Source organism: Hemitrygon akajei, chromosome 6 (assembly GCF_048418815.1).
Source record: "Hemitrygon akajei chromosome 6, sHemAka1.3, whole genome shotgun sequence".
NCBI classification, from domain to species: domain Eukaryota; kingdom Metazoa; phylum Chordata; class Chondrichthyes; order Myliobatiformes; family Dasyatidae; genus Hemitrygon; species Hemitrygon akajei.
In genome coordinates, this window is record NC_133129.1 from 42,395,929 (window position 1) to 42,540,107 (window position 144,179).

At 40.0% G+C, this 144,179-nt stretch overlaps 2 protein-coding genes across 3 annotated transcripts; both read left to right on the forward strand.

The window, feature by feature from the left end:
* Positions 1–22,110: 22,110 nt before the first annotated feature.
* tbca (tubulin cofactor a) lies at positions 22,111–102,525 on the forward strand. Its single transcript, XM_073048233.1, has 4 exons — positions 22,111–22,277; positions 68,176–68,281; positions 99,708–99,794; positions 102,235–102,525. Exons 1-4 carry the CDS (start codon positions 22,225–22,227, stop codon positions 102,313–102,315), a joined length of 327 nt encoding a protein of 108 aa, XP_072904334.1. The 5' UTR covers positions 22,111–22,224; the 3' UTR covers positions 102,316–102,525.
* Positions 102,526–109,485: 6,960 nt separating this feature from the next.
* Positions 109,486–118,275, forward strand: otpa (orthopedia homeobox a). 2 transcript variants are annotated; one of them, XM_073047667.1, is made up of 3 exons: positions 109,486–109,587; positions 111,532–111,944; positions 117,758–118,275. In XM_073047667.1, exons 2-3 carry the CDS (start codon positions 111,534–111,536, stop codon positions 118,259–118,261), a joined length of 915 nt encoding a protein of 304 aa, XP_072903768.1. In that variant the 5' UTR covers positions 109,486–109,587; positions 111,532–111,533; the 3' UTR covers positions 118,262–118,275. The 2 variants fall into 2 exon arrangements, with proteins under 2 accessions (XP_072903768.1, XP_072903767.1); XM_073047666.1 differs by lacking the exon at positions 109,486–109,587 and adding an exon at positions 110,956–111,198.
* The last annotated feature ends 25,904 nt before the right edge of the window (positions 118,276–144,179 follow it).

Here is a 144,179-nt window from a genome sequence, read left to right on the forward strand (position 1 = left end):
TGTGGCCTTTATTTCTGGACTCACCCATCAGTGAGAACATGCTTCCTGCCTCCAGCGTGTCCAATCCCTTAATAATCTTATATGTTTCAATCAGATCCCCTCTCATCCTTCTAAATTCCAGTGTGTACAAGCCCAGTTGCTCCAATCTTTCAACATATGACAGTCCCGCCATTCTGGGAATTTACCTTATGAACCTACGCTGCACTCCCTCAATAGCAAGAATGTCCTTCCTCAAATTTGGAGACCAAAACTGCATACAATACTCCAGGTGGGGTCTCACCAGGGCCCTGTACAGCTGCAAAAGGACCTCTTTACTCCTATACTCAATTCCTCTTGTTATAAGGGCCAGCATGCCATTAGCTTTCTTCACTGCCTGCTGTACCTGCATGCTTGCTTTCATTGACTGATGTACAAGAACACCTAGATCTCGTTGTACTTCCCCTTTTCCTAACTTGACTCCATTTAGATAGTAATCTGCCTTCCTGTTCTTGCCACCAAAGTGGATAACCTCACATTTATCCACATTAAACTGCATCTGCCATACATTTGCCCACTCACCAAACCTGTCCAAGTCACCCTGCATTCTCATAACATCCTCCTGACATTTCACACTGCCACCCAGCTTTGTGTCATCAGCAAATTTGCTAATGTTACTTTTAATCCTTTTATCTAAATCATTAATGTATATTGTAAACAGCTGCGGTCCCAGCACCGAACCTTGTGGTACCCCACTGGTCACAGCCTGCCATTCCGAAAGGGACCCATTAATCGCTACTCTTTGTTTCCTGTCAGCCAGCCAATTTTCAATCCATGTCAGTACTCTGCCCCCAATACCATGTGCCCTAATTTTGCCCACTAATCTCCTATGTGGGACTTTATCAAAGGCTTTCTGGAAGTCCAGGTACATTACATCCACTGGCTCTCCCTTGTCCATTTTCATAGTTACATCCTCAAAAAACTCCAGAAGATTAGTCAAGCATGATTTTCCCTTCATAAATCCATGCTGACTCAGACTGATCCTTCTATTGCTATCCAAATGTGTCGTAATTTCCTCTTTTATAATTGACTCCAGCATCTTTCCCACCACTGACGTCAGGCTAACCGGTCTATAATTCCCTGTTTTCTCTCTCCCTCCTTTCTTGAAAAGTGGGACATTAGCCACCCTCCAATCAGCAGGAACTGTTCCTGAATCTATAGAACATTGGAAAATGATTACCAATGCGTCCATGATTTCTAGAGCCACCTCTTTAAGTAGCCTGGGATGCAGACCATCAGGTCCCGGGGACTTATCAGCCTTCAGACTCAACAGTCTATCCAACATCTTTTCTTGCCTAATATAAATTTCCTTCAGTTCATCCTTTACCCTAGTTCCTTTGACCACTATTACATCTGGGAGATTGTTTGTGTCTTCCCTAGTGAAGACAGATCCAAAGTACCTGTTCAACTTGTCTGCCATTTCCTTGTTCCCCATAATAAATTCACCCATTTCTGTCTTCAATGGCCCAATTTTGGTCTTAACTATTTTTTTGCTATTCACATACCTAAAGAAGCTTTTACTATCCTCCTTTATATTCTTGGCTAGTTTACCTTCGTACCTCAGTTTTTCTTGGCGTATTGCTTTTTGTTATCTTCTGTTGCTCTTTAAAAGCTTCCCAGTCCTCCGGTTTCCCACTCATCTTTGCTATGTTATACTTCTTCTCTTTTATTTTTATACTGCCCTTTACTTCCCTCGTCAGCCACGGCCGCCCCTTACTCCCCTTAGGATCTTTCTTCTTCTTTGGAATGAACCAATCCTGCACCTTCTGCATTATTCCCAGAAATACTTGCCATTGTTGTTCCACTGTCTTCCTTGCTAGGGTATTGTTCCATTGAACTTTGGCCAGCTCCTCCCTCATAGCTCCATAGTTCCCTTTGTTCAACTGTAATACTGATACATCCGATTTTCCCTTCTCCTTCTCAAATTGTAGGTTAAAACATATCATATTATGGTCACTATCTCCTAATGGCTCCTTTACCTCGAGGTCCCTGATCAAATCCGGTTCATTGCACAACACTAAATCTAGAATTGCTTTCTCCCTGGTAGGCTCCAGTACAAGCTGTTCTAAGAATCCATCTCGGAGGTACTCCACAAACTCCCTTTCTTGGGGTCCAGTACCATTCTGATTCTCCCAGTCTACCTGCATGTTGAAATCCCCCATGACAACTGTATCATTACCTTTGCGACATGCCAATTTTAACTCTTCATTCAACTTGCACCCTACATCCAGACTGCTGTTTGGGGGCCTGTAGATAACTCCCATTAGGGTCTTTCTACCCTTAGAATTTCTCAGTTCTATCCATACTGACTCTACATCCCCTGATTCTATGTCCCCCCATCGCAAGGGACTGAATATCATTCCTCACCAACAGAGCCACCCCACCCCCTCTGCCAGTCAGTCTGTCCTTTCGATAAGATGTATATCCTTGAATATTCATTTCCCAGGCCCTGTCCACTTGAAGCCATGTCTCTGTTATTACCACAACATCATACTTGCCAATTTCCAACTGAGCCTCAAGCTCATCTACTTTATTCCTTATACTTCGTGCATTCATATATAATACTTTTAATTTGTTACTCCCCTCTCCTTTCATATCAATTCCTATTTCACTTGGCCATACTGTATGATCTCTTCTTGAGCTTTCTACTCCATTGATTCTGTTGTCCTTTTTAACTTTTCTTATTTTCACTTTCCCTTTAACTCCATCCTTATATTTCCAGTTCATCCCCTCCCTCCCACAACTTAGTTTAAACACACCCGTGTAGCAGTGGCAAACCTGTCTGCCAGAATGCTGATCCCCCGCCTATTAAGGTGCAACCCGTCCCTTTTGTACAATTCATCCCCACCCCAAAACAGATCCCAGTGGTCCAAGAATGTAAATCCTTGCTTCCTGCACCAGTTCCTCAGCCATACATTCAGATCCATTATCTCCCTGTTCCTGCCCTCTCCAGCACGAGGAACTGGAAGCAAACCAGAGATAGCCACCCTGGAAGTCCTGCTTTTCAGCCTTCTTCCAAGTTCTCTGAAGTCCCGCTGCAGAATGTCCTTCCTCTTCTTCCCGATGTCACTTGTGCCGACATGCACTACCACCTCCGGCTGTTTACCTTCACCCTTGAGGATTCCCTCAAGGGTGAAGAGATATAATGAGATAGTGTTCATGAACTGTTCCAAAATTTGATGGCAGAGAGGAAGAAGCGACTTTAAAATGGTGAGTATGAGTCTTGGGTTCCTGTATCTCTTCCCTGGTGGTGGTAATGCAAAGAGGGCATGTCCTAGATGGTGAGGTCTTTTAATGATGAGTTCTGCCTTCCTGAGACACAGTCTCTTGGTCACATCCTCAGTGGTGATAAAGTTTTGCCTGTGATGGAACTGGACGAGTCTACAACTCTCTGCAGCCTCCTGCAATTACGTGCAGTGGAGGCTTCTTGCCAGGCTCTGATGCAATGGGCCAGCATGTATCTGTAGAACTTTGCAAGAGTCTTCAATTTTATATCAAATCTCCTTAAATTCCTAATGAATTAATACAGCCAGTGTGCCTTCTTTGTAATTGCATCAATGTGTCAGGCCCAGGTTTGATGCTAGGAGTTTGAAGCTGACCACTGTATGAGGTTTGGTATGTGTTGGATAAGGGTGGTGCCAGAACACTGAATAGTAGCTGTTATGTACCCCGTAACTGGGTGTCAGACCAGCAGAGAAAGAAGAATCCGTTGGAGTCTGGTGGTACCAAAACTAAAGGTGTTTATTAGTAAACTACACAATACAGTATCCAAAAATGCAAACATCCATATAAAACAAGTTAGCAGTAATAAACCTAAAAGTGTAGGAATAATAATAAGCAATAATAAACAAGCTCTATCGATGTCTAGGGTAAATGAATTGTCATAGAAAAGTATAAAGTTCAGTTCAGTTCATACAGGCTGAGGTAGTTATGGTTGTTGTGTTGTAATCATTGGAGAGAGAGAGAGAGAGAGAGAGTGAGATGTAACAGCTGCAACAGGCAAACCTTCCGTTGCTTTCTGATTCCGTCGTATCGTTGTGGTCATTCAGTTATGACCCCTCTGGTCTTCAGCTAGACCGTTCTTCTGTGGTGGACTCATCACCCTGGTATGAGTGGACACACACACAAGTCCCCACCGGCCCTGCTGTAACACTGTGAGCTTTACTGACCGATCTCCTGATTCGGTCTCCGAAACCCCCACCTTTCTGTGGGTTCCCAACACTCAGTCAGTGTCCACTGGTGTGTCTGAAGGGTGTCTCCCCAGACCTGTCTTTTATCCCCACTCACGGGGTCTCAGCTATCCATCAACTCTGAATGACTGTGTCCATCAAATCAGGCCACTCCTGCTATCTCCTGAGGAATGTTAACGAGCAAAGTAAAGTCCTTGTAGTGAAAGGTAAATAATCCAGGAAGAGTCAAAATACAATAAATCAACAGTCTCTCTCTCCCTCTTATCTGCAGCAGATGTTCTTGCCTGGACTTCATCTCTCTCTCTCTCAGTAGCAGTATAGCAACAGCAATAGTTCATAGTTCTCGGGGGGGGGGGGGGAGATGGTTAACTCTGCACCCCAACCCCATTTTCCATCAGGTCTGTTCATCATAACACTGCAAATATTACGTTGGACAGCAGAGCAGAGGAACGGGCCCTATGGCCCACAATGTTTACGCCAAACACAATGTCAAATTAAATTAAACCTAAGATAACTTCCTTGCTCAGTTTCAAAACAAACCAGTGGAAATTCTAGACTTACAAAGATTGTAATCCTTCCAATTCATATTCTTACACTATCAGTGTTGAAAGACAATACAGCTAGCTACAAGTTGGGCATCACTACTGGTTCATTTACAATGTTCTTTGACATTTCTGAACAGGGCCCAAAACTCAGCAAGAACCTGAACAGACTTACTGCTTGTCCAATCACCTCATTACAATAAGCAAAGAGTGACTCTTTTACTTCAGAAATACTTGAATACAACTTAAACTCTTCTTGTAACAAACTGACTGCTACCGGATGTGGTGCTTGGACCACAGTCTGAATGGTGTGCTTTAAATGATGTTCTGCTAAACAATATCTACACAACATTACCTCATCAATAGAGTGAATAAGGAATATGTCACCTGTAGTTGTAACTACAAGACAATACATGCTTATTTGTTGCCTAACTTCAGGCTTGTTGAAGCCCAGTTCCATTCATCCCTCAGTTTAAATTAAACAAGGCAATGTACAGGTAAGCAATATTTCATTACTTATAAACTATGCATTAATAGGTTCAAAGTTCAAAGTACATAAGCATTATACAACCTTGAGATTTGTCTCCTTACAGGCAATCACAGAACAAGAAACCCAGAAGAACCCATTTAAAAAAAAGACTAACAAATGCCAAGTGCACAGACGGAAAAAAAGCACAAACTGTACAAACAATAATAGCAAGCAACAGCATTAAGAACGAAAGTGAGTCCGTGGACACGAAGCTCGGAGCAGCAGGAACAGGCCCATAGCCTCAGCCGCAGTGTATCACACAGTGGAACAAAATGTCATGGAGCTCGTAGACCTGAAGCCTGGAGCAGCCCACAGCGTCAGCCTCTGTGCAGCAGCGAGCGGAATCAGCCCGACTCTCGCCTCTGGTCCTGACACCCCACCTTTTCAATCCATTAAACAGAATCTATTTAATTTCTGTGGTTAGAAAGCTTTCAGGAATGCATGGAAAGACATACTTGATGGTCCTTGAAGAACTTTCAGTGAGGTATCCAAAAAGATAGATGAGGGTTGGGCAGTAGATGCTGTCTATCTGCACTTTAGCAAGGGCTTGGACAAGTTCCTGCATGGTAGACTAGTCTGGAAGTTTAGGTTCCACGGAATCCAGAGAGAGCTTGTTAAGTGGATTCAAGATTGGCTCAGCCATAGGAAGCAATTTTTCTTGGAGGCTGGTGGTGTGTTGCATGAGTCGGTGATGGGACCCTTGTTATTCGTTATTATGTAAACAATTTGAATGTAAATGCACAAAGCTTGATCAGTAAGGGCAGGTGTCACAAAATTAGGAGGTGTTGTTGATGGCAAAGAAGGTTATTGTAGATCACAGGGGGATCTTGATTAGTTAGGAAAGTAGGTTGAAGAGTGGCAAATGGATTTCAATATGGGTAAGCATGAAGAGATGCATTTTGGAAAGTCAAATCTGCTTAGGACTTGTACCATGAATGGTAGGGCACTAAGGAATGCAATGTAACAGAGGGATTTAGGAGCACAGGTGCATACTGTAGTTCATTGAAAATGGTATCATGGATAGACATGGTGATGAAAAAGGCATTCAGCACGCTGGCTTTCTGCAGGCCACTGACTATAGGAGCTGGGACATTATGTTGCAGTTGTATAAGTTGTTTGCAAGGCTGCATTTGCAGCACCGTGTACAGTTTTGGCCACCCTGTTATAGGAAAGACATGGTAAACCTGCAATGTACATAGAGTCATAGAGTTACAGAGCAGTGCAGCACAGATGCAGGCCCTCTGGTCCAATAACTCCATACTGACCACAGTGCCCACACAGCCAGTCCCTATTTCCTGCATGTGGCCTAAATCTCTCTAAGCCCCAGCTCTCCCTCCAAGTACTTCTTATCCGACACTATTGTACCTGCCTCAACCATTTCTTCTTGTAGCTGGTTCAATATACCTATCACCCTTTGCATTAAAAAGCTACCCCTTGGGTCCCTTTTAAATTATTCACTTCTCACCCTAAACTTATGCCCCCTAAGTTTGGATTCCCCTATCCCAGAGAAGGGACTGTTGTTGTCCATCATATCTCTGTGTTGCATAATTTCAATATTTCTATAAGGTTGCCCCCTCATTCTCGTATATTCCAACGAATAAGGACCCAGCCTGGCCAGCCTCTCCCTATAACTCAGGTCCTCTGGGTTCTGGGAACATCTTTGTAAATGTTTTCTGAACTTCTTCAAGTTTAACCATGTTTTTCCTATAACAGCTTTACCAAAACTGTACACAGTGTTCCAGTTCTCTGTATGAAGCTTGTGTTTGTGCATGCTAAGTTCCAAGTTATCTTTAATGCTCTCATTGAAGTTTATGACAAGACAGGCCAGGCACTCACCATCCATGAGACAGAGGTCCTTCACCAAGTTATCCTCTGAAAATAAAGGCTCTCAGTCAGATTCTGGAAGAACTTAAGAGCCATAACTTGGCAAAGACAGCATCTTTTATGAAATTCATTGCTGCCTTCAATAGATTAGCACATACTTTTTTCTTCATTGGTGAAAAATATATCTGACAATCAAGAATCAAGAACTGGTGTAAAATTCAAGATCTAGCAACTCCTGCCCTCTTATACGAGACACGGATGAACTACACAAGCACTGCAAAGCACTGGGAAAATATGAAATCTCACTGGGGGGAAAGTAAACTGTCAGTATCTTCTATCAGGGTAACATTCCAAATATTGGAGATTCCACTTATTCTCGGTTAGATACATTAGGTAGAACATGACCCTTCCATTCCTAACATGAAACTTTTAAAACAGGCACTCTGTTCTAAAGTGAGATTAGCTTTGTCACATGTACATCAAAATATCGCAACATACAGTGAAATGTGTCATTTGCATTCAATCAAATGAGTGACGATACTGCCGGGCAGCCCACAAGTTTTGCCACACTTTCATAGCCAACATAGAATGCCCACAACTCACTAACCCCGACCATACATCTTTGGAATGTGGGAGGAAACGGGGACACCCAAAGGAGACTGAGGTGGTCATGAGGAGAAGGTAAAAACTCCTTATTGGTAACGGCGGGATTGAACCCCAATGGCAGGCACTGTAAATGATGTGCTGATTACTACACTCGACAGAGGAAAAGATCTCCTGATGATCCTTTGGTCTCTTCCGCCCAACATGTGATAGCTTTTTCAACTTTACTGGCAAGGAGAGCTATTTTGCTACACTGGAAAGAATCTAACCCACCTGTTTTCTATTGGCTCTCCTCCATTATGTCATGTCTAAGCTTGGAGAAAATTAGAAGCCGGACAATTGATACATCCTTTAATTTTGAACAAGTCTGGCGACCCTTTATTCAATATTTTCACATGATTTAATTTATTTTTATTTATTTATTTTTCTTTATTCTCTTTGGAGAAAATCCTTATCCATGAAGGTTTGGAGATGACTGGAAGGATGTGTTTTTTTTCTTTCTCTTTTTTTCTAATTTTATCCTCAATTGGACTGCCCAATCTTTCTTTTTCTTTCCTTTTTTTTTCTCTTTCTCTTTTTTTTGTTTCAGTTTAGTTAGTGGGGTTTTTTTTTTCTTTATCAATAAAATTTCCAATCTTTTTTTTATGATTGCTATGAGGAGTTGTAGTTTTTTTGACCATTGTATATATAACAGCATAATATTTTACCTATTTGATTTTGACATTATATACTTTCTGTTTTTATTATTGCTGTTTATATGTCTTTTATATTATCTACTTGCTAAACTCCTCTTCCAATTTGTATATTCTTTATTTGAAAATCAATAAAAAAGATTGAAAAATGAAATGAAATGATCCTTTGGTCTCAGTATCTAATGATGATGTGTGGCTGCCTCCAAGGGAGTGAATCCAAGGAAGGCATCCAGTTCAGCCGGAGTACTAAAGACCTGTGCTGACCAACTGGCTGGTGCGTACAGAGATACCTTCAACCTCTCGCTCCAGCAGTGTGAGATACCCACCTGCTTCAAGCAGGCTTCAACCTTACCGGTTCCCAAGAAGAGTACGGGAACCTGTCTCAATGACTATCGCCTGATGCACTTACATCCATAGTGATGAGGTGTTTTGAAAGGCTGTTGTTGAAACATATTAGCTCCTGTCTGAGTGGTGACTTGGATCCAGTCCAATTTGCCTGCCGAGCAAGAGGTCCACAGCAGGAGCCATCGCATTGGCTTTTCACACAATGCTGGAACATTTGGACAGCAAAGATGTATTCAACATGATGCTCTTTACCGATTACAGCTCAGCATTTAATGCTATAATTCCCTCAAAACTGATCAGTAAACTCCAAGACCTGGGCCTCAGTACCCGCCCCCCCCAACTTGTGCCATTGGATCCTGGATTTCCTCAGTTGTAGACCCCAGTCAGTTCAGTTTGGCTCTCCTCCACAGTATTCATCAGCACAGAAGCACCGCAGGGATGTGTACCTAGCCTCCTGCTCTACGCACTTTACACCTATGTGTGGCTAAGTACACCATATACAAGTTTGCTGATAACACTACTGTCATGGGCCATATCAAATGTGGTGATGAATCAGCATACAGGAAAGAGATTGAAAATTTGGCTGAGTGGTGTAATAACAATAATCTCTCACTCAATGTCAGTAAGATCAAGGAACTGATTGTAGACTTCAGGAGAGGGAAACCAGAGGTCCATTAGCCAGTACTTGTTGGAGGATCAGAGGTGGAGAGGGTCAATAACTTTAAATTCATGGTTAAATTCAAAGGAATTGTCCTGGACCCATCATATAAATATAATTGCAAAGAAACCATGACAGTGTCCTTACTTCCTCAGGAATCTGCGGAGATTTGGCATGTCATGAAAAGCCTTGGCAAACTTCAATAGATATGTGGTGGAAAGTGTATTGACTGCCTGCATTATGGCCTGATAGGGGAACACCAATGTCTTTGAGCAGAAATTCCTTCAAAAGGTAGTGGATTCAGATCAATACATCACAGGTAAAGCCCTCCCAACCACTGAGCACATCTACATGAAACATAGCTGTAGAAAAGCATCATCCATCATCAAAGATGGCCATGCTTTTTTCTCACTGCTGCCATCAGGTAGAAGGTACAAGTACCTCAGGACTCACACAAACAGGTTCAAGAGCAGATACTACCCCTTCAAACATCAGACTCTTGAACAAAAGGGGATAACTACACTCATTCTGTTTCTGGTGTTCCACAACAGATGGTCTCACTTTAAGGACTCTTTATCTTGTTATTTCATCCTCTTGTTATTTATTGCTATTTACTTAGAAACATAGAAAACCTGCAGCACAATACAGGCCTTTCAGCCCACAAAGCTGTGCCAAACATGCCCCTACCTTAGAAATTTCTAGGCTTACCTATAGCCCTCTATTTTTCTAAGCTCCATGTACCTATCCAAAAGTCTCTTAAAAGTCCCTATCATATCCACCTCCACCACCGTTGCTGGCAGACCATTCCACACACTCACCACTCTCTGAGTAAAAAACTTAACCCCGACATCTTCTTTGAACCTACTCCCCAGTACCTTAAACCTGTGTCCTCTTGTGGCAACCATTTCAGCCTCGGGAAAAAGCCTTTGACTATCCACATGATGAATGCCTCTCATCCTCTTATACACCTCTATCAGATCACCTCTCACCCTCCGTCGCTCCAAGGAGAAAAGGCCGAGTTCACTCAACCTGCTTTCATAAGGCATGCTCCCCAATCCAGGCAACATCCTTGTAAGTCTCCTCTGTACCCTTTCTATGGCTTCCACATCCTTCCTGTAGTGAGGCGACCAGAACTGAGCACAGTACTCCAAGTGGGGTCTGACCAGGGTCCTATATAGCTGCAACATTACCTTTTGGCTCCTAAATTCAATCCCATGATTGATGAAGGCCAATACACCGTACGCCTTCTTAACCACAGAGTCAACCTGCATAGCAGCTTTGAGTGTCCTATGGACTCGGACCCCAAGATCCCTCTGATCCTCCATACTGCCAAGAGTCTTACCATTAATACTATATTCTGCCATCATATTTGACCTACCAAAATGAACCACTTCACACTTACCTGGGTTGAACTCCATCTGCCACTTCTCAGCCCAGTTTTGCATTTGCACAGTTTGTTGTTCATTAATCCTATTTACAGTGACTGTTCTATAGATTTGCTAAAGTATGCCCGCAGGAAAAAGACATGTACATGGTGACATGTATGTACTCTGATAATAAATGTTACTTTGAACTTTGATTCTCCATCCCAAAGATTTTTTCTGTTCTTTATATACTCACCAAATTTTACTCTTTAACCATCCAATTTATTATGGACATGAAATTTAAAAATCATGGCCATATATGGACATAATATATGAAACTGATATGCATCCTAATTTCCATTATAATAATCCAATTGACAGAATATGTGCTCCTCCATAACAACTGGAGCTTATAATCTCCAAAGAACACATTTTCACCAGTCAACAGAATAATGCATTCTGAATGTGTTTTATCATTTCATATGGATAAATCTGATTATCAAAGCTGATACCTAAATTGCACTTATAAAGATAAACTTTTACCTGTAAGAAATATTCCCTGTAACTTAAAACACTTTGTTCATTGAAAGATCTGAATATCTGTTGTTTCTCACCTGAGGAGTTACATGGTAAGAATGAAAGTCTCTCTGACCTGTAATGGCTGCTAGAAGCAATGAGTCTGTAATTTACTTCAAAAGATTTAGATGAATTATGATTGGTAGTTTTAATGGGACACAAACCTGCATTTTAGCATCAGAACATAACTTCATGTGCTTCTTTAAGGTTGTCATAGCCGGGGGGAGCTAGTTGGGATAAGCTCTCACTATCTATTATGAGCTCCCAAAGCCATGTGCCTCAAATTGCCTCTGGCAACCAACTCCTGGCTTTGACATGTAGCTGACAGGAGAAGGGGCAAAGGTGGGATATTGGCTCCTTAAAACCGATTGATTTGGGCGGCTCATCTTGGAGGAGGAGAACTCTGATCTCAAATCTCTGCTGCCCTGCAGCTATACCCAATCATGGGGAAGGCTTCAGGAGAAAAACTGAAGGAAAAATCTGGAGCTGGAGTCCCTAAGGCAGACCTACGTTGAGTTCAATGATCACTGGCAACTTTTGCAACGCCGCTGGTGCCAAACTGTATTTGTCTCTGCCATTCCTTTAGATGCATCAGCTGTGTGGAGAGGGAGAGCTTGCTGCAAGGGGCAAAAACTTGCTCTCCATATCATAATGCCCTCACTTGAATATCATGTAGACAGCTGGCACACAACATGCATGGTCAACCCCAACCAATGGAGGGCCTCAAAAATACTTCATGTGTTAAATGATATTGCAACAATCATGTTCTTATAAAATGGTGCAATATCTGACTCTAGATGCTTCAGTACAGTTACAACAGAGGCTTCTATCCAGAATGTAGGAGAATTGTCCAATGTATCCTGTCCACAAAGTGTAATCAGTCTACTCTCAGTCATAGAAAGTGCCTCCAATTTATCCAGGATTACTTAGCAGTATTTTCTAAACAATTTCCTGCTCACTTTGGGTCCCAACAAGAGTACATTACACCCTTGGAGACACAAGAGACTGCAGGTGCTGGAATCTGGAGCAACAAACAATCTGCTGGAAGAACTTAGTGGATCAAGCAGTATCTGTGGAAGGAAAGGTGTAAGATGTAAGACTTCAACCCAAAGCGTTGACAGTTCCTTTTCTCCACAAACATTGTTTAACCCACTTTATACACTTCACTCCAGGGTGACCTGAGAATGGCCCTAGTTTAAATGAGGAATACGAGACATATCCCTACATTAGCTTGAGTTGTACCTACCACTAGAGGAAATACTTGTCCAAAACCAATTGCCTCAGTCCCAGTTTATTTTTAAATAAGTTTTTCAAATCAGGAACCCTTGTGTGCTTCATCCATAACCTTTTCTCTATTATTAGGGAGGAAGTGGGAGTTCTATTGAGATGTGCACTGAGTTTAGTTCCATCCTTATCTTCTCATGCGGCACTTTGGCCAGTATCAACAAAAGATTCAAGATTCAAGATTCAAAATAGTTTAAATTCATTTCCCGTACACAAGTGTAAAGTGTTACTCTGGATCTGATGCAGCACAAAAAAACTACAATAAATGTAAATATATAAGATAGCTTATATACATAGATTGATTATATGTCTATAAAGTAACACTAGGCATATGAGTATCTGTACATAAGGAGATGTTGACCGGAAATGATAAAGTAGTGGTGGTGGGGTGTGCGGACGACTGGACTACATTCAGGTTTGGCATAATGGGTGGCAAGCTATAATCTGGACAAGTGCTAGATAATGATGATTAGCAACAGGAGAAGGACTATTCATGTAAATTGATGTTCATTGGTAGTATCTTCATCAAAATGTTTAGGAACATCTATTGACCAAAATCCTAATTGGATCAGTCAAGTAAAAGCAGCAGCTATGAGAACTGATCAGAAGTGAGATATTTTCTGATACATTCTCTAGCTCAAGGCTTAAATCAGGAGTGTGATGGAATACTGACCAATTGTCTGGATGTGAGCAGCTCCAATTACACTCCAGAATCTCAACACTATCCACAATAATGTATCTTGTTTGACTGGTATCACATCATGGATGGTAAACATTCACTCACTGCTGGTGCAATTTGATTGCAGTCACTCTTTTCTCACAAGGAAAAAAAAGTTATGGGGACAACTACTAGTGGTTTTTAAAAGGATGAAAAGTTTTTTTAAAATGGATACAGGGAGCATACAGCATAGAAACAGAGCTTTCTATGACCATACTTGACCATAGTTTGACCATACTGACCACAGCATCATCACTGTTAGTCCCAGTTTTCAATGTTCAGCCCATAATCCTCCAAGACCTATACTCATGAAAATGTGCATAAATGAGCTGTGAACATTCAATTGAAATCACTTTACCAAAAAAAACACTACCCATGAATCTCTTCCCCCCTCCCACCTCCCCAGAATGATAAGATAAACGCAACCTCACAACCTCCTTGTGGTCTTGCACCTATTGGTGGGTCTGTGCTGAACCTTCTCTGCAACTGTAACACTTTATTCTGCAGTCTGTTATTGTTTTCCCTTGTGCTAACCTCAATGCACCGTTGTAATGAAATGATCTGTATGGATGACATGCAAAACAAAGTTTTTTCACTGTACCTTGCTACATGTGACAATAATAAAAATTTACCAATTCACCAGTGTGAAAACTGCTACCACAGGGAACGTCAAAGTGATAGTATAAATGTATTTAAGATGTGGATGAACAAAAATGTGAGGGAGAAGAAAATAAAAGATTATATGGACAGTTTTAGATGCAGAAAAGTTGGAGGACGTTCAAGTGCATGAATATCAGCGAGCAGTAGCTCAAGATAAATGGACTAAGAAAACCTATTTAAACCTATTATCAGTTACAAGATTCAAAGCAGCAATTTACTGAGGCTCCTTAGCCAGACCTCCCAAAGCTGTGATCTCTACCACCTACAAGTAACAATATCTGAAAACCATAACCAGCACACTTGCTTTGGGGTTGCATGCAACCTCAGCTTGAAACACATTGCTATCCTTTCATTTAGGATGGTGGAGTGGAGATACGTCCCTACCAAAGAAGGTATAAGGTGCTCCTTCCTTCTACTCGCCTACAGGCCTCCTTTGGGCAATGTGTAGCACCTGCTTGGCTTCCCCCACCACACACACACACACACACACACACACACACACACACACACACACACACACACACACACACACACACACACACACACACACCTCATCAGGATCACATGAAGCCATGGGAGCAGGCAGTGGATGGCCCTATGAGCAGCTGGTTATTATTACAAGTCCTGGTTATGCAACCACTAATAATAGGCAGACAATCTCTGAAGAGAATTGGTAACTGCTGGGGCCACCTGTCTTGTAAAGCACTGCCCAGATGAATGGCAAACCACTTCTGTGTAAAAATTTGCCAAGACCAATCATGGTTAAAGACCAAGATCGCCTATGTCATACAACACGGCACATAATGATGATGGTGACCTTTTCATTGTCAGGTCAAAATGGTGGGATTCCTTACTGCACTGCATGACATGGATGACAAAGTTCAAGCAGGTGACTGACTGTCAATTTCTCCAGACTATTTTGCTATAAGCAATGAACTTCGGGCATGTCGGGAACCCCCACAAACCCATAATAGATTTTAAAAAGGTGAGCATTTGCATGGAAGGTCTAATAAAATATCAATATGCTAATTTAACTGTGTTCCAGGTGCATTTTATGGACCAAATGATTATTATTACAATTAACATGTATTGGTTTATCATGCACATTATTATTAATTGGAAAACAAAATAAAACCTATTATTTACCATATTGCTCACATTTTTATATTAATAACATAATACATCTTGACTAATTTGGCTAATATGTATAATCAGTGACTGATACACTAGGTTTATTACAGAATTGAACATTCTTAATGAATCAGAAGGACATCACTATAAAATTTGATGCCACATTCATTGTCAGCATGACACAGAAACAGTATAAAACATATCCGCATTATGCAAAGTATTGGGATGATGTTGGAAAGATTATATTTTTCCATTCTTTTGTTGGCTTGAGAAGGTAATGGTGAGATTTTATATTGCGTTCTTTTGGGATTTATGTTCTACAGTAGTATTAAGTAAGAAGTAGCAGGATATTAACCTAGCAGCAATGGAAAAAAAGCTGAAATGTATCTAAGTCCGGGTAGTGCATGATTTGGAATCTGGGCAGATATTGAACAAGCAAGATACGTTTCATATTGATACAAATAACGCAGCATCATTTTTGTTTGCTCTCATTGCAGAAGTTATGAATATGGACTTTACCGGAATCCATGACCCCACAATTGAAGTGAAAAGCAGGTATTTTCTACCACAATGTCAACCAATTACTAACCATTTGGACATCTTGCTGCAAATAAATGAGCATCTGGAGGAACTCAGTGGGTCAGGCAACATCTGGTAATTGGTAATTAGTTTATTAATGTCACATGTACTGAGATACAGTGCAAAGCTTTGTTTGCATGCCATCTAGACAGATCCTTCACTTAAATCTTCAAAATACCCAAACACAATTTGCAGATGATTCTGAGAATACAATATCTTACATGAAAAAGTTTAAAAGTTTTACATCGAAACATATCATATTATAGTTGATCAGTAATGCGTTTGGCATTATTGCTGATTTTATGGTGATAAAATAGTGAATAATTGATTTGCAGTGCATGCAAGACCCACATTATGGGGGATGGGTGGTGTTTTGATTCCTAGAAATTGGTCTGCATCATGATTTTCAGTAACTTGAAACCAGCACATCTGTGCATGTATCAAGAAACGCAAATTGATTAAAAAAAATTTGTTACTTAACTTTTCTGAGAGCAAATTTTATTTCTGCATCTCAAACTTTTGGGTAGTGATTTGTGAATTCTGTAAGGGATAAATTTCCAAAGATGAATGCCTGCAATGCATGTGTCACCTGCACTGTTTGAAGACAATTTATTGGGCAAAACAGACACCAATAACTTGGAACGCAACTTGTCTGAAGAATAAACCTTGTGAGTTACATAATTCACAAATTTATAAGATCTTGAGCCAGAGCTATTTTCTGCAAAACTGCTACAAAGTTTTATACAAAGTAGCCTTCTATCATCTCATCTTATTTCAAATATATATGTCATTCTTAGATTTATCCTTACCCTGCCAACTACAAGCTGTGAAGGAGGGTATATTAACAGAACTGGAAAAAAGTGCGTACCAGAGGTCTGAATATCTTATCTTTTATGACAATTGATTCATAATTGGTGTAATAAAATTGACTGAAGATATTACACAGGATTTTTCCTCATCCAAATTAAAAATGCAAATATGCATCAGCAAATCATTTGGCAGCAACTTGATGCATAAAATCATGCAAACCCAGTCAAGAGGTTTAGTTGTTGTTCAGGCTAAACATCAGAATGGGGAAGGAACTCCATCTAAATGACTTTGTCTGTGGAATGATTGATGGTGCCAGATGGGGTGGTTTGAGTATCTCAGAGATTGCTGATCTCCTAGCATCTTCACCCACAACAGTCCCTGAAGCTTACAGAAAGTGGTGTGACAAACAATGCCTTCTTAATGAGAGAAGTCAGAGGAGAATGGCCAGACTGGCTCAATCTGACAGGCAATAAATATAGATAGATATTAATTTAAGGTGACACATTTTTAGTATTCCAGGAAAGATTTTAAAAAATGCATTGAGATTTACAAGAGTGAGATTGGGAAGAATTTAAAACAACAAACCTCAATGATTAGCTGATTGGGAGATGTTTTCTGACATATCTGTTGTAAGTCTTTGAGAAGGTTAAACAAAAAGAAGAGTAAGTAGTAAGTAGTGTTTGCTTAGATTTTTAGAAGGCCTTTAACAAAGTGCCACACGTGAAGCTTCTAAACAGGATAGGAGCAAATGGTATTACAGGAAAGATATTAGTATGGGTAGAAGATTGGCTATCTGCCAAGAGGCAAAGAGTGGGAATGAAGGGGGTCTTTTCTGGTTAGCTGGTATGACCAATGGTGTTTTGCAGGGGCAGGCGCTGGGTCCACTACTTTTGTACTTTTAGTATGTTAATGACCTAGATAACAGAATGGATGTCTTTGTGGCCAAATTTATGGGTGATAGCTGGAGGGGAAGATGGTGTTGATGAAGCAGCGAGTTGACAGAAGGACCTGAATGTATTGGAAGAATGGACAAAAAAGTGGCTGATAGAATATTGTGTAGGTAAGTGTATGGTCATGCAAAGGGTAGATGGAATAAAGATGTAAACTACTTTCTAAAGAGGAAGGAATTCAGAAATTGGAGATACAAAGAGAATTGGGCATCCTAATGCAGAATTCCTTAATAGTTAACTTGCAGGTTGAATTGGCAGTAACAAAAGCAAAATGCAATGTGGTATTCATTTCAAGAGGACTAGAGTATAACAAAGATGTAATGTTATGGCTTTATAAGGTGTTGCTCAGACCACATTTGGAATATTGTGAACAGTTTGGTCCCATATTTAAATAAGGATATTCTGACATTGAAGTAGATCCAGAGGAGACCAGGGATGAAACAATTAACCTATGAGGAGCTTTTGATGGATCTGGGTTCAGTACTCACTGGAACTTAGAAAGATGGGGGGGGGGGTGGGGGAGATTACTGAAACCTACTAAATATTGAAAGACCAGATTAGAGTGAATGTGCAGAGGATGTTTCCCAAAGAGCACAGTTTTCAATCAGAATGACAATCCTTTAGAACCGAGATGAGGAGGAATTTATTTAGCCAGAGAGAAGTGAATCTGTGGAATTCAGTGCCACAGATGGCTGTGGAAAAATAGTCACTGGATATATTTAAAGTGGAGGATTAATAGTAAGACTGTCAAAGGTTACAGAGAGAAGGCAGGAAAATGGTTTTGAGAGGGAATAATAAATTATCCACGATTAAGTGGTTAAGCAGACTTGGCGGGCCAAATGGCCTAATTCTGCTCTTGTGTCTTATGGTCTTATGAAGATTTACTACCTTTTTTGAAATTGCTGGAATCACTAATTGTGTTCTTAGATTTGTGCTCGAGGTTATTGATAAGATCTGTGTTTTTACTGTGTTGATTTTCCGTGGTTTCAGGTACAATATAAAGTGTGCATTTGGAAGTAAATCTCAGGTTTCTAAGTTATTTTCCTTTAGGAAATGATGTGCAAATAGAACGATTGCAATGAAATACACCAATGGACAGTAATAGCCATTTATTATGCCTATTTAATGGCCATTTTTTAAATCTTGTTGTTGCAGGGGTGTTGTGATAGCATGCCTATTAAAATCCCCATAACCATGACACCTGCATTGCTCATTGTCTATCTCATTAGTAGCTACTGCCTTGCCAGAAAGGAAGCCATAAATAATTGCCTGAAAAAAAAATTGGAAGGATATCTATTAATGTTGCCCATTTTTAAACAAACTTTGTAAAGGGAGTACATGGACAGACAGAAGGTCCAGATCTTGGTCAAAGACGAAGGTTTTAAGGAGAAATTTTGAAAAGCAGAGAGGTTTATGGAGGTAATTACAGGTTTTGTGTCCTTGACATCTGAAGTCACAACAGTCAAAGATGCAGCAATTCAAATCTGTGCGTTAGCTTGAATGAGAGGACTGTTGATATCAAGCAGGACTGTAAAGCTGGAGGGTATTAGAAATGCATGAAGCCTTGGAGGGATTTGAAACTAAAGATTAGAATTTTAAAATAAAAATTGCTTAACAATGCAGATCAAAATTTGTAAGTGTGATGGGTGAATGGAGTGTGGTGTAAGTTAGGATACTCATGGCAGGATGCTGAAAGAAGCTTATAGAGGACAGGAAGTTGAAGGGCAGCAAAGAATTTGTCGTTATAACCAAGCTTATAAACAATAGCAAGGTTGTCCAATGCAGAAGAAATGAGGCAGGGATGGAACCGAGCAATTTTGTCAAAATAGGCAAATACTGTGAAGGCGCAGTCACCTGATGAAATATCAAACCTAGACTGCAAGCAGGTAGGTTTAGCTTCAGGTGGTTGCCTTGGAGAGGGAAGGAGTTAATAACTTGGAAACCAAATTTGTTTTGGGGACAGAAGACAATGTCTTCAGTTTTGTCAAAACTTAGTTGGAAAACACAGTAACTCATCCAAACTGGATACTTGACAAACAGTCTAACAATAGAGATGTAATGGATGAGCTGAGAAGAGTAGTGTGAACTGGAGCCATACGTCATCACAGTACACCTGGAAAAGGTGTTTTTGAATGATATAGTCAAGAGTCAACACATGGATAAGGACCAACATTGTTTCAGTGAATCCTAAGAAACTACTGTGAAGATGCTACTGGACTGGGAGAAAAAGTCATTACAGTAAGACTGAAAATAACTTTTGCTTTTGTGTTATAGTTAAACCATATCCATAGACAGGTCCAGTAAGAAAAAGATCCTCGTTGTTAAATGGCATGAAGTCACTACAACAGTACAGGAGGGCAGACTGGTAAGTCAGAGTGGGAATGGGTCTGCAAACTGAATTGGGGTGATTCACAAAGTGATCACACAATCTCTGTTTGGCTCCACCAAGAAGAGGAAGGCACAGTGCGAACACCAATGCACTGCACTAGATTAGAAGTGCAAGTCAATTGCTGCTTCATCTGGAAAGACTATTTAAGTACCTAGATGGTGGGGAGGGAAGAAATGACAGGGCAAATGTTGCATTACCTGCTGTCACAAGGGAAAATGATTTAAAATCTGGATGGAAGGAGACAGGAATGGAAGAGTTGACTAGAGACTCATGGAAGGAATGGTCCTGCAAAATTTTAAAAAGGGAAGATGTGTCTGGTGGTGGAATCTCATTGAAAATGGCAGAAATTGGGGAGAATGATCTGTTGAATGCATAGGCTTGCACAGTGGAACCCAAGCACCAGGAAGCTCTGTTCTTGGAAATAGGGTTCACTTGTGTCTGAGAGACCTGTTTACCCAAAAAGTGACAAGACTATGGAACCATGTTAATTAGTTGTGGAAAATAGCTTTAATGCATTTAAAGGAAAATTAAACATTTGCATTTATTAGTCTTTAAAATTCCTTCCAGTAGACAGGAACCAAAGCTCCTTACAGTTAACTCAGTTTAAAGTGTGGCAATTGTAATGTTGGAAATAAAACAGTCAACTTTGATACTGTAAGCTACCATATACTGTAAGACGATAATAACTAGATCTACTTTAGCAATGCTAAGAAATAATAATGGCCAGATGCTTAAGTAGAAGATCGACCACAGAGCATGAGTGAAAGGTGAATGGCCTACTTTGCTTCACCTTTTTGTCTTTGAAGGCATTGGGGAATCCCCTTCTTTTATGTGAAGCACTTCATAGAATATTTTGTGTACACACAAGAGGGAAGACAGGATCTGATCTTTCTTATTGGGAGCACATTCAACAACACAACTCTCCGTTTGTATAAACACAAGAGATCCTGCTGATGATAGAAATGCAAAGCAACACACAGAAAATGCTGGAGGTACTCAGCAGGTCAGGCAGCATCAACGTAAGAAGGTAAACTGTCCACGTTTTGGGCCGAACCCCTATCAGGACTGGAAAGGAAAGGGGAAGGGAATGAGTGCAAGCTAGAATGTGATAGGTGAAGATAGGGTGGGGAAATTTTCTCGTGCCCCCTTCCCTCTTCTTCAATTCCTTATTCTGGCACTCCTCTTACCTCTTTTCCTCACCTGCCTTTCACTTCTCTCTGGTGCCCCCTCCTCCTTCCCTTTCTCTCATGGCCTACTCTTTTCCTTTCATCTGTCAAATCTCCTACACTCAGGAGAGTGTAGAAGCGTAAAGCACAGGAACAGGCCATTTGGCCCATAATGCTGTGTCAAACCAATTAGATTAGTGACCAAATGGTCAATTAAACCAATACTCCCTGCCTACACAATGTCCATATCCCTTCATTGTCCTCACATTTATGTGCTTATGTAAATGTCCCTTAAACGTCCCCAATATATCAACCTCCGCCACCATCCCTGGCATCTACGGCTCTATGTAAAAAAAAACACGTCCGGTAAATATATCTCCTTTGAAATCACCCCCCTCACCCTAAATACATGACCTTTATCATTAGACATCTCCATCCTGGGGGGGGGGGAAATTTCCCCTTATCCAGCACTTTACCTTTTCCACTTATCACCTTCCTGTTTCTTCCTTCATCCCCCTCCTCACGCACCTGGATTACCTATCACCTTCCTTGTACCCCTTCCTTTCTGGTCCTGACCCAATATGTCGACTGTCCGGAGATGCTGTTTGACTTGTTGAATTCCTCCAGCATTTTGTGTGTGTTGCTCTCAGTTTGTTTTGTAGTTTTCACTTGGGATATTTATTACGAAAGTGTGGCACATCTGTAAAAGAGAGTAAACAGTCGAGGTTTCAGATCGAGAAACTTATTCAGGACGGGAAAGGAAATGGACTTCTACCTGGCCTGCTGAGTTCCTCCAGCATTTTTGAGTGTGTTGCTTTGGATCTCCGTCATCTGCAGCTTTCTCACTATTTGTGACTCTACTATAAAGTGTGGATTTAACCACATGACCTTTTGACTCAGAGAACTAAGCCGGGATGGAAGGTTGATAGATACATAAAGCAAAATAAAAGAACGCTGATAAGGTTAAACGAAGATTGGTTTGCCTCTGAAACTTGGGTCCAATGCATAGATGGGAGGCGGCATCAATGTAACAATCCGCTATGTTTCTCACGGCTGCCGAGGCAGAGCAGGGCGCATGCGCGACCGTCTCGCCGGGTTGCTAGGTGGCGACAGTTCAGCGTGAGACGCGGGTATTTTTCTGGTCACATTTGGTAACCGTTTATAACAGGAACACAAGTATGGCGGATCCCAGGACAAGGCAGATCAAAATCAAAACCGGTGTGGTGAAGCGGTAAGTTGAAACGTTACTAAAGCTGTAGGAGTTGTGTGGTGGGCTGGGGAGGCGAACCGGGGCCTGTTCGCTTTCGGGTTGCAATAACTGGAGCCTGAGGCCTGGGACGCAAGTTGCTGATTCACGCCTGCTGCCGTTTGTTTAGAGTGAAATTTTATTAGTGCTTCTTTACTGAAAGAGACAATGTGGGTCCTTACCTGGTTTGCCGGGATTTGATGAGTTCTCCATGTTTGGAATGTAAACTAAAATGAATGGAACACATTGGGACTGACGTTGGTGCAGGCAATGCACCCAGTATTCCATCTTCCAACTAATTTCAAAAGTCATCTGTTTTTTAGTGTTCATCAAAAATATAGTTAGATTCAAGCATTTAAATCAAAGTAAGAAAGACTTGCCCTTTATATGAACCCTCTAATTCCTATTTGGCCACCGAAAGCATTTTTATATTAAGTAGGTAATTTTTTAAATGGTGATCATTGTTTATTATGTTTGTGTGTAATAAACTCCCAGCAATTCGAATGTCACTGTGAATTGATAATTTATTTCAGTGATATATATCCCAGAACACTGTTCTTGCACCTCTTACAAAGTAATGGGGTGGTTGTCAGTTTAATGCCTCATTGAAGATCAGCTTTATTCATAATATACATCTATATACATTTACACGTATTAGGAATTTGCTGCCGGTGTGTCGGCATGACATGCAACATAAAACAACATTAAACAATTATAAGAGTAAAGAATTATATAAAAGTAAACTTGGAGGTTAAAATATTGCTATGGAATAAAATTTGCAGAGGTGCATCATGTACTTATAATAGGAACAGCAGTATACATCTGATTGTCTAACAATGTGGCTCCCTCCTTCACTGAAGTTTCAGCCTGAAGATTTATACTTGAGTTTGTTAAGAGCATGAACCTACAAGCTTCTTACTTTGGGGTGATAATTAAAATCAAAAAATAGCTTTGCCTTTTTTTTTGTGTAGTTTTAGTGCAGACGTTCTTTACATCAACTAGCCTTTTATTTAATATATTTTGGGCCCTTTGAAGTGTATTTTGACATATTTGAAGGTGCGTTTAGGATTAATCTTTTTTGCTTTTTCTTCAACTATTGCTATTATTCCTTGCCATTTGCCTCATTTTGAGGAAAAGTCTTTTCTTTTTAAATTAAGATTAAGTCTTTTATTGTTTTTCAATATACCCAAACTGATTGTGGAGTTGAAGCTGACCAGTTTATTATTTATTGTATTGCCTGCACTGTTTTGTGCAGTTTATGCAGTCTTGGGTAGGTCTGTAGTCTAGTTGTTTATGTTTTATACATAGTTCAGTCTAGTTTTTGTACTGTGTCATGTAACATCATGGTCTTGGAAAAACGTCTCATTTTTACTATACTGTACATAGCAGTTATGGTCAAAATGACAATAAAAGTGACTTGACTTGAGAAAACTACATTGTTTCAGCACATAGCCTGAAGATTTAAATTTAGTTAAATGTATCTTTTAGTTAGCAATAGTCTTGAATGTTCTTGGGAATCTTGGCTCTTGAGACAGGCAAATGCATCAAGCCTGAAATGTGACATATGATAGCAAATAAAGTGGAATACATGTAAACTGCAAACCTAGAAATTTCTTTAAAAATTAGAAAATGACAGTAAATATTAAGGCCACTTCTGAGAGGAAGAATTGGTGTGTCCTCTTTGAGTGTTTCATAAACTATCCCTTGATTATTGAGTCCATTCCTCCTTGCAACCATATGGAATGAGTCTCGTACAGCTAACCCCATTTTGTACTCTACATTTTCATCAACTCTCCCTAGATTATACCACTCCAACACACTGGGGGAATTTACACAGGCCGATTCCCAACCCAAATTAAACCAACAGTTTGACCTGCCACTTACTTCTGACTTCATAATTTTGTTGGACTCTGATTCAGTTTATTTGCTCAATTGTATCAGGCCTTTCTTATCTATGATTTCACTTTTGCACATACCCTTGTTTACTTTCTCTAGTTCAGCTCTGTGTCATCCATTGTCATAGTAAGTGTCAAGTGCCATTCACTAAAGTAACTAAATTAGCCTTTCCACTAACTTTTGTGCAAGACCTCAGTTTTAAAATTTGCTTTCTTCTTTTCAGTTGTCTTTCCTGCAATCTCTAATCTGTGTTAACTCAGTTTTATAATCTTCAAGGATATTTGGACTTTAATTCCAGCCAGTTAGTTATCAAATAATTTAATCCCTCTGTTACTGGTTTTTGTGCCTCCAGCTACAAAAGCCATAAGATCTACATTTCTCTTTTTTTAAACATATTTGCCTTTCTCTTTCTTTTCCTCTTTTAAGACTTCTTGACAATAGTCTTGTAGCACTTTTGGAAGTTTTGACCATGTTAGATGTGCTGTTTGAAATGGTTTTTAATATTGCCTAGCCGCAAGTGTGTAAATCAATAAACATGGGAGATAATTGGTATAGGTATGAGGAATTTTATAGGATATAAAATACAATGCTGGTGTGGATTGAGTTAAAAAAAAATGAACCCAAAGGATATCTGTATTTATATATAAAAAAGAATGTTACTTCATAGAGCTGTCATTTCCTTATGTAATTTCTGGTTTCTTTGGTCAATTACGGTCATACTATGAACTGCAGTTCTTGTCAATGAGAGCTATCTACACAGTGTTTATTTGTCATGATTTTAATCAGGTTCCCTTACAACTTCCTCTTTTCCCACCAGACCACCTAGGACATTTATCCAAGTTGGGTCTTTTATCCCTGGAATCATTCAACTATTTATTTGTAAGACTCCAAGATTTTGTTTAAGGTGTGCCTCATAGAACTGGAGGCTATTAATATTCCCAATTGATGAAACCAGTGTTGTGTAGTCACCATGACCAAAGATCAAAATAAATTATCAGAGTGCATAGTTTGTTACCATATACTACCTTGAGATTTATTTTCTTGTGGTACATCTTTGCTTCTATTTATAAAGCCCAGAATATCAATTTAAACTTTTTTTTCTTGCTCTATTTTCAATTTACATTCATAAACACAGATGTATCCCAATCAGTTTTTAGAATTTGACCTCCGATTTATATTCATACTGAAGTGTGGATTTTGCACAATTGTGTATACACCCTATCCTCGTTATATGCATCTTCAGACAATGCGCATTCACAGTTATGCGAGGAGTCTATTTCTACCGTCTCCTTATATGCATCCAAAACTCAGTTATGCGAGGAGCACTGCTTTCCTGCCAATACAAGTCACGTGCGCATGCCTCACAGTTTCACTGTTGGGATGAGAAACACCACTTTCCCACCAATACAAGTCAGGTGCGTGTGCCTCACAATCTCACTCCTGGCAGTCTCGCATTGGTTTTGGCAAGGTGTGGATGTGCGATCTTGCACTCTTAAACTTTTGTTGGCTTTTCCTACGGTGCAGTGATTTTGTGCTTGAAATATTTAACTATGCCTCCTCGTCCGATGTCATGTCCTGGGCTGGCAGAGAACTGCTTTAACGCTTGAAAAAAGTTGGAAATTATAACCAGCGTGCAATCAGGTGAAGATAACACAGCTCTGGGACGCTACTGCCGGGAACAGAATCTTGCCTTTAAAGTTCTTTTGTTGCTTGACAATGCGCCAGCCCATCCTAAACATTTGGACAGCATTCATCCTAACATAACAGTGCGTTTCCTGCCACCTAACACAACATCGCTGATTCAACCACTCGACCAAGGTGTGATCCACATTCAAGGTGAATTTTTTTTAATGGTGAACTATCTCACAGATGCTGCAAGCAACAGACGATTTTGAAAATCCCTGGAGTTTGCCAACGGTGAGGGAATGGTGGAAGTTGGAACACTTGGCACAAATGGCGATGGACATGGACCCAAGTTTAGAATGGAGTCAGCATTTCCGTCGTTCTCTGCCGTCAACCCTTCTTCCCTACAAGTAAATTTATGCTGAAAAACAAACTGCTGCCAAGCAAACAACCCTCACCACTTTCTTCAAACCAGTGTCATCTCCTGCTGCCGTTGTTCCTTCACCCCTTGCTGTGCTCGATGTCTATCTTATCCATGTAAAGCTGCCCGACACCACAACAACCACTCATCTCCCGGAGTGAACACACCTGCCACTGCTGGTGAGTACTGTACACCCTAGTATGTTAACTATCTATGACTTATTACATTGAATATTACCTTAAATTGATGAAATATCATACAAATGTTGCCTTGTGGTACTGCTTTTATGTCATATTGGTATGAAAATGTGAATAACTTACAGATAAAACATTTAGGAAGCCCTCTGGAACGCATCCCTATTTTCTCCATTTAAATAATTATTCACTTCATGCGTTTCACATTATGCGTTGACTGTGAGGAATGTATCCCCGGCATATAATGAGGATAGGGTGTAGTTCCATTTGTCATGTCCACAAATTCTACTTGGATGGTTAAATTTCTGGGAAAAATGCTTTAATGTCCCCACAATTCACTAGTCCTCCATGTTTTATTTCATCGACAAATTTGGAAAAAGTCTTCTCCACCAAGTTGATGTCATTAAGAAAAACAGTGGTGATGGTATTGATGGTTGGCGAACACCTTTGCACATTCTAATTCAAAAATCTAGCTCACTTCACTGTTTTGTGTCACTTGGCCAATTTTCTATCCATGCTATTTTTGCCCCTTCCATCAGCTAGAATCTTGATGAGAATCTTCATGTGCATTTTACTTCTCTTGAGAGGAATAACCGGATTGAAAAGCTTGAGCATATAGACATTAAGAAAGAGGATGTGCTGTAGGTTTTGGAAAGCATCAAGTTGGATAAGTCTCCAGGACCGGACGAGATGTACCCCAGGCTACTGTGGGAGGCGAGGGAGGAGATTGCTGAGCCTCTGGCAATGATCTTTGCATCATCAATGGGGACGGGAGAGGTTCCAGAGGATTGGAGGGTTGCAGATGTTGTTCCCTTATTCGAGAAAAGGAGTAGAATTAGCCCAAGAAATTGTAGACCAGTGAGTCTTACTTCAGTGGTTGATAAGTTGATGGAAAAGATACTGAGAGGCAGGGTTTATGAACATAGTCAGCATGGCTTTGGCAAAGGCAGGTTGTGCCTTACGAGCATGATTGAATTTTTTGAGAATGTGACTAAACATATTGATGAAGGTAGAGCAGTAGATATAGTGTATCTGGATTTCAGCAAGGCATTTGATAAGGTACTCCATGCAAGGCTTATTGAGAAGGTAAGGAGGTATGGGATCCAAGAGGACCTTGCTTTGTGGATCCAAATTGGCTTGCCCACAGAAGGCAAAGAGTGGTTGTAGACAGGTCATATTCTGCATGGAGGTCGGTGACCAGTGGTGTGCCTCAGGGATCTGTTCTGGGACCCCATCTCTTTGTGATTTTTATAAATGACCTGGATGAGGAAGTGGAGGGATGAGTTAGTAAATTTGCTGATGACACAAAGGTTGGGGGTGTTGTGGGTAGTGTGGAAGGTTGTCAGAGGTTACAACGTGGCATCGATGGGATGCAAAACTGGGCTGAGAAGTGGCAGATGGAGTTGTTATGAGTGATGAACAGACCTGATGGACAATGGGGTGCAGAGTTAACCATTCCCAACCCCCCTCCTGAGAACTACGAACTATTGCTGTTGCTGTGCTGCACATGAGAGAGAGAGATAAAGCCCAGGCAAGAACATCTGCTACAGATAAGAGGGGGAGAGAGACTGTTGATTTACTGTATTATGACTCTTTCTGGATTATTTACCTTTCACTACAAGGACTTTACTTTGCTCGTTAATATTCCTCAGGAGATAGCAGGAGTGGCCTGATTTGATGGACACGGTCATTCAGAGTTGATGGATAGCTGAGACCCTGTGAGTGGGGATAAAAGACAGGTCTGGAGAGACACCCTTCAGACACACAAGTGGACACTGACTGAGTGTTGGGAACCCACAGAAAGGTGGGGGCTTCAGAGACCGAATCAGGAGATCGGTCAGTAAAGCTCACAGTGTTACAGCAGGGCCGGTGGGGACTTGTGTGTGTGTCCACTCATACCAGGGTGATGAGTCCACCACAGAAGAACGGTCAAGCTGAAGACCAGAGGGGTCATAACTGAATGACCACAACGATATGACGGATTAAGAAAGCCACCAAAGGTTTGCCTGCCGCAGCTGTAGCTGTTGCCTCTCGCTCGCTCTCCCTCTCTCTCTCCAACGATTTCAATACAACAACCATAACTACTTCAGCATTTATGAACTGAACTCTATACTTTCCTATGACAATTCATTTACCCCTAGACATCGATAGAGCTTGTTTATTATTGATTATTATTATTCCTACACTTTTAGGTTTATTACTGCTAACTTGTTTTATATGTATATTTGCATTTTTGATATTGTATTGTGTAGTTTACTAATAAACACCTTTAGTTTGGTACCACCAGACTCCAACGGATTCTTCTTTCTCTGCTGGTCAGACACCCAGTTACGGGGTACGTAACAGAGTTCAACCCAGGTAAATGTGAGGAGGTTCATTTTGGTAGGTCAAATATGATGGCAGAATATAGTATTAATGGTAAGACTCTTGGCAGTGTGGAGGATCAGAGGGATCTTGGGGTCAGAGTCCATAGGACACTCAAAACTGCTGTGCTGGTTGACTTTGTGGTTAAGAAGGCATTTGGTGTGTTGGCCTTCATCAACTGTGGGTTTGAGTTCAAGAGACGAGAGGTAATGTTACAGCTACGCAGGACCCTGGTCAGACCCCGGTTGGAGTACTGTGCTCATTTCTGGTCACCTCACTACAGGAAGGATGTGGAAACTATAGAAAGTGTGCAGAGGAGATTTACAAGGATGCTGCCTGGATTGGGGAGCATGCCTTATGAGAATAGGTTGAGTGAACTTGGCCTTTTCTCCTTGGAGCAGTGGAGAATGAGAGGTGACCTGATGGAGGTGCATAAGATGATGAGAGGCATTGATCGTGTGGATAGTCAGAGGCTTTTTCCCAGGACTGAAATAGCTAACACAAGAGGGCACAGTCTTAAGGTGCTTGGAAGGAGGTACAGAGGAGATGTCAGGGGTAAGTTTTTTTACGCAGAGAGTGATGAGCACTTGGAATGGGCTGCCAACGACGGTGGTGGAGGCGGATATAATAGGGTGTTTTAAGAGACTCCTAGATAGGTACATGGAGCTTAGAAAAATAGAGGGCTATGGGTAACCCTAGGTAATTTCTAAATTACGTAAACGTTCGGCACAGCATTGTGGGCCAAAGGGCCTGTATTGTGCTGTAGGTTTTCTGTGTTTCTATGCAAACACCAGGGTATAGTTATCACAGGCAGTTGATCAAATTATTTTGTGGTTACAATAACCTCCTGGAATACAGTACATGCTAGTGTGCAACTAGAATGTTCTGTTACTGGAATATAGTGGTATCTACATTGCTATTTCATTGGGCAGATTATTTGGATATTGATGCACCATCAATAACTCTAAGACGTGAGTTAAAGTAGGCTTTTATTGGCTGGAAGAAAGCACAAGCAGCAAGTGACCACCGCACAACATCCTGGAGACTGAGGAAGGGTCTGTGCCTCCAATCGCCTTTATACCGGGGTCTGTGGGAGGAGCCACAGGAGCAGTCAGCGGGGGGGGGGGGGGGGGCGTGTCCAGACAGGTATATGTAGTTCACCACAGATATTATAATGAGGTGTGATTGTGTCATAAGAAATATAATGATAGGCAATGATTTAATATTAATCTTCTAATATCTCATTTTAATGTTCTCCTCTGGGGGTGGGGAGCTAACCAGTGAAGCATAGAGGAAATGCTTATGACATTTTGTTTGGGTAAGAACATTTTTGGGTTATCTAACCAGTGAAGAAAAATTAAAAAGTTTATGAGATTTCATGGGCCTAAGAGTTTCATAAATTTAACCAGCCTTAAGGACCAGCATATTTCATTAAATTAGAATGTCAGAGAAGTAACATGTCACGCATAGGAAGACATGTCAATGTGGTTGCATAGAATGTTCGACAAAAAAAATGTCTGTGAGCTTCACAGTAATGATACTAACCAAGACTTGGTAAGAAGCTGCATAAGGAGATGATATTGGCTTTAAGGGCCTTTGATAAAAGGGGGCAGAGTTGAATGAGGCTTGGATAGAGAATTGTAGAAAATAGAAGCCAGGCAGCTGAGAGAATAAATAAGATGCTGGAAATAACCGGCATGTGCGGAGAGAGAAACAGAGCTGGTATTTTCTTTTGGTGATTGGAATCAGTTATTAGCTTGAAACATTTACTCTCTCTCTCGAGATGCTGCCTGACCTGTTGGTTATTATTTCAGATTTCCAGTATTAGCACGTTTATTTTTGCTTTTCAACAGCTGAAGAACAGGTGCCAGTGGTGGCGCCATTAAAATTGAGGTAAAATGCTAGAATCGGAAAGGAACAAAGAACAAGGAGAACTGGTGCTGTAGGTGGGGGGGTGGGGGTGCGGTGGTTGCAGATTTGATTTTTAAATCAATATATATCCTGCAAAGGCCATTAAGTGCAAGGGTCTTGGATAAGTGGTAGAGTTTTGGATCTTCAAGTTATGGGAATCTAGCCAGTAGAAGGAAATCTTGATAATTCAACAGCATGGTTAAGGGTTCCAGAAGTATGCAGAATCCTGGGTAGAGCTATTTAATTTGTGTCATTTACCTGCTCCCTTACTGAGGTTTATAGACTTCACATTAATGTTGATATTGAGGGAGGACTTTATGTTCACATTACATATCTGCAGAATTCTCATTTTCTTTCCTGTGCCTTTTTATTTTAAAAGGTCTTGATTAGTGAGTTAATTCAGAGACTGGGTAAAATAATGTATTCACTGAATTAAGAGAAGTAGAAACACATTTTAAATCTTAAACAGTTGTGAGCTGACTTTAAACTGATTTTTAAAAATTGATTGAAAGGCCACAGGTTGTGTCGTAGTTGAGTATAGTTAGGATCAGTTTTCATTGATCAGCAAAGATTTTAGAATCTATATTGTACACACAAGGCAAAAATCTGTCAGCTTGGTGCTAATTTAGGCTGATGGTTTAGTGTTGATTAAACCAAGCTGACACCAATAGATTAGAATAAGCCTAAAACAATTCACAGTGCAATCCTTTTAGTTTATCTCCAACATTCTTTTAACACTCATATTTAAATGTTGTTGGCATACTATAATTGCACATCTGAGCCTTGACTGCAAAAGAACCTTGCATTAATACCAGTGGGGAGGAGAATATATTGATTTATAATACAGAACATTTTGCTATTTGTAGCATTACTGCAAGAAGCAAGTCTTGCTTCCTCCAGTCATTTTGGATATTATTTTATTTTTGCCTGCTTGCAAATGACATGGCCATCATGTCAAGTAATACAGCCAGTATGAAAGATTACAGGTAGGTGCAGTATATCAAAACTGCATCCATGAGGTGTTATCTTCAAATAAGCTAGAGTCAAAGAGCTCCAGATGACATTCTTGTAAGTAGCACCAGTCCATCTTGGAACATCTTACAATACAATTTGCCTCTCCTACCTTTTACTTCCCAGTAGATCTGTAACCTTTGACGTGGTTGACCATGTAAACCATCTCCATTGTTGTACAGCTGGATTGGACTACGCTCAGTTGAACTCTAGTTTTAACCAAAGCTTCTCTGCTCACTAAAGCCTCAGCTGTGGTGTCTCTAAAAGTTTTATTGATACTGTCCTCTAACTTCTAATGAAGATCTATTCAATGGTAACATAACCTGGTCTACATTGCTACTTTTTTGACTTCTCCATTATCTTTTAATGTTCATAAATTTTGCTGATCTTTTGCTACTCTTACCACTGACTTCAAATCTCTTTAAGATCCCAACCCTTCTTTAGCACTGTACCACTGGGTAGAAATTATGTTCAAATTAATAGAAAGAACAAAATTATTGACAATGATTCTTATCACTAACTTAATTCTTCAGTTACAGATTCCATTCTGATATAGAACCATACTGCCTGCAACTTGGAATTTAAGATGAGCATCAGACTACAGTTTCCAATAAATCATTAAGAATACATATTTTTATTTCCCTAGTTTTTCCTCAAATCTGTCTTTATATCAGCTTAACGTCTGTTCTCTCTTTCATCCTTGGCCATGTTACCTTTAGATTATTGCAATGCACTCCTGGCTAGCTGACTGCTTTTGTCCAGAAGTCTGTCTATGTCCTAACTTGCATCAAGTAAGAAACACGAGATTCTGGAAATGCTGGACATCCAAAGCAACATGCACAAAATGCTGGAAGAACTCAGTGGATTAGGCAGCATCTATGGAAACAAATAAACAGTTGACTTTTTGCGCCAAGACCCTTCAGCTGGACTCAAGAAGGAGAAAGAAGCCAAAATAAGAAGGTGGGAGGGATGGGAAGGAATAAAGGCTAGAAAATAATAGGGTAAGCCAGGAGGTGTTGGGTAGAAAAGGTAAAATGCTGGAGAAGGAGGAATCTGATAGAGAGGAATGTCAGCCATTGGAGAATGGGAAGGAGGAGAGACGTTGGGGGTGGTGATAGGCAAGTGAGTGAAGAGATGTGGCCAGAGTAGGGGAGTGAAAAAAAGAAAGGGTAAGGGGGGAAAATTACTGGAAGTTAGAGAAATCGATGTTCATGCCATCAGGTTGGAGGCTACCCAGATGGAATATGAGGTGTTTTTCCTCCAACCTGAAAATGGTCTCATCAAGGCAGTAGAGGAGGCAATGGGCCAACATGATCCCTCCCTACCATCTTCAATTCCCTAATCTGGCAACTTATCTTTTCCTCATTATCTTTTTCCCATCGTCATCTCTCCTATCAGATTCCTTCTTGTCAGCTCTTTACCTTTTTTACCTGTCATCTCCCAGCTTCTTACATCCTCTCCCTTCACCCACCTACCAGGCTTCATCTGGCCCTGGAAGCTTATCCACCATGATTGGAATCAGATTTTATATCACCAGCATATGTGATGAAATTTGTTGTCTTTGCGACAGCAATACAATGCAATACGTAATAATAGAGGGAAAAATAATAATTACTGTCTGTGCGTGTGTGTATATATAAAGTAGTGAGGTAGGCGTGTGTGTGTATATAAAGTAGATACCCATTCAGAAATCTGATGGCAGAGGGGAAGAAGCTGTACCTGAATCGTTGAGTGTGTGCCTTCAGGCTCCTCTACCTCCCTCCTGATGGTAACTATGAGAACAGGGCATTTTCTGGGTGACAGGGATCCTACTTGAGGCTTCGCTCCTTGAAGATGTCCTGGATACTACAGAGGCTAATACCCATGATGGAGTTGAGTAAGTTTACAGTTCTCTGCAGCTTATTTCAATCCTGTGCAGTAGCCCTTCCCTACCCCCACATACCAGATGGTGATGTAGCCAGTTAGAATGCTCTGCAGGGTACATCTGTGGAAATTTGCGAGTGATTTTGGTGACATACTAAATCTCAAATTCCTAATGAAATGTAGCTGTTGTCGTGCATTCTTTGTTGCTGCATCATTATGTTAGACCCATAATAGATCCTCTGAGATGTTGACACCCAGGAACTTGAAATTGTTCACTTTTTCCACTTTTGAACACTCTGAGGACTGGTGTGTGTTCCCTCATCTTACCCTTTCTGATGTTCACAATCAGTTCTTTGGTCTTACTGACATTGAATGCAAAGTTGTTGCTGTGACAGCACTGAATTAGATGATATATCGTGCTCTTGTACGCCCTCTCATTACCATCTGAACGATGCTGTACAAAAAAATCTAGCATCATTTCCATCCTGCCCTAGCACACTGGCTGCATTATGGCCTGGTATAGGAACACCAATGTGTTTGACTGGAAAATCCTACAAAAGGTATGGTTTCAACCCGGTACATGATGGGTAAAAACCATTGAGCACATCTACTTGAAATGTTCCCATAGAAAAGCAGCATCTGTCATCAAAAATCCTCATCACCCAGGCCATGCTGTTTTCTCGCTGCTGCCATCAGGTAGAAGGTACAAGTGCCTCAGGACTTGTAACCAGGTTCAAGAACAGTTACTACCTTTCAACCATCAGGTTTTTGAACAAAAGGGGATAACTACACTCATTCTACTTATGGTGTTCCCACAACTGATGGACTCACTCTAAGGACTCTTTATCTTGTTATTTCATGCTTTTATTTTTTGCTATTTATTTATATTTGCATTTGCACAGATTGTTGTCCATTGATCCTGTTTACTATTTACAGTTACTATTTTATAGATTTGCTAAGTATACCCGCAGAAAAGGAAACTCAAGGTTGTATGTGGTAACTTGTATGTACACTGATAATAAATTCTACTTTGAACTTTCCTCTATGTCTTATACTCTATTTTCCTGCCTGATGTAACAGTGAATGGTAATGAATGATTAAATAACTGACAGGAGAATTAGCAGGCTCAAAGGACATCTATATTCACAATGATGATAGTCTAACAATATAAATGTTTGCTTCCATCTTCCTCAGAGAGAACCACATGGGGAAAAGGAGAAAATCAAGTTTAGACTGAAATTTAAGGTTCAAAAGTATAATGTAGATTTGGCAAATCAAAAATATACAATGGCACATTTCTTCCTGGACTCTTTTGAAGTATTGCATGAAACAAACAAATAATGGAAGATGCATGTGTAAAATGATGCTTCATGGCTGACTTTCTATGAGAAATATTATAAGACATTTTATCCTTGGTTATTGAGGTATAGGATTCAGCATTTGTAAGTTTTGCATGGGCCTTAAAATGATGGGTACTGATTAGGTAAACAGTTTTGTCCTAGATGGTGTCAAGCTACTTGGATGAAGTTACAACCATCCAAGTGAATGCAAGTACTTAGTGCCTGTTACGCAGCTAGTGTTTAGAGCAGCAGTGAAGGTCCTCCATCTCTGTCCTTTGCCATCAGAACCAATTTTGGTCTTGGTGGTGTTCAGGGCTTCCTTCATCATGCCAGTGACTTCCTCTTGGTTTTCCCTGCTGTGAGTCATCCAAATCATGGGTGGAGACTCAGGAATACCATCACCCACAGATATAGAACATTTCTTCGTTGCTGTAACAATTTTGTTTTACCAGTCAGGGTTGTTAGCCCTGAGCTGAAACCCACAATCTGGAGGACCGGTGAACCATTCTTCATCTGGCCTCTACCCTTTGACCTGTTTTGCATGGGTGACCATACCAAAAGTCAAAGCACAAGGCTCTGACTCCAGCCAACATAGCTCTCCAGGTCATTGAGGTATGCAAGATTCCAAACCACAGAAAGGTTGTGGTCCTCTTGGAAGAAATGCAAGTACATGGAATAAATAAACTTGATATTTTAATAGTCATTTGTCCTTTTTTTAAAATTTGAATTGTATTTTCAGATTATTTCTAATCAATAGAGTATACAATTACCATTATTAGTATCTTTATAAGTAACAGAATAGAGGTATTCTGTTAAGTTCCTTGCTTTACTCTGACCTCTTCCTCCTGAAGGAAATTTTGAAACAAAATCACAACAATAATTATATTGACTCCAATCAGCACAGTAAGGCTTCTATAACAGCAATTTCTAGAATAGCTCTATATTTAAATAACTTTAAATATAGATACCATGGCCATGAAAGCACTATTCCATCATCAAAGATTCTCACCACCCAGGCCATGCTCTTTTCTTTGCTGCCATCAGGTTGAAGGTACAAGAGCCTCAAGACTTGCACCACCAGGTTCAAGAACAGTTACTACCCCTCAACCATCAGGTTCTTGAACAAATGGGGATAGCTACACTCATCTAAGGACTCTGTTGTATTGTTATTTCATGCCTGTTATTTATTACTATTTATTTATATCTATATTTGCACAGTTTGTTTAGTTAGCAATTCCTGTGTTTACAATTTATAGTTACTATTCTATAGATTTGTGCTATTTATGCCCACAGAAAAAGAATCTTAGGGTTGTATGTGGTGACGTGATATGTACCACATATGTGATATGTGGTACTCTGATAATAAATTTTACCTTGAACTTTAGAAAATGCACCAGTGACTCTACTTCCTTCAGGAAGATAAAGAAATTCATTCATTGACCTTCACCAATTTTATAGATGCACTTTAGCATCCTATTCAGATGTATTATGGTTTAGTATGGCAACTACACTGCCAGAGACTGCTGAAACTGCAGAGAGCTGTCAGTGCAGCTCAGCACATCATCAAAACTAACCTTCTTTCTACAGGCACTGTCTATAGTTTTTGTGCATCCATAAAGCAGCCAACATAGAGATCTCACCTGCCTCAGTCATTTTCCTTCCACCCCAACCCAACCCCCCCCCCAATCAGGCAGAAGCTACAAGAGTCTGAAAGTATGTGCTGCAATACTCCAGGACAATTTTTACCCTTCTGTTCTAGCAGTCCCCTTGTACTGGCTTCTGACATCACAATTTAACCTTTCCTAGCCTTGAACATTATTGCCTGCCTGCACTGCCCTGATAAAGGATGACATGCAAACCAAAGCTTTTCACTGTACCTCAAGACATGTTTATTGGTGTATTATTGTCACATGTACCAGGGTACAGTGAAAAGCTTGTCTTACATACTGTTTATACTGATCAAATTATTATACTGTGTTATGAAGGATGAACAACTCTGATGGGCAGAAGGGTACAGAGTTGCCCATATTCCCCCCCCCCCCCCCCCCCCCCGGAGAATCACAAACTGTTACTGTTACCACTTAACCACGCTGCTAATGAGAGAGAGAAAGAGAGACAAAGGGAAAACATACTGGGACTGGAACATCTGCTTCAGATAAGGGAGAGGTAACACCGGGAGAGAGAGACTTGTTGACCCACCATATTATGACTCCTGAAAGACTTATGGCTCCGGAGAGGGCTGTTTACTTGGTACCATTCTGTTCATTAAAATTCCTCAGTGGACAGCCAGAGTGGGCTGGTTTGATGGACTAAGCCATTCAAAACTGATTGACACCTGAGACCCCGTGAGTGGGGATAAAAGTGAGGTCTGGGGAGACACCCCTCAGACACATCAGGAGACACACTAGTGAGCACTGCTTGAGTGTTGGAACCCACGAGAAGGTGTGGGGCATCGGGAACCGAACAAAGGATTGGTCAGTAAGAACTCTCAGTTTTTATAGCAGGGCTGGTGGGGGCTTGTGTGTGTGTCCGCCCTTGCCTGGGTGACGAGTCCACCACAGAAGAACGGTCTAGCTGAAGGAAAGAGGGGTCATAACTGAATGGCCACAACACATCGACGGATCAAGAACGTAAAGGAAGGTTTGCCTGACTGTTGCTATCACTGTTTGCTCGCTCTCTCTCTCTCTCACACGATTAAAACACAAGATCCAACAACTACCTCAGCACGTATGAACTGAACTGAACTTTATATTCACATATGACAATTCATTATCCCCTAGACATCGATAGAGCTTGTTTATTATTGATTATTATTATACCCACACTTTTAGGTTTAGTATTGCTAACGTGTATTATCTATATATTTGCATTGTTGATATTGATTTGTATATTTTACTAATAAACACTGTTTGAAAATAGTACCACCAGACTCCAATGGATTCTTCTATCTTTGCTGGTACGACACCCAGTTACGGGGTACGTAACAACTGTACATTGAGCTAGGATAATGTAGAATAGAGTGTAAAAAGCTACTATAAGAGTGTGGTGCAGGTAAATGATAAAATGCAAGATCATAATGTGGTAAATTGTGAGGCCAAGAGTCTATCTTACCATAATTCTATCAGGCCTGTCATGAATTTGATGACAGTGAGATAGAAGCTGTTCTTGAGTCTGGTGATATATGCTTTCAGGCTTCTGTATCTTCTGCCTGATAGGCGAGGGAGAAGGTAGAATGTCTGGATGGGTGTGGTCTTTGATTATGCTGGCTACTTTACTGATGCAGTATAGACAGTCCATGGAGGGAGGCTGGTTCCATAATACTGCCATTTCTTGTCGTCATGTACAAAGCAGTGCTATACCAAGCTGTTATACATCTATACAGAATGCTGTGACACTAATAAACTAATTTATGAATAGGAGTTAACCAATCAGATAGTTGCTATTCAAATAATGCGATACTTAAGACGCTTCCAGAATAACACAAAGAACTGTAACGACTAGAGGGTACACTGAGCAATTGCATATACAGATAGTCCCTGAGTTATGAACGTCTGACTTACGGACAACTCGTACTTACGAACTGAGGAAGGAGAACACTGTCTGCCATTTTAAGTCATTGCCATTGACAGTGTGTTGAGTGTGTAACTTTGTATTTGGCTTAAATTTTTCTTAGCAAGATTCACCCTGACCACCCCCCCCCCCCCCCGGTTCCGGTTGGCTGGTGGCACAGTCGCAGTGAGATCAGTGCTGGGCTCGAGAACGGAGGTTCCCGAGTTCGATCCAGTGACTCCCGTACCATCCATGCCGGGTTGATGTCGAGCTCGCAACTCGACCTCTTATATAAAAAAAACATTGCCACCTCCAGTTTAAATTCCCACGCGGAATATTGTGGAGGATCAAATACCCAAACCCAGCACAGCCCCCACTTGTCTCATTTAACCTGTCTCAGTGTGGTGGTCTTTAGGACCTGGGGATTTCAGTGTGGTGGTCCTTAGGACCCAGCAGACCTCGGGAGCCGGCAGAGGTTGAGACCCGCTGCTCACAGTGTTTCTGTTCCATTGATGGGAAGTGATCACGATTGAAAATAAAGTGGAAATAATAAAGCATTTGGAAAGAGGTGAAACATCATTGGAAAAGCGTTAGGCTACAGTCAGTCAACGATCGGAACAATTTTAAAGGATAAAGTGAGAATAATGGAGCATGTGAAAGGCCCTGCCCCGATGAAAGCTACAATTATTACTAAACAACGCCGTGGTTTAATTATTGGAATACATATGTTTCTTAAGTGTTTTATATTCATAGAAAGGTAAAATATATACTATATACTAAGACAAACGTTTGACTAACTGATGCTAAATAATACCGGATGTACTTGTTCTGACTTGCGTACAAATCTGACTTAAAGACGGACTCAGGAACGGAACTCGTTCGTAACCTGGGGACTGCCTGTACATAAGTAATTATATAAAATACAAGCAGGCAAAAGGAATTCAAACTGCAAAGAAAATAACAATTATACAGTCTAATCAACACAATCATGAATGTAGATTGACTGAAGCAAGCCTTTGACTTATTAATTCTGAAACCTCAGAATTTGCAGGCTTTGCAGCATTTTTGAAGTTATAGTGTTTTGAAAATTGCACTTGTATGCTGTACTGATCATTATTTAAAAGATGGTGGAAATTTTTATAAATATGTTCATAATTTTAAATGTTGCAGCCTATTCTGCTGGTGACCTCATTATTTCACTTTTGCCATTCTACTCAAACATTTTAAGTTATTTGTCATATCTTTGTATACCCATTAAATCTTATGTTGATTGAATAGGCTACTTGACACTTTCTGTCACTGGTCTCAAGTTACATTCGTTCCGAGCAGCTAGATTCTAGAGGTCTTTGACAGTCAGGTGATGATTCACTCATGCAGTGTATCTAACTTCTGTTGTATTCTTGCCGTTATAATTTTTTGTCAATTCTGAAGCTTGAAATGGGTGTTAGAAAGGTAAAGGTAAGTATTGTTGGCTTGTATATAGAACCTGATCTCAAACCTGCAAATAATTACAGTAAAGGGCATCATATATGTGGTATTTGGTGGAAATTAACAGCAATGGTGCATTGCAGTTGAGAGGAGTCATCACCAGAAATACTGTGATTACATTTCATAGATCAACTAGGAAGGTGGGCAAGATCAGTGGCAGGTAGAATTTAATCCAGACAAGTATGACATATTGCATTTTGGGTTTTCTGATACTGGCTGGGATTTTCTAATACAGCAAATGGAACGGACGTAGGAAGCAATGTTGTACAGGGCGAGCTTGGAATGCAAGTTTATAGCCCACTAAAAGTGGTGATACTTGTGGATAGGGTGCACTATATTGCAGCTGTGTCAGACATTGCTTTGGCCACTTTTGCAATATTATATTCCATTATGATCACCAAACCAAAGCAAAGAGCACAGAAGGGATTCATCAGAATGTTGCATGGAATGGAGAACTTACTTATAAGGAAGTTTTTTTTTACAATGATTACAGGAGGCTGAGGGATGATATTGCAGAGCTTTAAATGATCTTGATGGCATAGATAAGATAGATGGTCACAGTCTTTTTCAAGTGGTAGTGAAGTCTTAAAACTAAAGGGCATAAGTTTAAGGTGAGAGGGCTATATTTAGAGGAGATATGAGGGGCAAGCTTTTCTCACAGAAGATTTGGTTATTGGGAATAGCCTGCCAAAGGAAGTTGTAGGGATTGGTACAATCACTATTTTTAAAAGCATTTGGACAAGATACATAGGTAGGAAAGGAATAGAGGGGTGTGGGCCACTATAGGGAAATAGGACTAGCATAGCTAGATATCAACTGAATTAATTAGCATGAAGGACTTAGAAACATAGAAAACCTACAGCACAATACAGGATCTTCATTCCACAATGCTGTGCTGAACATGTACTTCAGAAATTACCTAGGGTTACCCATAGCCCTCTATTTTTCTAAGTTCCATGTATCTATCCAGGAGTCTGTGACCCTATTGGATCCGCCTTCACAACCGTCACTGGCAGCCCATTCCACGCACACACCACTCTACATTCTTTTTTTAAAAGAAACAAAACAACAACAACTTGCCCCTGATGTCTCGTCTATACCTACTTCCAAGCAACTTATTACTGTGTCCTGTTGTGTCAGCCATTTCAGCCCTGGGGAAAAAACCTCTGACTATCCACACAGTTAATGCCTCTCATTATCTTGTACACCTCTGTCAGGTCACCTCTCATCCACTGCTGCTCCAAGGAGAAAAGGCCAAGTTCACTCAACCTATTCTCTTAAAGCGTGCTCCCCAATCCAGGCAACATCCTTGTAAATCTCCTCTGCACCTTTTCTATAGTGTCCACATCCATCCTGTAGTGAGGTGACCAGAACTGAGCAGAGTACTCCAAGTGGGGTCTGACCAGGGTCCTATATAGCTGTAACATTACCTCTCAGCTCTTGAACTGAATCCTACAGTTGATGAAGGCCAATGCACCATATGCCTTCTTAACCACAGAGTCAACCTGCGCGGCACTTTGAGTGTCCTATGGACTCGTACCCCAAGATCCCTCTGATCCTCCATACTGCCAAGAGTCTTACCATTAATACTATATTCTGCCATCATATTTGACCTACCAAAATGAACCACTTCACACTTACCTGGGTTGAACTCTACCTGTCACTTCTCTGCCCAGTTTTGCATACTATCAATGTCCTGCTGTAACCTCTGATAGCCCTCCACACTATCCACAACACCCCCAACCTTTGTGTCATCAGCAAACTTACTAACCTATCCCTCCACTTTCTCATCCAGGTCATTTATAAAAATCACGAAGAGAGGGGGTCCCAGAACAGATCCCTGAGAATACGTACACAACGCTGGAAGAACTCAACAGGGTCTCGGCTCGAAACGTTGGCTACTCTTTTCTCACAGATGCTGCCTGACCTGCTGAGTTCTTCCAGTGTTGTGCACGTATTCTTTGATCCACAGCATCTGCAGTTGTATTTTTGTGTACAGATCCCTGAGGCACCCCACTGGTCACCAACCTCCATGCAGAATATGACACATCTGCAACCACTCTTTGCATTCTGTGGGCAAGCCAATCTGGTTCCATAAAGCAAGGTCCACTTGGATCCCATGCCTTCTTACTTTCTCAATAAGCCTTGCACGGGGTACCTTATCAAATGCCTTGCTGAGATCCATACACATTACATCTACTGCTCTTCCTTCATCAATGTGTTTAGTTACATTCTCAAATAAATTCAATCATGCTCGTAAGGCACGACCTGCCTTTGACAAAGCCTATGACTATGTTCATAATGTTCATAAATCCTGCCTCTCAGGATTTTCTCTATCAACTTTTCAGCCACTGAAGTAAGACTCACTGTTCTATAATTTCCTGGGCTAATTCTACTCCCTTTCTTGAATAAGGCAGTGGTCCCCAACCATCAGACTGCAAAGCATGTGTTACCAGGCCGCAAGGAAATGGTATGATTTGTCGATATGAAATGATATGAGTCAGCTGCACCTTTCCTTATTCCCTGTCATGCCCACTGTTGAACTTGAACACATGCAAGGTCATTACGCACGCGAAGTCATTACCCACACGCAGTGATACCCTCGCGCCAGGGATCACTGGTTGGCCTCGGGTAACCGGCTAGTGAGAAGTGGCGTTGCTGCTGGCCTGGAGTGCGGACAGATGGGCGCCGCCTATAAACCTGTTTAGCACACCAAATGTTCGTGGGGAACCCGGTGCTAAAATATTTGCAAGATGACCTAATTTGGGCTCAGGGTTTCGTAAGTAGCAGAGCAGCTACCTCGCTGCGATCTTCTGAAAGTCATCTCTTGAGATGACCCTACCTACCTACAAGGGGAGGCGGGCATGCGCCCTGTCGCATTCCTCGCTCGGTTGGCCGCTCTCTCCAGACTGTGACCGCCATGGCCCCGGTACGGGGACTTCTGGCCCTTACCTTGTCCTCTCACTGGTGTTTTGCAATGATTTTATATGTTCATATGAGGAAAATATGCACTGTGTGTTTAATATCCAAACGTTACTTAAAATGTTATGATGCTATTCACTTATAAGTGAGTTATAATTGACTTATCACTATGTTCATGAGAGGAAAATATGTGCTGTGTGTTTAATATTGAATTTGTTAGATAAACCCTTTTAGAAACGAAATTGAGTGTATTAGCCATTTATAAGTGACTTATAGTTGACTTATCACCTATATTCCGGTTGATTTACCACCCACACCGTCCCCCCACCCCCCTTGGCCAGTCCGCAAGAATTTTGTCGATAGTAAACCGGTCCACAGTGCAAAAAAGGTTGGTGACCCCTGGAATAAGGGAACAACATCTGCAACCCGCCAATCCTTTGGAACCTCTCCCATTCCCATAGATGATGCAATGATCATTGCCAGAGGCTCAGCAATCTCCTCCCTCGCCTCCCACAATAGCCTGGGGTACATCTCGTCTGGTCCTGGAGACTTATCCAACTTGATGCTTTCCAAAAGCTACAGCACATCCTCTTTCTTAATGTCTATATGTTCAAGTATTCATTAAGTACCTCTGCTATCTTTTCCGATTCCATACACACTTTTCCACTGTCACATTTCATTGGTCCTATTCTCTCATTTCCTATCCTCTTGCTCTTCACATACTTGTAGAATGCCTTGGGGTTTTTCTTCTCTAGTGCCTTTAACACCATCCAGCCCAAGATCTTAAGGCACAAACTAACCGAGATGGGAGTAGACTCTCACATGGTGGATTGGATAGTGGACTACTTGACAGATAGACCTCAGTATGTGCGGTTGGGAGACTGTAGGTCTGACACGGTGGTCAGCAGCACAAGAGCGCCGCAGGGGACCGTGCTCTCTCCGGTCCTGTTCACCCTGTACACATCAGACTTCCAATATAACTCGGAGTCCTGCCATGTGCAGAAGTTCGCTGATGACACGGCCATAGTGGGGTGTGTCAGGAATGGACAGGAGGAGGAGTATAGGAAACTGATACAGGACTTTGTGATATGGTGCAACTCAAACTACCTGCGTCTCAATATCACCAAGACCAAGGAGATGGTGGTGGACTTTAGGAGATCTAGGCCTCATATGGAGCCAGTGATCATTAATGGAGAATTTGTGGAGCAGGTTAAGACCTACAAGTATCTGGGAGTACAGTTAGACGAGAAGCTAGACTGGACTGCCAACACAGATGCCTTGTGCAGGAAGGCACAGAGTCGACTGTACTTCCTTAGAAGGTTGGCGTCATTCAATGTCTGTAGTGAGATGCTGAAGATGTTCTATAGGTCAGTTGTGGAGAGCGCCCTCTTCTTTGTGGTGGCGTGTTGGGGAGGAAGCATTAAGAAGAGGGACGCCTCACGTCTGAATAAGCTGGTAAGGAAGGCGGGCTCTGTCGTGGGCAAAGTACTGGAGAGTTTAACATCGGTAGCTGAGCGAAGGGCGCTGAGTAGGCTACGGTCAATTATGGAAAACTCTGAACATCCTCTACATAGCACCATACAGAGACAGAGAAGCAGTTTCAGCGACAGGTTACTATCGATGCAATGCTCCTCAGACAGGATGAAGAGGTCAATACTCCCCAATGCCATTAGGCTTTACAATTCAACTGCCAGGACTTAAGAACTTTTTAAAAGCTATTATGAATGCTTTTTGAGATAGTGATTTAGATGCATATCATATTTTTTACTGAGTTAAGTATTGTATGTAATTAGTTTTGCTACAACAAGTGTATGGGACATTGGAAAAAAAAAGTTGAATTTCCCCATGGGGATGAATAAAGTATCTATCTATCTATCTATCTATCTATCTATCTATCTATCTATCTATCTATCTATCTATCTATCTATCTATCTATCTATCTATCTATCTATCTATCTATCTATCTATCTATCTATCTATCTATCTATCTATCTATCTATCTATCTATCTATCTATCTATCTATCTATCTATCTATCTATCTATCTATCTATCTATCTATCTATCTATCTATCTATCTATCTATCTATCTAATCCTGCTCGCCAAGACCTTCTCATTGCCCCTTCTGGCTCTCCTAATTCCATTCTTAAGCTCTTACCTGCTAGCTTTATAATCTTCTAGATCACTATCATTGGCTAGTTTTTTGAACCTTTGATAAGATTTTCTTGACTAGAAACAGCCTTTGTACACCCACAGTTCTTGCATCCTACCATCCTTTCCCTGTCTCATTGGAATGTACCAATACCGAATGCTGTGCAAATATCCCCTGAACATTTTCTATGTTTCTGCCGTACATTTCCCTGAGAACATCTGTTCCCAATTTATGCTTCCAAGTTCCTGCCTGATACCTTCATAATTCCCCTTACTCCTGTAAGGAACTTGTCTGTTCCTATCCCTCTACAAGGTTATGGTAAAGGAGATAGGATTGTGATCATTCTCTCCTAAATTCTCTCCTGCTGAGAGACCTGACACCTGACCAGGTTCATTTCACAATACCAGATCAAGTGCAGCCTCTCCTCTTGTTGACTTATCTACATATTGTGTCAGGAAACCTTCCTGAACACACTTAACAAACTCCACCCCATCTAAACCCCTTGCTCTAGGGAGATGCCAATCAATATTTGGGTAATTAAAATCTCCCACCATGACGGGTAATTAAAATCTCCCACCATGACACCCCTGTTATTATCACACCGTTCCAGAATCTGTCTCCCTATCTGTTCCTTGATGTTCCTATTACTACTGGGCAGTCTATAAAAAAAACACCTAGTAGAGTTATTGACCCCCTTCCTGATTCTAACTTACTCCCACAGAGACTCAGTAAGCAATCCTTCCATGACTTACTCCTTTTCTGCAGCTGTGACACTATCTCCAGACAGCAGTGTTACACCTCCACCTCTTTTGCCTCCCTCCCTCCCTGTCCTTTCTGAAACATCTAAAGCCTGGCACTCTAAGTAACCATTCCTGCCCCTGAGCCATCGAAGTCTCAAGTAGCGACCACAACATCATAGCATCATAGTGCTGATCCGCTTTGTTCATGATGCTTCTTGCATTAAAATAGACACATCTCAAACCACTGGTCTGAATGAATTCCTTCTCTATCACCTGCTTATCCTCACTCTCACACTGTCTCCAAGCTTTCTCTATTTGTGAGCCAACCACTCCTTTCTCCATCTCTTCAGTTCAGTTCCCACCCCCCAGCAATTCTAGTTTAAACTCTCTCCAATAGCCTTAGCAAACCTCCTTGCCAGGATATTGGTCCCCCTCGGATTCAAGTGGAACCCGTCCTTTTTGTACAGGTCACACCTGTTCCAAAAGAATTCCCAATGATCCAGAAATCTGAATCCCTGCCCCCTGCTCCAATCCCTCAGCCACGTATTTATCCTCCCCCTCACTTTATTCTTATACTCACTGTTGTATGGCACAGGCAGTGATGCACTATCAATTACGCCAAAAGACTGGAAGTAGAGTAAATACTGAAAGGCTTTTATTAACAGTAAAATGGATCTACGTCCATGCTGTATGTCTGTCCTGGACTGTGGGAGGAGCAGTGACACAGTCGCCTTTATTCAGGGGTCTGTGGGAGGAGCCACAGGAGCAGTCAGCAGAGGGGCGTATCCAGGCATGTCCAGACAGATAACCCAGTTACAACCTATATACATGGTTTACCACAGGCAGTAATCCCGAGATTACTACCTTTGAGGTCCTGCTTCTCAACTTCCTTTTTAAGTTTCTGTAGTCTGTTTTCAGGACCTCCTCCTTTTTCCTCCCTATGTTGTTGGTACCAATATAACCATGACTTCTGGCTGTTCACCTTCCCACTGCAGGATATCGTGGATGCGATCAGAAACATCCTGGACCCTGGCACCTGGGAGGCAAACAATCTGTGTTTCTTTCCTGCGTCACAGAATCACCTATCTGACCCCCTAACTATAGTCCCCTATTACTGCTATCTTCCTTTCCTTACCCTTCTGAGTCACAGGGCCAGACTCTATGCCAAAGGCGCAGCCACTATGGCTTCGCCCAGGTAGGCCGTCCCCGCCCCTAACAGTACTCAAACAGGAGTTCTTATGTTAAGGGGGACAGCCACAGGGGTATTCTCTAGTATTTGACTCTTGTCCTTCCCTCTACTGACTGTTACCCACTTATCTGTCCCCTGCGGCCCCGGTGTGACTACTTGCCTATAGCTCCTCTTTATCACCTCCTCACTTTCCCTGACCAGACGAAGGTCATCGAGCTGTATCTCCAGTTTCCTAACGTGGTCCCTAGGGAGCTGCAGCTCGACACACCTGGCGCAGATGTGGCTGTCTGGGAGGCTGGGAGTCTCCCGGACACCCCACATCTGACACCCAGTACAGCACACTGGCCTCATAGACATACTTCCTGTTTCTGTTCCTCACAGGTAACTTACCTTGCCTCGACCCGTTATTGCTGAAGCCTGAATGAGCCAAAGCCCTACCACTCTGCTTCAGATCACTCTGTCGATGACTGCTCCTTTGACCACTCCACTAGGCAGTGTCTCTCTTTTATGCCTGAAACTTCCTTCTAATCTAACTCCTGATTGGTGCTCCTGTTATAGCCACTGATAGGCCATGTACAATGGACAAATGCTCTTGAAGCTCCCTTTTTAAATAACCACCGCTGACCTGCGAGAAATCCCTCTTGGTAAAATTCTGTTGATGCCGCTGATAGGCCATGTACAATGGACTTGTTTATATTATGAGCAACACTATGATTCAATGACTCTATTTGGCCAATTGAAAGTGGATCCAAACAAAAAAGCTGATTTGTTTGGCAGCACAACAAAAGATGAATGCTGTAGAATGATTCTGTTGACTGCTGAGAGCTGCAAAGAATCCAAGAATGAAGGATAGAGCATTGTGGTTATAGAGATGATTTTGCTGTTTTGATTTGTGAAAGAATGGAATCCTGATTGGGATAGTTTGACAAGGAATGATGAGCCTGGAAATCAGATAAAGAAACAGAAATCTGAAATTAATAAAACACAAATTGGAAACAGCAAGACAAGTATTATCTGAGAAAACGGAAATGTGATTAGTGTTTTGGGTCCAAGACAATAAGTAACATCTCTAGAACCTGTAACATTAACACTGTTTCACTTTCTGCAGATGCTGCTGGATTTAATAAGTGGCTTTCTCATTTTCTGTTTTTATTTTATGTTAAGCCAGGATCTGGGTAGCACAAGCAAGTCTAATTACTGTAAGGAAGCTTGGAGATGATAATAAGAGGGTCAGTCCTGAATTTTAGAGACTGGCAAATATCGGCATTCTAAAAATTAGTGAAACAATAGTTTTTCACCCCTTCTAATGAACTAGCTAAAGCATTTAAAGTTGCTCAAGAGGAGGTTGAAAATCTTGGGGTCATAGTCATAAACTACTAAGGCTGTTTGAATCACTGTTCACATAAATCCTATTATTTTAAATCACTTGATACATGCACAAGCTAACCACAACTGAGCCCCAAAACTGAAATATGATGATACTGTGTCACTTGGCCATCATCTTCCTGAGGCCCTGTGTGGGGCATTGCTGTTGAGCCCAGAATTTGGTGATGTTTATCAGAGAAGTAGGTGTGTAATTTGGAGTGGAAATTTGTCCTTGTTTACTGTGGGTATGCAAAAAAGCATGACTAGATGTAACAACCGTTCTTTGCAGAGTTGGGGTTTGGGTAGTAGAAGGGTGTAGCGTGAAGAGAAGAAATGGAGAGTGTGAGGTTGCCCTGGGATGGAGAGGGCTTGGTGTAGTTGGCTTAAGGGAAAGGCTGCAGGCTGTGATCAGTGCTAGAAAAAGACTATCTTGAAGTGCAAAATTCTGCAAGAATACGTGTATATATTTTAGTTAATTTGCCACCCTTCAAGGTTAATTTTGCAAGAATAAAACTGTGTTGTCCCAGGTCTGGCCATGTGTGAGGATAACGTCCAGGCAACCTCTGTAAGGCTCCAAAAAGAGCATTGTACAGAGAGTGATGTCATTTATTGCACCCTGAAGCAGAAATTGTGTCATAGTCACTAGGCAATTCGTGAAGGAGGTGTCTGATCAAATTATCCAAGCCCCTCCAAATGATCCTAGAATACTTAATATGCTACACTCATGGAAAAAAATTGATTTTCAATTCCATAATGCTGAAAAAACAATGTTATGCAATTGAATTTCCAGGCACTGATGTTTGCAAGTTTAATCCACCATTTCATTAAGTTAGAATGCTGTATATGTAGCACAATCAATACCAGCAAATCTATTGGGCTCGTTTGTTAGACGAGTAAAACGTAATGGTTACAGCAATATATTTCAACGATTCACCAGTGTAAATGTTTGTTACTTGAGGTTGACCATTGGAGAGCTGTTCTGCAGATGAGTTTTCACACTGAGATGCACTCTGTGAAGACTCATCTGCAGAACAGCTCTCAACCACATTACGTAGAATAGATTATCAGAATAAATCTATCAAATTAGAATGGAGTTGATGTGAGCCAGTATTAGGTGCATAATTGTGTTTCACTATGGTATGGAACTTTATAGCCTATGATATTCGTCAGCCTTCAGTTATTGTCAAGTTATGGGGCCAACTCAGATTGTAAGGGTGGGAGACCTCACTGAGAATATATTAGAAACATGAATAAAATGGTATGCCATTTCAGAAGCAGCAGCATGGAAATATATGCAAGGCAAACAACAGCATCATTGTGATTGCTGTATCCATTATTTTATAAGAAAACTTCAGAAGATAAAGCCTAGATGATTGGTTTAACCTTTCCTCATGAAATAGAGAAAATTTTTAGGGAGTTGATTGAAATCTTATCAGGTCTTGATAGGGTGGATGTGGAAGGGATATTTTCTCTTATAGCAGAAGTTAGAATGAGGTGTTTCTTTAGAAAGGGATTACTATATATGGTTTGGATGAAGTAAAATCTTTTTTGAGGTTTGAGAGGCTTAGAATTCCTTCAAAGGGCAGTGGGGACAGTGTCTTTGAATATATACTCAGTGGCTACGTTATTAGATACAGGAGTGGAACCTGGTGTGGTTTTCTACTGCTGTAGCCCAACCTCTTCAAGATTCGACATGTTGTGCATTCAGGGATGCTCTTCTACACACCACTATTGTAACACATGGTTATTTAAGTTACTGTCGTCTTCCTGTCAGCTTGAACCAGTCTAGCTATTCTCCTCTGACCTCTGTCATTAACAAGGTGGTTTTTGTCCTCGGAGCTGCTGCTTGCTGGATGTCTTCTCTGTAAACTCTAGAGACTGTTGTGGGTTAAAATGTCCAGAGATCAGCAGTTTCTGAGATACTCTCACCACCCTTTCTGATACAGTCAAAGTCACTTAGATCACATTTCTACCCCATTCTGCTGTTTGGTCTGAAAACAACTGAACCTTCTCACCATACCTGCATGCTTTTATACATTGAGCTGCTGCCACATGATAGGCTGATTCGATATTTGCATTAATGAGCAGGTGTATCCAATAAAGTGGCTGCGAATATACATCGTGTTCTAGCATTCAAAAGGCAATTAGTTATCTAACTCAAAGTGGGAAAAGCACAAAGCTGTAAGAAAGACAGGAAAGTGGGAGTGGCCTCTGAGTGTTTTTAAGTCGAATGGTAAGTACAGGTGTGAAAGGTTATCATTGGTAGGCAAGGAAGTGGAGTTTATGTGACAATTGGATTATATTAATCTTATGGAATGCTGGAGCAGGCTTGAGGAGAAATTACCCTACTCCTGGCCCTAATCTGTATGTTCATATGTACCGTAAGTCAAAAGTACAAATAAACTGTAGTTCAAGGACATTTTCAACCTCTCACTGCTACAGGCAGAGGTTCCCACTTGCTTCAAAAAGGCAACAATCGTACCAGTGCCTAAGAAGAATAATGTAGGCTACCTTAATGACTATCGCCCAGTAGCACTCACATTGACAGTGATGAAATGCTTTGAGAGGTTGGTTATGACTAGACTGAACTCCTGCCTTAGGAAGGACCTGGACCATTGCAATTTGGCTATTGCCACAATAGGTCAATGGCAGACGCAATCTCAGTGGCACTCCACATGGCTTTAGACCACCTAGACAACACAAACACATTAGGATGCTGTTCATCAACCATAGCTCAGCATTTAATACAATCATTCCCGCAACTCTGATTTGAGAAGTTGCAGAACCTGGGCCTGTGTACCACCTCTTTCAATTGGATCCTTGACTTCCTAACTGGAAGACCACGGTCTGTGCGGATTGATGATAACATATCCTCCGCGCTGACGATTAACACTGGCGCACATCAGGAGTGAGTGCTTGGCCCACTGCTCTACTCTCTGTATACACATGACTGTGGCTAGGCATAGCTCAAATACCATCTATAAATTTGTAGATGATACAACCATTGTTGGTAGAATCTCAGGTGGTGACAAGAGGGCGTACAGAAATGAGATATGCCAACTAATGGAATGGTGCCACAGCAACAGCCTGGCACTCAACGTCAGTAAGACAAAAAAGCTGATTGTGGACTTCAGGAAGGGTAAGATGAAGGAACTCATACCAATCCTCAAAGAGGGATCAGAAGTGGAGAGAGGTGTCAAGATCTCTGAGGATCTAACCTGGTCCCAACATATCGATGTAGTTATAAAGAAGGCAAGACAGCGGCTATACTTCATTAGAAGTTTGAAGAGATTTGGCATGTCAACAAATACACTCAAAAGCTTCTATAGTTGTACTGTGGAGTGAATTCTGACAGGCTGCATCACTGTCTGGTATGGAGGGGCACTGCACAGGACCGAAAGAAGCCCCACTAAGTTGTAAATCTGATCAGCTCCATCTTGGGTGCTAGCCTACAAAGTACCCAGGACATCTTTAGGGAGCGGAGTCTGAGAAAGGCAGCTTCCATTATTAAAGACCTCCAGCACCCAGGGCATGGCCTTTTCTCACTGTTACTATCAGGTAGGAGATACAGAAGCCTGAAGGCACACACTCAGCGATTCAGGAACAGCTTCTTCCCCTCTGCCATCCGATTCCTAAATGGACATTGAAGCTTTGGACACTACCTCACTTTTTTTTAATATACAGTATTTCTGTTTTCTATTTGATTCTTTGTAATTGATTTACTTGTTTACTTATTATTATGTTTTATTTATTATGGTTTTTTTCTCGCTGCTAGATTATGTATTGCATTGAACTGCTGCTGCTAAGTTAACAACTTTCACATCACATGCCGGTGGTGATAAACCTGATTCTGATTCACCAGTAACCTGCGTGTCAGTTGGGATCCTGTCAGGACTTTGTTCATGACCTCATTATAGTCTGAATTCCCAAAATGACATGAGTGTAATGATTACCTTTGACATTGAGGGGGCCCTGATAAATCAAAGACAATGAGAAATAAGGGAAAATTGACTGTTTAACTGTAGTTGTACTCTAGCACAAATGATTGACCTTTCAACAACTGTTATCTTCTCAGTTCCATGGCTTTGTTTCAGGGCTTATGGTAGGAAGTGTTTTTGGACCAACCTCCTGCTTCATTACTGACATTCCTTCCTTCATAAGCTCAGTGGTATGATTGTTCATTGGTGATTGCCGATTGTTTAGCTCCATTCTCTAAAATAATGAAATTGTCCATGCCCACATCTATCACGATATTCTGGCTGGGGTTGATAATGACACACCAGTAGCAAAAGTATAATTATCATCTTATGATTTTAATTGCATTGCCATCATCAATATCCTAGGAAGCATTGTTGACCAGAAACTTAACTGCGACGACATGAACAGATCAGTGGCTTGGTAATTCATAGCTTGATTGCCAAAAATGTTTTTATAGACTAATAGTCATAGAGCACTACAGCACAGAAACAGGCTCTTCTGTCCATCTAGTCCATGTCAAACTGATTCTGTTCAGTCCCATCAACCTGCTCGTGGGCCATAGCCGTCCTATCCATCCATCCATGTACTTATCCAAACTTATCTCAAATGTTATAATTGAATGCACATCAATCACTTCTGCTGGACCCCCTACAATTCGCCTACCGACACAACCAATCGACAGATGACACAATAGCCACAGCTCTACACACCATCCTTACACATCTGGAGAAGAGGGATGCTTATGTGAAAATGATGTGTTTGTACTACAGTTCAGCATTCAACAACATAATTGACTCCCAGAGTCAACAAGAAGCTCAGAGACCTCGGCCTTCATCCTGCCTTGTGTATCTGGATCCTGGACTTACTGTTTGATCACTGGCAGGTGGTAAGAGTGGGACCCCTTCACCCCTGGCCCCTCTGACCTTCAACACAGTTGCTCCTCAGGACTGTGTACTAAGCCCCCTTCTTTATACCCATGACTGTGTCACCACCCACAGCTTCAATCTGCTAATTATATTTGCTGATGACACCACACTGATTGGCCTAATCTCAAATAATAACGAGGCAGCCTACAGAGAGGAAGTCATCGCCCTCACACAGTGGTGTCAAGAAAACAACCTGTCCCCCCTCAGTGTCGCAAAAACAAGGGAGCTGGTTGTGTACTACAGGACGAATGGAGATAGGCTAACCCAGGCATGGGCAAACTACGGCCCGAGGGCCATATGCGGCCCGTTAAGCTTTTTAATCCGGCCCGCAGAACTTGATGAAATTATATTAATAAACCTTGTTAACGTTTTTTTCCCCGCAATTCTGGCATTTTCGCCACAACAAAACTAAATCCAGACTTTGATGCGCTGGCTAAAAAGGGAGACAAACAACACTGTTCCCACTGAAATTAAAAATAAGTTTCTTCGTTGTGTTATGTAAAAAATGCATTTGAAAATATTTTTTTCAATAAGCCTTACATGTTACATGTCATTTCTGTTAAGTGATGGACATGAGTAGTGCGCAGGTGCACGTACGTTCTCAAAATAAAAAATGCGCTCCAGATCAAATAACGCGCTCCGCATACTGGCGCGCTGTCACTGTTCTGTCCTTGTGCTGGTCGTTGTTGAGTTTTGGCACAGGGGACAATTGAATAAGAAGGAGCAGGACAAGTAGACCTGCATCTCCTACCGTTTTTGAAATAAAGACAGTCAGGAGGAGAGTGATGATGATAATATCTTGAAGGATAACAGAATTTTCAGTGCTTTAAAATAATAACTGTTACTATTAAAAAAAGCTGTATTTTATTCATTTAATTTTCAGTGTTTTAAAAGTCATTTCAATAAATAGCTAAATACCATGGGACTTCAAAGACAGATATTTTGTTGTAATGCATTTGTTCATTTTCAATTGAAATTAAAGCACATGTTTTCTACATATCCCATGATATTTTATTTTCTCTTATGAGGTGTATTACCAAAACACTCCGTCCATCTGCTCCTGGTCCGGCCCCACTGTCAAATTTTAGAACCCTTTGTGGCCCACAAGTCAAAAAGTTTGCCCACCCCTGGGCTAACCCCTATAGACATAAATGGATCTGGGTTGAGAGGGTGAACAGCTTTAGGTTCCTCGCTATAAACATCACCGAGGATCTCATAGTCTGTACGTACCGGCTGTGGGTGGTGAAAAAGCACAGCAGCGTATGGCCCTCCAAATTCTAAGAACTTTCTATAGGGGCACGATTGAGAGCATCCTGACTGGCTGCATCACTGCCTCGTATGGGAACTGTACTTCCCTCAATCGCAGGACTCTGTAGAGAGTGGTGTGGATAGCCCGGTGCATCTGTAGCTGTGAACTTCCCACTATTCAGGACATTTACAAAGACAGGTGTGCAAAAAGAGTCTGAAGGATCATTGGAGACCCAAATCACCCAAACCACAAACTGTTCCAGCTGCTACCATCCGGGAAATGGTACTGCAGCATAATAGCCAGGAGCAACAGGCTCCAGAACAGCTTCTTCCACCAGGCCATCAGACTGCTTAATTCATGCTGACGCAACTGTATTTCTGTGTTATATTGACTATCCTGTTCTACAAGGATATGAAATGCAAGAGGATAAGATGTGAGAGAATAGGACCAATCAAGTGTGACAGTGGAAAAGTGTGTATGGAACCGGAGGAGGTAGTGGAAGTACTTAATGCATACTTTGCTTCAGTATTCACTACAGAATAGGATCTTGGCGATTGTAGGGATGACTTTCAGTAGGCTGAAAAGTTTGAGCCTATAGACATTAAGAAAGAGGATGTGCTGGAGCTTTTGCAAAGCATCAAGTTGCATAAGTCACTCGGACCAGACAAGATGTACCCCAGATGAGGGAGGAGATTGCTGAGCCTCTGGCAATGATCTTTGTATCATCAATTGGGACAGGGGAGGTTCCAGAGGATTGGAGGGTTGCAGATTATGTTCATTTTTTCAAGAAAGTGAGTAGAGATAGCCTAGTAAATTATAGACCAGTGAGTCTTACTTCAGCGGTTGCTAAGTTGATGGAGAAAATCCTGAGAGGCAGGATTTATGAAGATTTGGAGAGGCATAATATGATTAAGAATGGGCAGCATGGTTTTGTCAAAGGCAGGTCATGCCTTATGACCCTGATTGAATTTTTTGAGGATGTGACTAAACACGTTGATGAAGGTAAGCAATAGATGTAGTGTATATAGATTTCAGCAAGGCATTTGATAAGATACCCCATGCAAAGCTTTTTGAGAAAGTAAGGAGGCATGGGATCCAAGGGGACCTTGCTTTGTGGATCCAGAATTGGCTTGGGCTGTTGCCTGGATTGGGGAGCATGCCTTATGAGAATAGGTTGAGTGAACTTGGCTTTTTCTCCTTGGAGTGACAGAGGATGAGAGGTGACCTGACAGAGGTGTATAAGAAGATGAGAGGCATTGATCATGTGGATAGTCAGAGGCTTTTTCCCAGGGCTGAAATAGCTAACACGAGAGGGCACAGTTTTAAGGTGCTTGGAAGTAGGTACAGAGGAGATGTCAGGGGTAAGTTTTTTACGCAGAGAATGGTGAGTGCGTGAATGGGCTGCCAGTGATGGTGGTGGAGGTGGATACAATAGGGTGTTTTAAGAGACTCTTGGATAGGTACATGGAGCTTAGGAAAATGGAGGGCTAAGGGTAACCCTGGGTAATTTCTAAAGTGAATACACATTTGGCACAGCATTATGGGCTGAAGGGCCTGTATTGTGCTGTAGGTTTTCTATGTTTCTATAATATTTATTATAAATTACAATAATTGCACATTTAGATGGAGACGTAACATAAAGATTTTTACTCGTATATATGAAGGATGTAAGTAATATTCAATTCAGCTTGCACCACCCTCTGAGTAAAGAAGTTCCCCCTCATGTTCCCCCTAAGTATTTCAGCTTTCACCTTTAATCTATGACCTTTAGTTCTAGTCTCACTCAAACTCAGTGGTAAAAGTCTGGTTGCAGTTACCCTATCTATACCCCTCATGATTTTGTATACCTTTTGAAATCTCTCCACATTCTCTTATGCTGAGAAAAGGGAAAAATATCTTAACCTATTCAACCTTTCCCTATAACTCAAGTCCTCAAGTTCCAGACAAGTCTTTATAAATTTTCTTTCCAGAACGAAGGAGATGTCCTCCTCCTTCAAAGGGGCTTCCCTTCCTCCACCATCAATGCTGCCTTCAACCACGTCTCTTCTATTTCACATACGTCTGCTCTCATCCTATTCTTCTGCTACCCTACCAGGGAAAGGGTTCCTCTTGTCCTCACCTACCATCCAACCAGCCTCTGCGTGCAACACCTAATTCTCTACAACTTCCACCATCTCCAAAGGGATCCCACCACCAAGCGCATCTTTCCCTCCACCCCCCACTTCTGCTTTCTGCAGGGATTGCTCCCTACACAACTCTTCCCCACTGATCTCCCTCCTGGCACTTATCCTTGCAAGCAGAACAGGTGCTACACCTCCCTCTACACTACCTCCCTCACTACTATCCAGGGTCCCAGGTGAGGTGACATTCACTGGTGAGTCTGTTGTGTCCTGTGCACCCAGTGTGGCCTTCTATATATCAGTGAGACCCAACGTAGATTGGGAGACTGCTTTTCTGAGTACTTGCCAGTCTGCCAGAAAAAGCTGGATCTGTCAGTGGCCACCCATTTTAATTCCACTTCCAATTCCTATTCCAATACGTCTATCCATGGCCTTCTTTACTGTCGCGATGAGGCCACACTCAGGTTGGAGGAACAACACCTTATGTTCTGTCTGGGTAGCCTCCAACCTGATGGCAGTAACATCAATTTTTCAAATTTCTGATAATGCCCGCCCCCCCTTCACCATTCCCCAGCCCCTTTTCCCTCTTTCACCTTATCTCCTTGTAGGTCCATATTCTCTCTCTGGTGCTCCTGCCCTCTTCCTTGCATGGCCTTCTGTCCTCTCCTATTAGATTCCCACTTCTTCAGCCCTATAACTCTTTCATCAATTAGCTTCCTAGCTCTTTATTTGACCCCTCGCCCTCCCTGGTTTCACCTAGTCTTTTCCTCCCCCTACCTTGTAACTCTCTTCCTTATCTTTTTTTTTTCTCCAGTCCTGCTAAAGTGCCTTGGCCCAAAATGTCAACTGTACTCTTTTCCATAGATGCTTCCTCGCCTGCTGAGTTCCTGCAGCATTTTGTGGGTGTTGCTTGGATTTCCAGCATCTGCAGATTTTCTCTTGTTTATAAATTTTCTCTGTACTCTTTCAGTCTTACTGGTATCTTTCATGTAGATATGGTGCCTATAAAAAGTATTCACCCAGCTTGGAAGTTTTCATGTTAAATTGTTTTACAAAATTGAATCACAGTGGATTTAAGTTGTCTTTTTTTTTGACACTGATCAACAGAAAAAGGCTCTTGTGTCAAAGTGAAAACAGATCTCTGTAAAGTGATTTAAGTTAATTACAAATATAAAACACATAATAATTGCATAAGTGTTCACCTCCTTCAAGTCAGTATTTAACTGATGCACCTTTGGCAGTAGTTATAGCCTTGAGTGTGTGGACAATTCTCTATCACCTCTGCACATCTTGACACTGCAATTGACATCTTGACACTGCTCGAACTCTGTCAGATTGCATGGGGATCATGAGTGAACAGCCCTCTTCAAATTCAGCCACAAATTATCAATTGGGTTGAGGTCTAAACTCTGACTTGGCCACTCTAGGACATTAACTTTGTTGTTTTTAAGCTATTCCTGTGTAGCTTTGGCTTTATGCTTGGGGTCTTTGTCTTGCTGGAAAACAAATCTTCTCCCAAGTTGCTGTTCTATTGTAGACTGCATCAGGTTTTCCTCCAAAAATTCCCTGTATTTCACTTCAATTAATTTACCTTCGACCTTCACAAGCCCTCCAGGGCCTGCTGCAGTAAAGCATCCCCACAGTAAAATGCAGCCTCCACCATGCTTCACAGTAGGGATGGTGCATTTTTGATATGCAGTGTTTGGCTTATATACAATATACATCCTGAAATGCTTTTCCTTCGCAACTATCTGTGAAAAACAGACAAGTGCCCCAAAGAATGAATGACAGTTAAATGTTAGAACCCCAAAGTCTCCCCCTGCTCCCTTCCCTTCTGCGCATAAGCGGCAGCGAGCAACAATCTCCCACCGCAAAAATAAAGCGCTCTCGCTACCAGCACTCAAGTGTGAGCAAAACAATAGCAAAGACACAGACTTGCAGTTACCCCAAAGACTGCATTGTTGACCCAATAATTCGACATGCTGCAGGCTCTCTCTCTCCTAATAAGGGAGAAAGAGGTGACTCCATTTTCCAATGAGCAGGAGAGATAAATAACTCGTGGTTTATGATGTTAAAAGTTCGTTACGTTGCTTTTTTCGAACTCTGTGCCTGGAGATCGCAAGGATCCCAGGTCCCCAGGCACACAGATCTTCAAAAACAGATCTTCATTTAACTAGTTACGTGACTTCTAAAACCAATTGGCTGATGATTTAGTTTGTCATATTAAAGGGGGTGAATGCTTAAGCAAACACTTACTTTGTGTTTTATATTTGTAATTAATTTAGATCACACTGTAGACATCTGTTTTCACTTAGACCCAAAAGAGTCTTTATCTGTTGATCAAAAAGGCAAATTAAATCCACTGTGATTCAATGTTGTAAAACGTGAAAACTTCCGGGGGGGGGGGGGGGGTGAATACTTTTTATGGGCACTGTAGGTGACCAGAATAGACAATAGACAATAGGTGCAGGAGTAGGCCATTCAGCCCTTCTAGCCAGCACCGCCATTCACTGTGATCATGGCTGATCATACACAATCAGTACCCCGTTCTTGCCCTCTCCTCCTATCCCTTGATACTGTACACAATACTCAAATTTGGCCTCATCAAAGTCTTGTATAACTTCAACATCACATTCCTGCTCCTGTACTCAATACTTTTGTTTATGAAAGCCAGTGAGCCAAAAGCTCACTTTACAACCCTATCTACCTGTATTGTCACTTTCATGGAATTATGTACCTGTGTTCCCAGATCCCTTTGTTCTACCACACTCATCAACGCCCTACAATTCATTGTGTAAGTCCTACCCTGGTTTGTCCTCCCTAAGTGCAACAGCTCACACTTGTCTGCATTAAATTTAATCTGCCATTTTTCAGCTCACTTTTCCAGCTGGCTCAGATCCCATTGCAAGCTTTGATAGCCTTCCTCACTGTCCATTTCATTTTCAATCTTGGTGTCATCTGCAAATTCGCTGATCCAGCTCACCACATTGTCATCCAAATCATTGATATGGATGACAATCAACAACAGACCTGGCACTGATCCCTGCACCACTCCATTAGTCACAGAACTCCAGTCAGAAAGGCAGCCATTCACTAGCACTCTCTGGCTTCTTCCACTAAGCCAACATCTAATCCAATTTATTACTTCGTCCTGAATTCCAAATGACTAACCCTACTTGACCAACCTCCCATACAAGACTTTGGCTGCATGGATTTTAGCAGGAACTTGACAATTTCCACTGTCTTTCCTTCATTAGCTTTCCTGGTAATCTCCTTAAAATTCTATACAATCTACCACACATGAAGCCACATTGACTATGCCCAATCAGGCCCTGCCCATCCAAATACAATGTATACTGTCCCTTAGAATGTCTTCCAATAATTTACCTATTACTGGCATCAGGCTCACTGGCCTGTAATTTCCTGGCTTATTCTTAGAGACTTTCTTGAACAAAGGAACAACATTAGCCATCCTCATATCCTCTGGTACCTCACCTATGGCTCTTTGGTATTTCTCTTTTATTTCTTGTACCCCTTAAGCACCTCGTTTGTTTCTTGCTACCTATACTTGCTATGTACCTCTTCCTCCTCCTTAACCAAGGTTCCTTATACCTGTTTGCCTTGCCTTCTATCATGATTATTCCAACTCTGTCCTCTCAATATTTCACTTTTGAAGGCCCCTCACTTACCAAGCATTCAGAAAACAACTGAACATAATCAACATCTGCCAGATCCTTTCTGATGCAATCAAAATTGACCTTTATCTAATTTAAAATCCAACCCAAAGATCAATCCTATTCTTCTCCATAATTCTCCTGAGACTAATGGAATTGTGATCACTAGATCCAAAGTGTTCCTCTACACACATTTCTGTCACCTGTCCTATTTTGTTCTCTAAAAAGGAGATCCACTATCACACTTTCTCTAGTTGTGACCTCTAGATATTGATTAAAGAAACTTTCCTAAACAATTTGACAAACTTTATGCCATCCAGTCATTTTACAGTATGGAATCCCATCCAACATGTGGAAAGTAAACATCACATGCTATCACAACTTCATTTTTCTTGCAACTGTCTGCTATCACTCTACAAATCTGCCTTCTAAATCTGATGATTTTTGGGTGGTCTTTATTATAATGCCATTAACATGGTCATCCTTTTCTTTTTCATCAGTTCTACTCATATGGCTTCATTAGGTGAGCACTTCAGTTTGGCCTGTCTGAGCACTATTGTGACGTTTTCCCTGTCTAGCAATACCCTTTTAATACCTTCTCTGCCATGTCTAAAAAAAAATGGAACCCTGGAACATTGATCTGCTAGTCCTGCCAAGTCTCACTAATGGCTACAATATCATAATTTCTTGTGAAGATCCATGCTCTAAACTTATCTATCTGGACAACAATGCTGCTTGTATTGAAATGGACAGCAGTCAGAACATTATTCCCACCATGCTCAATCTTTTGGTTCCTGTCTTTGTATATAGGCTTAACATCTTATCTTACAAACATAAAGTTTGCATGAAACCCGGTTTCGTTGGCTACGTGAGTCTAGGAAAGACACTCTGGTTCCGCCATACTCATGAGTTTGAGATGGCTCTCCCACCCCCCAAACCCCATGTTTATGTGGGTGTTGTGTAATTTGCTACTCTGTTACAAATTAGTGCCACAAAATGACAGTACACTGTGTATTATTAAAGGAATTATATTTGTGAATCTTAACTAAAAGGTTAGTAAAGAAAAAGGCCCATTTTAATTAAACAGTGAAATATGCACAAGTTGGAGCTCAATGTTTCACCATATTCACTGATCCTCATTCAATCTTGGCCACTGGTTTCCTTGAATCACAGTCCCGTTCCGGGTCGAGCCCTAGGACCTGTTCTTTCCAGTGTCTTCTCTCTTCTTCTCCTGCCAAACAAAAACCCTGAGACCAACCTTGGTGTCCCTTACCAGAAAACCTCCCCCCAGTTCCACCATTCTAATTAGATGGCACACATTCCTCATTCTACCTTATCTTCAACAATAACCAAACAGGCTGAAAGCAGAACAGGCTGCTCTTACAGAACTCCTAAATGAAATACCTACAGCATAAGTTACCTAAGTTACAGGGAAAGGTTGAACAAGTTAGGTCTTTATTCTTTGGAGCCTAGAAGGTTGAGGAGGGAGGGACTTGATAGAGGTATTTAAAATTATGAGGGGGATAGATAGAGTTGACGTGGATAGGCTTTTTCCATTGAGAGTAGGGGAGATTCAAACGAGGACATGAGTTGAGAGTTAGGGGGCAAAAGTTTAAGGGGGAATTTCTTTACTCAGAGAGTGGTAGCTATGTGGAATGAGTTTCCAGTAGAAGTGGTAGAGGCAGGTTTGGTATTGTCACTTAAAGCAAAATTGGATAGGTATATGGACAGGAAAGGAATGGAGGGTCATGGGCTGAGTGCGGGCCAGTGGGACTAGGTGAGAGTAAGTGTTCGGCACGGACTAGAAGGGCCGAGATGGCCTGTTTCCGTGCTGTAATTGTTATATGGTTATATGGTTGTAGCATAACAGTAAAAATGTGAACCAGGGCATAACATGCAGATGCTGGAAGTCCAAGCAAAGCACACAAAATGCTGGAGGAACTCAGCAGACCAGGCTGCATCCATGGAAAAGAGTGAAGTATTGACGTTTTGGGCCAAGACCCTTCATCAGGGTCATCAGACTCTTTGCCCTATTCCCACAATGACTCCACTAGCTGTGCTGGTGCTCAGGCACTTGGAGCACTGGCAATCCTTCCCATGAGGAGATTGGTGCCCTGTTTGTATAGGTCCCACTCTCCCTTAAAGAGAGCCCCATGATCCAAAAATCTGAAGCCCTCCCTCTTGTATAATCCCCTCGACCATGTATTAAACTGTACTATCTTCCTATTTCTAGCCTCACTAGCATGTGGCAGGGTTAGCAACCCTGAGATCACCACCCTGGAGGTCCTGTCCTTTACATTATTACCTAACTCCCTGAATTTAGTCTGTAGGACCTCATGACTCTTCCTGCATATGTCATGGGTACCAATGTGGACCATGACATCTCCCTCTCCCTTACAAATGTTATGGACTGTCCAACCCTGACACTGGTATCTGGGAGACAACATACATCTGGGAACTTCATTCTCATCCACAGAACCTCCTGCCTGTTCCCTAATCACTGAATCACCTCTCACTACTGCTTGCCTCTTCTAACCCCTTCTCTTCTAAGTCATGGAGCCAGATTCAGTGCCAGAGATCTGACTGCTGTGGCTTTCCTAGATCATTACCCCTCCCACCCCCAAACTGTATCTAAAGAATATTCTTATTGAGGGGAAAAGCCACGGGAGTACCCTGGCTGCCTAACTCCTTTCGCTCTCCTGGCAGTCACCCAGTTACATGTGTTCTTCAGCATAAGTATAACTACCTCCCTATATTACATGTCAATCAATCCCTCAGTCTCCTGAATGATCTGGAGTTTATCCAGCTCCAGTACCCTAACACGGTTTGTAAGAAGCTGCAGTTGGATGCACTTCTTGCAGATGAAATTGTCAGGGGCACGGGAGGTGTTCCTGTCTTTCCACATCCTGAAAGAGAAGCATTTCTCTGCCTTTTTTGTTCCCACTGTGCATTAAGAAAGAAATAAGAAAGAAACTTACTGGAAGGTTACCTTAGCCTCCCTCTGCCTCTTCTTGTCAAAGCCTCAAGTTCTAACCCTGTCCCAATCTAACAATAGCTTCTTCACTTAAAACTAGGTTTACTTTTATTGGGCCTTGCCAATTGCCTGATGGACCAGACAATTTCAAGCCTATCTAAAATACTGACTGGCCCCACTTGCTCACTGCTTTTTAAAAAAATTCATATTCGCTCACCAGAAGCAATAGCTTGTTTTTTATAGAAGAAGAGCCAACAATTTCTAAGAGCTCAGCACCATGCCACGATAGAGATTGTTTGGTAGCCTAATTATTGGCATCCTGTTCTCTTGTTGTTTATAATTCACTGCCACCACTGATCTCATGTTGTGGATATACTGTATGTAGTTTGTAAGGTGCTATGTAGCAACTTGTAATGGCTTCAACACTACTTCTCAGTCTTGAGTCCTCTATATGTCCAGAAAGTCAAAAACAACAGGTACAAGGGAATAAGAATACTCCCAAGTTCCTCCACAAGTCAAGCACTGTCGTGGAAAATATAAACACTGAGTTTACGGAAAGAAAATCGTGCACTGCCCACTACTAGGTCCAAAGGAATTCATTCTCTACATAGACTGCAACAACTTAATAACCTGGTTCTCCACCATGTTATTGGGGTAATTTAGCCATGAATACTAGGTTTGCTAGTAGTGGTTACATGCTATTAAAATATGCCATTAGTCTGGTTTAACAGGACTTTTTGCAAATTAGAGAGTTACACAATACACTTCTAAGCTAACTTTGTTCTATCTGCTTAATAGACCGTAAATATAATTAGTGGTTGTTTGCTTTGTCTGGATTCATAGTTGTTGTTCATGAGTTATAAAAATATCATAACTAAAAAAAATTGCTCCACTTAATAGCAGTTACTTCATAGGATTAAAGAACTGCTCTAAACTGCCATTTAACGTGCTTCAGTTTGGTAGTTTATTTATAATCAATACGTAGAAATGAAAGTTCTTCCTGTGCAACATTTAGTCCTATTAATCCTTTAACTTGCCACTGAAAATTGTATAAGTGTGAGTAATAGAATCTGGGGGTAGTTGACGAGAAAGTGGGGGAGAATAAAAAAAATCAATGTAGGATTGACATTGATGGTTGGTGTAGACTCAGTGGGATAAAGGGCTTGTTTCTATGATGTATCTCTCCTTAATGCTGTTATAGGCAAGACAGAAGTGTTGGATTGGGATGATCCCTGTTCATGATGTACACAATTGACTTTTAGTTTAACAGTTAACTTGTTTTAACTGTTCTTTAGTATATTAAAAGTCCAGTACAGTTACACAATTTTGTCACGTTTTATCATTAAACATTCATAATTGTAATGAAATAATTTATAATTATGATTTACAGTCACATTCATAATGTAAGCTGGTTGGGAAAATTTATGCTATAAATTCATCTTCATGTCAGAGTACTGTAGTCTTTCAATTTAATGTGCACTAGCTTCCCAGTTTCTATGGCAGAGTATTTGGAGCTCCAAACCTATTCTAATTTTTAAATTACTAATATTTTTGCTTTTCAACATCATTTCATTAAATAAAGCTAAACATTACAAAATTTAAGATGTGTTATATTTTGACCCATAAAAATAAATAATTTTACGTTGCTCATTTTTGTGTCACAGCTCAGTTGGTAGCACTCTTATCTGAGACTTGAGGTTGTAGATTCATGCTCCTAACCAGGAATACAAATGCACAATTTTTTTCTGACACATCAGGGATGACTAAGAGAATATTGCTTTTTTGGGTTATGATCACATCTGCTCCCTCAGGGGAAAATGTCAATGATCCCAAGGTACCAAAGCAAACAGGATTTATCTTTCAACCAACACAGGATTTATATTTGGTGTTGGGCAAGTTATTTATATATGAACTATTTACCTAGTCATTATTAATTTTCCATTTGTGGGAAATTACTCTGCCAAGATTAGCTATTAATTTTTCTTACAAACTATAATAATTACACTTTAAAGGCATTTTCCATGGTTTTATGATGCTTCTTGATGCTCTGAAATTGAGAAGGATGATATTTAAAAGAAAATATAAAAATCATCAATCGACGCAGACTGGGAGACCGTTTCGCTGAACACCTACGCTCTGCCCGCCAGAGAAAGCAGGATCTCCCATTGGCCACACATTTTAATTCCACGTCCCATTCCCCTTCTGATATGTCTATCCATGGCCTCCTCTACTGTCAAGATGAAGCCACACTCAGGTTGGAGGAACAACACCTTGTATACCGGCTGGGTAGCCTCCAACCTGATGGCATGAACATTGACTTCTCTAACTTCCGTTAATGCCCCTCCTCCCCTTCTTACCCCATCCCTGACATATTTAGTTGTTTGTGTTTTTCTCTCTCTCTGCCCATCACTCTGCCTGTTCTCTATCTCCTTCTGGTGTTCCCCTCCCCCTTTCTCCCTAGGCCTCCTGTCCCATGATCCTTTCCCTTCTCTAGCTCTGTATCATTTTTGCCAATCACCTTTCCAGCTCTTAGCTTCATCCCACCCCATCCGGTCTTCTATCATTTCGCATTTCCCCCTCCCCCTACTTTCAAATCTCTTAGTATCTTTCCTTTCAGTTAGTCCTGACGAAGGGTCTCGGCCCAAAACATCAACAGCGCTTCTCCCTATAGATGCTGCCTGGCCTGCTGTGTTCCACCAGCATTTTATGTGTGTTGTTTGAATTTCCAGCATCTGCAGATTTCCTCGTGACTGTCTGTAAGATATGGTTTGCAAAATGGTGACTTTGGACATTTGCCTATGCAACAGCCAAACATTAAGACGATAGGGTTGTGTTGGCCTGCATGGATCCAAGCAACTATGGGTTTCATTTGACTCTCTGTCATCAGAAGTTTTTAGAATATTTGTGTTAATTATATTTCTATCAGCAAAGGCATCTGAACCTTCAGAGGTGTCTTATTGATTACAATGTACTTCTACTGTTACTATGTACCTCAAAGGAACCATTTTTCAACCCAGAATATTTAAGTAAACAATGCTATTGGGAACTCCTGAAATTGTATTGAATTATCTACTGTTACCTTTGATCTTAAGGGTTTAAAAATGTGATATACTTTTGGTTTGTGAGCCTCCACAAGAGTGCCTCCATAAGAAAGCCTGCTTGTTGTGATGAATAAAGACCATATCACCAGCTTCAGTGTCCCTTTAGGGACTTTGATCACAGTCACAACACCATCCTCCTAGCCACCCACCCACTCACACATGTAGATGGGCCTCCAATCCAGCTTTCCATTTCTTTTGGCATATTAAAGTATTTATTTCCCCTCTCTCTCTCTCTCTCTCTCTCTCTCTCGCACTTCTTTCTCAGAGATACTACACAGAGTATATTGTGTGATTTGTTATCTGACCGTTCACTCTCAGAAGTTACACCCAACAATAGAAGATTTGGTGTGCATTGAAGACAACATTAGTGCAGCAGTTCACTTTGAAAGTACAGTTTGAGCACCATGCAAAGTGCAGAACTCCAATACATGTGTGGTCTTGTGCAAGACCTGCAGTCATAGTACAAAATACAATTGAGCACTGCTCTTGCTTCCTGCTGTTTTTGGCCATTGGAAATACTGCGCATGGTTTTCCTGCAATTTTGCACATTTGAATCAGTGCCAGATGCAGTGAATGCTCTTAATAAAATGACAACAGTAATTTAGCTTTGTCATTTGAATTGGCACTAGCTACATGGCTCAAAAATACAGTATTAAAGCAGTTGAGTGTGTGTCGAGTCTAATTCTTTTTCCCATTTTCCAGAGAGCTGCATTTCCATTAACTTTAGGGAAAATGCACGAGCAGATTCATTGGAAATAAGTTCAGCTCCACCCTTCCTATAAGTGACTTAGCCTACTGGATACAAATTAAGGCCATGGGCTTTTCATTAGCTGGTTGTTGATTTATATTTCTGTGCTCCCAACATAGCATGACCATACATAAGCATAACTGTAAGTCAAGTGATCTCAAAGAAGCTTAAAATTCTTGCTGCAGCATATGCTAACTATTACAAGATGCTTTGATGGAAGGATATTAAAATTACTAGTAATTGACATAAAATATGACAAAGTGTTTTAAGCTTTCTGAGCAAAGCAACACACATTACAGAGGAGCGGCCCCATAATGTAACTGATTAATGAAGAATTGCTCAGGCACATGCAGTTGATGTTATGAAAAATGAATTCTTTGTTGTCTTGCCGACAACCAGGCAACAGCAGCCGGAAGAAACTATTAATGGGAATCATTATCAATAGCAATATTTTCAAACTCTATTATGGCAATCAGGCAGGAATTTATTCAATAGATTTAGTTCATTTGGTGGTAATTGACAAATAATCAAAATTTATCAATGTACTTGCACACATTTCACTAACAATCAAGCAAAAGTGGTCCATTTACCACCTGACTTGATCCAAATTAGGACTAAATTGATGATCAATTAATCTTAGAAGGGGCAGCGTTGTATTTTGTAGAGCAGCAGCAGCAAAAGTGGCAAATAAATGGAGTAAAGACAGGAGATTAGTGGAATGAGCAGAAAGGAGCTGAATGCGCCACGGATCGCAGCTAATGAGCATGCAGCTGGATTACAAATAGCTGGATTTATGGAGTCTGTGTAAAAACGACAACCTTAGGAAAAGATGGACTATTTTTTTCACGTCAGTCAAACAAATTTATGTGCATTGACAAATGGTGTTAGCACCAATAAATAGGTTTGTCTTTGCAATGTGATATTCTACAGGAGAAAAAAAAATTCAAGTATCTGTGTGATGTCATGACATGAATAATACCCCAGTATTTTAAAATACTGAATAAGCTGAAGTTTGAGTTTACATACTTGGAAATGAGCAGGTTTTAATTTTGTGTATCTGAAGATGCTCATAATTGTTTCACACAGGCTGGCAAAGGAAAAACGAATGTATGAAATGGAAGCCAAGGAACAGGAAGAAAAAGTTGAGAGGATGAAAGTTGAGGGAAATGATCAATATCTGGTTAAAAAGCAGGTGAGTTTCTGAGTTTGCTTCTTGATTTTATGTTGTATTTGAAAACTGCTTTGTATTTGTAAGAAATATAAAGTATGCAAATACTAATAAATCAGACAAATGATCAGGTGCACAGACAAATAAGAGTTTTAAAGTTGGTCAGTTATTGAACCCCTGACACCTTCAAATACACTAAGGAAATAATATCGAAATATTGAAATTACAGATATCAGGTTTGGTAGACTAATTTACTGTCAAATCAATCAAATTCTTCTCTCTGCTGTTTAAAGATAAAGCTTATAAATCAAAAAAGGTATTTTAATATACTGTTTTCAAGGTGTTGGAAGTGGTAATTAAATACTCAGTGAAAAGCATCTATTCACGTTACAGTTTTTTTTTTGTTGGTTTGAACCTTTTTTACAGGAAGAACTCCCCCCCCCCCCCCCCCCCCCCCTAAGATTGATTCTAAATTGTGCAGGAACATTGGCATTGATTCTAGCTCTCTCCATTTTTAGTGGAGATTCCTGTTGCTCATTAACATCTGTGAAATGTTAAAACAATTCTAAAACATTTTCAGGCTGCTTCAAGTAGATCAATTTATATAATTTCCCATCTTACAGTTCACCATAGTGATTGTGTGTTGCTGATAGGTGCCTACAATATAAGGTTTTGTTCTTTTCCATGTTGGTATTCCTGAGTGAAATAGCTGTATGTACATTAATTTCAGCATTGTGAAATTTCTGTGTGTTCAGGATTTCTGACCCACTTTGATGCTGCTTTGACAAAGGTAGTTTAGTCTAGTAAAGTACAACTATTGCAGAGAAGATGCTAAAAGAATTCTCATTGGTAAATATTTCTAAAACTTGATAGTGGAACAAACTGTATTTTAAATGGTGTGCATGTAAGAAGTCGTGTGGGATGTAGTATGTTTGGTTGATGGTTTGGGGTAATAGGAAAGGAATTGCACCCTAAATGTTTTTTTACTATTTGAGTGGAATGTTTTATAAATAAATACCTACCAGATAAAGATAAAAATGGATTTTCTCCCAAGGTTTCACTGTTGGTTAGGGCAATTTAATAGTTACTGTTCTCTGCAGAGTAGAATTTAAAACCAAGAGTTACGTAGTAACAGTTCAAGTGCCAAGCCAAATCAATTCTTGTCCCCCTCAGTTCAGTTATGAGTTTGAAATCAAAGAAGAAAATAATAGAAACAGCAAGTCAGGCAGCATCTGTAGGAAGAGAAATTAAGTTAATATTTCAGTTGAAAGGCTCTTTGTTAGAAATGGAGAAGTTCAGATTTTTCCAGTTCCGATGAAGAGTCTTTGACCTGAAACATTAACTCTTTCCCCACAGATACTGCCTAACCTGCCAACTGCTTCCATCATGTTCCCATTTTATTTTGGATTTCCAGTATCTGCATGTTTTCTTCTATTTTCGTTTTAGAAGTATATTTGACTTCACAGAAAGGAACATTCTTTTTCATATCATGCCACGTAGTGATACCCTCCCCACCCTGAAAGACACCTGACAGCCATAACACTGTAGAATGATCTGTAATCAAGTGATGAGTATGTGGGCAGATATCATGCCTTTTTCAACCTTAATTTTGTTGAGAAAGATTACTAATACTAGCCATGTATCTAGGCTTTTAGGGGATTTATTTTGTAACATACAGCTTCTTGTTTTAATGATCCATCTTTAAAATATGTGGTGCAGCTGACCAGCAAAGACAATAAGAAAAAGTAAATGTAAAAAATCCTTAGGCACATTACTGCTTTCGGTATATTACATATACAGTGTCTTCTCAAAGATTAACACTTCTGAAAACATTCTGTAGGGGAAGTGTTACTTATACCTTGTGAAAGCCGTGCAACAATGGTAAATGGGACAAATATTATATAGACCAATGTCATAAGATGCAAATTCAAGTAAGATATTTGTTTTGTTGCTTTCTTCTTCCTCTCCATCTTCATTACCAGTGACACCTTCCCACACAAAGGTAGACTTCTTCAAACTTGAATGTGGTAGTATATTTTCATCGACTACAGCTCTGCCTTTAAAACCATCATTCCAAATAAACTGATTCCTAAGCTCCGGAACCTGGATCTTAGCACTCAGATCTGCAGCTGGATCTTCAACTTCCTCACAGACAGGACCCAAGCTGTAAAGATAGGGGACAAGCTCTCCTCTACAATCATTCTGAGCACCGGTGCCCCACAAGGCTGTGTACTCAGCCCCCTGCTGTACTCACTGTATACCCATGATTTTGTAGCCAAGTTTTCATCGAACTCAGTATATAAGTTTGCTGATGACACCACAATTGTAGGCCGTATCTTGGGTAATGATGAGTCTGAGTACAGAGAGGAAATTAAGAACCTGGTGGCATGGTGCGAAGACAATAACCTATCCCTCAACGTCAGCAAGACGAAAGAATTGGTTGTTGACTTCAGAAGGAGTAGCAGACCGCATGACCCCATCTACATTGGTGGTGCGCAGGTGGAACAGTTAAAAAGGTTTAAGTTCCTCAGGGTGAATATCACAAATGACCTGACTTGGTCTAACCAAGCAGAGTCCACTGCCAAGAAGGCCCACTAGCGCCTTTACTTCCTGAGAAAGCTGAAGAAATTTGGCCTGTCCCCTAAAACCCTCACTAATTTTTATAGGTGCACTGTAGAAAGCATTCTTCTAGGGTGCATCACAACCTGGTATAGAAGGGAAGAAGCGCAGAAACAAATATCACTGTGATGATTGTATGCTCTAGTATCAATTGTTTGGTGACAATAAAGTATTTGTATAGTGGTTAGAGTACTGGATCTGTAAGCCAAAAGGTAGAACAGATTCTATTGTGTACTTGCATTCTCTTTGATCATTTCAGTCTCCCAGCAGAGGAAAAAAAAACAATAAATTATCATTAAATTTCTAACTGGCTTATTAATAATATATTTTGAGTAAAGAAAATGACCATGTCTGGCAAGATAGGTCTACACATGACTTCAGTTACATACATAGTTTATTTCAGACTGTTGAGCTGGCAAAGTGAACTCAGTAGGAAGGAGAAATTCAAATCTTTTTCTTGTTTTTGCCAAATCACATCTTAAATGATGCAGGAGGTCAAGATGATGTCCAAAATGCTGTCTGCCCCAAGAGTGAAGCATTTTGTACAGTAAAAAGAAATGCCATGTAACTAGAAATGGCCAATAGTTGTGCTAACTACAAATAACTATTTTTAAATGATTCATATTTTGCTTTTACTGCCTTTTATTGGGCAATTTGTTTTTCCTAAATATTCTTATCTCTCCATTTTATCTTGCATGTCTTAAATTTTAATTGCTGCACCATAACTGACCAGAACTTTAGCTCTGTAGTTCCCTACCTAAACCTCTTGGTGTCCCTTTTCTCCATTAAGTTGCTTCTCAGTACCTGCCTGTCATCCACATTAATATCTCTCTTATGTGGCCTGCTGTCAAGTTTTGTTTGATATGGTGAATGGTGCACTTACACCTGAAGATATATTATCACACTAAGATACTGTGTCACTGTGAGTTCTTTTGATGCAAAGTGATCCTGTCTACTCAATGATCCTTTTTTGTAACTACCATTGTGTTGTATGCTATCACCGCTCCTTCCAGATCCTTTTTCTGCATATCAGTAATTTTTCTAAAATACCACACACATATTTAGTTCTGTCTTGTCCTGAATATGCAAATGTTTCTTTCATTGCCTTAACAGCAGAAGCTATATGTTAGATTTGACTTTTGTTTGTGGTATTCGCATCACCAGCTGAAAATTAACTTATTTTGTTGTCTGGATTCATATTAACTTTAAACTTTTATTTGTTGGTTACTAATCTAAAATACTTTGTCTAAACCAATCTGCCTTTGATTCGTTCTTAAAATATCATGGTCACCTAAGTATAAAGATGTTTAAAATCCAGAGTTGTATTATCCTATTTTAGGCATAATTTAAAATGGTGCATCATGTTTTGAGTCATGTTTCTTTCATTGAGTATAGATATATGCATTTTTTTTCTGAAACTGTGAAGTTAAGTCTGACCCTGGAATATACTGATAGAAGGTTGTATTAGGTACATTATTTTTTTTCCCTAAGGAGCTCATTCAAGGCCCAGTAACAAGGCTCCCTAGGTTTCGCCAGCCTCGAAGGACATGGGCAGCTTAAAACAGAATGCAGATAGGACATGAGCAATGTGCCAACTTAATGTGTAAGTGGCAAATCAAATCTTCCTCGCTGTCACCTGGATCAAACAATGGACCATAACATTACTTCCTGTCCTTGTTACAGTTTTGATGAGGATACCTTTAACATAAACTCCTTCTCTAGGGGGAAAAAGGACATTGGTTTAAAGACCTCAAACTCACTTTATAACTATTGCTTCAGGAAAGAATGTTTCTGCTTTTCAAGGATGTCGTATTATCTATCTGGAGTTCCTTATGTTTACTGCTGGTTCGTCAGCTCTCTTTTACAAAACGTATCTAGTAAGCTTCTCATCCAATACTTTCAATTTTCTCCATTCCTCCTCTGCTTCTGTAATATCCTTTATCTCTTAGTTTCTGAAATCTCTGCTTTAAAATCTGGCCTCTTGCTCTACTGTGTTACTGGATGTGCTTCTGTCTGCCTAAGGCAATTCTCTCCCTCAACCCCTCCACCTCCCCAGCTGTTTTCTTTTACTCATTGCTTGATAATTTTATGATATTAAAGATACTAATATGGATATATGGTGGATTCTGGTTAATTGGGACACATCGGGACCAGTACATTTTGGCCCAATTAAGTGGCCTCCTCGATTAGGTGATGTTTCATGGAAATATTTATTTTTTATTTAGTGATACAGTGTGGAATTAGCCTTTCCGGTCCTTTGAGCCACACTGCCCCAGCAACGCCAAACAAACCTGATTAACCCTAGCCTATTCACTGGACAATTTACAATGACCATTTAACCTACCCAGTATGGCTTTGGACTGTGGGAGGAAACCAAGGACCCAGGGAAACCCATGCCTTCCATGGGGAGGACATACAGAGACTCCTCACAGAACAACACTGGAATTGAACTCCAAACTCCAGAATGCCCCAAGCTGTAATAGCAATGTGCTAATCACTGTGCTACAGTGGTGCAATAAATAGTCAAAAAGGTATATTAAAAAAAGACAAACTACCATTTAATCGAGGAACAACTTATGTATTTCAATGAAATACAAAACAAATTAGAACATTAGCAATGCTACTACAGTATTATAAAACTGTATTACTTCATTCTTCATTTTCACTGTAACATTCAAGAAGATTGTCGATACCTTTAAATTCTTCGTAGTTTCTAACTTGTTGAAATAGTGAAAATATTTCATTTTTACTCCAGGCCATTTCTGGCATCTCTAAGTCTGAATGCTTGAAACCACAACAGCAAAACAATTCTGAATTGTCTTGCTGTTTGTTTCTTGGCAGCTATCAGTGACAGTAATCACTGATTTTTGAACTCAAACTCACAAAATATTTAAAAATTCAAAACAAGAAAAAATCTGCAGATGCTGGAAATCCAAGCAACATGCACAAAATGCTGGAGAAATTCAGCAGGCCAGGCATTACCTATGGAAAAGAATGCAATCGATGTTTGAAGCTGAGGCTCTTCATCGGGACTAGAGAGAGAAAAAAAATGTTTCAGAGTAAAAAGGTGGGGAAAGGGGAGGAAGGAACACAAGGTGATAGGTGAAAGTAAGATTGGGAGGGAGGGAGGGATGAAGAAAAGAGCTGGGAAGCTGATTGATGAAAGAGATACAGCAATGGAGAAGGGGGAATCTGATGGGAAAGGACAGAAAGCCATGGAAGAAAGAAAAGGGGGAGAAGCACCAGAGGGAGGTAAGAAGATAAGATGAGAGAGGGAAATGGGAATGGGAAATAGTGAAGGGAGGAGGGGGCATTTCCAGAAGTTAGACAAATCGATGTTCATGCCAACAGGTTGGAGTCTACCCAGCCAGAATATAAGGTGTTGCTCCTCTAACCTGAGTGTGGCCTCATCATGAGAGTAGAGGAGGCCATGAACTGGCATATCAAATGGAAAGTGGAACTAAAATGTGTGCGACTGGGAGATCCCACTTTTTCTGGCAGATGGATATAGGTGTTCAGCAAAGTGGTCTCCCAATATACAGGAGGCCACACCGACAGCACTGGATACAGAAAATGACCCCGACAGACTCACAGGTGAAGTGTCGCCTCACCTGGAATTACTGTTTTGGGCCCTGAGTGGTATTGAGGGAGGAGGTGTTAAAGGATATGTGCCAGGAGGGAGATCAGTGGGGAGGGAAGAATGGGCAAGGGAGTTGCGTAAGAGAGTTGGGAGGGGTGGTGGGGAGAAGAGAAAGATGTGGTTGGATCTCATAAGACCATAATACACCCCGTTAGAGATGGTTGAAGTTACGGAGAATTATGTGCTGGATGTGGAGGCTGTTGCGGTGGTAGGTGAGGACAAGAGGAACCTTATCTCTGGTGGGGTGGCAGGAGGATGGGGTGAGGGCAGATGTGCAAAACAGAAGAGATGTGGTTGAAGATGGAGGAAGGGAAGCCCTTTTCTTTGAAGAAGGAGACCATCTCCTTGGGTCTGGAATGAAAAGCCTTCCTGAGAGTAGATGTGACGGAAATGAAGGGATTGGCAGCAGGGATGGCATTTGTTTGCAAGTAACAGGGTGGGAAGAAGTATAGTCCGGGTAGCTGTGAGGGACAGTGGGTTTATAATAGACATCATAGATAAACTGCCTCTAAAGATAGAGAGATTGAGAAGGGGAGGGAGATGTTGGAAATGGGCCAGGTACATTATGGGCAAAGTGGAAGTTGGAGGCAAAGTTGACGAAGTTGAAGAGCTCCTCAGGGGTGCCAGATGCAACACCAATTCAGTTGTCAATGTAGTATAGGAAAAATCAGGGAGTGATACCAGTGTAGGCTTGGAACATAGTCTGTTCCATGTAACTGGCAAAAAGGCAGGCATAGCTGGGACCCAGGCCTATGGCCACACAAATGCATGCAACTGATGCTAGTTAGAAACTCTTCAGCACCAGTCTCCTGCCCCAGTTAAGCAGCATAGTGTCCTAAATAAATGAAAGGAATCCTGGCTATTTTCTCGATTAGTTTTTTGTTTCTTTTAAGAGGCATCCCAACTAAGCGACTGTCCCATTTAACCATTGGTCCAATTAACCAGAATCTACATTTTCCCCCTAAAAGTGAATCAGAGAACAGTGGACGTTGTATACGTGGACTTCAGTAAAGTTCTTGCGAAATTCCATCATGATAGTCTGATCCAGAAGATCAAGGCAGATGGGACCTACAGTGGCTTGGTAAACTGGATTTAAAATTGGCTTGCCTATAGAAGAGAGAGTGTAGTGGTGGAGGGGTGATATCTGGACTACAGATCTGTGACCCATGGGGATTGGTGCTGTGATCTCTGCTCTTTATCACGTATATATAAACGGTTTTGAACAAATTATGGATAGTGAGGAAGCTTGTCAAAGGTTAACAGCAAAATATTACTCAGTTGGAAATTTGGGTAGAGAAGTGCCAGATAGAATTTAATTCAGGCAAATGTGATGTGTTGCACTTGGGACAAATATAAGAGGAAGTTATACAGTAAATGGCAGGATCCTTGGGAATATTGATATTCAGAGGGATCTCTTGATGCAAATCCTTAGATCCCTGAAAGTGGCAACACAAGTAGATGGGCAAGTAAAGAAGGTGTAGGGCATACTTGCCTTTATTTGTCAGGGCATTGAGTGAAAAAGTTGGGAAGTAATGTTATAGTTGTATAAAACTTTATTGAGCTACATATGGAGTTTTGTATGTAGCTTTGGTTACTACATGAAGGAAGGATATAAAGGCTTTGGAAAGGGTGTGAAAGAGATTCACCAGCATGTTGCTTGGATTGAAGAGTACCGTAGTAGTTATAAGGAGAGGTTGGCTTGGATTGTTTTTCTCTTGACCCTCAGGCTGAGGGGGTGACCTTTTATGAGAAGCGCAGATAGGGAGATGTCTTTTTTCCTAGGGTGGAAATATCAAATACTAGGGGTTATGGCTTTAAGGTGAAAGTGGGAAAGTTTAAAGGAAAATTATGAGCAAGTACTTTTGCACAGTAGTGGACATTTGAAATCTTTTGCCAAGGGAGGTGGGGGTGGGGGGGGGGGGCGGAAACTGATACAGTGGCAACATTTAAGAGGCATTTAGACAAGACACGTGAATAGGCAGGGAATGGTTGGTATATAGACCATGTACAAGAAGATGGGATTAGTTTAATATGGCATCATGGTAAGCACGGCTGTCATGTGCCAAAGGGCCTACGAGCCTGTGGGTCATGGGCCTATGCCTATGTTTTGTGTTCTGTAGATGTTCTATGAGTCACTTTGTCATCACCTATATAGTAGATGATTTAAAAAAATGACTTTGAAGCCTTTTCATCATATTCTCCTTGCAAATAGCTTTGTGTTGTAGTTGATGGGTTCATTTTTTATAGAAAGATAGTAACTTTGGAATTCCTGGGCATTTCCCTCCTCTTATTCTATTTCTCATTTAAATCAATGCTCAGCACTCAGTATCATTCCAACACATATTTGATAATTCAGTTCTGCATTAATCATCTTCCTGATGCCTTTGTGTGGGAGCAATGAAAATCTTGCTGCTGCTTTCAATTCTGTGATGCCTTGCTGTTCTTAATGAGCAGCTATAGCCACTTCCTCCAGCTCCATCCTTATGCTTTCACCTGATAATACCATCAACCTCTGTATCTGACCTGGTGGAACCTCATGCACCTCTCCTGCTAAAGCTATCACAAAGAAATTCAGATTCCTCATTCATGCCAAACAATACTTTACTCCTCAATTTAAATCTATCAACAACAATTTGCATTTATATAGGATCTTCAACATAGACAAACATACCATTGAGAGAAAATGGAACAGATGCCAAGATTCTGATTAAATGAGTTAGGAGATGACTGAAAGCTTGGTCAAAGATGTACCTTTCAAGGATAGCAAAGCATGGAGAGAGGGTTTTGGAGAAAACTGAAAACTTCACTGAGAATAAAGACTAGGGAACAGTATTTGCAAGAGGTAAAAGTTAGGAGACTGGAAGAGAACCAAGTGTGTGAAAACAGAGGAAGTTGAGACTATGGAGGGATATATATGTGTGTTTATATGAGGAAGAGTGTTTAAATTTTTTGGGGACTTCTAGTATACGAAAATAAGTGAGAGTGAACAAGTGTGGGTGTTGTATGCATGTAAGTTTGGACAAAATAAACTATGGAGAATGATAGGTCAAGCATCATATGGAGAGAAAGACAGTGATATTGTCAATGGTGAAAAGACCATAAGACACAGGAGCAGAATTCGGTCATTTGGCCCATCAGGTCTGTTCCACTATTCCACCATGGCTGATTTATTATTCCTCTCAACCCCATTCTCCTGCTTTCTCCCTGTAACTTTGGACGCCCTTACTAATCAAGAACCTATCAGTGTCTGCTTTAAATTTACCCAATGACTTGGCCCCACAGCCATCTGTAGCAATGAATTCCACAGATTCCTCCCCATCTCTGTCTTAAAGGGACATCTTTGTATTCTGAGCGGTGCCCTCTGGTCCTGGACTCCCTGAAAATATGAATTTGAAGTTGATGATAATTACCACTCCATTAAGTTTCAAAGATACTGAGTAGACAATACATTGAGTGGATTCCAGTTGCAGGGTATTTTTGACTGGAAATGAGATGTGGCAAAGGAAACTAGTATTTCTCATATTTGATAATAAATGGTAACCAACTTGTGCAGGTGGAGAGCTTATATTTGGGGGAACTGAAACTTGAATGAATTTTTCAGGATTCCGCTTACACATTCATAGAAGTGATTCCTTTTCTGTTGTTAACAAATATTTGGAGAAGAAAATGGAGTTTTGTAAACAATGTATCTTTGTATCTCTTGTGTGCGTGTTGATTATTGTACAACCAAATTCTGATTTGTTTTCATGACTCAATTCTATGCAGGCTTTTTATGACTTTCTTTAATTTATTTTAAACTAGGTTCAATCACTTATAATTTTTTTCAGTTTTGGAACATTATGCTTATATGTCTTTTTTCTTATTGTATTAATGAAGTATTTATGAGAAGATTCTTTCTGCAGTGGTGTTTTTATTTATATAATGGACATGCATGCTTAATTGGAAGTATAATTTTCTGAACTAAAGGAAGGTTATAGTTTAAGATTCTTTTTTACATGTTATCTCCATTAAGTACCAGATTAAAACCCTTTATTTGTACAAGTATATTAGTATTATGCTATTTTGTTCTTCAGTATTGAATAGTATACCTGCATCAGGGATACTGAAAACAAAGATATTTTGTTGTGGATGTATCATAGAAGCAAAATATAATACCCGTTGAAATCAGGGAAAAATTGCTTTTACCAAATGAGTTTGAGCTAGATTAGTGGTGAAGGTAGACTTCAGTTATTGACCTTGGCAGCTAAATGTCTGTAATCTGTCTTCATTACCACTGTTTGCATCATGTCATTAGACTCTTAGAATATTTTTGGTTGGCTTTTAGAAGTACAATGCCTTTTTTTTAATTTTATAGAATACAATTGTGAGACCAAGTGTAACACTCTGTAAAGAGATTTATTTGGTTTCATATGCAGCATAATTTATTAGTTAACAACGTAAAATTCTGCTGGTCCATTAGTCAATTGCATTATATTTGTACAAATGACACTTTGCTACTACAATACACATATACATAGTCCAGCAGATCTGAAGGGAAGGGTAGAAAAGATGAAAATGGAATTAAAGGAACAATGCAAACACTGCTTTGTTATTACATATTTATTAGTTTTGACACTTTATCCATATGTAATTCTCCTCTCTGGATATCTGAACTAATACTTTACCACTGAAATGTAAAACAGGTAGGTTGATCACAGAGTAGTAGTACCCTGCTCAAAGAAATTAAAAAGAATATATTTTTTAAAAGCAATGGAAGAAAGTTATCCCACCATATTGTCTTCAATTTTCAAGCAATAGGAATCTGAATACTGAATAACAATTTTAGAGAATGGGGACAGGGCATCATTAATGGTAAAAATATCAAAACCTATCAAAATTGTGCGTGTATGAAGGCTTGCATTCTTAAGAATGCCTGCATTCATTTCCCTTTTTAACTTGTTTATTTGTGATCTCTTTATTCTAACGGTTATTTATAACATACACTTTCAGCAAAGTCTAACATTCACAGATATTGGGATTTTGATAAATGGAATAAATACATTTGGATGTATAATTTAAACAAATAAATGCTCTGACCATATAGCAGTGTGAAGCCAATTGTGTAACTTGCATTTTAGATAAACATTGAGCTAGCAATATGATTGTTCATCCTTCTCTATAAAATCTCCTTTCCCCCTATAATGTTCATTCGTAAAGAACATAGAATCAGGGCCAGATGATTAACCCTGAGTGGGTGAGCAGTTAGGAAACAGTGACCATAATTCACTTCTAAAATGGCTATAGATAGAATAAGCATGGACCTTGCAGGAGAGAATTAAATTGGAGCGGGGAAATCACGAGAGCATTAGGCGAGAACTAAAGAGAGTTAATTGGGAACACTGTTTTTGGGCAAGTCTACATGTGACACGTGGAGGGCATTTAAAGACTAACCACACAGAGTACAGGATGGGTATGTTCCAGTCAGAAGGAAGATCAAGGATAGCAAACTAAGAGAACCCTGGATGTTAGAGGAACTGATAAATTTAGTGAAGAAGAAAAAGGAGAAGTATATAAAGGTTAGGAAACTAGAATCAAAAAGAGTCCTGGAGGATTATAAAGAAGCCAGAAAAGAACTCGAAGGGAATTAGGAAAGCCAGGAGGGGCCATGAAAGTTCTTAGCAAGTAGGCTTAAAAAGAATCCCATGGCATTCTGTACACACATCAGGAGCAAGAGGATAACTAGGGAGATAGTGGGACACACAAGGATAAAGGGGATAACATTTACTTGCATGCAGAGGATATGGGTGAGATCCTTAATTAGTACTTTACATCATTATTTACGATGGAGAAGGTCATGGAGGATAGGGAGATCACTGCTGAGAATATTTATATTCTAAAGCATTTTGAAGTAAAGGAGGTAGTGTTGGGTCTCTTAAAGAGCATTTAGGTGGGTAAGTCCCCAGAGTCTGATGGGATATAACCTAGGTTATTGAGAGAGGCAAGTAAAGAGATTGCTGGGACTTTGACCAATATTTTTGTCCTCTCTAGCCACAGGCGAGGTCCTGGATGATTGGCAAGTAGCTAATGTTCCATTGTTCAAGAAAGGAACCAGGGATAATCTTGGAAACTATAGACTGGTGAGTCTCACATCAGTTGTTGGGAAGTCACTAGAGAGAATTCTTAGAAATAGCATTTACGAGCATCTAGAAAGCCATAGCCTAATTGGGAGAGCCAGCATGGCTTTGTACGAGTTAAGTCGTGTCTTGTTAGCTTGATTGAGTTTTTTCAATGAGCTGAAGAGGATGGTTGATGGAGGTAGAGCTGTGGATGTTGTCTACATGGATTTTAGTAAGGTGTTTGACAAGTTCCCTCATGGGAGGTTCATCCAGAAGATTGAGCTGCATGGTGTTAATGGTGAATTGACTGTTTGGATTCAGAACTTACTTGCCCATAGTAGACCAGGGGTGGTGGTCGAAGGGAGTTGCTCTAACTGGAAGTCTGTTGTTAGTGGTGTTCTGCAGGGATCTGTATTTGGACCTCTGCTGTTTGCAGATGATAGAGAATTTGGTAGGGTTGCCAATAGCGTAGGTGACTGGCAAAGAATTCAGCAGGATATAGGTCAGTTGCAGATATGGACGGAGAAATTGCAGGTGGAGTTTTACCTGTCCAAATGTAAAGTGTGACACGTTGGTAGGTTAAATGTAAAGAGACAGTATACTGTTAAAAGCAAGATCCTTAACAGTGTTGATGAGCAGAGGGATCTTGGGGTCCAAGTTTAGAGCTCCTTAAAGGAGGCTAAGAAAGCGTATGGCATGTCTGCCTTTGCAGGTAGAGGCATTGAGTTTAAAAGTCACTAAGTTTTGTTGCAGTTTTGTGAAACTCTAGTTAGGTCACATCTGGAGTATTGCATACAGTTTGGTCACCCCATTACAAGAAGGATGTTGATGCTTGAAGAGAATGCAGAAGGTATTTACCAGAATGCTGCCTGGATTAGAGGGCAGTAACGGGAGATTGGACAAACATGGGTTGTTTTCTCTGGAGTAGCGGAGCTGCAGGCAAATCTGATAGAGGTTTAAAAGGTAATGAGAGGCCTACAGTACCCATAAAAAGAATCACTGCCCTTGGAAGCTTTCATGTTTTATTGTTTTACAACATTGAATCACAGTGGATCTAATTTGGCTTTTTTGACACTGATCAATAGAAAAATATTCTTTTGTTTCAAAATGAAAACAGATCTCTACAAAGTGATCTATATTAATTACAAATATAAAGCACAAAATAATTGATTGCGTAAGTATTCACCACCCCCCCCCCCCCCGAATATGACACAACAAATCATCACTGGTGCAGCCAATTGGTTTTAGAAGTCACATAATTAGTTAAATGGAGATCACCGTGTGCATTCAAGGTGTTTCAATAGATTGTAGTAAAAATACACCTGCATCTGGACGGTGCAACTGCTGGTGAGTTACTGTCCTGGCAAAAACTACACCATGAAGACAAAAGCATAATCTAAGTAATTCCGCAGAAAAATTTATTAAAACGCATAAGTCAGGAGATGGATACAAGAAAATTTCTAAGTCACTGAATAGCTTTTGGAATGCAGTTAACTCAGTCATCAAGAAATGGAAAGAATATGGCACAGCTGTAAATCTGCCTAGAGCAGGTCATCCTCAAAAATTGAGTGACTACAAGAAGGGGACTAGTAAGGGAGACTACCAAGAGATCAATAACAACTCTGTAGGAGTTACAAGCATCAGTGGCTGAGATGAGAGAGACTGAGCATACAACTGTTGCCTGAGTGCTTCACTAATCGCAGCTTTATGGGAGAATGGCAAAGAGAAAGCCACTTTTGTGGGGGGAAAATACTTGCATGAAATCTCAGCTAGAGTTTGCCAGAAGGCATGTAGGAGACTCAAGGGTAAAAGGGCCCTGATGGCAGTATACAGGCCTTCCAACAGTGGCTGGGAGGTGGACCACAGATTACAACAGGAAATAGAAAAGTTGTGTCAAAAGGGCAATGTTATGATAGCCATGGAAGATTTTAACCTGCAGGTCAATGGGGAGACTCAGGTTGGTAATGGATCTCAAGAGAATGATTTTGTTGAATGCCTAAGAGATGGCTTTAGAGAAGTTAATCGTCGAGCCTACTAGGGGATCAGCTATACTGGATTGGGTGTGATGTAATGAACCAGAGGCGATTAGGGAGCTTAAGGTAAAAGAACCCTTTGGAACCAGTGATCACAATATGATTGAGTTCAACTTGAAATTTGATAGGGAGAAAGTAAGTCTGATATAGCAGTATTTCAGTGAAGTAAAGGAAATTACAGTGGTATGAGAGAGGAGTTGGCCAAAGTAAATTGGAAGGAGATGGTGCAGGGATGTCAGCAGAGCAGCAATGGCGTGCGTTTCTGGGAAAAATGAGGAAGGTGCAGGACGTGTATTTTAAAAGTGAAGAAATACTCCAATAGCAGAATAGTACAACTGTGGCTGACAGGGGAAGTCAAAGCTAATGTAAAAACAAAAAAGAGAGGGCATACAACAAAGCAAAAATTAGTGGGAAGATAGAGGATTGGGAAGTTTTTAAAAATCTACAGAGAGCAACTAAAAGAATCATTAGATGGGAAAAGATGAAATATGAAAACAAGCTAGCAAATAATATCAAAGTGGATAGTTAAAGTTTTTCAAGTATGTAAAATAAAATAAAAGAGAGATGTGAGTGGATATAGGACCGCTAGAAAATGAGGTAGAACAAATAACAGGGGACAAGGAGATTGCAGATGAACTAAATAAGTACTTTGCATTAGTCTTCACTATGGAAGACACTAGCAGTGTGCCAGATGTTGTAGTGTGTGAAGGAAGAGAAGTAGGTGCAGTTACTATTACAAGGGAGAAGGTGCTCAAAAAGCTGAAAGACCTAGAAGTACATAAGTCACCCGAACCAGATGAACTGCACCCTAGGGTTCTGAAAGAGGTAGTGCTGGAGATTGTGGTGGTATTAGAAATGATCTTTCAAAAATCATTGTACTCTGGCATGGTGCCAGAGGACTGAAAAGTTACAAATGTCACACCACTCTTTAAGAAAGGAGAAAGACAGCAGAAAGGAAATTATAGACCAGTTAGCTTGACATCAGTGGTTGGGAAGATGTTGGAGTCAATCTATAAGGACAAGGTGATGAAGTACTTGGTGACACAGGACAAGATAAGGCAAAGTTAGCATGGTTTCCTTCAGGGAAAATCCTGCCTGACGAACCTGTTGGAATTCTTTGAGGAGATTACAAGTAGGATAGATAAAGGGGAAGTAGTGGATGTTGTAGATTTGGACTTTCAGAAGGCCTTTGACAAGGTGCCACACATGAGGCTGCTTACCAAGTTAAAAGCCCATGGTATGACAGGAAAGTTACTAAGATGGTTGGAGCATTGGCTGGTTGGTTGGAGGCAGCGAGTGGGAATAAAAGGATCTTTATCTGGTTGGCTGTCATTGACTAGTGGTGTTCCACAGGGGTCAGTTTTGGGGCCACTTTTTATGCTATACATAAATGATTTAGATGATAAAGTAGATGGCTTTGTTGCCAGGTTTGCAGATGATATGAAGATTGGTGGAGGGGCAGGTAGTGCTGAGGGAACAGGTAGGATGCAGAAGGGCTTAGACAGATTAGGAGAATGGGCAACAAAGTGGCAAATGAAATACAATGTTGGAAACTGCATGGTCATGCACTATGGTAGTAGAAATAAATTTCTAAATGGGGAGAAAATCCAAAAATCTGAGATGTAAAGGGACTTGGGAGTTAACTTGCAGGTTGAGTCGGTGGTGAGGAAAGCAAATGCAATATTATCATTCATTTCAAGAGGTCTAGAATATAAGAGCAGGGGTGTGATGCTGAGGCTGTATAAGGCACTGATGAGGTCTCACCTTGTGTATTGGGTTGGGTACAGTTTTGGGCTCCTCATCTTAGAAGAGATGTGCTGGCATTGGAACGGGTCCAAAGGAGGTTCACAAGGGTGATTCCAGGAAAGAAAGGGTTATCATACAAGGGACATTTGATGGCTCTGGGTCTGCACTTGCTGGAATTTAGAAGGATGAGGGGGGATCTCATTGAAACCTTTTGAATGTTGAGATGCCTAGACAATAAATGTGGAAAGGATGTTTCCCATGGGAGGAGAACCTAGGACAAGAGGGCACAGCCTCAAGATAGAGGAGTGTCCATTCAAAACAGAGATGCGGAGAAATTTCTTTAACCAGATGGTGGTGAATTTGTGGAATTTGTTGCTACGTGCAGCTGTGGATGCCAGGTCATCGGGTGTGTTTAAGGCAGAGATTGATAGGTTCTTGATTAGAAACGGCATCAAAGGTTATGTGATGAAGGCTGGGAAATGGGGTTGAGGAGGAGGGAAAAAAAAAGATCAGTCATGATTGAATGGTGGAGAAGACTTGATAGGCCAAATGGCTTAATTCTGTTCCTATGTCTTATGGTCTTATAGACTCTGAAGTCAGCTGGAAGAAGGTTCTATGGTCTGATGAAACCAAAACTAAACTTTTTGGCCATCACACTAAACACTATGCTTGGTGTAAGCCAAGCACAGCACATCATCAAAAACTCACCATCCCTACTGTGAAGCACGGTCGTGGCTGCAGCATGCTGTGGGGATGCTTCACTACAGCAGGCCTTGGAAGGTTTGTGACGGTAGATAGGTAGATGGTAAAATGAATGCAGCAAAATACAGGGAAATCCTGGAGGAAAACCTGATGCAGTCTGCAAGAGAACTGTGACTTAGGAGAAGATTTGTTTTCCAGCAAGACAATGACCCCAAGCATAAAGTCAAGACTACACAGGAATGGCTTAAAAACAACAAAGTAAATGTCCTGGGGTGGCCAAGTCAGAGTCCAGACCTTAATTCAATTGAGAATTTGTAGCTAGATTTGAAAAGGGCTGTTCACTCACGATCTCCATGCAATCTGACAGAGCTTAAGCAGTTTTGTAAAGAAGAATGGGGAAAAATTCCAGTGTCCAGATGTGCAAAGCTGATCGAGACGCAAGGCTGTAATTGCTGCTAAAGGTGCATCTATTAAATACTGACTTGAAAGGGGTGAATACTTATGCAATCAATTATTTTGTGTTTTATATTTGTATTTAATTCAGATCACTTTGTAGAGATCTGTTTTGTTTTCACTTAGTTTTTTTTCTGTTTTTTTTTCTGTTGTCAAAAAATCAAAATTAAATCCACTGTGATTCAATGTTGTAAAACAGTAAAAAACACGAAAACTTCTGGGGGGGGGGTGAATACTTTTTATAGACACTGTAGATAGAGTAGATTAAAAAAAAACTTGCCTCTCATATCTCCTTTAAAATTATCCCCTCTCACCCTAAATACATGCCCTCTGGTATTAAACATTTAAGCCCCGGGATAGGGTGAGGGGATAATTTTAAAGGAGATATGAGAGGCAAGTTTTTTTTAATACAGAGTGATAGGTGCCTGGAAGCGCTGCCTGGGGAGTTCGCAGAAGCAGGTTGTTAAGGGCATTTAAGAGATAAGCACATGAATGTGAGGAAAATGGAGGGATATAGACATTTTGTAGGCATAAGGGATTAGTTTAGTTGGTCATTTTATTACTTATTTATTTGGTTCAGCACAACACAACAGTTTAAGCCAAAGGGCCTTCTCCTGTGCAGGACTGTTTTCTGTTCAAGAACAGTGCAGGCCCTTCGATCACGTTGTACTGACTTTTTAACCTAGCCAAGATCAATCTAACCTTTTTCTTCCCACATAGTCCGACACTTTTCTTTCATCCATGTGCCTAAGAACCTCTTAAATGTCCCTAATTCCTTTATCACCAACTCCAACAGTGCATTCCATGCTCTTAGCATTCTGTATAAAAGAAAAAATCTTTACATCTGACAACCCTATCCCCCCTCATTCTTCCCTCCAATCACATTCAAAGTATGTCCACTCATATGAGCCATTACCACACTGGAAAAAAGCTGCTAGCTGTCCACTCTGTTTCTTGTCAGTTTATACATTTCCAAGTCTCCTCCCATCCTCTTTAGCTCCAAAGAGTAAATTCTTAGCTCACTCTATCTTTCCTATTAGATATGTTCTCTAATTCTGGCATCATTTTGGTAAATGTCTTCTGCAGTCTCTAAAGCTTCCACCTCCTTCCTATAATGAGAAGACCAGAAATGAACATAATGCTCCATGTGGTGTAGCCAAAGTTCAAAGTAAAATTTAAATGTAGCATATACATGTCACCACATATAACCCTGAGATTCCTTTTCTCCGGACATACTTAGCAAATCTATAGAATAGTAACTTTAAATGCAGGAGTTGTTTGAGCATCATTGTTTTAATTTAATATTTTTAATTTCTGCATTCTTTCATGAGTAACCCCTCATTCTGAATCAATGTCCTGTAGTTCTTCAGTCTCTGCTTCTAACTGTCAAGCCCTCATGGAATATTATTTCAATAAGATCATTTCAGATTATTCTATCCACTAACAAGTATTGGAACAACTTTTCTTCATTAGTTAAGTCCTTTATCTCATCAATTAACCTAGTGAACCTGCTCTACATACCCTGCAATGCAAGTATATTCTTTTACAAATGGAGACCAATACTGTTCACTGAACTCCCAGGTAAAGTCTCAAAATATATTGTAAACTTCCATTAAGGCTTCCGTTTTATATTTCACTACACTTCAATAGAGTGTACACTTCTATCTGCCTTAAGACCATAAAACAGGGGAGCACAATTAGGCCATTCAGCCCAATGAGTCTACTCTACCATTCCATCATGGCTGATTCATTACTCTCACAATCTTCCAAATTACTTGTTTTACCTCCATGCTAACTTTTTGAGTTCATGTATTAAGACTACCAGATCCCTTTGAACAGCAGCAGTGTGTAGTTTCTTGCATTTAAACAATATTTTAATTTTCCTATGCAACCAAAAGTGGGTAACCTTGTTTTCCCCCAAATTATTATTCCATCTAGCAAGTTTTTGCCTGCTTTCTAAATTAAGTATATCTTTTTACAAATGTTTTACTTTGCTGATTATACTTATATCACCAGAAAAAAATGATTAAAGTATGTTTGATGTCTTCATCAAAGTTACTAGTTGAATTGTAAAACGCTGTGGCTCCTGTACTAATGCTTGTGTCACTCCAAAAAGGCATAGCTAACTTGCATAAAGTAAAGCATGTGTATTGACTTCACTTTACTGTTGTGAAGCAGTACCTAGCCTTGGATGTATACCATAGTTGTTCTATTCCATATCTGACATTATTCATTTATGAATGCATCTACTTATTCAAGACTGTGTACAACTTCATTGCAATCCCTTGGTAATAGTGCCATTGATAATCATACCAACTTAATTCAACTGTTTGAAATTCAGGCTAAAGGTAAATCAACTTGTTTGTTTTATTAATATTAGCAAAATATAAACATGTTTAATATTTGATATCCATTTGGATCTTCACATTACATACTGTTTCAGACAATTTCATGGTAAAGGATACTGAAGAATTATGGAAATTAAGGTTATTCATACATTTATGTGGACTGTGGTGGATGATTTGCTTTGTTCAAGTTTGTTATATGGTCTTTGTGTCATATGCTACCACACCAGTAGATGGCAATTTTCACACCATGTATATTCTTTGTTGATTGTAACTTGTGTTTTATTCCTTATCACTGAAAGTTTGTTTTGTTATTATAAACACCGGACTTGACCTGACAAATATCAACTGAAAAATAAATATTTATTTGCAAACTAGGTATAAATAACAATCCTTTGGTGCTTGTTGAATTAAAAGGGACTACTTCCTTAGTCCTTCTGTACAGAATCTTAATGGCCTAATTGAAACCATGTTTTGCTCTACATCACACAGAATAGTCTTGTAATAAACACATATTGATTAGTTATTCTGAATTTTTAAGTTACTTTTCCTATTTTATTATATACTACTCTTCGTATAACTTCAAGATTTGATTAACAAAAGATAATTAATAGTATCTGAACTTGCACAATCCCAGGGGAAGATGCTCATCAATTCCCAGTTTAACTCTTTTTAAATAATAACTACTATATTGCACAGACACCCATCTCCCATTTCTGTTTCTGTGTCTGAGTCTAGAGGATGAGCATAGGTAGTAGTCAGACTCTTCCACTGTATAAAGGTACATTCTCTAGCAATAAAAAGGTATTGATCACAAATTTTTGTTCTGTAAAACCCAGTAGCGGAGGTCAATTATAACATCATGTCATGGGTGATCTTAAAAAAATGTTTAAAATGGGAATTCCAGTCCTTGCATAGCTGAAAGTGTAGCAGCCATAAGTAGAACGATTTAGTATCAGTGATTTTCAAGAAGGTGAAAATTTAAAACACATTGAAATAACGGAAGGTTGTGGGACTGAACAAGTTGGGGAAGTAGAGAGCAGAAGGCCATAAATTTTAAAATTGATGTATAGATAAACATCAGTATAAGAAGAACATGAATGATGGCATGGTGCTGATTATGTTGACAGAGTACTTTTGAATGATCCAAGTTTATGAAGGTTGTAAAGTAGAACGTTATCCAGATGATCATTGCATATAATCAAGCCTAGAAGCAACAAAGTTGGGAATGAGAAATTTCAGGACAAAGGAAGGGTAGCATTGTAGAAAAGAAATTAGATGCTACCTAATACATGATCAGAATCTTATAAAAGCAAAATTAAAATGCACGGATTTCGAGAGTTTGGTTAGATGGCTGCTATGAAAAATGATGGTGGCAGAGTTGCAAGATAATTGGTTTGGCTTGGTTGCTGTTATCTTTGGTTGTAGGGATCCTTATTAGATGTCAAAAAGGTAATATGTATTTGTAGTGATGCTGGGTGAGTTGAGAGAGGTGGTGGGAAGTGCTTGCTGAAAGAAGTTGTGTGTAGTGTGGTACTGTCTTTGGCTTGATGGTCACAGTTACTGACTTACTTGGTGTTTTATTATTTACAGCACCCAAAGTCAAGATTGAACCTAAGTCTCAAGAGTATACAGCAATAGCACTACCTGCTGAACATTTGCATTCCATTGCTCATTTTAAGATTAAGGTTAATGTTCAGAGACCTTTTTATGATCTATTGTACATTTGTATTTAATATAATATTTACATTTGTCATTTTCCTGCTATTTTAAGAATGATTAAACTTGTAATTAATGTGCATATATAATATTTCATTTTCTTTTTGTCTACGTTAAGAAATTAGTGATTAAAAAAAAAAGAAAATACTGGAAATACTCAGGTCCTTCAATATAAGTAGAAAGAAACACTCTGGTTGTAGACCCTTCAGTGAACTGATAAAGAGAGAGAAAAGTTATTCTTTAATTGCAGAGAGAGAATGCTAAAGGAATGGATGAGAAATATTTGAAAGGACATTGCCTGGGGTTGCCATAGGGATATATTACAGACATCATTCAGTTTAGTGGGAGCAGTTAGAGAGAAAATAAGAATAAAAGCTATGATATACAGTAGGTGAGTTGTAGAGTTGGAACACAAAAGAATATAAAATTGGCAAAGTTCATTGTTAATTGCTATGTTTAGCAGGTCAAGCTGTGCTATTGGGGGAAGGAAAAACGGAGTAATACCACAGATAATCATAAGACATGGAAGCAGAAATAGGCCATTCAGCCCATTTAGTCTGCTCCACTATTCTGTCATAGCTGATTTATTTTTCCTCTCAACTCCAATCTCCTGCCTTCTCCCTGTAACCTTTGACACCCACACTAATCAAGAACCTATCAACCTCCACTTTAGATAGATAGATAGATACTTTATTCATCCCCATGGGGAAATTCAACTTTTTTCCAATGTCCCATACACTTGTTGTAGCAAAACTAATTACATACAATACTTAACTCAGTAAAAAACATGATATGCATCTAAATCACTATCTCAAAAAGCATTAATAATAGCTTTTAAAAAAAAGTTCTTAAGTCCTGGCGGTAGAATTGTAAAGCCTAATGGCATTGGGGAGTATTGACCTCTTCATCCTGTCTGAGGAGCATTGCATCGATAGTAACCTGTCGCTGAAACTGCTTCTCTGTCTCCGGATGGTGCTATGTAGAGGATGTTCAGAGTTTTCCATAATTGATCGTAGCCTACTCAGCGCCCTTCGCTCAGCTACCGATGTTAAACTCTCCAGTACTTTAAATGTACCCAGTGACTTGGCCTTCACAGATTCACTGCCCTCAGAGACATTCTTTCTGAGGCCCTCTCGTTATAGGCACTTCCACTATTGGAAATACCCTCTCCATGTCCACTCTATTAGGGCCTTCCAATATCTGGTATGTTTCATTCCCCCTCTCCATTCTTATAAACTTCAGTGAGTACAAGCCGAGACCATCAAGCCTGGGATCATTCATGTAAACCTCCCAGGACCCTCTCTATTGCCAGTGTATCCTCCCTTAGATATAGGGCCCAGACAAGCTCACAATACCCCAGATGTGGTCTGACCAAAGCATTACAAGACCATAAAACATAGGAGCAGAATTAGGCCATTCAGCCCATCAAGTCTGCTCTGTCATTCCACCATTGCTGATCCCTGATCCCACTCAACCCTATACACCTGCCTTCTGGCTCTATCCTTTGATGCCCTGTCTGATCAAGAAGCTAACAACTTCCACCTTAAATATATGCACAAACTTAGCCTCCATTGCAGTCTGTGGCACAGCATTCCACAGGTTTACTACTCTCTGGCTAAAAAAAAACCCTTCTTACCTCTATTCTAAAGGGGCACCCCTCCATTTTGAGATTGTGCTGTCTAGTTCTGGATACCCCCACCACAGGAAACATCCTCTCCATATCCACCATATCTAGTCCTTTCAACATTTGGTAGGTTTTAATGAGATCCCCACGCATTCTTCTAAATTCCAGTGAGTACAGACCCAAAGCTGCCAAATGCTCATCATACGTTAACCCCTCCATTCCTGGAATCATCCTTCTGAACCTCCTCTGAACTCTCTCCAATGACAGTATATCCTTTCTGAGATTATAAAGCATTACATCCTTGCTTTTATATTCTACTCCACTTGATATGAATGCTAACATAGCATTTGCCTTCCTTAATATTGACTCCATCTTTGCATGTTCACTTTGTGCCTGCACATTAGCAAAATAGTCTATGCCTTTATTCCTTTTACCATACACCTATCTCTGTATTATCTGCAAATTTGGTCACAAAGTCATCTCTTCTGTCATTCAGTTCTTTAATATATAATGTGAGAAGTAGCAGACCCAATACTGACCCCTGTAGAACACCACTAGGCAACTAGAAAAAGCCTACTTTATTCCCAGTCTTTGCTTTCTGCCAGTCAGCCAATCTTCTGTCCATGCTAGTGTCTTTCCTGTAATACCACAGGCTCTTGTTCAGCAGCCTCCTTGTGTGGCATATTGTCAAAACTTTTTGAAAATCAAAGTAAACAGTATCTATTGACTCTCCTTTGTCTATTCTGCCTGTTATTTGCTCAAGGAATCCAACAGATTTATCAAATAAAATTACCCCTTAAGGAAACCATGCTAATTGCTACTTCAGCATCTTTTTCTCAGTGGTCTGATGTCCACTCTTGCCGGTCTTTCATTTGTTATTTGGAAAAGCTTTTGGTATTGGCATCATCTTTTATATTATTACCTTCATATTCCATCTTTTCTCTTATTGTATTCTTTTTAGTTGATTTGGGTTTTTTTTTAAAGCTTCCCAATCTGCTAGCTTCCCTCTGAATTTTGCTATATTGCATGCCCTCATTTTTGCTTTTATGCTGTTATTGACTTGCCTTGTCAGCCATGGTTGTATCATCCTCCCTTTAAAATGCTTATTTTTCTTTGGGATGAACTGATCCTGCATCTTCTGAATTATTCTCAAAAACTCCAGCTGTTCCTGCTTTACCTTCATCCCCGCTAGTAAACCCCTTCCAATCAACTTTGGCCATCTCCTCTCTCATGCCTCTGTAGCTACTTTTACTGAGCTATAATACTGATATATTGAATTTTAACTTCTCCCTCTTAAACTGCAGGGTGAATTCTGTCATATTATGACCACTGCTTCTTAGGGGTTCCTTTGCCTTAACCTCTCTAATCTGGTTTATTATACAACACCCAAATCGGAATTTCCCTAGTGGTAAAACTGCTCTAAAAAGCCAATTCGTAGGCATTCTACAAATTGCTTTTCTCAGAATCAAGCAGCAACCTGATTTTCCCAAACTACCTGCATATTGAAACCCCCATAACTGTCATAAAATTATCCTTTTTGCATGCTTTTTCTATCTCCTGTTGTAATTTGTTCTTCACGTACTATTCGAAGGCCTGTATATAACTCCCATCATAAACGCAAGGTCCTGGTGAAGGGTCTCAGCCTGAGATGTTATCTCTTTATTCCTCTCCATACGAGGGGTGATTGATAAGTTTGTGGCCTAAGGTAGAAGGAGTCTATTTTAGAAAACCCAGCACATTTATTTTTCAACATAGTCCCCTCCTACATGTTCACACTTAGTCCAGTGGTCATGGAGCATACGGATCCCTTCTTTGTAGAAGTGGTCCAGAGCAATGGGGATTGATAAGTTCATGGGCTAAGGTAGAAGGAGATGAGTTGTACATCTCTCGTTACATGCACGTGCAGTTCAGTTCTTTGAGTGAAAATGCAGAAAGTTTGAAGTTAATAGCTCATCTCCTTCTACCTTAGGCCACAAACTTATCAATCACCCCTGCTGTGGACCACTTCTGGAGGTCCAAGATGCCGACTTCTACAAAGAAGAGATCCATATGCTCCATGACCACTGGACTAATTGTGTAAATGTAGGAAAAATAAATGTGGTAGGTTTTCTGAAATCGACTCCTCCTACCGTAGGCCGCAAACTTATCAATCACCCCTCATATATGTTGTCTGACCTACTGAGTTCCACCTGCATTGTATTTGTATAGCTCCCATCAGGGTCTTTTACCTTTACAGTTTCTTAACTCTACCCACAAGGATTCTACATCTCATCCTTAGTCACTTACTAAGAATTTGATTTCATTTTATTTTACCAATTGAGCCCTTCTCCCTACTATCTAGTATAAAGCCCTAATTACGTGATTTGCCAGCACCCTAGTCCCAGCATAGTTCAGATGCCCCTGCTATTGGAACAGCTTCCTCCTTCCTCAGTACTAGTGTCAGTGTCTCGTGAATTCAAACCTACTTCTCCCACACCAATCTTTGAGCCATGTGTTTAATTCTTCCTACAGTTTCCACTCTCATACTCACAGGGAGCAACTATATCAGACCTGTTGGGCAAGCTCAAGGGCTGAGACTTCTCTAGCACTAGCTCTTAGAGCCCCCTGCCTGCCTCACTCACAGTCACGCCCTTTGTCCTTGTCCACAGAACAAATTTGAATTGGCTAGTCTGATGGGTGCAACTGCCTTCTGAAACACCATATCCAGGTAACTCTCCCCCCTCCCTGATGCTTCGCTGTGTTTGAAGCTCAGATTCCAGATCATCACTTTTGAGTCTTGAGTTCCTTGAGCAACCAACGTTTGCTGTAGATATGGTCATAAGGAACCACAATGGGGTCCACTATCTCACACGCCATGCAGCTACATCACAACACCTGATCCTGCATCTCTACTTTATTTAATTAGTTGTAATTTGATATCTCTTTAGTTAACTACTATATAAAAAAAACTCGTCTGTTCTTATCCAGTACTCACTTGTGTCTCCTTGCCAAAGCCTTAGTTCTCCACTCTAACTCCGACCATTCCAACAATGGTCACTCCACTTAAACCTAACTACTTTTTATTAGCTCTTGCCAATTGCCTAATAACACAATTGATCTCAAACTTTTCAGAAAGTCTTGGTAGGCCCCGCTGGCTTTTTAGATTTTGTGCTACTCACAAGTAAATACACCCGCGATCTGAAACTCAGCAGGAAGTCCTGACTGGAACGCCTGCATTTTAAATCTGCTTGCAGCAGAAATGGGAGATTCTGAAATAGTGAACGCAAGTTACTTCAAGCTGTAGGTTGCCAGGTTATGATGACATCAGATGGTTTTATTAACATTACAGTATAAGAAACAATATGGAAAAGGTAAATTCTGAATTTGAATTAAAAATTATAACATTTGCATCATAGGATATACCTGTAGATTCAAACTGGCAAAAGGCTAACATGGGACAGGTCTTAGAGTTCTTGGATTGGTGCATAGAACTAGTTGTAATTTGGTATATTTTGGAATGAATTTGAAAAACATAGCATTCCAGTAAAAACGTTTAATGCAGAACATCAGTTTCAAGCATTTTGAGAACATATATCTGTGAAGTGTTTTGAATATAAGTTCAAAAATATTACAGCCTTCATTTGTGTGACATTTTATCATGGTCTTAATAGCTCATAAAAAATTTGGCTCTGCTTTGACAGTCATACTTTATAAAATAATCAAAAGTTAGAGTAAGTGAACAGAAATTTGGTCAGATGTAGTTTTTAAAGAAGGCTTTAAGAAAGGAGTGAGAGCTAGAGGTAGATAAGAGGATAGGTAGAAAGTTCAAAGTATAATCTGGATCAATGAATGGTATTGTTAATGATGAGGCACAGGAAGGAATAGTGCACAAGAGACCAGATCCTGAGGCTCTATGAATGAGATTGTACATAGAAAAGTCTAGTGTAGGAACAGGACCTTCAGCCCGCCTGTATGTGCTGACCATGATGCTAATTTAAACCAATCCTGTCTGCTTTCATGTAGGTCCTATCCCTTAATATATATTTCTCAATAAACTGGCAAAAGAGACAATAACCAAGGTATGAAAATTATATTTAATATGCTGAGAGAAAATGTTCGAGTGCATATAATTGAATGAATAAAGGATGAAATATGCACAGTACAGTTTTGAATTAGCTTTGTAGCTTGGGGAAATGGGAGGCTGGCAAGCATAGTGTTGGAATAATTGAGTGATTGTAACACCAAGTAGTTTGAGGTAGAAGCAGATAATGTTAAAGGGTAGAAATAGCCATTCTTAGATGGGGAGGATGGCATTGAAAGGTTACCTTTGGACACCTTGAATTTGCAGCTGATGAGCAGTTTATGATGTGCACTAAAAATGATGGTTGTGATCATCTCAGCTGAGGAAGCTCAGAATGAGGTTTTATATCATTGGCATATGTCATGAAATTTGATGTTTTGCAGCAGCAGTAGATTGCAATATATAATTTTTAAAACTAAACCATGAACTATAAACTAAAAACTATAAGAAATATATATATTTAAAAATAAGTAATGAAAAAAAGGAAATAATAGTGAGGTAGTGTTCATGTCCATTCATAAATCTGATAGTGGAGGAGAAGAAACTATTCCTGAAATGTTGGGTCTGTGTCTTCAGGCTCCTGTGCCTCTTCCTTGATGGTATTAATGAGAAGAAGGCATGTCCTGGGTGGTGGGGGGTCCTTAATGATGGATGCCATCTTTTTGAGTCATTGCCTTTTGAAGGTGTCCTTGATGCTGGAGAGGCAAGTGCCCGTGATGGAGTTGGCTGACTTTCTGCTGCTTTTTCCAATCCTGTGCAGTGGCCCCTCCATACCAGACAGTAATGCAACCAGTTAGAATGCTCTCCATGGTACAGCAGTAGAAATTTGCGAGGGTCTTTGGAGGCATACCAAGCCTCCTCAATCTCTTAATTAAATATTGCCACTTCCGTGCGTTCTTTGTAATTACATCAATATTTTGGACCTAGCATAGGTCATCAGAGATGTTGACACCCAGAAACTTGACATTGCTCACCCTTTCCACTGCTGATACCTCTGAGAACTGGTGTATGTTCCCTCAAGTTCCTCTTCCTGAAGTCCACAATCAGTTCCTTAGTGACCTACTGACATTGAGTGAAACATTGTTGTGACACCACTCAACCAGCTGATTTATCTCACTTCTATATGCCTCCTTGTCACCATCTGAAATGCTACCAGCAATAGTTGAGTCATCAGCAAATTTATAGATAGTGTTTGAACTGTGCTTAGCCACACATTTGTGGGTGTAGAGAGCTATGTGTTCTTTCAAGAATAATATTTCACAGAGCTAGTGATAGTTTGAGAGCTAATGGAGAGAAAAAATTAGGAATCATGAGTGTACATATGTATATTATCCATAGATGAAGACAGTTGCTGTCAATATGATGCAATGTCAAGATATGGAAAAGGGAACCTTCAGAATAATGGGGGGGGGGGAAGGAATTGCTGCAGATGCAGTGCTACATCAAATAGCCCCCCAAAAAACTAAACTTTGGATGAACTCATGAGGTCATTCAGCATCTTTGGAGACAATTTGGGGTTGGCACCCTGCTTTGCTCAATCCACTGAGTTCCACCAACAGTTTGTTTTTGTTCAAGTCCAACATCTGCAGCCCTTTGTATCTCTATTCAAATAGTTCATTCTGATTTTTCTGTTTCTATATTTAGCTTCACAAAAACTGTCTATATTAGTGGTTTTCATTAAAATAATAAGGGCCAAAATTTAAAGTACAGAATCTCATTTTTAATAGAATTGTACTTTTCTAATAGATAACTTGACTAATATCACATTTCTGATGTTTTTTGTTACGGAATGCAAAATACTGCTTGGCTAGATCCTAGTTATAGAATGCTGGAAGAGGTGAATGAATGATCAGCTGTACTATAAATGAATAGAGTCTTGCTGAGACTAAGTATCATGCATAATTCTTGTCTTTTAAGGAGTGATGGAGGCATCAAAAGGTAAAATACAGGATATAGCAGCTCAGGCAGTAACTGAGAAGATAAAAACTTTGTTAACATTTTGGGTAATGAATTTCTGTAATAAGTACAATAAATTAGAAATCAAGCTTGATTTAAATTGCAGGGAAGTGGGAATGGAGGTGCTGAAGGTCTTCCGGCTAATCTCTGGAAGAGGTGGGAAAGGGGAAAGAACAAAGGAAAATGATTCAAAAATGTCATGCTGCAACAAAGATGCAGAATATAATAGTTGTTGGAAATCTGAAATACAAGAAATCCCACATTACAGTAGTGGGGCTGGGGAGGAGTGGTCGTGTTTTTAAATAATCAGAATCAGGTTTAATATCACTGGCATATGTCGTGCAATTTGTTGTTATGCCGTAGCAGTTCATTGCAATGCATAAAAACTAAATTACAATATAAAGTGTGTGTGTGTGTGTTAAATAAGTAGTGCAAAAAGTGGGGAAGAAAGTGGTGAGGTAGTGTTCATGAGTTCAATGTCTATTCAGAAATTTGATGGCAGAGGGAAGGAAGCTCTTCCTGAGTCATTGAGTGTGTGCCTTCATGCCCCTGCACCTTCTCCCTTATGGTAGCATTGAGAAGAGAGAATGTCCTGGGTAATGGGGGTCCTTAATGACGGGTGCAGCATTTTTCAAACATCGCTCCTTGAAGATGTCATGGAGACTGGGGAAGCTGTGCCCATGATAGGGCTGACTGAGCTCACAGCTTTCTGCAGCTTATTTGATTCTGTGCAGTACCGCCTCCCCACCCCGCCATTCCAGATGGTGATGCAGCTAGTTAGAATGCTCGCCACAGTACATTAATGGTTTGCATTGTGATATTCCATAAAGTGAAGCCACATCAAATGCATATGCATAAGAAACATGACATGGAAAAATCTTTACTTACTTTTCTCGCACAGATTTCATAACAGCCAATTTTTGTTCCATATCCTAAGATTTTTAGTAGAGAGTTGTGGATTCTCTAAGGCTGAAATTTCTATTACTTGACTGCAGAAGTGCAGGGAGGGGCTGCCTGTAAAGGAGAATTCTGAGAAAAATTTCAACAGATCATATAGCATCCGTGGAGTGAAAAGAACTGAGTTATATCAGAACAGGCCTCAGTTTTTATGTCCGTACAATTGCTGCTGGATCTGCTGGGCTTTCCCAGCATTCTCCTTTATTTTCCGTTTCTTGCAAATATGTGCAGTATCAGAATCAAGTTTAATATCATTGGCGTATGTTGTGAAATTTGTTGCTTTCTGGCAAAAAAGGAAAAAAAAATCACAGCAAAAGGAAGTACCTCAGATCCTGAAACTTTTTTGCTTTTTGTGTATTATAGTTTGGTATTTCATTGATTAACCACTGTTGAGCTAACTTATAGCTTCAATTAAAAAGACAAAATGTTAATTGAGCACTAATAGAAACTGTAAAATTTTCAATATTCTTCATAGTAAAATGTTAGTCACTCAAGCTATGTTGAGGATGGTCTATATATCACGTATTCTGTTCATGTATTTACAATTTTAGAATTCCATTTTGTCAATGATAATTAAAAATACAGCAGTGCATAGTTTTGGTTTCATTATCGGATCTTATTTATGGACAAACAGTGAGCTTTTTCACCAATTACACCACTAAAGTTTTTGCTTGTTCTGTATAAAGTAAGTAAACTACATGGTTGGAAAGCAGTCCTTAAGACTAAAGCAGAATTAGGAAGTGGTGCAATACACCTAAGCTTTAAACATGGAGAATGAACTCCTTTTTACCTCTCTGAAGCTTCAAAACTAAAGCCTTTGTACTATTTCTAATGCTGCACAATTTAGTTGAGCGCTCGTTATAATGGCAAAACTGCATTTGTTACTTCAATTCATACCAATGACATCAAAATGATAATAGTTTAGATAAAATTTAATGTGCATTTTTTGAAATAACTTATGTATGATAAAGAGCGTGAAGATGGACCTGCTGGTCTCTGCTGTCCTGTCTGAGCTCCTGTAGACCTTTGTCTTTCACAGCCTAAACCTCCTGCAGTGAACACATAGTACGATCAATAACTCAATAACTTTTTTCATGCAGTAATTATCTGTGTGATATTACTTGAACACAGCATTTCTTTATTACTTCAGAGATGAAAGCTTTTTATGTCAACAATAGAACCATTTGTTTAAAAATAGGAACAAAGCATACTTTATATCTGAATTATTATAAATACAAATTAGAAAAAAACACAATTATTCATTATCATAAATTTATTGAACTTATTCAATGGTATAATTGTCTTTCTATGTCAGAAAGATATAGTAGAAGTCAAATTATTGGCAAGATTTCTGAAAGTAATGTATAGGTGAGATATTATAAGATGGTGACATCTTGGTGAATTTAGATATAATATTGCAAAGTTCAGCTCAAAACATCAAGTATAATATCTTATTGGTTTTATTGGTTTCAGCCTCATTTTTCTATACTTTTATTTTTAGATGGAAATTTTGCAAGAATCACGTATGATGATTCCAGACTGTCAGCGGCGATTGGCAACTGCCTATGGCGACCTTACACAACTTTTGGTAAGAGTCCTTTATTTTATTTTGGCCGGTTCAATAAGCATAGCTTCATTTTTTTTTTCTGGTAGATGTATTGAACAATGAATATATTACATCACTAGATTGGAAAGATTAGCAGAGTTCCTACAATAATATATTGTTTTGTTTGCTACAAGCTCAACTTCAAGCCAGAGTTTTACTATTTTATGGCTCAGTTCAAATGTATGAACTAGATGTGCCAAAAAGCTGATTTTCTTTTTGTACTGTTTTTGAAAATGAAGAACTACGCTAGTTGATTCTTAAACAAATAACTGTTAGTTTTTGCTTTACTCGACTAAATAAAAATGTACGATGTTCATATACAGCTTAATTATGGTTGTGGGGCTTCATTTGCATTATCTAGTTATCTTTTAACATTTAATGAATTTGTCACAGATGTTCAAGAATAAAGTTGCAATAAAATGCATTTCATTATTCAAATTGTTCAGGGAACGTACATGTTAAACAAAAAATAACCAGTAGATTCGTCTTGGCAAGCATGAGGCAATGCAATTTATATTAATTTTGGAAAATTGCAGTTAAAGTACTTTTATAAAATAAGTAGATATTTAGATATTTTGTGAAGTATAGTTTTAATGGAGGTGTAAATGTTAGGGGAGTTTAGTCTATTAAAGTATGCTTGGTTGGATAAAAGCTCTGAATCTATAATAAATACAGGATTAGTGAAAATGGATGATGCCAGCTGTTTCTAAATATTCTTGTTCCCTAGAATAATTAGGTTATCACAAACATATTTTAAAGAAATTTGACTACAACCATTTCAGTGTATTTATTCATTTGCATTTTTATGTAAAATTAGCTGTAAACTGTCTAAATTAGCCATAGTGATATCTTAAGAGTCACCCTTGCTTGTTATCAGAATTGGCAATTTTTGAACATGAACAGTCACTTGTTAATCTGTAATGTATTTTATTAAACACTTGCTTTGGTGGAAGGGAAGAAAATAGTTGCTTTTGAAGTCCAGTTTGTGTGTAATGGTGTTCTTCAAACTTGATAATAAGCAAATTTTAAAACAGATAAATTTAGGTTAAATAGTGTATACTGATTTTAATCTTTTTTACTAAAAATGTTAAAAGGGATTTGTCTTATTCTCTGAATGTCCACAATTTGAACAAACTACATTAGTTTTGTTATTTAATTATGCTGAACAGAAAGCATTAAATGACATTCTGCAGTCTGTCCTAAAGGAACTGGGACCATTTGTTGTAGTTTGCTGATTGGTTGAAGATGATTATCTAAGCATTGGTTGGGGTAAAGATGAAAGTGCAGCAAAGGCACAATTTTAAATTGGTATTAAGCAGAACATGTGTGTCATTGACTCAAAGTGATCTTGTAATTACCCAAAAGTTTTATGTTCTGCAGTGTTGTGAAATCCTCCAGTGGAGATTTCACCAATTCCAACCGCTACAGAGCTCTCAATTGTTTGTAACTTTTTGAGATACTAAAGTGTGTTTAGAATTTAATTTGATAATCAGGAAAAGGTTAGACACTTTGCTATTCATTTCTAATTTCAATGTTGAAGCCCACCACAAACTAATTAGTGTTTTCATCTGATTCTAATTGGTCCACCACAAACATCAAGGAGATGCTTTGGTTCACTGATATAATTTTAATCCAGGAGTTCCATTGTCATTTTTAGCTCTGGTTAAAATTAGCTAACTTAACACGGGTTTGAAGAATTTTTGTTTTCATTCCTGATCTGAGTGGACCAGTTATGTGGTCATTAAACTTGCTGAGCTTCCATTCTTCTGTTTTTTTTCCCTAATTAATTTGCATTCTAATTTCAGTTTTTGAAAAAAACAATAAATGTATTAGTCTATAAATAAGTTCCTTTCTGTATGAACAGGACTTTCTATACCTTCTGTTACTTCTGAAACTTGGACTTCAATTGGCTGAGAATTTGCTCTGTAACATTTTTTGGATTTCAGTTGGAATCTAATAGCATATCATTTTGATTTTTGTTAGAACTTTGTTCTCTTTATTGGTAATTCGTCAATAGTCACAGCAATTCACTAAGGCTATTCAACAGCAATTAATCCCCATTCAAAGCAAGGTGCACATTTCATTCAAACATTTGCAAAACCCTTTGTAGTGATTAATATTAATCATTTCTATCCTCATCAATAGCGATGTTCTTGTGACAATAAGCTTGACTTTGACCATCTTTGCTGCTAATCACACCAGAGCTATTATTGTAGAATCCCAAGTTAGAGCACCTCAAGTGTGCAGAGACAGAAGCAGATGTACTAGTCTTGTACAATATGGTGTAGTGTCCTGTTGTAGTTATGAATGTTTTGTGAGTGTTTACAGTAATCTGTTAGCTGGAGTATTATAGATGTTTACAAAATACATGTACATTTGTGGAAAATTAAAATATTTTGCATTTTATATCCTTCCTGTTTAGGAAAGCGAGAAAGATTTGGAAGAAACTGAGGAATACAAGGAAGCCCAGGCCACAATAGGATCAATTAAATTAGAAGCATAGAACCTATTTAACAATGATAATCTCTTTTGTTTTTAATACTTACAATGTCCATTCCATTTCCCTCTTTATTTTCACTTTAGACATTGTGATCCTGTTATTATTAAGCTTGGGTTATATGCATCAATCCTGTGTAATCATTGTACATGAGACCAAGTTTGTGCCACATCATGGTGAAATAATGAAACATTAAATAAATGTACATGCTGACAATGAGTTGTCTTATTTATGTGTGCATCTGACATGCAAATGCCTATTTGCTAAGGGATACTTTTCATTCTGCTTATGGGATAAAGTGAATATAGATGGAGATCCAGCAACTTAATGGTTGCATTTCAGCAAATGCTGTATCATTGGTCAAAGATGTATTGGTGAAATATACAAATTTTATCTTAAAAAAAAATTAACTTACCTAAGACCAGAGGCAGCTTTGTTTGTTTCAAGTGATTTAATTGTTTTGCCATCAAACCCACTTAGTGGGATGAATGCACCCTGTGAACCATTAGTCTGATCTCAACTTGAAGAGTGTAACTTTATCTAGCCTCATCTCCTGCTGCTTGGTTGTGTAATACTGGCTATGACATAAATTCAAATACTGAAAACTGCTTGGTGACTTGCATTGAATCTTGTGAATCTTTTCACCAGCCTTTTTATAGGATTAAAAATAAGTGTCATCATGGTGGCACATGGTACTTTAAACTTGTTGCAGCAGTACTAACAGCATAGTATTGACCAGTTGGTTTTGTGTGGTGTTATACCAATATTGATATGTCATAAGATGATGGCCAGCAACTTCTTTTGGTCTTTCTTTGCATTATAATTTTGTTATTATGTATCGCAATGTGCTGCTGCTGCAAAACAACAAATTTCATGACCATTGTCATTGATATTAAACCTAATTCTGATTCTGATCAAACTAAAGTTTGATTTGTAATGAGGTTTGAGAGATTTTCTGTTTTATTACTCTTGTTTAAAATCATTTAGACTAATTTTGTGTCTCACTGGTAGACCGGCAGTGGGCTTAACTACCTGGTAAATATTGTAATCTGACAAAATTGCTGAATGTAGAATAGGAAGACTACCCAATCTGTTGAAATTTTAAGCATCCAGTGTACTGAGGTATTAAACTTCATATTATACTTTATAAACATTTTGTAATTGATAATTATAGTACCAAACAAGTTTGTAGATAAAATGCAAGGAACAATTTAAATAAGTCTCCATGTATTTCAGTAGAGTTAACTTCAACTCACTTGTGAAATAGTGGTACATCATAGCAAAGCATACTCCTTACATGAGCTATTTTACACATCGTATTTCTCTTCTCTATGATGGAAAGGTCAGCTAATTTCAGATTTCTATTTTTACCATCTGCATCACTCAACTCGCTGCAAATTCATTTTCTGTGGTTATTTTCAAGAGTTTGATTCTGCATAGTTAATAAGAAGAGGTCCAACATTATCTTACATATGTCATATGAAACACATTGGAAAGCAATGCTCATGTCCATCTTATTTCATATTTGAAAATTAAAGGATGGCTATTGATCTCTGGTGCCACCCTATCTGTATTTAATGTTTTTTTTTGTTTTGTTAACATTGAAATATTTCTTATTGATTTTCTTAGAATATATTGTTTAAAAAATACAAGAAACAAATACTTTTCACTGTATGCAAAGGCATTTGTGTAAGGATGACATAAATTAAACGAGCCTTATTCCAAGAACGTAGTTTGCTGTAGAATTCATTTATTGTAATTAGATTCATATTTTAAGGCTTTTGTTCTTAATGTAAACTACTTGAAGGCTAAACTATTTTGGAACTTTCTTCCTAATGTTGAGGGGGTCTATATAATATAATTGCGTTGAAACACACTGATGGAAATACGACGGTAAATTTAAGGTGTGTCCCAAGTGATTTAAGCTTCACTCTAATCCTGGTGACAGTCCGTGCCATTGGCGGAAAACCACAGGATTCATGCACTCTTTGTAAAAGTAGTTTCTCTTAATTTTGAAATGTTTGAAGAGAGCAGATTCTTCCTCAACATTTTTGAAAATTAACAATTTTGACTGCTGTAAGAGAAGAAACGTGCAGTGCCAGCAACTGAATAGAAATTCAGGCGTTAAAGCCGAATTATTCTTGGCTGGTGTGTGTGTTATGAAACTGTGCTCTCAGAAGAAAACAGGAAAGACTAAGTTAAGATACCCACTAAGAGCTACTTGCATAACTATGAATATCTGACCAAGCTCGTTTTACAAAGTTGAATGGAAGCTACAGGCATTTCGTTTTTTTAACTGAATTGAGGTATGCTGATAACTATATTTTTCAACAGGTATCTGTCTGCATTGTCTTCTCGAGATTGAACATGATTCCTGGGACTATCTATATATTTTCTTTTATTTGCTTTACTTTAACGCTAGTGTGCATTAACGCCCATGTATGTGTTACTGTGATCACGATTTCCTTGTTAATCCCACACAATCGCAGAGGGAGGAAATCATTGCGAGAGACCGTTTTGGAACGTCGATTTTCAGAAGTCCCTTCAGAGCACAGTGGGCTGCTTAATTGACAGAACTCAATCAACATTGATGAAAATTGTCACTGACGTCATTCAATGAGCAAGTCCAGTAAAAGTAAGTCATGAAAGTAGGCTTTGGAGAACAATGCCTCATGGGCATGCCATTGGGCTTTTGGAGTTTAGAGTTCCTTCTGAACCAACTCGCAGTAAATTCCGTTCTCCGGTCACTCCCAGGATCAGGATTAACTTTAGCTCCAGGTCCTGGAACGCCTGGATTATAAATCTTATACATTTCTGTGTTGAAATTCCTCCATGCCTTCAAACAACTGCCACTTCTGGGCTCCTAAAAACTCAAACTGGTTTTATATAAAGTAATTTTTTCCTAAAGCCTGCGCTTTGCCCATCTGTAGCATATTGTCACCATAGAGCTTGGTGTCCCAACTGATTCCAAAAGATAACTCGGGATATAACAGATTTTAAGATGGGCCTGACCCGTGCCTCTGAATGGTAAAAAAAAATCATTTAATCCCAAAACCTTGTACTAGTTTTGAAGTGCCGGGAAAGGCAGCTATTATACCCGAAGTAAGCTCCCACTAAACAGCCGCCTGATTATGTTCTTAGTAATACCGAACAAAGGACTCGAATTAACCTTTGATAATGCAGTACCACTTCAGTACGACACTGGAGCAGGATTGGATTTTGTGCTCGGTTCTCTGGACGGAAACACAAATACGCTAGGGGTGAGGCACTAGCCCGAGCAACAGGGTAGAAAGATGTTACATTAATTGGGAGGCTGCAGAGCCGTATACAGTACAGTACAGTATTGATGACTATAAATTCCGACCAAGGATGGATGTGTTAGAGTACAGCAAAATCATGAAGTAACATTCGATTGCCCCACCTAAACGCGGTCAAAATCAAACCTAATACTTGGGCCAGAGCCAGGAGGTGGGTCACTTGGACAAATGCAAGCAAATTAGGTCAGTCCAAGCAAATCAATAGTAGCGCAAACCTAGAAGGCGAAAATGTGCAGAACAGCAAAATTCAATGCAGGAGCTCCAGCGATTGGACAGGCTAACCAAGACTTGCACATACTGGCTGGTGGTGGGAGAAAAATTAATCCTTCAGGCATCCGAATTTCCCAATTTGGAAAATGTAATAAGTTTTTCTTTAAAAGAATGTACATCAATTTCAGTGTAATTTTTTAAAGTTGAAGTGTTGCTAATTTTCGATCGCCCGGATCTTTCTCTCCCACTAAACGTTGGATTAAAAGGCAGATTATAAAAAACCATTCCTGTTCTGCCTCATCCACAAACCCAGCCTCATTACCAGCGTTTAATGAGACCCCCGTACTCCGTGACATGCAGCCGCTCCATCTCATTAACGAAATCGCTCTTCAATGCTGATTATTTTATTTGGTGCCATAATTATATTTCTTTTGGCTGAATCACGATTTAATAGAGCACACGTTCAGGGGCAGAGCGCCCCTTAATTGAAGGCAGGTTTGCGGCTGCGAAGATTTAGCGACGGTGGGATGTGGGGCAGAGCAGTGGCTTGGAGTGTGTGATCGGGTAAAGCGAGTCCCTCGCAGCTCCGCTCCATTCTCTTAGTCTCGGCAAGAAAAAAAACATCGACACAAACAACTTATTACTTCTAATTCATGAACTGTCTGCGCTCTCACAAAATCACCTGCACGAAACAAGAATCTAATTTGTTAACCTGGCATTTCTGTAGATGGAAGATCGATTTTCTCTTTAGAATTCTCTAATTGAGTGAATATAGACGCCCGAATTAGCTCGGTTGGGAAAAAGTCAACAAAAATCATCCTTGTAAAATAACCCATATTACCTCTGGAATAGCCAAATAATAAACGCACGCGGATCGAAAGGTCCCTGATTGAATGACAGTCATATTCTGGAACTAACTGGGTTTTAAAAAGCAGAGCTGAGCACAGTGTTAGAATACTAACTAACCGAGCTGAGAATTGCTGGAATTACATTTGTTTTCTTGTGATATTATTAAAAGTCTATCCTCATCTCCAGAGTGCGTGAAAATATCTACTTTCCACTCAGATACACCGCATTAACTTGTTCGAGGCGAATTTGTTTGTTTGTCTATTTTTATTTATTTGGGGAAAAGATTGATGTGTTGTTATTATCAGTATCTTATTAAGAAACAAATGGAAGGAAAGAGGACGTAGCCGACACTTTATAAGTTTTGCCCAATTAAAGATTTTAATATTAAAAATACAATTTTTAACCGTTTTTAACTTGCCTCTTTGCGGTTGTTTATTTTCCTGGCTTTGCATAAAACAAATAAAAGCTCCCAATCACTGGCTTGTTTTATATAACTGAATGACACAGAAAAGCATTGCTCTAATTTACCAGCGAATTAAAATTGATTCTTCTCATCAGGCAAGAAAATAAAAAAATGTGCGATCGTTAATTATTGCAGTGGACTCTTCATTTCAAACGCCAGGGGTCGGAATAAGCATTAAAAAAAACAACGGAATCAAACCAGGCGAATAGCCAAAGATGAAGAAATAGCTAAATAGCTAACTGGATGCATGGACGATTTCTGGAACTCCTACAATAGTTTATAATCCGTTTATCAGTGCGAATTATTTGCAGGACGTTTGTCAGTAAGACATGGCTAATACTTTTATTGACTCGGAGAATATATGTATATAATAGATGAGTAATTATATATATATATAAAACTCAGATTTTCGATATATTTACACTAGTATTATTTACATGATTTTTGATATTACATTTTAATATTACAATAACATTACAAACTAGTTTCCTGGTTATGTTGTCCATATTTGCAACTTGCACATATTTAATTTTATTCAAAGTTTATTTTGCCCAGTTAATTATATGTGCTCTTCCTATGCAGATTTCATATTAGCAAGTATTTAGTTGGGTGGAATTTATGAAACATTGTTTTTTTTTACTTCTGTCAGTGTTGATACAAAATTATCCCAAATTATTGGAGTACTTTAAAGTTACATCTTTTAAATGTATTTAACAAGTTATCTTGTCACGATTAAATATAACTTTAAAAAAATCAAAATGTGCAGTTTTCCGTTTCTTTTAATAAAATAAACGACGCAAGTTAATGGCCAGCGCTCCTCTTGGGTCTTTAGTTCCTCGCTGCGTTGTGTTGGTATAAAATTGAATCTTTTTGTTCTGTAAGAGACAAACTCAATAAATAAATTATATTACGAGCAACCAATGTTTTCAGGCAGCTACTTCACTGCTCCTTTTGGTGTGAGCAACAATCTGAAACCTATTTAAAATGTACTGATCCATCCCATAAACAAAGCCTGTCTTTTCACCGATTGTTTTGAATCCTATTCTGAACACATTTTTGTACTATTTTTTGCTGCGTCTGAACAATTTTTTTTCTGCAGGACATGCTACAGAGTCAAAATTACTGGCCATTTTTTGACGATGATCATGGAAATATCTACCCTGAGCAAATATTCGCAAAATGGGGCAAAGCGGTAAGGTGTTCATTTTGTCTGTGTCTTTTTTTTGGTTGTTATCCCTAGCTCAGTATCTACGCAGAAACTTCCACTGACAGTCGCAGCCGTCTGCATATCTTAGCTGCCGTTCTTTCTCGCCAGTTACACCGAGAAGATGCAAATAATCATGCAATTTAGAATTTTGAAAATAATTTCTGTTCTTCTGTTTATCTGCGTTGTCAGTGCAGATAATGTAAGCCCTAGCATAACATGTCATAAGTGAAATGGATATTAAAAAACGGATCTATTCCATTCTTCCTCATTCTTAAGATGACAGGTACTTTTGTGAACAGAGAGACCATACACGCAGAGGCTTACAGAGAAACTCGCGTTTCGGTTATTTACTTAAACTTTTTGTTGGGCATCGTTAATTACTTTTCATTTTATTCCTACGCCTTGCTCTGTCCATTCGGTGCATATTTATGAAAATTCTCCCCCATCCCACCCCGCCTTTTTCTTTCCCGTTAGATCATGTAGGAAGTATACAAACCTATACGAATATCGGTGCGTTTATTCCGATCTAAAAACCCACGGCAGTATAAGTCATAAACGCAGCAGGTTATCAATCACTTGGCTGCCATTACCCAGTCCGCAGTAAACAGCGAATAATAAAACCAATGATCTCTCTATAACACAAAACACATACTTAGCTGTAGCGTTAAGTCAATACATTTTAATGCTCATATACTATCTCAATTTAAACGGTGTCGGTGAACAGTAAACAAACATAATAATCGGGATTATTTTACAAAATTAAAATACATGTTCCAATATTCTGTTCCATTAACAATCACTTTAACAAAACCGCTTTTAAAGATGCAACTAAATGGAAACGTTCAACCGGGTCTGCCCAGCACCTGAGACTTTCCCTTGTATGAAGATGCAGCTGTCGAATTTCTATAACCGAAGTTCGTGATTTTTTGTTTGTTTGTGTTTTTGTGCCTTCTGATTACAATGTTTTGATTAACAAAAATCTCTTCTTTCCCAGCTTCCAGTTCACCTTCGCTTTCCTATGATATTGACGCACACATACACAAGGAGAGATTTGAGTTCACCCCGAGAGTACTCACATTATAGCAGGTACCACATCAGCTCTGCAGCCACGGAATAAGAAGCTCGGAGGCCTGGCCGAGATCAGGATTAAAACGCTGCTGTGGATCCCAGCGGCAATACATTCATTCTGAAGACTGACGTGCTTAAAAGCAGATTGAATAAATCTAGCCAAGGTGAAGAGAAAGGGACAAAAATACACAATCTGCGCCTCGCCGCCTCCTTTGTCTGCTCAGCGTGTAAAGAGCTTTTTAAAATATCTCTCTTGCATCTGATTTAAAGGCTTTTCAATTGTTGTGTGGGGGTTATTAACTTGCTCCAAATTAGTCCTTTGTGCCTTATATTAACCGACTTTACAGAACACCCGTTTTGTACTTTTATTGCCACTTAATAAATACTCTTAATTGTATCTATTTTGCTTTTAAAATCAATCACAATCGAGATGAATTGTATCAATGAAGTGTATCAGTCCCAATTGTGCCTTATTGCCCATTCTCTTCTTGTGTTAAGTTAAAAACCTTAGAAGGAGATACAATCTCTAATACGAATACCATTTGAAACGACTGGTTCCTACATCCATTACATCTGTACCGTAATCCGCTCACTGCTTCCACTGATATCATTCACAACAGGAGATTCTTTCGGTTGACAGCCAAGTCTAAACCAGTAGTAAATTAGTACACATTTATAATGATTTTATTTTAATAATCGTAATAAAAGCTTATAGATTTGGCACTAATTAGATAAATGCCTAATGATCTTGAAAATTACTCTGGTTTGAAATATATTACTAACAGAAACTTTGTTGTTGGCTGATTTTGAAATCAGAATATTAGAAACGGATGACTTCACGTGTTTTTACAGTTCCGTAAACTGTTCATGCGTTTAAAAAGTTGTTAAAATCTGTATTATTGATAACTTCCCGATTTCTCATCCAGCACCTGAGGCTGAATTTGTACATCGCGCCTAAGTTTTCAAAAATATTCAGAGGGTCGAATATTTGTGAAGAGTACTCATAGTTAACATGTTGTGACAACAGTATAGATATACATAAAATGTTATAGTATATCTGGGATTGGACGCCTGTTCCAAATGAAATGTAGAACATTGGAACCTTCTGTTGACACATCTAACTTGAAGAAGTTGGATTCCACCACCAGACTGTCTTATAAAAATATAGTTTCAACATTGTGGGAAAATCTCAGACTTTATTGTACGATCTTATTGTACAATCTACAATAAAATTGCGAAAACATCAATATTTAACCCCGAATCATAATAGATCACATTAAGGGACGGGGAAGAGAAGTGAGCAGATAAGGTATAGTTGGATAAATATAATTCCTGTAATATTGGCTTTATTATGCTTGGTTTGTATCTATTATCCAAATTAGAACAGGTCATTTAAAGGCATAATATTTGACGTTGAAAGCTAATAAATCAGATTTAGAAAGCAGAAATAGAATTGTAAATGTTCTGTGTGGCTTCTGAGTGGTTGGGGAGAGCTGCCTTGAGGCATGCGTAATGGAGTCTCACTTTGCGCTGACATTTGCAGCGTTGAGTTTTGATTGGCCCTGATTTGGAGCTGCTCATGGGCTCATTCAACTGTTAAGCACCACCCCGTCCCTCTAAAGGAGATTATAATGCAAGAGACCCCCTTTTACAACAAACAGAAATTTGTAGTTTTTTTTGTATTTTTTAAAAAACCTCTCCGGTTTTTAGGGGGAATCTCACCCTGGAGCGGTGCGCCATGCTCTCACACGCCGACCTCCTGGACGCTCGCCTGGGTGAGTGTTCGAGCTAAACTCCGCTCCCCTCAAAAAATCTCTCCAAGAAGATGTCACCGGGGGCTGTTAGATAGCAGCTTCCATTCACAGACTCCTCGTTATTTCGCTTTAATGCAACGAAAATTAGTTAATTCTATCTAAAATTAATTATTTTAGTTTCAAATTACTGCAATAATTTGATTTAGAATCAATCTAACAATCTAGCACTTACTGTTTGAGTTAGTGAAATCTATCACCGATATTAGCAACTGATAGAAAGTTTTTTTTTCTATGTTGTTTCTTTTTTTAATCACTATCTGATTTCTGTTTGCTTTGCTTTGCTTTGTTTACTAGGGATGAAGGATGCCGCGGCTGAATTACTCGGGCACCGGGAGGCGGTCAAGTGTCGGATGGGACCCGGAGGCTCTGAGTCGGGCCACCCAGGCGATTGCCCACCGGGGTCAGACACGGTGGAAGGTGCGACCCTCCTTCCGGGGGATAGCATCGCATCGGCTGGATCGAACCCGGGAGGAGGTGGCGGCGGTGGCGGCGGCTCGGCCAGCGGCAAAGACACGGACAAGCAGCAACAGCAGCAGCAGCAACAGCAGCAACAACAGAGCCAACAGAAACAGAAGAGGCACCGGACCCGCTTCACCCCTGCTCAACTCAACGAACTAGAGCGCAGCTTCGCTAAAACCCACTATCCGGACATCTTCATGAGAGAGGAACTGGCGCTGCGAATCGGCCTCACTGAGTCCAGGGTCCAGGTAAGAAACGAAGCGAGAAAGGCAAGCGACCTTTTGTGGGCTGATGGGGTACTGAGGAATTAACTCATTTTCAAACGGGGAACGATTATTATGTATAGGGCGCGATTCCTTTAACGTTATTCTTGAAGAGAATCTTCAACGAGTTTTTTAGTATCTCTAATTTTTTTTTTCTGGAAAGTCAACAGCGATGACTTCGAAACTATTGTTTTGTTCGTCTCAAATTGCGTATGCAAGTCAGCAAAAAGGGTGACTACGGTATGTTTAGGGCTGCACTTTTTCCACTATTTGAACTAAAAGAAATTCTGTTGTGTTAGGCTTTATTTAGCTTTCATTAGAGTCTCTAGTAAGTGAACACATTAAACCCTCGTTTGTTAATTCTACTTTGAGTTAAGAAATATCGAGATTTTCCGAAATGCTCAGTATTACTCAAGATAATTAGCTAACGGGACAGTTAAGGACTTGAAGGCAGAATGCGTGTGTTGTAGCTGAACACCAAAGCGGCTGATAAACCGAGTAAAATAAGAAGCGACCAAGCAATTTTGAAAACGTAGAACAGAAGAGATGACAGGAGAATATGACAAGGTTTCGGGTTATTAACAGCCCGTCATCAAGTCAGGATGAAGACTGGCTTTTGAAAGACAGAAGTTAAAAAGCACCTGGTGTCTGAACAAACACAGCATCAGATTTTGGGGAATCTTTCATTCAGTTAACAGTTAGACACGGCATCCTCAATAATCCCATCCAGCACGACATCAGTTTAATGTGCTCTCAATATGTGTATATATTGAACTGTGAAATGTATGGTGGATCTTCAGTATCTCGGTGTTACTGTACATATATTTTACAGAATCTACTTAGACCACGAATAATGTTTAAAGAATGAACAAATCGGAGAGTTTTGCATTGTTTTTACTTCGGTCTTTGGTAGTTTGCCTCTGTGAACGATTATACTATATATTTCCTATATAATATCATCATCGGGCATAGAATTTGAATTATTTTCAAAGCTTGATTAATATTCAAACGAAGGATTAGAAGGTAAAGTTTTACGTAAACCTGGAATTAAAAAAGAAAGCAAAACTAACAGCTGGTGTAAAATAAAATTCACATTCAAATTCTCGCATATGAATGCATATTTTAGAAACATGAAAACGGCAATTATTCATCGTATTGGAAAGTTCTGATTAAATTGCCAGATATTTATGATACAAGATGCAGGCACCATTCCAGTTCATAACTGGAATTCAGCATTTTTAGAAGTTGAAGGACATTATACAGCAGGCACCTAATTTCATTTTAAGATTTATGACCGTGATGTTAAGAATTACAGATCTCTCAAAGCTCTGCGCCTCCCAAAGTAACCCAGGCCAATGAAACTCATCTCTGTACGACTGCGAACACTGACTGCAGAAGGAAACTCTTTTCTTAAAGACGTAGAGATTTGTGAGGTTTCCGGGTTTTGACGAACGGTATAATCAGTAAATCACCCGAAGCGGCTATCTGTAATTACTGCTGACATTGGCCATTACAACGGCTGCCCAATGATTTAACATGATAGCAATTCTAATCTGATGATAAAGCAGATAATGGAAAGAGTAAAGAATTGCATTTTAAACGTTTGCATAGAGAAAGCACCTGAAAAGTAACGGCGCATGTTAAACAATACGCTGAAGTTCTAGAGACTTTCATTTAGTGAAAAGGATATTGGACAATAAATCGGAGCTGAATTCCCACATTTTAAATTCCGACTGTTTACTAGCGTACAGTCCAAAGAGACCTTAATAATCAATAGATTTAGCATAGTTAGAAATGAAAATAATCAACATTTCGAACAACGTAGATGGAACGAGGTCAGCACATCATGAATAGTTTGTTTCTAAATTTCATTTATAACTGCACTGAAATACAAATTTGAAGATTTGAATTAAGTTAAATAGCACAACAAGAGAAACGTGGAATGGTGCAAATTTTGATGTAAGACGTTCAGATGTATTGGCCTAGATGTATTGGGTCTGGAGGGACTGATTATTTTTGATAACTTCGATATATTGTCGTTGGAAAAACTAGTTTTAAAATAATACAGAATAGTCGTAAATTGCACGGAAGACTCTCACGCGTTCACAACTGAAAGTTTCCAGTAACAAATTAGACGACTGTTCAAAATAAAATCAATGAGATCTTACCACAAACCTTGCAGACAAAATCAGGATGGCGGGAATTTCATTATTCAATGTTCGGTGCTCAGTTTAAATTTAATTATAAGAATTTGTCGTAAGATTTTAAAAAACGTGTGATTGCCACCGAATTTGTAATCAGACTTATACATTAGGCAAATGGATGTCAGTCAGCGATCACAATAATCTTAGTTAATGTTTACTGCGAGATTTCTGAAGATTATAATTTTCTAATTTATGTAATCCCTATTTATCAATTTATTTAGAAAATTTATCTTGATTTAATTTACATAAAATATGAATATATTTTTGTAATCGATTCTGTTGAAAGTTATTTTGTTATTTTGTGTCTTGCTGAGATTAATTTTCTCAATACCGGGCAATTCATTTGTTAGGAATGGCGTGCACGGTTTTACAATTCCTATTTTATATGGAAGATTTTTTTTCAGCTCATCCTACCGCATTATTGTTGTTTTCCTTTACCATTTCTTAACGTTTGTCTTGCAGTTGTTTCCTGTCATCTCACACAAAAGGAGATATTATCTAAAGCTTATTCAATTTCCACAGACAACACATTACAACATAAATCACTTTTCGTTCCAGGGACCCGCTGAACAAAAGCGAGATGCTTCCCCAACCTCCCTCTCTTTCTCTTTCGCGATACAAACATACACGAAAACACACTGCTTAACTCCACTTTATTTTTAACATTAGGAGAAAGGCTTATTCTAATTTTACATTCCTGCCTCACTAATACTGAAATTTATTTATTCAATTGAAATATTTCAGTTGAACAATTATAGGTAGCCCGCTTGTGAATCATCTGTAGTCTGAAATAGTTTATTAAATGACAATGTGAAAATAATGCAAATCATGCAATAAAATACAATATAATCAGCATAATCATTAGTTTCCAGCATGTATTAATTAGCTTCCAATACTTTATTTACATAAAACCCATATCAGTGAAATAACCGCTGCAGTGATCCTTGAGATCTCATCTTTTCTCCCTAATTATGTGTTTTAATTCTCGCTATAACCTGGCGTTCTGTATTGTAGATATGCAATGCTCCGTCACCTGCCACATCTTAATAGGCGACAAGTTGGAAGTATTTTCTACTTTTCTAATGGAATGAGAAATTGCATTTTCTCTAACACTATTAAAGTGTAATGAATTTCGCTGGGATTTCACGGCTGGCTGGCCAGAATGAATCTCTGCCCTGAGCACATCGAGAGCTGGAGATTTCACACAAAATCTCCGCATTAATCATCGCAAATATTACAATGAGATCTTCATAAACCCACAGTTTCCTGCAAAATTTAACATTCCAAATGCTATATTTTCTAAAAACGACTTCACGTCTTTTATAACCATGGATTTGCCTGATCATAAATATATAAAGGAAGAATAAAATGAAAAAATATACTTATAATATTGCTTTTATCTTGTAAAATGAAATGATAGGCAGCAAAGAAACTTATTACATTCAGTCACCATGGTGGCTTCTCGATCTGTATCGACTTATTTTTTTATATATCTAAAATGCTATTTTAATCTGTGTGTTGTTATTTCCCAGAGCAGTGACGTTTTTTTTCACTCTGAATTCTATTTCAACCTTTAATTTTGGTTAAACAATGTCGCCCTTTCCCTCAACATCATTTACATCATGATGATCATTATTTATATCTTTGGTCCAATCTATTTCACAGCTGTTGCAAAATGATCCCGAATTAGCCTTGTGTAAATAGCAGTTTTTTTCCCTTGCCCTCTTTGCATCTTTTGTTAGATGAAAGAACTCTTGCTTTCTAAATCTAGATTGGTCAATACAGCTAATATTTTAATCACAAAGCTATGGGTCTCTTCAACAAACGGAGGTTTTCCTAAAGGGTAACTCGTGATGATTTAAGACGCCTTTTCCCACAAAAGTACACTTCTAATCGCCCTCTATTTCCGTACATTTCCCTGTATTTATTACAATAAGTTCACATCTGAGAATATTGCAGTTTCCTTGTATGTTGCCTCAAACGCGAAGATACACTCCAAAACAGTGAATGATTTCAAGATAAGTGAAACATCTCATATGTCTATTACGTGCCTGTTGGCTCTTTCCGGGTGGCAATCACAGTATAGAATCACACAATTCTAATGCAAAATCTTTCAAAATTATTAATGTATATAATATCGGGCTAATTTTATATCTACGTGCACTGAAGTGGAACTCGATTTACTAACGAAAAATCAATTAATTATAAGGCAACTTGTGAAACTTCTAAAAGGGTCCATAATAGGCGATGAAGGACTCTTCATTTACTTCAACCTGCTCTTTGTATTTATACGTGCTCTTCAACGCTTCCGCCATAAACTGACGAGTTACTTCTCCACCTCCACTACAACGTTTTTTCCCATTTGGTTCAATTAATTCCCTCTATTTCAAGTGTTTGAAGGTCTAATTGTGTCTATATTTTATTCTTTTACAACTATTCTCCCAGTTGCACCTGAAGCATTCCTCACGAATCAAACTGCACTACTTTTGTTCGCAGTTGATTCCCTCCCTCCAAAATTGACACCAGGGTGACACAAGGAAGTTCCTCCCACTCCCCCCCCCCCACCCACAAGTATTTAAAAAAGAGATACGAGTTTTCTTTCTGGAGACGGAACATGCCTTAACCTCTTAAACCATTTTGTAGTTTGGCCTGCATTTGCAATTGGGCGTCTTACAGGCCTTCCGGCGAGTGGAATTCCTCTTTCAGGAATAGACACGCATCCATGCCCTTCCGCCCAACCATTCTGCCTTCCCTGTGATCCTCCGTTAGAAGAATCTCCAACTCTCGGCCAACTTCCACTTTCGGGACACTGGAACAATGGATCAGCGCTCTCCACGTGGTTTCCCTGGGCGTCATGGAGCATGGAGACAATCCCTCCATCCCCACCAAGATGCCCATCGAAGTTGGTCCCATTTGCCCGCACTTGCCCAATATCCATGTAAACTGTCCTCCCCACGTACCAGTCCAAATGTCTCTTAAATGTTGTCATTGCATCTGCCTCAACCACTTTCTCTGGCTGCTCATTCCATACTCGCTATCACGAAGTTAATTAGGTAAGCAGGTCAGTGCTTGCATGGTTTGGGGAGGGGGCGCGGTAGCTGCCTGCCAGCAGCAGGTATGTTATCTGGGACATTACTGATCCACCCCCTAACAAGAATCTCAGCCACACCGTCTCCACTGAAACAAAGAATGGGGGCACTGTGAGACCGCACAGGCGTTAGGTCAGTTCCGATTTCTACCTGGGCCTGGAAGGTGCAGATATAATTGCTGAATCCCGTAGCAACAAACAAAATGCTGGAGGAATGTAAAGAATCGGGCAGTGTCTGCGCAGGGAGGGTCGCTTCGAGTGGAGACCCTTCATCTGGTGTGTCCACAGCTGCTGTGCCTGATCCGCTGAATTCCTCGTTCACACACACACAATACCGGAGGAACTCAGTTGCATGTCGGCCGAGTTCTTCAGCATCTTGTTTGTTGCTGACAGTTGCAGGCTCGTTTTGTACCCACTTAGGTCTGATTGTTGACAGGATTAATGTTTCTCGCCGACTTTGTTTTCTTTCATTCCTGAATGCAATTCCCTCTTTATTCTGCTTTCAGGTTTGGTTTCAGAACCGCCGCGCCAAGTGGAAGAAGCGAAAGAAGACTACTAATGTATTCCGCGCCCCTGGCACATTGGTGCCCACGCCAGGACTGCCCCAGTTCCCAGGCGCCAGCATGGGCGACAGCCTTTGCTCTTTCCATGCCAATGATACCCGCTGGGCCACTGCAGGCATGGGGGTCTCGCAGCTGCAATTGCCCCCGGCCCTGGGTAGGCAGCAGGCCATGGCTCAATCTCTGTCCCAGTGCAGCCTTGGCGGCCCGTCCAACTCCATGAGCCTTTCCAATAGCCTCACAGGCGCGAACGGCGGCGGCCTACAGTCCCATCTCTACCAGCCCACTTTCCCTGGCATGGTACCCGCCTCCCTGGCCGGCCCCGGCAACGTGACGAGCGGCTCGCCGCAGCTCTGCAGCTCCCCGGACAGCGACGTGTGGCGGGGGACCAGCATTGCTTCCCTGCGCCGTAAAGCACTCGAACACACGGTTTCCATGAGCTTCACCTAATGCAGCTGCACCCCCCACCCCCCCACCCTTCGCTCCAACATTCAGCAAGCAGGGAGTCGACTCAGGATTTGAATTACATCCTTCAGCAGCCACACGAAAACAGGAGGTGGGAGGGAGAGGGAGGGAGGGAGGGAGGTTGGTCAAACTCTAAATCATTAATAGACGAGGAAAACACTAGAGGCACCAGAGAGCAAAACGATCACCAATGGACTCAAACTTCAAGAACTCTGATCAATGGCGGTGATCTGGAATCCCGCGCAGCCTCATCTTTCTGAATCACGTTTCCAGATCATGACCTGTTGCAATAACATTAAATCACACAACTCTGACAAACTTTAGGGGACACTTTTACTTGCTTTGAATTTCTGCACATGTTTAGTCTTGATATATATAATATTAATATATACTTACTGGACAGTGCTTACAGACCCTGTCTTGTTATATTTCGATGCACTTCACAGACCTTGCAGATGTGACATGTTATGTTTTCCCAGTTCTGCTTGTCCAAGAATAGAACGGGTCACTCAGACTTGTTCCGACATTCAACAGATCCCCAGTTATCTATATCTCAACTCCATTTATTCGCCTTGGTTCCAAATCTCTTAACCAATCAAAAATCTATCTCATTCTTGAAAAATGTATTGACTTGGACTTGGTACCCTTGATTACATAAGAGCCAACTGTCAATGCCAAATGCTTTTGTGATATTGGCCATGCAGCGTCGCCTCTGCACCTTTAACACTTGGCTCAACAGATCCCTTTTAATTTACAATGCCGCCAGGTTCTTTATCCGAAGTGGAGATCGCACGGAAGCATAATTTAGTCTTGCACTACAGCGGCCACATCACACGAGCGGACAATGCAAGAAAACGGATTTACTAACAGTGTTTGTTTCGATGCACTATATTCAAGCCCCCCCTGGAGGCTTGTTTCTCCTTGGTCGTAGCTCGTGATTTGGGTGATTTTCCTTTTTTTAAAAAAAAAATATAAGAAATGCTTCAGTCCAAAATGCCACCTGCACAGCATGCAGAAGGGGAGGTTTCCAGCATGCGATGTGCACGTGAGTATTTCGACCCCTGGAGCCACGTAACCCATAACCTATACTTTCATCTGCATGAACTGATCAGAATGAACCATCGGGCGAAAGTTACATTGAACTGAACGATCAAAGCTGTGATATAGAATGTTTTCTGTGTAGAATAACCACTCTGGCTATACATTGGTCAATTTGTGCTATGTTTTAAATTATTGTCTGTGCTTATTTATCGAACATAGATTTCCTAATAAATGTTTGATCTGTTATTGAATATTATAATTTTTGCGCTGAGTTAAAATTATTCATGGTAAACAAAAAAGCCCTGCTTTTCGAATATGTAATATACAATATCTTCACATTTTCGGAGTGTGTGCTCTTGGCTTAACATCCCCTTTCTGGGGACACGCTATTCTGTGCCTTTTTAACTGTCATGTACAGTTCCAAATCAGAAAGACATCGAAGGCGTGAAAATTAGGTGTTAGGATTAGCAAGGCTATAGCATCACAGCATCAGAATCAGGAATATATGTTTATTCCAAACGTTCACAGATACATAGCAATTCATAACTGTTAGAAATTCGATGGTTAATCGTTCGCCAAGCTTTCAATGTTAACTGGAAACTCGTACAGTTAAAGGGGCACAGAAAACCTTTTATGTTAATTACTACCCAATTTAGCAATTAAGTGATGATTAATAATTGCAATTTTTTAATACACAATGTGTATTAAACCTGTAACGGAATTTATAAGAAAAAGCTTTATGATTTCATGTACAGTTATTTGTATTTAGAGATGTCGGAAGCGGTATAAAAGTGAAATTCGATTTGTGGAAATTCAGCAAATGAATTGAATAAAAACAATTGCAATGCCTTGCAGAACAAAGTTTCGACTTCAGACTTTTTACACAGTCTTATCGTGGACGTTTCACTATAGAGACAGACGGAGCTTTACATTGATATCTCATCGTTAAAGAGAAAGTTTTATTTTCCCCTGGACTTCTCCAGAGTTCAGTAATTCTCCAGATCACAGCATCAGAATCAGGTTTAATATCACCGACATAGGTCGTGAAATTTGTTAACTTTGCGGCAGCAGTACAGTGCAATACATGACAATAGAGAGAAAAAAACAACTGTGAATTACAGTAAGTATATATAATAAATAGTTAAATAAGTAGTGCAAATATAAAAAAAATAGCGAGTTAGTGTTCATGGGGTCAATGCCCATTCAGAAATCGGATGGCGGAGTGGAAGAAGCTGTTCCTCATCGTTGAGTGTGTGCCTTTTGACTTCTTTCTGTACCCCCTCCCTGATGGTAGCATGTGGTTTGACGTTTCCTTACACACAAAAACGGGCAACCGATGTGTACCAAATCAGAATCGGGTTTATTAACACCGGCATGTGTCGTAAAATTTGTCAAATGCCATAGTAAGTGAACTGGGTGGTGGTTTATAAAAGAAGGGCGCTATTTTCATTAGCCGTTTTCAAAAGCAGGATGCTGTATTCACTAGCCGTCATGCAGTTTTTGTTATGGAAATAGTCTTGTGTGTCATTTTTTTTTGGAGCCTTCTAAAGACTTTGCAATTGCGTACTGAATGCTAAAGTATCAAGTTTTCTATCTCCATTAATAAAGACGGCAGCTGACCTTTGCGGCACTACTGACTTGATTTCTCTCCAGTTACCTCCAGGGGTAGAAAATCTACCCCTTACAACACGTGGAGGTTTTGGTGGATCGTTAATGAGTTTCAATCTGCATTTCAGATACAAACCATTGCTCAACACTTACCCCAAGGAAGTTCTAGAACCTACGATTCCAGAGGATTTTTTTTGGGGGGGGGGAATTATTGCACCGAAGTTAAGATACGAAGTAAGATTTTATGCATCATTTAGGTGAGGAATCTCATCTCAACGATAACAATTTCAAAAAACAAAATCTCCGGAGGTGGGGGTGGGGGAGGGTAGAAGCAGAGTTACTCTTCCAGGTTTAAGATTTTCAGCACAACTGAGAGGCTTGAAAGTTGAAGAAGAAGATGATGATGAAGAAGATAAAACAGAGACAGCCGAGCTCAGCCTGAGTTGTGCTATGAGGGTCCAAGAGCACACTTAAGGGAGAAATTAGGGGAGAAAAAGGGGGTATGAGGTTCTTTGGCAAATAATAAAATTTTCCACAGAGTGGTGGGTATTTGGAATGAACTTCCAGAGTCAGTAGTTGAAGCGGGTACAGTTACGACATTTAAATAACATTCAGGCAGGAACGTGGATAGGAGAAGTTTAGAAAGGTGTGGGCCAATTGGACTAGCGCAGGCATGGATCAAATGGCCGGAGAGGTGTGTTTCCGAGCTGCCCAACTCTATGATTCCATGTGCATAAGGCTCGGCTAGCAGTCTAGCTTTCCCTGAGTCCTCCGCTCGCAGTCTATCACCGGTCCATTTCCCCCTCATTGCCACATCAGTGGGAGGGGAGCAAGAGTAAATGACGTAACAATTTTAATCCTTTAGAAGGGCTGTTTCGTAAATTCAAGTCCTTTACGCGTTCTTCGAGGACATCTTTTGGAACCATAACGTCACACCGTAGCAATTGGTAATCAATTTACAAAATTGTACAGAGTTAAGCAAAACCAAGCAGCATTTACAATGAAATAACAAAATATGTCAAAACAATTCTTTAAAAATGTCAGTGTGCACTTTATTAAACTGCTTAATATTAAATGAACATACGCTGTTGATCCATTTATTAACGTATTTACCAATGAATATCTCACTCTCGCCTTCAACCAACCCAAATATAATCTTGCCCAACTAGCCATAAATTGTTTTACTATCATATGGTTTTAATCGTAAATATTTGATCTTAAGTAAGTATCTAGCCAAGTTTTAAAATATAATTGTTTTGAATAAAGAACTTATTGGTTAAGGGTCTGTTGTGCAATTAAAGCTTCAAGATCCCGCCGAAGCGTAATGATTCAGATAAATATAAATAAATGGTCTATATGATTGCATATGGTATTAACACTATTAACTAAAACGCGATTCTCTTGAATCTCGGTAATATCATAGGGATAATAATTTGCCAATATTGTTGACAAATGATTTATAACAATTTGCCAACGGCGAGGAGGAGCTGCGCCATTATAAACATTTTCTGTTTGTTTAATACTTAGTGGGACGATGCTGCAGCCGAGAATGACATGCAATGGGCCTTCAGTATTGTAGCGCAGTAGACGGGTCTCTTCCCTGAGAAAATTCCCCAGGAGTGTCGCTGCTTAAACGGTTATGTCCTTTTGCCTAGCTATGAAACTGTCGGAGCGAATACACGCAACTCTGCAAACCCGGACACTCTTGGATGTAATTGTTAAATATATTTATCGCAGTTAAGTAGACATAAAACGATACTTTATCTTGACATGCTTTCTGAAATCTATCAGAATCGTTGTTGTAATGGTTTGGGAATTGCCAAGTTTTGGAGGGATCAAATAACTCGAGGATAATTAATAGTTTGCATCGGAGTACTTAATCCTGCTTCACCGCGCCTTGTGTTAGCTTATGTTTATAACGTACATAGGGAATTGAAATCAAAACAGGAAAGAATAGTTTCCATGTTTCACTTCAAAATGATAAATTATAGCTTCATTAATAGCTTGAGCTACAATGGATGGTGACAACTGCATTCAGAGACCCTTGAGGATAATGACAAAATAAAATACATTAATTGAAGGCACACGGTTTATATTTGCAATTAATTGCAAATCATTATTTTATTGCTAATTTGCCGAAAACAGCCAACTCTTTATGATAATGAACTCACCAGCTACGTACACTTCAAAAATCGCCCCACCATCCATTTCATAACTAATGTATGGTTTTTCAAACTTTCACTTTATAGGTAAAAGGTTGATGGATCTGACCAGTGTTTCTCACCTCTGATATTACTGACTCGTTCTTTCTCTAAAACTGCCCACCAGAGGCTTTCTAGCTCTTAGGCACAGAAAAGAGCAACAGAAAACCATGGAAAGGAACTTCTGATCCAACTAGGAAACGTACAAAAATCTTCGTCTCTCATGTTTAGTTAAGCTCAAATTATATCAAACAACTTGCAAGATTACTATACTATGAAGCCAAGATAATAATCTAGAAAGAAGAATTTTGCCGTTTGGCTTTATTGTTCAATTTAATAATACTGTAGCAATAATAATTCTACCAAAATAGTACATGCAGCGTATTTTAAAACACTTCACAGGAGCATTTCGAGCAATGGTTAGTAGTAAGCTACCCAGTGAGGTATTTGTGTGTAAGCACCAAGCAGAAAAACAACTTTGGGGAATGTTTTAAAGGAGCAGAGGTTTGAGTGGGAATGGCATATGATAGCTGAGTTTCTTTGGCTATTGCTATTAGAAAAGAACGTGCCCCATTTCTTGTCACTACACTGGGTTCATTTGCTCTGCTCTCGACCACAATATACTCAGCTCCAGTGTTCAGGATATGAGTAGATGCATTATTAATTAACAGAAAGATCTAACAAGCTGAATACTTAGAACGCACATGGGATTTTAAGCGAAGCTTGTTATCATTTAGGATTTGCTTCAATGCTTAATCAAGGGAATGCTGAAGCAGCCCAGCAAATCACATTTCCCTAGTGCATTCTTGTCTTCAAAGAAAACCAGTCAGAGTTGTGGTATCACAAGCACTTCCAGGATGTTGCTCAACAGACTGAGCCAAACTCACAATAAAATTGTCAAAAAAAGGGGAAAAAGCCACAAAAATTGTCATTCATCTACTTGATTTAAACAATCTACCATTAGCATGTACTGCTAGGTGGATTTCAACTCGTTATCCTGCAGTGATATACCAGACTTAATAACTTTCTATTACAAATTGTTGGTGGTCACAATTACTGAAGCTCATCACCCAAACAGCGAGGAAATCAACATCTGTAGTGCCAAGTCTTCATGTAAACGGGCAAATTCGAATGACTCTATCCTTAAAAAAAAGTACATCAATATTTGTTAGGTCAAAGACACGGCAGCATAGCCATCAGTTTCCTTGACAAAAAGTGTCACAAGTGGAACAGTATTCAGAATAGGAACTACATTGAAGATCACAAAGTAAGTTTTCTCTGTATTAGAATGGTGCGGTGCATGACGAGATGTTAGATCAAAGCCATATGATATTGTTCGGATGGTTGTAAAAATCCCATGGTATTGAGTGAAGAGGAGCAGTTGAGTTTTACAAGTGACCTTACCGACATTAATTCCTGAATCATCACCTTTAAAAATAGTTTATAAACATTTATCACATTGTTATTCTTGCACTTCGTTGTGTGTAAAATTGCAACATATATGTCATCAAAATAATGGTGACAACTCACAATAAAATCCATTAAGATGGCATTTAATGTCATTAAAACAACACAAAGCCTTTAAAATTGCCACTTTTTCTTTGAAATGCAGTAAATTACAAGGTACTTCATCTTAAGAAAGGATGAGACAAATCAGATTTTAAGAATTAATCAGTGTTTTTATATTCAGTTTGAAAGCATTCAGCATTGGAAAGTCATCTACAGCCCTTACCCAATGTGTAGCCACAGCTAATTCAATAAAACCCACATAATGTCCCACTGAAGTTAAAAGATCTTCTAGATTATTGGGAGATATAGAATGAATGACCTTCAAAACAAGACTAAATGTAAAAGATTAAACATAAAAAGCAGATGAGCCCTTTCATGCAGGGTGGTTACATTTACAACTGAAGCAGAGACCTTCAATTTTGTATGTGGCTAAAGAAAAAATTAAATCAAGGTATGGGAACAAGGTGGCAACATGTCACTTTATCTGCTGCCTGTGTCAGATATCCAGCAATATGAGATGGTTAATTTCCATGTGAAGATTCAATTCACTTAAACGTAGTTAATTGTCTTTAAAGTTGCCTTGGCTGCCCCGAAGACATGAAGAGCACTATAACAATTTTTTTTTCTAAAATCCAAAAGTTTTGTGAATCTGTTTCTGGATTGAGGTCATGCCTCTTATTGTTCCTTTCATGGGAATCCTTCAGTTTCCTTATCCTATACCCTGGTCCCTCACCCTCATTAATTAAATATTTTTTATTTCTTCATCTCTTTTCCAAAATCCCTCTATCAATCACCCTTTTTAATCCAATCATGTACTGATTTCCTAATGCTCATCTATGAAGTATTTTTGGGGAATCTTGATTCCAATAAAGTTACAACAAAAATTTAAAAAAACAGTGTTCTTAGTAACTGTACTAGTTCCAAGGCTTCTAATAAGTCAATGTAATGAATTTTTGTGAGATGTTCTACAGTGTACCAAAGACACTTTGTAATATGTACGAGATATTGCACTGGCTGTGACCAGTAAAGGAAATGCAAGTGTCCTCGGCCCCCACATGAATAAATGGCAGGCTTATGCAGACATGATGTAAGTCTGAGTTGTACTGAGTGACAGGTGCACATGCAGATTTGACTGTGCAGGGATTCTCCTACATTGTACAAGCTAATGTCCTGGTGCAATCACATCAACTTAGAGCTAATGCCATGAACAACATGGAGATGTATATCTTCTCTCTACACACTCAGTACAATAGAAGTCCCAAAGAGATAGTGTGTGATACTTGATCCACTATTAGGGAGGCAGGGCAGGTGACAGAAGTCTGTGTGGGGGAACACTTTGTATCTAGTGATCATAATGCCATTAGTTTCAAAGTAGATATGGAAAAAGATGGGTCTAGTCTATGTGTTGAGATTCTAAATTGGAGAAAGGCCAATTTTAATGGTATCAGAAAGGATCTGGCAAGTGTGGATTGGGACAGGCTGTTTTCTGGCAAAGGTGTGCTTGATAAATGTAAGGCCTTCAAAACTGACATTTTGAGAGTAAAAAGCTTGTATGTGCCTGTCAGGATAAAAGGTAAAGATAATCGTTCCAGGAACCTTGGCTTTCAAGAGATATTGAGACTCTGGGTAAGAAAAAAAGAGGGTCATAGCAAGTATAGGCTGGTAGGACAAATGAGGTGCTTATGAAGGATAAGAAATGCAAGAGAACACTTAAGAAAGAAATCAGGAAGGTTAAAAGAAGGCATGAGATCGCCCTAGCAGACAAGGCGAAGGAAAATCCTAAGGGTTTCTACAGATATGTTAAGAACAATGTTGTGCTAATTTTGTTAAGAACAAAAGGATTGCAAGGGACCATATCAGTCCTCTTGAAGATCAGAATGGTATTCCCTGTGTGGAGCCAAAAGAGATAGGGGAGATCTTAAATGGATTTTGCATCTATATTTACATGGGAGACGGACAGAGTCTATAGAGGTGAGGCAAAGCAGCAGTGTGGTCATGGACCCTATACAGATCACAGAGGAGGAGGTGTTTGCTCTCTTGAGGCAAATTAGGGTGGATAAATTCCCAGGGTCTGACAAGCTGCTCCCTTAGACCCTGTGGGAGGCAAATGCAGAAACTGCAGGGGCCATAGCATAGATATTTAAAATATCCGTAAGAATGGGTGAGGTGCCAGAGTTGTGGAGGAAAGCTAATGATGTTCTGTTGTTTAAGAAAGTCTCCAAGAATAAACAAGGAAACTATAAGCCAGTGAGCTTGACATCAGTAGTGGGAAAGCTATTGGAAGGTATTCTGAGGGACTGGATATATGAGTGTTTAGATAGACATGGACTAATTGGGGATAGTCACATAGTTTTGTGCATGGTAGGTAGTGTCTAACCAATCTTATAGTATTTTGAGGAATTTACCAAGAAAGATCTTGAAGGCAAGGTAATGCATTTTGTCTACATGGACTTCAGCAAGTTTGGTCAAGAAGGTTCAGTCACTCAGCATTCAAGATGAAGTACTAAATTGGATTAAACATTGGCCTTGTGGGAGAAGCCAGATTGGTAGTAGATGGCTGTCTCTCTGACTAGAGGCCTGTGACCAGTAGAGTGTCATAGGGATTGATGCTGGGTCCATCGTTGTTTGTCATCTATATCAATGATCTGGATGATAATGTGGTTAACTAGATCAGCAAATTTGCTGATGACGCCAAGATTCTGGGTATATTGGACAGTAACAAAGACTATCATGGCTTGCAGCAGGATCTGCACAAGCTGGAAAAATGGGCTTAAAAATGGCAGATGGAATTTAATGTACGAGGTGTTGCATTTCAGTAGAACCAACCTGGGTAGGTCTTGCACAGTGAACTGTGAACTGAGGAGAGAGTAAAACAAAGGGACCTGGGGCTAAAGGTTCAAAGGTTCAATTATTATCAAAGTATACAACTCTGAAATTCTTACATAGAAAATTAGAAACACAGAAAACCTACAGCAGAATACAGGTCCTTCAGCCCACAATGCTGTGCCGAACATGTACTAACTTTAGAAATTACTTAGGGTTACCCATAGCCCTCTATTTTTCTAAGCTCCATGTACCTATCCAAGAGTCTCTTAAAAGACCCTATTGTATTCGCCTCCACCATTGTCACTGGCAGTCCATTCCACGCACTCACCACTCTGCGTAAAAAATTTACCCCTGACATCTGCTCCGTACCTACTTCAAAGCATCTTAAAACCATGCCCTCTTGTGTTAGCAATTTCAGCCCTGGGAAAAAAACCTCTGATTATCCACACGATCAATGCCTCTCATCATCTTATACACCTCTATCAGGTCACCTCTCATCCTCCGTCACTTCGAGGAGAAAAGGCCAAATTCACTCAACCTATTCTCATAAAGCACGCTCACCAATCCAGGCAACATCCTTGTAAATCTCCTCTGCACCCTTTCTATAGTTTCCACATCCCTTCTGTAGTGAGGTGACCAGAACTGAGCACAGTACTCCAAGTGGGGTCTGAGCAGGATCCTATATAGCTATAACATTACCTCTCGGCTCTTGAACTCAATCCCCTAGTCAATGAAGGCCAACACACCGTATGCCTTCTTAACCACACAGTCAACCTGCGCAGCAGCCTTGAATGTCCTATGGACTCAGACCCCAAGATCCCTCTGATCCTCCACACTGCCAAGAGTCTTACCATTAATACTATATTCTGCCATCATATTTGACCTCCCAAAATGATCCACCTCACACTTATCTGGGTTGAGCTCCATCTGCCACTTCTCAGTTCAGTTTTGCCTCCTAATGATGTCCCGCTGTAACCTCTGACAGCCCTCCACACTATCCACAACACTTCCAACCTTTGTGTCATCAGCACATTTACTAATCCATCCCTCAACTTCCTCATCCAGTTCATTTATAAAAGTCATGAAGAGAAGGGGTCCCAGAACAGATCACTGAGTACCAAACTCCATGGCCTGTCTACAACCACTCTTTGCCTTCTGTGGGCAAGTCAATTCTGGATCCACAAAGCAAGGTCCACTTGGATCCCATGCCTCTTTACTTTCTTAACAATCCTTGCATGGGGTACCTTATCAATGCCTTGCTGAAATTCATATACACTACAGCTACTGCTCTACCTTCATCAACGTGTTTACACACATCCTCAAAAAATTCAATCAGGCTCATAAGGCGCAACCTGCCTTTGTCAAAGCCACACTGACTACTCCTAATCATATTATACCTCTTCAAATGTTCATAAATCCTGCCTCTCAGGATCTTCTCCATCAACTTACCAACCACTGAAGTAAGACTCACTGGTTTATAATTTCCTGGGCTATCTCTACTCCCTTTCTTGAATAAGGGAACAACACCTGCAACCCTCCAATCCTCCGGAACCTCTCTCGTCCCCATTGATGATGCAAAGATAATTGCCAGAGGCTCAGTAATCTCCTCCCTCGTCTTCCATAGTAGGTTGGGGTATATCTCGTCCGGTCCCAGTGATTTATTCAACTTGATGCTTTCCAAAAGCTCCAGCACATCCTCTTTCTTAATATCTACATGCTCAAGCTTTTCAGACCGCAGTAAGTCATCCCCCCAATCGCCAAGGTCCTTTTCTGTAGTGAATACTGAAGCAAAATATTCATTAAGTACCTCTGCTATCTCCTCTGGTTCCATACACACTTTTCCATTGTCACACTTGACTGGTCCTATTCTCTTATGTCTTATCCTCTTGCTCTTCACATACTTGTAGAATGCCTTGGGATTTTCCTTAATCCTGTTTGCCAAGGCCTTCTCATGGCCCCTTCGAGTTCTCCTAATTTCATTCTTAAACTCCTTCCTGATAGCCTTATATTTTTCTAGATCTCTATCATTACCTAATTTTTTGAACCTTTTGTAAGCTTTTCTTCTTGACCAAATTTTCAATGGCCTTTGTACATCATGGTTCTTGTACCCTACCATCCTTTCCTTGTCTCATTGGAATTCCTTGTCTCTATGCAGAATGCCACACAAGTATCCCCTGAACTTTTGCCACATTTCTGCTGTACATTTCCCTGAGAACATCTGCTCCCAGTTTATGCTTACAAGTTCCTGTCTGATAGCTTCATATTTCCCCCTGCTCCAATTAAATATTTTCTGAACCTGTCTGCTCCTATCCCTCTCCAATGCTATGGTAAAGGAGATAGAATTGTGATCACTAGCTCCAAAATGCTCTCCCACTGAGAGACCCAACACCTGACCAGGTTCATTTCCCAATACCAGATCAGGTACAGCCTCTCCTCTTGTAGACTTATTTACATACTGTGTTAGGAAACCTTCCTGAACACACTTAACAAACTCCACCCCATCTAAACCCCTTGCTCTAGGGAGATGCCGATCAACGTTGAGGAAATTAAAATCTCCCATCACGACAACCCTGTTATTATTGCACCGTTCCAGAATCTGTTTCCCTATCTGCTCCTCGATGTCCCTGTTACTATTGGGTGGTCTATAAAAAACAACCAGTAGATTTATTGACCTGTTCCTAACTTCCACCCACAGAGACTCAGTAAACAATCCCTCCATGACTTACTCCTTTTCTGCAGCTGTGACACTATCTCTGATCAGCAGTGCCACAGCCCCCACCTCTTTTGCCTCCCTCCCTGTCCTTTCTGAAACATCTAAAGCCTGGCACTCTAAGTAGCCATTCCTGCCCCTGAGCCATCCACGTCCACATCTCTGTAATGGCTCCAAGTACAGATCCACCCTCTAACCTGATCCGCTTTGTTCATGATGCTTCTTGCATTAAAATAGACACATCTCAAACCATCGGTCTGAATTCATTCCTTCTCTATCACCTACCTATCCTCCCTCTCACACTGCCTACAAGCTTTCTCTATTTGTGAACCAACCGCCCTTCCTCTGTCTCTCTGCAGTTTGGTTCCCACCCCCCAGCAATTCTAGTTTTAAACTCTCCCAATAGCCTTAGCAAACCTCCCTGCCAGGATATTGGTCCCCCTCGGATTTACGTGCAACTCAACCTTATTGTACAGGCCACACCTGCCCCAAAAGAGGTCTCAATGATCCAGAAATCTGAATCACTGCCCCCTGCTCCAATCCCTCAGCCACACATTTATCCTCCACCTCATTCTATTCCTATACTCACTGTCATGTGGCACAGGCAGTAATCTTGAGATTACTACCTTTGTGATCCTGCTTCTCAACTTCCTTGCTAACTCCCTGTAGTCTGTTTTCAGGACCTCCTCCCTTTTCCTACTGTGGTGAACTAGATATACCTGTCTGACTGCTCCTGTGGCTCCTCCCAAGACCCTGCTGACTACCCCTGTGGCTCCTCCCACAGACCCCTGTATAAAGGCGACTGTGGCCTGCTGCTCTCCCTCATTTTCCCCAGGATGTAGTGTTGTTCTTCAGTCAATAAAAGCCGATATCTCACTACCTAAGTCTCGGCGTGAGTTATTGATGGTGCATCACCTACCTATGTCGTTGCTACCAATATGTACCACGACCTCTGGCCATTTACCTTCCCACTTCAGGATATTGTGGATGTGATCTGAAACATCCCCGACCTTGGCACCTGGGAGGTAAACTACCATCCAAGTTTCTTTCCTGCGTCCACAAATCACCTGTCTGACCCCCTAACTATAGAGTTTCCTATCACTGCTGCCATTCTCTTCCTCTCCCTACCCTTCTGAGCCACAGGGCCAGACTCTGTGCCAGAGGCACGACCACTGTTGCTTCCCCCAGGTAGATCGCTCTCCCCCAACTGTACTCAAGCAGGAATACTTACTTTTAAGGGGGTCAGCCATTGGGGTACTCTCTCGTATTTGTCTCTTGCCCTTCTCTTTCCTAACTGTTACCCACTTATCTGACTCCTGAGGCTCTGATGTGACTACTTGCCTATCTATCTATTACCTCCTCGCTCTCCCTGACCAGATGAAGGTCATCGAGCTGCATCTCCAGTTGCCTAACCTGATCCCTAAGGAGCCACAGCTCGACGGATCTGGTGCAGATGTGGCCATCCGGGAGGCTGTGAGTCTCCTGGACATCCGACATCCGACACCCAGTACAGAACACCGGCCTCACACACGTTCTTCCTGTTCCTATTCTTCACAAGTTACTTACCTCGCCTTGACCCATTATCACTGAAGCCCCATTGAGCCAAAGCCCTCTTACTCTGACTCCCTCTTCTCCGACACCCGCTCTATAAAGCTGTCTTCTTTTTAAATTCTTCTTTTCCAGATAGGCACTAAACCAAGAAAGAAAGCAGCACAATTAACAGCCCCCAAATTCCTCCACCCTGCACAAAAAAAGAACAGATATGGAACAGGCACAACAATCCCCAACCCCACCTCCCCCCCCCCACACAAAAAAAACAAGAAAGATCAGATGAAATGCACAGAGTACCAAAAAAAAAAAGACTGAAAAAAGCCAACAGTTCACGTCCACTCCAAAACGCAGAAAACCTGGCCAACTTTCTCCCTCTCCATTGCAGAGTGATCTCACCAGCGGTAAAAAGGCAGGTCCATAATTCATTGAAAGTGGTGGCACAGGAAGACAGGGTTGTAAAGAAAGCTTTTGGTGCATTGGCCTTCATAAATCAAATGTATTGAATACAGAAGATGGGATGCTATGTTGAAGCTGTATAAGACCTTGATGAGGCCTAATTTGGAGTATTGTGTGCAGTTTTGGTCACCTACCTACAGGAAAGGTGTAAATAAGTTTGAAAAAGTACAGAGAAGATTTACAATGCAGTTGCTGAAACTGGATGACCTGGGTTACAAGGAAAGACTGAATAAGTTAGGACTTCATTCCTTTGAAAGTAGAAGATTGAATTAGAGGTACAAATTTTGAGGGGTTAGAAATAAGGGTAAAAAGCAATCAGGCTTTTTTCACTGAGGTTGGTTGGGACTACAACTAGAGATCATGTGTTAAGGGTGAAAGGTGAAATGTTTAAGGGGAACATGAGTGGAAGCCTTTTCAATCAGCGGGCTGTGAGAGTGCGGAGCAAGCTGCCAATGCAAGTGATGCATGTGAGCTTGATTTCAATGTTTAAGAGAGATTTTGATAGGTACGTGGATGTGGTGATATAAAGGGCTATGGTCCTGGTTCAGGTCAATGTGGGGGTAGGCAGTTTAAATAGTTTGGCACAGACTAGATGGGCTGAAGGGCCTGGTTCTGTGCTGTATTTTTCTATGACTCTATGACACTCATCATCAACAACTTGAGACTTAGCACCCTTTCAACCTTCAGGTTCCTGGGCATCATTATTTCACAGAACCTTATGTGGGAGAGCTATATTTCTTTCATTAGCAAAAAGGTTGTACTTCTTGCAACAGTAGGTAAAATTCCATCTTCCCCAGAACATAGTGGTGTAATTATACAATGTCATTATAGAGAGCAGCCTCACATCAGCCAATACTGTCTGGTTTGGTGCAGCGTCCTCTCCCAATATACAAAAAACTTCAGTGAACTGTCAAGCCAGTGGAAAATGTCACTGGCTGCAATTACCCATCACTGCAGGACTTGCATGTATTCAGGGCAAAGAAGCAGGCAGGAAATATCATTGTGTACACTACCTACCTGGCAAACTGCCTTTTCCAAGACCTCCCTTCTGAAAAGCACTACAGGATTATTAAAACAAAAAAACTTCACACCATCTTAAAAGTTTCTTCTCCCGGGCAGTTAATCTGATCAACCATTCCAGTTAGTGCCCCCCCCCCCCCCCCCTCTCCATTACCTCAGTCACTGCACTGTAAGCACTTTAAACCATTTCTTATAATGCCGTTTATTTCATAAATACATGTGGGTATTTATGTATTTATGCACGTTTTATTCCATATCCACACTTTAACCTCTATTTTTATATAATCCTTTGTTCTTTATATTTGTTGAATGTTGTTGCATGTTGTGTCAACACTCCTCAGCAAATTCCTAATATATGTAAATGTATACAATGAATAAAGTTGGTTCTTGGTCCTTGATTCTAAATGTGTTGACCTCTGGCTGAATTGGCTTTGGAACAAAGTCTTCATTCATTTGAATTTGGATTTGTGCTATGGAGAATGGAAGAGAAATGTAAGTTAATTATTTTAGCTGCTAGTTTAATATTTTAAATTATTTTAGTGTTTTAATGGCTTTTAATTAACTTCATTAATTTAGTTTTTAATATTTACAAAAAATCAACAGTCTACTGATTTTTAATTGTCTCTGAAGGTCAGTGACATTTAAGGACCGATGCAAAGATGTAATGGATTGAACAGGAGGGAAATTTCCAATGTCAGCCTTGCCTCTTGTCCAAGGCTATCAGGGCATGAGAGGATGGGTCTCATTACTGAGGCCTCTTTGGGCCTCTCCAGACACTATCAGGGTGCAGTGTGTTTCCTTGATATGCTTTCCACTGTGGCTCATGTGTGAATTCAAAGGCCAGGACCATTGTCAGTGAGTCCAGCAAGCACTTACCCAGCCTAATTCCATTTGTTTTACCTATAGTGGGAGACCAAGCATCGACAGTCTCATCTAGCTTTATAATGCTATGTAAGTAACAGTGAAAGTGTTTTATAATATTTGTGGGGAGTAACAATATTCCATAATAACTGTCTCCAACCATATAATGCTTAAAGTTCAACGAAATTTATTATCTAAGTACATATACAGTATGTCATCATGTTCTACCTTGAGATTCATTTTCTTGCAGTAAAACAAAAAAAACAATAGAATTAATGAAAAACTGCACACAAGCAAAGACTGACAAACAATCAATATGCAAAAGAAGATAAACTGTATACATTTTAAGAAAGTAAATAAATATTACTGAGAGCATGAGTTGTGGAGTCCTTGAAAGTGAGTCTGTAAATTGTGGTATCAGCTTTTTGTTGTGTTGAGTGAAGTTATCCACACTGGTTCAGGAGCCTAGTGGTTGATGGGTAATAGCTGTTCCTGTACCTGGTGGTGTGGGATCTAAGGCTTCTGTACCTTCTTCCAGGATATAGCAGTGAGAAGAGAACATGGCCTGGATGGTAGGGTTCCTTGATGATGGATGCTGCTTTTTTGTGCAGCTCTCCTTGTAGGTGCGCTTAATGGTGGGGAGGGCTTTACCTGTGATGGACCGGTCTGAATCAACTACCTTTTGTAAGTTTTTCCCTTCAGTAACAGAAATTGAAAACAATTTAGCATTTGGGAAACATAAACTGTAGAAATCTTTAGCTGGAGAGATAATGTGTGGAGAGAGACATTGAACTAACTATTGACATGGATGCTCTTCTGTCAAATTTGCAGCTTTTTCAATGTTTTTGCTTTTCTATTGGTCTATGAGTTTCCTCTTGAGACTTACAATATATGAGTCGTACAAAATGCAAAACCTTTCTTCTATACATAAAAATGATTTTTGTAAGTTTTTTCTTTCAATATTTAAATATGATAAATTGGAGTTGCAAACTGAGTTTACCATAATTAAATTTTGACCTCAGCTGTGTGGCTACATTGTAACCCTAATTGGTAGCGGTAAAACAGGGTGATTGTATAGTAATTCTTATGTTGCTTGAATGTCATTAGTTAGGTAAAAACTGCTTTCTAAGGATCTGGCTAAGTTGCCAATCTACTTGGCTGCTCAGGAAGTGGTAAATGGGACACAGGAAGATCCAATAAAGGAGAAGAAGGGAAGTAATTCCAATCATGCCCATCCAACCCTGCCAAAGGGGAAAAAAGGCTAACACCAGGAGAAAATTTCTTCTCTTAAAATTTCAGTTTTACATGTCGTCAGTTATACACATAGTGATTAAACTCTTAAGACTAGATCTGATGAATCTATTTAACTTCAGCAATATACATCCATTAATGCAGATTAAACCAAATGATGATTATAACATCCATCTTAAATATAAAGACTAAATTGTGGTGCTACTGTTTAGTAAGAAAAAGCATATAAGGAAGAAATTAGTATTCACTTGGTATCTCTGGTAATGGTTCACATGCCAGGTGGATCAATGTGTATAGATTTCTAAAGTAGCAATAAGACTGAATGACCAGCGAGCTATCCTGCATAGATGATTGATTGTATAAAATCTCACTATGAGCCAAAGCAGATTTGCACTCTTGCTTACTCAGTGTTGTAGAATGCTGTGATTTAAAAGGACTGAGAGTTGAATGTTCAGTGCCAGTGCTAGATTGGAACATGTGAATTCCTTTGTGTGTTAGCAGCTTAAGAGAGGGAGCACTTGGTGAGCTGAAGGAAGGGGACCTTGCTGTCAAAGCAGCATGAGATCGCCACTGAAGCAACTACATTCAGGAATCAAAAAATACTTGTGTTACGAATACAAGAATTGCTACATCCACATGCCACTGTTCCATGTAAGCCAAAACAGTTGTGTGCTAAGCAGTTATACATCAGTTCCCTTATTCAAAGAGCTACTTCTAGACTCTCTTGAATGCAGAAATTCAACATCAGTCAGGACTCCCCTCCTGAGTTCTGGATACCAGCAGGTAGACTCAAGAGCACAAGATCATCATTTACCTCAGTGCCTGGTTCCTGTACTAATCTCATCACTCCCTTGATTGTCTCAACATCTGTAAGTTGTCACATGGCCTTTTTGATCTATTCTAATTCAGGGTGGGTTGGATAATTTGTTATGGGCCGAGTGGTCATGTCAAGGACAGATTCATGACTGAGGAATTTAAAAAAAAATCCTACAGCACTTCTGACTGCCTCGGTATCCTTGATAGGTTGACTTGTACAATTGGCTCTTATTGATCTGTTGGTTCCTAGGGTACTTGGGCCATTGATGGTCTTGAAAGTACTTAAAAACACTGCATGTCACAGTTATCAGTGAGGTGTTGGAGCACCTTCACTTCTCCGGGGGAATTCCATGCTAGGATCAAGAAGATACAATAATTTATAGCAATATGATTAGCAGGGAGGAAGTAGGAAATGTTAGATAGAATGTCCATGGTCTTCAGTAAGGTCTTGTTACAAGGTCTCATGGTAGACTTGGTTTGATGTAGGTCACACGTGCATAAGGTTAGAACCATGGCAGGTTAGCAAATTGGATCCAAGATTGGCTTGGAGATAGGAGGCAGAGCGTGGTGGAGAAGGGTCGCTTTTCTGAAGGTAGGTCTGTGACCAGTGGTACTCCACAGGGTTCAAAGCTAAGACCTTTGATGCTTGTGGTATACATTAATGACAGATGTGGATGTAGAAGGCATGATGAGTAACTTTGGAGATGATAGAAAAATTCCTGCTTTTGTACGTAGTGGAGAGGGTTATCTAAAGCTACAAGATGATATGGATCAGTTGGGAAGGTGGTGGAGTATTGGCAGATGGAATTTAATCCTGACAAGTACAAGGTGATGTGTTTTGGGAGGCTAAAATTGATGGGGCATATATAGTAAATGATAGCCTATGTTGATGAACAGAGGGACATAAGGTATATGTCAGTTGAAAGAGGAAGTGCAGGTGGATAAGGTAGTGAAGAAAACATGTGGAATAATTGCCTTTACTGGTTTTGGCATAAAATATAAGAGCAGGCATGTCATGTTACAACTTTATATAACCACACAGTGTATCGTCCACAATTCCAGCTGCCTCAGCATAGGAAGGATGTAATTGTGCCAGAGAGGATACAGAAGAGATTCACCAGGATGTTGCCTGGACTGGAACATTTTAGTTATAAAAAGAGACTCTATAACTGAAATTAACCTATGAGGTGCTGGGCCTCCTTCATTTCTCCTGGAAGACTTCCATGTCCCAATCAGGAAGAAGTAATCACTTGGGACAGTCTGTGTAGCAATGAGAAAGTCAATATTAACATGGACCCCTTGGGGAATGAGGCTGGCGAAATAGTTATAGGGAATCAAGAAATGGAAAGGGACGTCAATAGATATTTTACATCAGTTTTAACAGTAAAACTCACTGAAACATATGGATAATGATCATCCATTGTAAGCATTACTGAAGGATCAGAGTTAAGCAAAATAATGGGACTAAAGCCTGGTTAATCCCTGACCAGATTAGTTGTATCCTAGGATAGTAAAAAAAATGACTTCAGGGATTATGGTTGCAACAATTGCAATCTTTCAAACACCTTGAGGTTCTGCAGAGCTACCAGAGATTTGGAAAACTGCCAATATGATATCCTTCTTTAAAAAGATTGTGAGGCAAAGTTCAGGTAACTGTAGGCCATTTAGCCAAATTTCTATTACTGTAAATCGATTACTAAGGAGGCACAGGAGCACAAGCAGCCACAAAGAGTGGTGGACTCATCCCAACCACAGTGGACATCCACAAGGGGGCAGTGTCTTAGGAAAGTGGTACCATCACCAGGGAGCCCATCATCCAGGCAATGCCCTCTTCTCAATACTGCTATCGTGCACCAGGTACAGGAGCCTGACGACCCACACCTCAAGGTTCAACAACACCTTCCCAACGGCCGGAAAGTTGTTGCTCCAACCTGAAAAACTAACACTACGTTGGATTATTTTATTTTCTATCTTTTACTTGCACAAGTATTGTTTATTTTATATATGTTTAAGTTATGTAAATTTAAGCTCATGCTGACTCACATTTGTCCTTGTCAACAGACTGGTAGATAGAGAGGATAGATAAAGATTAAAGAGAAAGATAAACTTTATTTGTAACATGTACATAGGAACCTGAAAAGATAAAGTGAAGTCCATTGTTTTCATCAACAAAGTTGAGATCGATAGATTTTTAATCAGTCAGGTAATCAGGGATAAAGGGTGGTAAAATTAACATGGTGGAAATTGGATCACCCATGATCTAATTGAAAAGTGGACCAGACTTGTAGGGCTGAATAGTCCGCTCCTGTTCCTATTTCTTTTGGGAAAAATATAGTGAACTACAAGAGGAATGCCTGGGAGTGGTGTAAATAGGAGGACAAACGACATATGAAATTACCAGAAGAGGAATAAAAAATGAATGTGGGAAATATGAGATAGAAGGTTGCAAAGCTGAATTCAACACATTACCTGAATGTGTTGAATTAAATTTTGAGTCCAACAGGGTGGAATGTATCACAGTGGAGCCTAAGTTTGCATCAAGGAATTATTGATTCAAAGTGCTTTACAGGTAACCTCAGGTGGCGTCTCCAGAGGGATAACATCAATCTCAAGGATATTGTAGAAATGGCTCAAGATAACCTGACAATCCTGGACAAAATTAGCTTGTAGCAGTATTGAGCATGATAAATGAAATTGTGCACATCTTATAAGAGAGCATCGAAGAGCTGCAGAGCCAAGTATGATGGTTGCAGATGTCCCTTCCCGAAAATCTGCTTTCACCACTCTCATATTGAAACCCCGTGGCCTCAGTGGGTTTGGTATACGACAGTAGCGTGGAGAGGATGGCAAAGGTATGGTCAAAGGAGGGGGAGTAGTGTGTACCAGACTGCATTGAGCTTCACATCTGAATGAATATGCCACAGCTGTCACCGACTTCATCAAGACCTGGGTGAATAAGTGTTCGCCTCCAAAAACATACTGAACCAGAAGCCTTGAATAAACCAGAAGGTTCACAGTCTGCTGAGGGCCAGATCTGTGGCAGTTGGAACCTACAAAAAGTCCTACAGAAGGCCATTGTAAGAGTGAAAGGGCATTTCCATGTGAGTTGATGCATGACAGCTGTGGGAGTGTTTGCAAGCCAATAATTCATATAAAGTGAAACCTAACTGCATAGATGGCAATGATACTTCACTTCCCAACGAGCTCAATGCCTGTTATACCTGCTTTGAAAGGGACAATAACACTATACCTGTACGAATCCCCAGAGGATCCAGCCACTTTGTGATCTCTTTCTCAGAAGCCAATATCAGAACATCCTTCAAGAGGGTGAATCATCGCAAGGCACCTGGTTCCAGTGAAAGCTGGGAACTGAAAACTTGAGCCGAGAAACTGACTGCAGCATTCAACGACATCTTCAGTCTCTCACTGCTGTGATAGGAGGTTCCCAGCTGCTTCAATAGGACACAAATCATACCTGTGCTCTAGAAGAGCGGGGGGGGGGGGGGGGGTTGCCTCGATGACGATTGTCCAGTAGCACTCACATCTACTGTGCTGAAGTGCTTTGAAAGGTTGTTTACGGCTAGTATTAACTGAACAAAGACCTCGGCCTGCTACAATTCACTTACTGCCAGAACGTGTCTGTAATAGACTCTATCTCAATGGCTCTCCACTCTGCTTTGGAGCACCTAGACAACAGCAAAACCGACGTCAGGCTGCTGTTCATTTATTACAGAGTTCAACATCATCGTCACCTCAGTATTAATCATCAAGCCTAAGAATCCTGGGCCTCTTGACTTCTTAATCAGTAGGCCACTGTCAAGCAGAGATTGGTAATAGCACCTCCTTGCCAACAACCAAGATAGCTGCACCACAAGGATGTGTGCTTAGCTCACTGCTCCACTCTCTCTACCCCCATGGCTGTGCGGTTAGACACAGCCCAAAGCCATCTAGAAATTTGCTGATGATGCCACTGTTGTTGGCAGAACCTCAGATGGAGTCTAGGAGGTGTACGGGAGTGCAATGGATCTGCTGGTTGAGTGGTGTTACAACAATGGCATTGCACTCAACTTCAGCAAGACCAAAGAATTGATTATGGACTCCAGAAGAGGAAGTTGGGAGGGGGTCAACAGTAGAAAGGGTGGGCAGCTTCAATTTCCTGGGCGGCGAACTCTCTGTGAATCCATCCTGGCCCCAACACATTGGCGCAATCAGGAAGAAGGCATGCCAGTGGTTCTACTTTGTTACGATTTTCAGGAGATTTGGTATGCTAATAAACCCTCTTGAAAACTTCAATGGCTGTACAGTGGAGAGCATACTGACTGGGTACTTCACAGCCTGGGATGGAGGCTCCGATGCACAAGTTCGTAGGAGGTTGCAGAGGAGTGCAGGCTCAGCCAGATGCATCAGGGTCACAACCCTTCCTATCATTGAGCACATCTTCAAGAAATGGTGCCTCAAGAAGGCATCGTCAATCACAATGAACCCACAGCACCTAGGACATGATTGCTTCTCATTAATAACTTCAAGCAGGAGGTACAGGAGCCTGAAGACAAAACACTCAGTATTTTAGGAACAACTTCTTTCCATCCACCATCTCTTTTCTGAATGGGCCCTAAACCAATGAACACAATTTTACTGACCCTTTTTTTTGCACTACATATTTTGTAATTTATAGATCTGTTATGTCTTTACACCGCACTGCTGCCACTAAACATCAAACTTCACAACATATAAGACGATGGTAATTATCCTGATTCAGATTCAGATTCAGTAGCTTGCAGCAAAATGGCATTTGGTTCTTTTCATCATCAAAGCAAAACAATCAATGCCGAGGATCATCAGAATAAGGATAAAGGGGACAACAGAAGAATTTCTTCCACGCAGGGAGACAAAAGCAACACTTAATTATTACATTGAAAATTAATTACATTAAATGATTCAGGAAAATGGAATGATGTAAAGGTAAAGTTGACATAGTCAAAATGGACCATCTGATACTCACCCTGAGGACAGAGGAATAGGAGAGCCATTCAGCTATTTGGCCATTTGATAATTTGATCACTTGCAAGCCCCTGTCCTGTTTCTGTGTCTCTGCCCACAAAGATGATATCAATTTCTGGTTTGAAATTTTCAGTTGATCTCCAGCATCAATGGACTTTTAGAAGAGAGAGCTCCTGTTTGATCCATAATTCACAAGTGCACACCACACTTGGAGTATTGTGAGCAGTTTTGGGGACCTGAAGTTCATAAGCAAGATCTCAGGAATGAAAGGGTTACCATATGCAGAGTGTTTGATGGCCCTGGGTCTGTACTCACTGGAGTTTAGAAAAATGAGTGGAGGATCTCATTGAAACCTATCAAATATCGAAAGGCCTAGATAGAGTGGATGTGGAAAGGAAGTATGCCTGCAAGAAAATGAATCTCAGAGTTATATAGGATGACATATGTATTTTGATAATAAATTTACTTTGAACTTTATTTCCAGTAATTTTTATCTATGTTCAATGAATCACTGAAACATTAGCGGAGAAAAGTAATGATTAAGTTTATTGGTTTAGTAAAAAATTTCCAAATGTTCAAAAGTTGAAGGTAAATTTATTATGAAAGTATATATATGTTACCATATACAACCCTGAGATTAATTTTCTTGCAGGCATTCACAGTAGCTAAAAGAAACACAATATAGTCAGAATCAGGTTTATTATGTGATGTGAAATTTGTTAACTTAGCAGCAGCAGTTCAATGCAATACATAATCTAGCAGAGAGAGAGAAAAAATAAATAATAATAATAAATAAACAAGTAAATCAGTTATGTATATTGAATAGATTAAAAAAAAGCAAAAACAGAAATACTGTATATTAAAAAAAAGTGAGGTAGTGTCCAAAGATTCAATGTCCATTTAGGAATCAGATGGCAGAGGGGAAGAAGCTGTTCCTGAATCGCTGAGTGTGTGTCTTCAGGCTCCTGTACCTCCTACCTGATGGTAACAGTGAGAAAAGGGCATGCCCTGGGTGCTGGAGATCCTAAATAATGGATGCTGCCTTTCTGAGACACCACTCCCTGAAGATGTCCTGGGTACTTCGTAGGCTAGTGTCCAAGCTGGAGCTGACTAGATTTACAACCTTCTGTAGCTTCTTTAAGTCCTGTGCAGTAGCCCCCTCACCCTCATACCAGACAGTGCTGCAGCCTGTCAGAATGCTCTCCATGGTACAAATATAGAAGTTTTTGAGTGTATTTGTTGACATGCCAAATCCCTTCAAACTCCTAGTAAAGTATAGCCGCAGTCTTGACTTCTTTATAACTACATTGATTTGTTGGGACCAGGTTAGATCCACAGAGATCTTGACACCCAAGAACTTGAAGTCAACGAAAGCCTCAACTAACAGGATGGACAAACTGCCCATGTGCAAAAGGCAAACAACTGTGCAACTAAAAGAAATATATTAATAAAAATAAATAAACAATAAATATTGAGTCAAAAGATGAAGAGTCCTTAAAGGAGTCCATTGGTTGTGTGAACAGTTCAGTGATGAGGGAAGTGACGGCAAATATTTTCTTACATGGTTTCTAAAAGATAAGTTCCTCTATCCTCTGCCAGAGTGCAGTTGATTTTCTCTCTGTTTTTCGGCAGGGAAATGTGCCCACAATACTGGTGATGCAGGTTTATGGAGCTTAAATGCACAGCTAACGAGATTAGAGGGTAAAATGGGTCAATTAAGAGTGCACTTGCAAATCAGAAATGCAAAACTAACTAATTGTTGTCATGTCACTACATGTGTATGTTAATATTGATCACAATTAATATAAATTACAAAAATGGAGAAGCCTAAGTCTGAAAATAACAGCAATCAAAAAGTATTTTTTATTTGTGACACAAAGAATGCAGATGCTGGAATCTGTGGACTTGGGAGGAATTTGGAATTTGATGATTTAAAAAAAAATTTCCTTCCTTACTATAAATTTCTTCACCGAAGATCTTTCACTCATATTTTAAAGAAATTTTAGAATTGCTTTGGAATATTTTTACTATTTTCTTCATTGTTTTATTGAAATAGTTGTACTTCCCTTAAAGAAATTTCTGACTAGGTTTATCTTTTACTTCACCTTTTGTTCTTTTCTTTTCAAATCTTTTTTTAATTATTATTATCCAAAATAACAAGAGTACATGGAAGTAAGTAACACTTACAATGTCTCAAAGGGGAAAAAAATAATATTAAGGATTGAAAAATATGGTGACACAAAAAAAAAGAAAAAAACCCTACTAAAGCAAGAAAAAAGTGAGAAAAAGAAGAACCCATTGGGTGTTCAACCCTGGAACCATGTGTCATACAAAAAGCTTCTAAAAATAAACATCAAACCACCAGCAAAAAAAATTATACCAAGATTTGCAATTAGATCATGGAGGAAACCTATCAATTAACTCAAATGATAGTAACGAGCAAGAGAATCCCATCTTTTCTCAAAATCAAACATAGGTTCGAAGGTTCGACTTCTAATTTTCTCCAAACTAAGACAACATCACTTGAGAGAACCATTGTGACAGAGTGGGATAATATCACCTTTTGATATTATCCCTCTTCTGTTTGTCATTTACAATTCTTCTTTCATAACTAATCTTATTTATGTATCTATCTACCTATCTATTTATTTGTCCATTTATTCATTTATCCATGTATTTATTTATTTAGAGATACTGTAGCGATGTGCTACACACAGCGCTGAAATAACGACACGCAGTCGGTAAGTCGTTTTGAGACTAGTTTATTCAAACTTCGCGGCGCTGGCATTTAATCCCTAGCGCCCCCCCCCCCCCCCCGGGTGGAAATGACGTCGGAGGTGCATTACCAAAGTCTCCCCCCGCGCGCTGGCTATTTGTGAGCCAGTTCGCCTGCGCAGTAAGTGGGTCGCCACAATACAACACAGAACAGGTCCAACCAGCCCACAAAGCCATGCGGTCCAGCAACTCACCTATTTAAATCCATCCTAATCACATGACAATTTACAATGACCAGTTAACCTACTGACCTGTATGTCATTGGACTGTGAAAAGT

Coding starts and splice junctions, on each gene's coding strand:
- tbca (XM_073048233.1), top strand. CDS start 22,225: ATGGCGGATCCCAGGACAAGGCAGATCAAAATCAAAACCGGTGTGGTG. Junction 22,278..68,175: donor AAAACCGGTGTGGTGAAGCG/GTAAGTTGAAAC, acceptor TGTTTCACACAG/GCTGGCAAAGGAAAAACGAA. Junction 99,795..102,234: donor GCGACCTTACACAACTTTTG/GTAAGAGTCCTT, acceptor CTTCCTGTTTAG/GAAAGCGAGAAAGATTTGGA.
- otpa (XM_073047666.1), top strand. CDS start 111,162: ATGCTCTCACACGCCGACCTCCTGGACGCTCGCCTGG. Junction 111,199..111,531: donor CCTCCTGGACGCTCGCCTGG/GTGAGTGTTCGA, acceptor TTTGTTTACTAG/GGATGAAGGATGCCGCGGCT. Junction 111,945..117,757: donor TCACTGAGTCCAGGGTCCAG/GTAAGAAACGAA, acceptor TTCTGCTTTCAG/GTTTGGTTTCAGAACCGCCG.